Source organism: Ranitomeya imitator, chromosome 1 (genome assembly GCF_032444005.1).
Source record: "Ranitomeya imitator isolate aRanImi1 chromosome 1, aRanImi1.pri, whole genome shotgun sequence".
Lineage (NCBI taxonomy): Eukaryota > Metazoa > Chordata > Amphibia > Anura > Dendrobatidae > Ranitomeya > Ranitomeya imitator.
In genome coordinates this window covers 864678279-864822457 of record NC_091282.1, presented here as the reverse complement: position 1 = coordinate 864822457, position 144179 = coordinate 864678279, and positions in this window count along the sequence as shown.

Sequence of the window (144179 nt, the reverse complement as noted above, 5' to 3'; positions counted from 1 at the left end):
GGCCAGGAAGAACAGATTCCTGATCAGAGTAATCCATTCACAGTGGACTTGCCAACTCTATAGTCGTGGAATTATCTTTAGCAGAGCGGGCAGATACTACATCCACAGTAGACAGTAGTACACCACATGAAGAGACACCGCTATTACGGAGATCACAGCGTAGTACCCAGGGTCAATTACCGGCCAGGTATGCAGATTACCAACTATAAAACTATAGTCATCGTTATCATTCTGCAACGTTTAAGCCCAGTGCCTACAGAGACTTGTCTGTATGAACTTCTTGCATATTCTTGAACTTGTTATCAACCCGGAGGCACTAAATCAAAGCTCCGGAAAGACTGCTTTTTGAACTTTGCTTTTTGCTCTTTTTGAACGTTCTTTAGACTTTATATTGACAACTCTGTTGGAAAAATGGAACTAAATTCCTGGACACAAAGTGCAGTGCCTTTCCTAGTACCTTCAAGGATAGAACTGTATTAATGGACGCTATTTGAAGTGACTTTTTACAGAACTCTATTTTTGTTTCCTTGAGTGGTTTTTGTAACTTTTCATTTTTAAGACTCTGTACTTATTAATTGTTATTTCAAAATGTTATTGTCCCACAGTCCCGGAGTACTGTTCTTAACTAAGGGGGAATGTGGCACCCCTAGGGGTATTTGCCACAAAAATAGTTACTGACACTCAATACAAGTACTATGATAGCAAAACTGCACTACCACCTCCGGCCAGAAGGGGGAGCTCCAGAGACTCCCCTTGATCCATTCTGGTCTGAGAGAAAAACTGGCAGTTGGGCTAAGGAGCTGAAAGTGAGAGGTCATACAGCTGAATTTCTAACAGCCCTATGACGGTTTCCAGGCCCAAATCACCGGCCTGAGGAGAAAAGGGACAGAGAAAAAGGACATTGTGAGAACCGGGTAGCATTAATCACTACCCAGAACAGGCGCAAAGACGGATACCGGATCCGCGGCTGTATTCATTATATATAATACAGCAACCGGAAAAACGTGAGGTGATATCAGCTTCACTAGGGCCGTACGCAGCAACAGACACAGAGTTCAGCGGTACTCCCGGAGGGGGTAAGCCGATAAAAGGACTCGGGTTGCCCGTCGAACCAGGGCCCGGAGGGGACAGATTGGGCCGGCAGCCAGTTCACATACAGCAGCAGGGCCACATAGAAACTGCATACAATAAGAGGCGAAGACCCCGGCAGGGTCAAAGTAACTCAGAGTTCCCATACAGACTCCGGTGACAGGACTGGATTGTAAATCCCTTTATGTTGAAGTAAACTGGTTAAACGTTTCAGTGCCTCAGTCTTTCATTTGGACAATAGCCATCTATCCAGGATCATGATCATCACCGCTGGGAGAACCTGCTGCTGATCAAGTAAGTGCCTGTTCCCTCATGATACCCCTTACACTGTGCATTGCCTGAGGCCACAGCATCGGGTCAAGCCACCCGTGACATCCCCCTCAAGAGACAGACCCCATTGGTCCGGTTCTGGGTACCCCGGTCTCCTGGGCGTCACAGATACCTGGTTAGGGGCTTTGCCAAACCCCCAGATGGGTGGACGGATGAGGTGGGAGAGAGGCATGAATGTATTCATGTTATAGAGTAAATACAGCAGGGTGCATACAGTACATGTATATATGCAGATGCAAGGAGGAGCTGCAGCATCAGTCACAGGAGAAGTGTGTTAAATGCTCTGTCAGCATGAAAAGCCATATGATTGTGATATCATGTAGCATTTCAGAGCCAGCAACTCAAGGAGAAAATGATGTGAGATCACAGGAAGTCAGGGGATTTTCAGACTGAGATCATGTGACCAGGAGAGCTTTGGTTTACACTAGTGCCCTTCTCAAAGAAGTGATAAAGGGGTAATTGCACTTCCACTTAACCCTTTCCATTATAGGGGTTATTCCACATTAACAAACTTGTCATATTTCCACTGCATAGGTGACTGCCAATGGTCCCACCTCTGAGACCCTCAGTGTTTATGAGAAAAGGTGTCTTAGTCCCTTAGTCCCTAGACAATGGTCTAGCATGCACACCTTATTATATGTTCATGAGACTGAAGCTGATAGTCAAGTGCAAGAACCCATAACACAATTACTGGGTCCACACTTGCGTACTTGGGTCCAGAACAAAGGCCCATGCTGAATCTGAATGGTGGACAAAGCGACAAAGTCCTGGGCTGCATGTGAATTGTAGTTATTAACATAAAGCTAAAAGAATAGACACAAGTAGTCACCGTCATAGCAAACCAAGGTCCACAAACAGCAGGAGGCACGTGACTGCCAGGCTCGTAGGATCAGGATGACAGGGGTATCACAAAGCTTTCTTAATTGCCACTTTGGAAGATAGAATGGATTATCTGCTTCAGTTTTTTAAGTTAACTTACTGTATAACTGAACATTGTGTAAGCTAAGTGTAACATTCTTCACAATACACTGGCGCTATATACATTATTTTTATTATTATTATTACTTGCCCTGTTGTATTTTCTAAGAGCTAAAGCATCAGTGATTGTATTTACTTTCCCATAACATTAGCAATAAAATAATGGCTTTCAGTATTTGACGGAAATATATGTAACCAATTAACTCAGTAAATCCATAAATTCAGCAACCAGAACCTTAAGGATTATTGCAGTGTTTTTAAAAAACAAATTATTAAAATTATATCAAATAACATTTGCCCAACTGAAAGTAAGCTGAGTTGTACGGTAAGTTATTTTTAACTGCCTTCAGCTAGAATTAAGTATTTCTAAAAAAAATTAAAAAAAAGAACTAAGCATTTCTCTGGTTGTGCAATATTAGTTACCACGGAGATAATTTTTCCATAATATCTTCCAATACTGATCATTTATATTTAGTCTATTGATATAATATTTGCGATATTTGCGAAGCTACAGACAGATCACCTGTCACCACTCTAGAAGTCAGTTAGTTTGTGGATAGTGAAGACTTGGGTTCCTTTTTGGATTGTTTTTTGTTGTATACTTGGACTTATGGTACCCTGCGCATGTTTACTAGCGAATATGTATTATTTTGGAAATATAATGCTTTACCTGCAACAACATAAATAAAGAGGTGAGCACCTATTTCTGAAGTTTTGGCACCTGAAGATCCACCGTGGTCCAGGTGTGCCAGCCATGCTAACGACTTTGCAGTTCTACCATACTAGCTGTAGCCACAGGTTGTAGAGGAACAATACTTAACCATACAGCTAATCTGTTAATCCACACACCCAAAGTGACACCCAGTTTTGCAATAGTGGATATATACCCAACACAACAGAATAGCCAAATGTAACATTAAAGCTAAGTTAGCGTCAGAATGCGAATATGGAAAGGTGTACTCCCTACCACACTAACAGGACCTTTGTCTCAGTAACCTTTCTGCTGCTTCAGGATACTTTTAGCTGGGGACAGATGCCTCTTTCTCTACCCATCTTTTGGTGTTTGCCATCCAGCATTTGATATTCTTGTTGGCAAATGGAGCTCACATCTTCTTGCTATTCAAGCAAGGAAACATTAACGCACCACTCCAGCTTTTCTTTTTTCATTTCAGTGCTAAGCCTAGTTTTATACTTATCAGCTACCATCTTCAGCTCAGCTTCTATTCTGCGCCTCCATGTCTCAATGCAAGTCTATGACAGCCACATTCTGACCTCGTTTTACCTGCGGATTCTGCGCGGAAAAATCAGCAATGGAATCCGCAATGTGCGCACATAGCCTTACACCTGTGACTTCTGGATTGCCCAGCAAACACTGGAGTGATCTGAGGGTCACAAGCTTCTGGAGAACAACCGGAGTGGCGCCAGGAACAGCTAAAGACAGCAGCTGTTAAGTATAAGACTGTGGACAGGGAATGTGACACCCCAGGAGTCTGGCTGTCACAGTGGTATTGCCATCCTGAAGGGGGAGGGTGATGCCATGCCTGGGAGTGAGTAAGATTCCCTTTAGCAGGTAACACGTACACACAACACTGTTCTGACTCCAGCCAGATGGGAGAGCTCTAGACCCAGTTTCAGGGGAGCTACCCTAGATATTCTGGCTGGAAAAGGAGTTAGGTAGTGAGTTCAGAGGAGAGCTGGGGCTTTGCAGACACAAGGTTCTGCAGCTCCTGACAGAGCAGTGTGTGAGATACTGTGAGGGGAAAAGAGGCAAAGGAGAGGAAAGATACTGGGAGTGGAGCTGTGAGTGGGCTCACTCCAGAATCAGCACGAGAATACCAGAGTCCAGAATTCTGAGGTTGTGGGGGTAACTGTATGCCCCATATCAGATACCGGTGGGCAGGAGATTCCAAGTCACCTGGTCACCATTACACCCGAAGGCACAGCAACATATAGAGCCCGGTATCACCATGAGAAGGGACACCTGGAAAAAGACTTGAGTTGTTTGCCATACTGATACTGTCCTATTAACAGGACAGAGAGAGAGAGGACCTTGTATGAAGCCTTAGGCAGCAAAGGACTACAACACAGCATGGTAAGGAAGGCTTCCAACCCCACCTGGCTAGGGGGATTCTTAATCGCTTCCAGGATACCCGGACCTCGCCATCACCTGAGATCCGTACCCTGGACTGTGGCTTCATAGTATCAGTAAAAGGTAAAGAGACTGTGTGGTGCCCCAGGGTCCCGGTCGTCACAGTAGCATTGCTTTCCTCATGGGGAGAGTGATTTTACGTTTGGAAGCGATGAAGGATATCTTTTATCAGGTAATCACCATACACACAACATGCTCACACTCCAGGCCACAAAGGGGAGCTTTTGATCCTATTTCTAGGTGACTCCCCTATATATATTGTGGTTTGGAGGGTAAGAGAGATTAGATTGTCAGAGAGACAGAAGAGAGCAGACCGACATAGAGTGTCAGAAAGTCTGAAGGGGCCATGTTGTCTGAAGTACTACAGCCCCTGGAAAAAGAGACATACAGAAAGCAGAACATCATTCAGTGAGAGTGAAGGAGAGCGAGGCACAGGCGAGGAAACCAGGGGGAGGACAGCGGCGAGCAGACTGTCTCCCTGGCAGAGCGCAGATAACCGGTAGCCGGCACACCAAGGTTGTAAGGGACTCCAGGACTTACATCAGAGACTGGCAGGACAGCTGAACTGCAAGTTACCTGTCCGCCACACACACCTAAAGACACATAGAGCCCAGGGCGTGATAAGAGTCCCTGTAAAAAGGCTCGAGATACCCTGTCATACAGGTATTGTCCTATCCTATATTGGGGGACAGAGTGTAGAACTGTGAGGACCTTATCTGAAGCCATAGGCAATAAGGGACTACAACACCACCGCGCTAGAGGAAGGCTTTTAACTCCACCTGGTAAAGGGGACTCTGGATTCGCTATATACTTCACCTGTGGGAAATTATACCATCTAGCTGCCATAACATTGCTCCAGAGGACCCCTTAAGCAGCGTCGGTCCCCACTGACTGAATACCACAGGTGGCGTCACGAACATAAACTTTATTCAATTATCCCTTTTACATGGGCGCCCATGGCCACGGACCGGGTTGCCACCGTGACATCCCCCTGTGAGCACCGGACCCGATACTGGGTACCCCACGGCCCTGGCGGGTGACTCAACTGCAACCTTGTGTCCTCCAATTCTTTTCAGCACTACACCGTTTGTCATCATTACCAACCACACCGGGAGCCCTAAGGATCAAGCTTCACCTGTGACACACACAGATGTGTATTCCTAGTGTGAGATCAGTGGCCCAATGTCATTTAACCCCTTAAAAACATCAGTTATTTATTAAAATCTGTGAAATTCGGTGGTTTGCCCACTTTGATGCCAATTTTGATTCCCAGAACCCAATTGGGCCAGGTTAGAGGGACCTGGGTTTGCTGCAGGGCATCACTATCTGTGCATTCCTAGTGTGAGATCAGTGACCCAATGTCATTTAATCCCTTAAAAACACCAGTTACTTGTTCAAATGGCCAAAATCGACTGTCTACCCACTTTGATGCCAGTTCTGATGCCCAGAATGCATTTGGCCAGGCTGGAGTGACCTGGTTTTGATGTGGGGCTCCCTGTTCTATATGTCTGCAGTGTGATATCAGTGGCCCAAAGTCATTTAACCCTTTTATTAATGCCCTTCGGTGCCCACTTTGATGCCCATTTTTGTGCCAGTTTTATTATTTTTGTAGCTATTTAAGTATATTCACATCAGGTCACCTCGCTGCATTGTATATTATTATTGAGATGCTTATTATTTGTTGATATCCCTATAAAAAACAGATAAGAAAAAATTGCCAAATAAGAAACTGACGAATAAGAAACCAACTTCATCTCTGAATAAGAAACTGAACAAATAAGGCTACTTTCACACATCAGGTTTTCACCGCCAGGCTGAATCCGGCTACTTTTGAAAAAGATGGATCCGTTGCAAACTGTGAAAAACAGTGTCTGTTTTTTCGACGGACGAAAAAACTTTAGTATGTCCGTTTTCTCAGGCTGCCGAAAAACACATTTTCTACGGATCCGGCGAAAAATGGATGAAAAGAGAGGCCATCCGTCACAATCTGACACTAATAAAGTCTACAACTTTTGCCGGATCCGATTTTTTTCAAAATTCGCCGGATTAAGCCTGCTGGCAAAAAGCTGATGTGTGAAAGTAGCCTAAGATACCAACTTCTGCCTTGGGTATAGCTGTATATAAAATAGCGACTGCAAAGCTGGCTATATAAATTACTAGATGGTGGCCTGTATCTAACGCATTGGGTATTCTAGAATTTGTATGTATGTATGTACGTCGCGCTGTGAATGGGGGTTAAATTCTGCGCCAATATCGCTGATTCATCGCGCCCGGCTGTCCGATCAGCGAAGTGTGGTTCAAATTTGGCACCAATTCGTGGCCGGACTGCGCCGGTCGCTGATTGGTTGCGGCCGGGCACGAACAATGACCGAAGCGGTGTTTAAATACCGCGCCAATATCGCTGATTGGTCGCGGCCGGCCATGCGTGACCAATCACTGAAGCGGTGTTTAAATCCCATGGCAATATCGCTGATTGGTCGCAGCCTGCCAGGCGCGACCAATCAGGGAAGCATGGTTTAAATCCTGCGTCAATTTGTGGCTGGACTGCGTCTGTCGCTGATTGGTCGATGGATGTCGGGGGTTTGGGGCACTGGATGTCGGGGGTTCGGGGCGCAGGATATAGTACAGCCATGTAGTATATAAAACAGCCATGTAGTATATAGCACAGCCACATAGTATGTAGTATATAGCACAGCCACGTAGTATATAGCAGCCACGTAGTATATAGCACAGCCCATAGTATATAGCACAGCCACATAGTATAAAGCAGCCACGTAGTATATAGCACAGCCATGTAGTATATAGCACAGCCACGTAGTATATAGCACAGCCACGTAGTATATAGCAGCCACGTATTATATAGCAGCCACATAGTAAACAACACGGCCCACACAGTAAATAACACAGCACACGCAGTATATAACACTGCCCAAGTAGTATATATCAGTCATGCAGTATGCAACACAGCCCACGTAGTATACAGCAGTGTGGGCACCATATCTCTGTTAAGAAAAAAAGAATTAAAATAAATAATAGTTATATACTCACCCTCCGGCCTCCACCGAAGTTGTTACGATGCGTGCGAGTCTGCCGCCAGCTTCCGTTCCCAGAGATGTATTGCGAAATTACCCAGATGACTTAGCGGTCTCGCATCTGGGTAATTTCGCAATGCATCTCTGGGAACGGAAGCTGGCGGCAGCCTCACCGCTCACGCGCATCGGTAGACGGCGGAAGGTGAGAATAGCACCATTTTTTATTTTTTTTAAATTATTTTTAACATTATATCTTTTTACTACTGATGCTGCATAGGCAGTATCAATAGTAAAAAGTTTGTCACACAGTGTTAATAGCAGCATTAACAGACTGCGTTACACAGCATTATGCCGTGGTGTAACACAGTCGGTTTAACGGACTGCTAAAACGCTATGTGGGTGGCGGGTGCTGACTGGGAGTATGGAGGGGGCACTGACTGCAGGGGAGTAGGGAGCGGCCATTTTGTGGCCAGACTGTGCCTGGTCGCATCAGGTATTCTATATTGCAATTATGCACAGGATTCGGCCGGCCGGGTGCGACCAATTAGCGAAGCGTGGTTCAAATTCCGCAGCAATTCGCGGCCGGACTGCGCCTGTTGTGAATTGGTCACGCCCGGCTGCGAACAATTAGTAACATAGTAACATAGTAACATAGTTAGTAAGGCCGAAAAAAGACATTTGTCCATCCAGTTCAGCCTATATTCCATCATAATAAATCCCCAGATCTACGTCCTTCTACAGAACCTAATAATTGTATGATACAATATTGTTCTGCTCCAGGAAGACATCCAGGCCTCTCTTGAACCCCTCGACTGAGTTCGCCATCACCACCTCCTCAGGCAAGCAATTCCAGATTCTCACTGCCCTAACAGTAAAGAATCCTCTTCTATGTTGGTGGAAAAACCTTCTCTCCTCCAGACGCAAAGAATGCCCCCTTGTGCCCGTCACCTTCCTTGGTATAAACAGATCCTCAGCGAGATATTTGTATTGTCCCCTTATATACTTATACATGGTTATTAGATCGCCCCTCAGTCGTCTTTTTTCTAGACTAAATAATCCTAATTTCGCTAATCTATCTGGGTATTGTAGTTCTCCCATCCCCTTTATTAATTTTGTTGCCCTCCTTTGTACTCTCTCTAGTTCCATTATATCCTTCATGAGCACCGGTGCCCAAAACTGGACACAGTACTCCATGTGCGGTCTAACTAGGGATTTGTACAGAGGCAGTATAATGCTCTCATCATGTGTATCCAGACCTCTTTTAATGCACCCCATGATCCTGTTTGCCTTGGCAGCTGCTGCCTGGCACTGGCTGCTCCAGGTAAGTTTATCATTAACTAGGATCCCCAAGTCCTTCTCCCTGTCAGATTTACCCAGTGGTTTCCCATTCAGTGTGTAATGGTGATATTGATTCCTTCTTCCCATGTGTATAACCTTACATTTATCATTGTTAAACCTCATCTGCCACCTTTCAGCCCAAGTTTCCAACTTATCCAGATCCATCTGTAGCAGAATACTATCTTCTCTTGTATTAACTGCTTTACATAGTTTTGTATCATCTGCAAATATCGATATTTTACTGTGTAAACCTTCTACCAGATCATTAATGAATATGTTGAAGAGAACAGGTCCCAATACTGACCCCTGCGGTACCCCACTGGTCACAGGGACCCAGTTAGAGACTATACCATTTATAACCACCAAAATAAATAGAGATAGCGGCGCTGATGCAGATGGAAATGAGACGCAGCAGGTAATATTCTGTACCACACACAGAGAGAATTGCATAAGCCGCTTGGAAGATTGTAACGCCCGCATCCATCAGCTGATTATCTAGCAGCATTCATCTACAGCTACCACGGAGATCCTTAAAGCGCCTATCTACATTACAGCTACTAAGTGCATCTATCTGAGTTTGAGTACATGTATGCATTTCAATACGATTAATGTTCCTCATCTGACAGGTAATTTTGTACTGTGATTGTTTGATTTCTGTATATATAGCAGACAGCGCAGGTTTTTTATTTATTTTATACATTTATCCAATTCTCTCTGTGTGTGGTACAGAATATTACCTGCTGCATCTCATTTCCATCTGCATCAGCGCCGCTATCTCTATTTATTTTGTTCTATATCTTTTTACCACACGATATAGCTGGCAGCTGTGCACTATATACATTAAATCAATATAATCATGCTTATAGTCAGTATATTTTTATATACCTCAATATGAGCATCTTATGGGAGGATAGGAAGGACCGCATACATTATATAGCGTCCTTCTTTAATTTAGGGAAATCTAAAGTTCCCAGTAATATCAGTGAAAGCAATGTACACCATGCTAAGGAATCATTGAAACGCCTTGAGCAACTCTTATTAAAGGAAATGAGAGATCTATGGGAGGTGGTGACTCTAGAAAGGTATTTAGCCTTTGATTGTGTTCCAAAAGGCTTATTGATACAAAAAACGTTGACAGGTGATATAGGGGATGCAAATACATTGATAGAATGGGACGCACTATTAAAATCATTTTCCAAACAAGCTATTTCCTTTATTATCAATAAACGGAGGGATCAGTTAATGACAAGTAAAAATGAAATTGCCAAATTATTTAAAGATATTGATCCATATAAAAATCATCCTGAAATTAGACATCTATCCAATAGTATCAAAAACCGTGTAAATAATAAGGAGAAAGAAATAATTGAAAAAAAGAAACGAAAGTTTGGTCGTGATGCGATACCAGCCCCGGAACATCGTTCATATAGGAACGAAATGGAACTTGAGACTATTGACCAGATAGAAGGTAGTAGTAGTTTTTCTACCAACATATCGGAGGAGGTATTTTCTATTCATTTAACACCGAATGATAACAACGCATTGGCTGCATTAAATTGTCAAGAGACGCCTAGAACAATACAAGTCTCTAATAATAACCAGAATACTACTCCAACTTTGATCCAGAACCGTTTTGAGATTTTGGATCCAACTATAGAACAGTCATCATTAAATAACGATACAGCAGAACCACATACAAGTACAGTAGTGAGGCCAAAAAAAAGTGTTCTCACCAAAAAACAACAATCTACGGGAACAAGTAGAACTATAAATCCGTTTTTTCAGATGGTCCCCCCAAAAAACGGTACAGGGGGTGCAGGGGGGGGAAACTCGCCCAAAAAAAGAAAAAACATGAAGAAGTAATCACTGAGAATCAAAAAATTTTCAATTTGAGTACGTATGTATTAAAAGAAAACGAAACTACGTTGTTACAAAAAGGTTTAAAGTTTGCACCTACAGCCAAATTTAATAAATTTCAGGCGTTTATCGGCATCAAACAGTTTATGCGCAAACTGGCAATAAAGAAATATTTTATAAAAAAACCACCACAACTAACAACTGGAGCTAATGAGATATGTTCTAATAACTATACCGACCTAAGGGCTAAATCAAAATTTAATCCAGCCAACGAATATTCAGAATCCTTTAAAGCCTTCCAAAAAAATGTCATTAATGACATAAAAAAAGTAAGTGAGAAAAAATGCTCAGAAACTCGTTATAATCTTACCCGTAAAGAAAGGGAAGCTATTCGAACATTGCAACAACAGGAAGACATTGTAATACGCCCCGCGGACAAAGGAGGTGGGATCGTAATTTTGGATCGATCCCAGTATGAAAATGAAGCACTACGTCTCCTGGGGGACAACAGAACATATTCAATCCTTCCTAGCGACCCCTCGGTTCAGTTTGCTGGCGACCTGAGGAATTTATTGATTAAGGGTTTGGATAATGGGTTAATTAACAAACAAGAATTCGAATATATCTATACACCATACCCTAGGATGGCGGTATTTTATCACCTCCCCAAAATCCATAAGGATATAAAAAATCCACCTGGTCGCCCTATTATTTCGGGTATCGGTAATTTAACCTCTAATCTATCACATTATGTTGATTGCCATCTACAGAAACTGATTCCCTCTCTACCATCTTACCTAAGAGATAGTAAGCATATCCTACAGATATTAGAAAAGTTTAAATGGCAGGAAAATTACATCTTGGGCACGTTGGATATTGCTTCACTGTATACCGTAATACAACACAATAAAGGAACAGAAGCAATGGGATACTTTTTAAGTAAGTCACAAAACCTATCATGTGAGAAGGTTGACTTTATTGGAGAGTGCGCCGTTTTTATTCTTACCCATAATTACTTTAGATATGGGAAGAACTACTACACCCAGCAATGGGGTACAGCTATGGGGACCAGATTCGCGCCCAGCTACGCAAACTTGTACGTGGGTAGGTGGGAGGATCTCCACATCTATCACGGGGGCGGGCTGCGCGCGGGTCTGGTCCTCTGGCTACGTTTTATAGACGATGTCTTTTTTATTTGGGATGGGGGTGAACAAGCTCTAGCACAATTTTTAATAGATATAAATAAAAATGAATTTTATCTTGAATTTTCATCAAATATTAGTAAGGATAATGTACACTTTCTGGATCTCATCATTTCAGCCAGTGAGGGAAAATTACAAACCTGTACTTACATCAAACCCACTGATTCAAACAGTTTTATTTCTATGAAGAGCTGCCACTTACCCAGATGGTTGCTAAATGTTCCCCGTAACCAGTTCATTAGATCAAATCGTAATTGCACTAACATAGATGATTTCGATAGGGAGGCTGATATGCTTATTAACAAGTTTGTAAATAAAGGGTATGATAAAGAAGCTTTAACCCTAACTAAAAACATGGTTAAAACAATCTCTCGAACAAAACTCCTTGCTGATAGTAATAAGGAGGAACAGGATCCCTTCAAACAGCAATCCCAGATAGTGATACCTATTATCACCCAATACAATTCAAACATACAAATCTTGAGAAAAATTGTAAATAAACACTGGGACCTCCTGAAAGATGATCACACAATAGGAGACAAACTATCTGAACGCCCACGTTTTGTTTTTAGAAAAGCACGCAATCTAGGCCTACTAATTGCCCCCACTGTGCGGAATCCAAATCCCCCGATGAAAACTAGGGGCCCCTTTAAACAAATTATCCAGGGCTTTTTTCCGTGCCAAAAATGTAAAATGTGTAAATCACTAAAATTAAGTAAACAAAAACAGGTGATATCACGGAATGGTACGGAATTTCCCATTACGGACTTTATAACCTGTACAACGCAAGGGGTGATATATGTCATCGAATGTCCGTGTGGGAAACATTATGTGGGACGCACAAAACGGGCTCTAAATCAGAGAATTAATGAGCACCTTCGAAATATACGTAATAAATACGTTGATCACCCACTGTCTAAACATTTTTTAATCCACCATGAAGGACATCCGCAAGGATCAAAAGTGGTGGGTATGAAGGTGGTACATCGAGACTGGCGTAATGGAGATTTTATTAGTCAGATGTCTCGTGAAGAAACTAAGTATATCTTCGAGATGGATACTTTGAGACCTAAAGGCCTCAATAATGAGGTGGAACTATTTGCATTCAATTAAGCCTATGAGAGACATACCGCAGGTATTTAGAGCTATCCCAACGCAGGGGGAGCCAACCCTGATGAAGGAATCCGCGTCATTCCGAAACGCGTTGGTTTTTGGCTCCCACTGCGATCCGTAGTGTCTCCAGGGGCACCACGTGACTCAAGAACACGTGACCCGAACGTCACTGCAGGTCCTGCGAAGCATCGTACTAGGACGTTCAAGTAGCGGCCGTGCAGGCGCTTGTCACCGGCCGGGACAGCGCTCGCATAAGCCGCTTGGAAGATTGTAACGCCCGCATCCATCAGCTGATTATCTAGCAGCATTCATCTACAGCTACCACGGAGATCCTTAAAGCGCCTATCTACATTACAGCTACTAAGTGCATCTATCTGAGTTTGAGTACATGTATGCATTTCAATACGATTAATGTTCCTCATCTGACAGGTAATTTTGTACTGTGATTGTTTGATTTCTGTATATATAGCAGACAGCGCAGGTTTTTTATTTATTTTATACATTTATAACCACCCTCTGCTTTCTATCACTAAGCCAGTTACTAACCTATTTACACACATTTTCCCCCAGACCAAGCATTCTCATTTTGTGTACCAACCTCTTGTGCGGCACGGTATCAAACGCTTTGGAAAAATCGAGATATACCACATCCAATGACTCACCGTGGTCCAGCCTATAGCTTACCTCTTCATAAAAACTGATTAGATTGGTTTGACAGGAGCGATTTCTCATAAACCCATGCTGATATGGAGTTAAAGAGTTATTCTCATTGAGATAATCCAGAATAACATCCCTCAGAAACCCTTCAAATATTTTAGTTTTTAATAATTAGTGAAGCCAGGGCTTGCTCCAGGTTTTTGAGGGCCCTGGGCGAAAGAGTCTCAGTGGGCCCCCCTCTTTAACACATACCATGATTCATGATGCACAGATACAGCAGAGAAATAGAGCACAGCCAAGTAGCATACAGCCCACATAGTATATAACACAGCCCACGTAGTATATAACACAGCCCACGTAGTATATAGCACAGCGCAAGTAGTATATTGTCCAGGCACGTAGTATATAGCACAGCCCCCGCAGTATATAGCACAGACATGTAGTATATTGCCCAGCCACGTAATATATTGCACAGCCACTTGATATAATGCACAGCATCGTAGTATATAGAACAGCCACTTAGTATATAGAACAGAGACGTAGTATATAACACAGCCCATGCAGTATATTGCCCAGCCACGTAATATATTGCACAGCCACGTAATATATTGTACAACCACGTAATATATTGCACAGCCATGTAGTATATAACACATCCCATGCAGTATTTAACACAGGCCACGTAGTATAGAGCACAGCGATGTAGTATATTGCCCAGCCGTGTAATATATACCACAGCCACATAGTATATAGCACAGAGACGTAGTATATAGCACAGCCCACATAGTATATAGCACAGAGATGTAGTATCTAACACAGCCCACGTAGTATATAGCAATGTGGGCACGATATCCCTGTTAAAAAAAAAGAATTAAAATAAAAAATAGTTATATACTCACCTTCCGGCGGCCCCCGGATCCAGGCGAGGCGTTTATCGATGCTCCTCGCAACGCTCTGGTCCCAAGACCGCTACGTCATCATCTCGCGAGACCGCAATGCATGGACCGGAGCGTCGCGAGGAGCAGCGGGAAAGGTGAGAATATAATGATTTTTTATTTTGTTTGTTATTTTTAACATTAGATCTTTTTACTATTGATGCTGCATAGGCAGCATGAATAGTAAAAAGTTGGTCACACAGGGTTAATAGCAGCGTTAACGGACTGCGTTACACCGCGGCATAATGCAGTGTAACGCAGCCATTAACCCTGTGTGAGCGCTGACTGGAGGGGGCACTGACAGAGAGTAGGAAGGGGCGAATTCGTGGACGGACTGTGCCCGTCGCTGATTGGTCGCGGCCGCCAGAGACGGGATTTCCGTGACAGACAGACAAACAGACAGACAGACAAACAGACGGAAGTGCCCCTTAGACGATTATATATATATAGATGCACATATATACAGTGGGGCAAAAAAGTATTTAGTCAGTCAGCAATAGTGCAAGTTCCACCACTTAAAAAGATGAGAGGCGTCTGTAATTTACATCATAGGTAGACCTCAACTATGGGAGACAAACTGAGAAAAAAAATCCAGAAAATCACATTGTCTGTTTTTTTAACAATTTATTTGCATATTATGGTGGAAAATAAGTATTTGGTCAGAAACAAACAATCAAGATTTCTGGCTCTCACAGATCTGTAACTTCTTCTTTAAGAGTCTCCTCTTTCCTCCACTCATTACCTGTAGTAATGGCACCTGTTTAAACTTGTTATCAGTATAAAAAGACACCTGTGCACACCCTCAAACAGTCTGACTCCAAACTCCACTATGGTGAAGACCAAAGAGCTGTCAAAGGACACCAGAAACAAAATTGTAGCCCTGCATCAGGCTGGGAAGACTGAATCTGCAATAGCCAACCAGCTTGGAGTGAAGAAATCAACAGTGGGAGCAATAATTAGAAAATGGAAGACATACAAGACCACTGATAATCTCCCTCGATCTGGGGCTCCACGCAAAATCCAACCCCGTGGGGTCAGAATGATCACAAGAACGGTGAGCAAAAATCCCAGAACCACGCGGGGGGACCTAGTGAATGAACTGCAGAGAGCTGGGACCAATGTAACAAGGCCTACCATAAGTAACACACTACGCCACCATGGACTCAGATCCTGCAGTGCCAGATGTGTCCCACTGCTTAAGCCAGTACATGTCCGGGCCCGTCTGAAGTTTGCTAGAGAGCATTTGGATGATCCAGAGGAGTTTTGGGAGAATGTCCTATGGTCTGATGAAACCAAACTGGAACTGTTTGGTAGAAACACAACTTGTTGTGTTTGGAGGAAAAAGAATACTGAGTTGCATCCATCAAACACCATACCTACTGTAAAGCATGGTGGTGGAAACATCATGCTTTGGGGCTGTTTCTCTGCAAAGGGGCCAGGACGACTGATCCGGGTACATGAAAGAATGAATGGGGCCATGTATCGTGAGATTTTGAGTGCAAACCTCCTTCCATCAGCAAGGGCATTGAAGATGAAACGTGGCTGGGTCTTTCAACATGACAATGATCCAAAGCACACCGCCAGGGCAACGAAGGAGTGGCTTCGTAAGAAGCATTTCAAGGTCCTGGAGTGGCCTAGCCAGTCTCCAGATCTCAACCCTATAGAAAACCTTTGGAGGGAGTTGAAAGTCCGTGTTGCCAAGCGAAAAGCCAAAAACATCACTGCTCTAGAGGAGATCTGCATGGAGGAATGGGCCAACATACCAACAACAGTGTGTGGCAACCTTGTGAAGACTTACAGAAAACGTTTGACCTCTGTCATTGCCAACAAAGGATATATTACAAAGTATTGAGATGAAATTTTGTTTCTGACCAAATACTTATTTTCCACCATAATATGCAAATAAATTGTTAAAAAAACAGACAGTGTGATTTTCTGGATTTTTTTTCTCAGTTTGTCTCCCATAGTTGAGGTCTACCTATGATGTAAATTACAGACGCCTCTCATCTTTTTAAGTGGTGGAACTTGCACTATTACTGACTGACTAAATACTTTTTTGCCCCACTGTATGTGTTTGTGTGAATAGATCGGCTACATGTTGTACTGTACAGGACTCTGCACACAGCACTCTGCTCAAGCCAGCTGACACATGCCGGGCTCTGCACACAGCGCTCTGCTGCAGTCTGCTGACACACGCCGGGCTCTGCACACAGCGCTCTGCTGCAGCCAGCTGACTCACGCCAGGCTCTAAAAAAAAACAGTGCTCTGCTGCAGTCTGCTCACACACACCTGACTCTGCACACAGCGCTCTGCTGCAGCCAGCTGACACACACCGGGCTCTGCACACAGAGCTCTGTTGTGGCCAGCTGACACACGCCAGGCTCTGCACACAGCACTCTGCTGCAGTCTGCTGACACACGCCGGGCTCTGCGCACACAGCTCTGCTGCAGCCAGCTGACACACGCCGGGCTCTGCACACAGCTCTGCTGCAGCCAGCTGACACACGCCGGGCTTTGCACACAGCGCTCTGCTGCAGTCTGCTGACACACGCCGGGCTCTGCACACATAGCTCTGCTGCAGTCTGCTCACACAAGCCGGGCTCTGCACACAGTGCTCTGCTGCAGCCAGCTGACACACACCAGGCTCTGCACACAGCGTTCTGCTGCAGTCTGCTCACACACGCCGGGCTCTGCACACAGTGCTCTGCTGCAGCCAGCTGACACACACCAGGCTCTGCAGACAGCGCTCTGCTGCAGTCTGCTGACACACGCCGGGCTCTGCACACAGCTCTGCTGCAGCCAGCTGACACACGCCGGGCTTTGCACACAGCGCTCTGCTGCAGTCTGCTGACACACGCCGGGCTCTGCGCACACAGCTCTGCTGCAGCCAGCTGACACACCCGGGCTCTGCACACACAGCTCTGCTGCAGCCAGCTGATACACGCCGGGCTCTGCACACAGCGCTCTGCTGCAGTCTGCTGACACACACCGGGCTCTGCACACAGCGCTCTGCTGCAGTCTGCTGACACACCCGGGCTCTGCACACACAGCTCTGCTGCAGCCAGCTGACACACGCCGAGCTCTGCACACAGCGCTCTGCTGCAGTCTGCTGACACACACCGGGCTCTGCACACATAGCTCTGCTGCAGTCTGCTCACACACGCCGGGCTCAGCACACAATCACTTTTTTCAGGGCTAATTCAAATAGATTCTACTCTGCTACATGTTGTACTGTACAGGACTCTGCACACAGCACTCTGCTCAAGCCAGCTGACACATGCCGGGCTCTGCACACAGCGCTCTGCTGCAGTCTGCTGACACACGCCGGGCTCTGCACACAGCGCTCTGCTGCAGCCAGCTGACTCACGCCAGGCTCTAAAAAAAAACAGTGCTCTGCTGCAGTCTGCCCACACACGCCGGGCTCTGCGCACAGTGCTCTACTGCAGTCTGCTCACACACACCTGACTCTGCACACAGCTCTGCTGCAGCCAGCTGACACACGCCGGGCTCTGCACACACAGCTCTGCTGCAGCCAGCTGACACACGCCGGGCTCTGCACACAGCGCTCTGCTGCAGTCTGCTGACACACGCCGGGCTCTGCACACATAGCTCTGCTGCAGCCATCTGACACACACCGGGCTCTGCACACATAGCTCTGCTGCAGCCGGCTGACACACACCGGGCTCTGCACACATAGCTCTGCTGCAGTCTGCTCACACACGCAGGGCTCAGCACACAATCACTTTTTTCAGGGCTAATTCAAATAGATTCTACTCTGTTATAATAATACATACTCAGAGATTCATCAAAGCAGGCAAATGTAACTGATTTAATGTGCCCTTTCACAGGTTTTTAAGAGTTAGTGGTGGGAAATTTACGCTACTGGAGCTGAAATTACTACTACTGAATTCTCCAGCTCTTTGTTTCCATCCATTTCTGGGTGCTTCTTGATGAATGTTTGGGGTCATTGTCCTGCTGGAAGACCCATGAGCTAGGATGCAAACCCAGCTTTCTGAACCAAGCACCACATTGCTATCCTAAATCCTTTGGTAATCTTCACATTTCATGATGCCTTGCACACACTCAAGGCACCCAGGGCCAGAGGCAGCAAAAAATCCAAAAATATCTTTGAACCTCCACCATACTTGAGTGTAACTACTGTGTTCTTTTATTTTTAGGCCTAATTCCATTTACAGTAAACAGTAGAATGATGTGCTTTACCAAAAAACTCTATCTTGGTCTATTCTGTCCACAAGATGCCTGCTGGCCCTCTAAAATTAATGAGGGCCACCTGATGGCCCTCTATAATTTGTCAGTGCCGCCTGCTGACCCTCCAAGCTTCAAACCTTACAGTATTATTATGAAAAAGAAAATTTGCTTACCTCAGATAGATAAATTATATTGCAGTAGCAATAGCTGGCCCTCCAAAAATGCTTAGTGAGGGCTGGCTGCTGGCCGTCTGACAATAATGAGGGTCATCTGCTGGCAGGCTTGGACTGGCCCACAGGGTAACAGGGGAATCCCCTGATGGGCCCCTGTGCAGGTCTAGGCCCCATCCTTTCTGTATAGGCAGTACTTGTCATAATTCACTTGATTCCCTCTGCATCTCATCAGTCATTAACCAAACAACCCAGTATATTATTATATAGAGATACTAGATGGTGGCCCGATTCTAACGCATTGGGTATTCTAGAATATGTATGTGTGTATATAGCAGCCACATAGTATATAGCACAGGCCACGTAGTATATAGGAGCCATGTAGTATATAGCAGACAAATACTACATGGCCTGTGCTATATACTATGTGGCTGCTATATACATACATATTGTAGAATACCCAATGCGTTAATACAGGCCACGCAATATATAACAGTGGCCACGCAGTATATAGCAAAGCCACGTACTATATAACACAGTCCACGCAGTATATAGCAGCCACACAGTATATAACACAGGCGACGTAGTATATAACACAGGCCATGCAGTATATAACACTGGCCACGTAATATATAGCACAGTCCACGCAGTATATAGCAGCCACGTAGTATATAACACTGTCCACGCAGTATATAGCAGCCACGTAGTATATAACACTGCCCACACAGTATATAACAGTGGCCACATAATATATAGCACAGCCCACGCAGTATAGAACACAGCCCACATAGTATATAACACTGCCTATGTAGTATATAGCAGCCACGTAGTATATAACACTGTCCATGCAGTATATAGCAGCCACATAGTATATAACACTGTCCACGCAGTATATAACAGTGGCCACGTAATATATTGCACAGCCCATGCAGTATATAGCATAGCCCACGGAGTATATCACACAGCCCACTGTTATGACCTGGTGGTAAGGACAATAATGGACCTGGTGGTTAAGAGCACACGGAATTACCTGATAGTTACAAATAATATAGGACGAGCTCTGAGACGTGGGAACTCTGCTGACCACAATCCCTAATCCTATCACACACACTAGAAATAGCCGTGGATTGCTCCTAACGCTCCCTATGCAACTCGACACAGCCTAAGGAACTAGCTAGCCCTGAAGATTGAAAAATAAAGCCTACCTTGCCTCAGAGAAATTCCCCAAAGGAAAAGGCAGCCCCCCACATATAATGACTGTGAGAAAAAATGAAAATACAAACACAGAGATGAAATAGATTTAGCAAAGTGAGGCCCGACTTACTGAACAGACTGAGAATAGGAAAGGTAACTTTGCGGTCAGCACAAAAACTACAAAAAGACCACGCAGAGAGCGCAAAAGACCCTCCGCACCGACTCACGGTGCGGAGGCGCTCCCTCTGCGTCCCAGAGCTTCCAGCAAGCAAGACAAAAATCAAAATAGCAAGCTGGACAGAAAAATAGCAAACAAAGAAAAACAAGCAGGAACTTAGCTTCTGCTGGGAAGACAGGTCACAAGAACGATCCAGGAGTGAACTAGACCAATACTGGAACATTGACAGGTGGCATGGTGCAATGATCTAAGTGGAGTTAAATAGAGCAGCCAGCTAACGAATTAACCTCGTCACCTGTGGAAGGAAACTCAGAAGCCGCAGCCCCACTCACAACCAACAGAGGAAGCCCATGGACAGAACCAGCCGAAGTACCATTCATGACCACAGGAGGGAGCTTGACAACAGAATTCACAACAGCCCACATAGTATATAACACTGCCTATGTAGTATATAGCAGCCACGCAGTATCTAACACAGCCCACGTAGTATACAGCAGTGTGGGCACCATATTCCTGTTTAAAAAATAATTAAAATTAAAAATAGTTATATACTCACCCCTGGGATCCACCGAAGCTTCGGCGATATGCGCGCGGCTGCCGCCATCTTCCATTCCCATGATGCATTGCGAAATTACCCAGATGACTTAACGGTCTCGCAAGACCGCTAAGTCTTCTGGGTAATTTTGCAATGCATCGCCAGGAACAGAAGATGCTGGCTGGCGCGTGTGGCTCAGCGGACTACGGAGGGTGAGAATAACAGAATTTTTGTTTATTTTTTTTAACATTAGATCTTTTTACTAATGATGCCGCATAGGCAGTATCAATAGTAAAAAAGTTGGTCACGCAGGGTTAATAGCAGCGGTTTTGGAGTGCGTTACCTGTGGCATAACGCGGTCTGTTACCGCTGGCATTAACCCTGTGTTAACGGTGACTGGAGGGGAGTATGTGGGCGCCGGGCGCTGACTTCGGGGAGTAAGGAGCGGCCATTTTCTTCCGGACTGTGCCCGTCACTGATTGGTCGTGGCTGTTTTGCCGCGAACAATCAGCGACTTGGATTTCCATGACAGACAGAAGCCACGACCAATGAATATCCGTGACAGAAAGAAGGACAGACGGAAGTGACCCTTAGACAATTATATAGTAGATAGGTAAATTTGTGAACCAGGGTAATGTAATATTTGTATGCAGGTGAAAAGTGGACCCCCAAAGTCAATTTAACTGGTGGGCCCTTGGCATCCCTAGTCCGATGCTGCCTGCTGGCCCTCAAACAATAGTTAGAGCCGCTTGGTTGCCCTGAAAAAAAATTGTGACTTCCAGAGTCCCTCCTTCACAAATTAAACAGGATGGGGCTGCTATTTTTATGTTGGGGGGGGCAATATCCATGGCCCCTTACCAGCCTGAGAATACCATCCGCCAGCGCCAGCTCCTTGGTTTAGTATGGCTGGTTGTCAAAAATGGGGTGGACCGCACGCCATCTTTAAAATTTATTTATTTAAATGATAAAAAAATATGGCGCCCACACCCCTCTATTCTTGATAACTAGCCTTGTTGAAGCTGACAGCTGAGGGTTTTGACTGGCTGATTAGCAAAAATGCAGGGGAACCCATGCTGTTTTTTTTTTAATCATATATTTACAGAACAGGATCCGGTGAATGAATCCTCCCATCTGCCGCTCCTGCACTAACTGTTATTAGCAGCAGTAGGCGTCGGATGATGGGGGGGCATCAGCTGACACCATTGACCGGAGGTAAACTGTATATCTCCGATCACAGCTGAGTGCTTCTGACGGCGTGGGAGCCGCGGCTCTCTAATCGCAGGGATGATTTCACCGCCGATCAAAAGCGGTGTTTGCTGCGCTGTCATACACATGAGATTGTGGCAAACACTGGATGTTCAGGCCCCCCATTCACTTGTGGGGTATGGGTTTGGGCACTGTTCTGGTACCTGAACCCGAACGTTTTGTAACTGTTCGGCTGAACCCGCCGGACCTGAACATCCAGATGTCCGCCCATCTCTACCCATCACATCTCACATGTCCAGATAAGGTATTAAAATGATAAAATTGCATTTCTTGCTGAATGTTTTTTTCACCATTGAAAGCAATGCAAATGCACAAAACACAGCAAAAACACTGCTTGTGAACGTAGCCCAAGGTGTGGAGGAGCATTTTTTCCTTCTTATTTATTTTATCCTATATACAAGTCATTATCTTGGAAAGAATGTTTCTTAACATTTTTTCCAGTAAAATCCATTTTATCTTAGGCTTTGTACTGTATGTTTTATTGTCAGTCCGTAAAAGTAGCATAATACTCTGACAACAGTGTTCCCAGCAGCGACCTTGGATTCAGAGATGCTTCCAGGGGTCTTTCCCATGCTATTTCAGCATTGTTTCCATTCGTTTTAGCAATTTTTAGACCCACTCCAGGCCTCTGGGGTAGGAGGGGGTGCCAGAAAAATCCTCGAGTTTTCCATTGACTTCCATTATACTCGTTACTCGGATTGAGCACCTGAGCATTACAATTTGCTTGACTAAAGGAACGGGTACCCGAGCATTTATGTGCTCGCTTATCACTAATATTCACTTGTTGGCTCATATGCTCTTTGGGGGAATCATTGGCTTCATGGTGGGCTAGTCTGAACCTGCGTTCAAGACAAGAGAACATTTCTTGTGTCAGCCCATTATCATCGAAGTGTGAGACGCAGCTGGCTAGTTCATTTCAATAGATACTTTATGTCGGTCTCCTTCTTTGTCTAGGCATTTGTCATGATAGAGGGGCTCAGGTTGTTGAAACAAACTTGTAAGTCACTAACTGCAGTGGTCTCTTTGCTGCATGGAAAATGTTTGTCATCCACAAACACACTATTTACCTCCAGATCTGTTGGAAATCTGAGGGTAAATAGTGTATAATTCATGTTGCATGATTGCATTCTCCTTGCAGCCTCTCGTGTTATGATAAGGTAATTCAGTACCACAATGGACATAGAGGTCAGAGCACATACAGTGACCTGACAATAACCCAAAAACATAGAACGAGCTCTGAGACGTGGAAACTCTGCTGACCGCAATCCCTAATCCTCTCCAACCACACTAGAGGCAGCCGTGGATTGCGCCTAACGCTCCCTGTGCAACTCGGCACAGCCTGAGAAACTAGCTAGCCTGAAGATAGAAAATAAGCCTACCTTGCCTCAGAGAAATACCCCAAAGGAAAAGGCAGCCCCCACATATAATGACTGTGAGTTAAGATGAAAAGACAAACGTAGAGATGAAATAGATTTAGCAAAGTGAGGCCCGGCTTTCTGAACAGAGCGAGGATAGGAAAGGTAACTTTGCGGTCAACACAAAACCCTACAAAAACCACGCAAAGGGGGCAAAAAGACCTTCCGTACTCAACTAACGGCACGGAGGTACACCCTCTGCGTCCCAGAGCTTCCAGCAAGCAGGAAAAAACAAATAGACAAGCTGGAAAGAAAAAACAGCAAACAAAATAGCAAAGCGGAACTTAGCTATGCAGAGCAGCAGGCCACAGGAACGATCCAGGAGGAAACAGGTCCAATACTAGAACATTGACTGGAGGCCAGGATCAAAGCACTAGGTGGAGTTAAATAGAGCAGCACCTAAAGACTTCACCACATCACCTGAGGAAGGAAACTCAGAAGCCGCAGTACCACTTTCCTCCACCAACGGAAGCTCACAGAGAGAATCAGCCGAAGTACCACTTGTGACCACAGGAGGGAGCTCTGCCACAGAATTCACAACATTACCCCCCCCTTGAGGAGGGGTCACCGAACCCTCACCAGAGCCCCCAGGACGACCAGGATGAGCCATATGAAAGGCACGAACAAGATCGGGAGCATGGACATCAGAGGCAAAGACCCAGGAATTATCTTCCTGAGCATAACCCTTCCACTTAACCAGATACTGGAGTTTCCGTCTTGAAACACGAGAATCCAAAATCTTCTCCACAACATACTCCAACTCCCCCTCCACCAAAACCGGGGCAGGAGGATCAACAGATGGAACCAGAGGTGCCTCGTATCTCCGCAACAATGACCTATGGAATACGTTATGTATGGAAAAAGAATCTGGAAGGGTCAGACGAAAAGACACAGGATTAAGAACCTCAGAAATCCTATACGGACCAATGAAACGAGGTTTAAACTTAGGAGAGGAAACCTTCATAGGAATATGACGAGAAGATAACCAAACCAAATCCCCAACACGAAGTCAGGGACCCACACAGCGTCTGCGATTAGCGAAACGTTGAGCCTTCTCCTGGGACAAGGTCAAATTGTCCACTACATGAGTCCAAATCTGCTGCAACCTGTCCACCACAGTATCCACACCAGGACAGTCCGAAGACTCAACCTGCCCTGAAGAGAAACGAGGATGGAACCCAGAGTTGCAGAAAAACGGCGAAACCAAGGTAGCCGAGCTGGCCCGATTATTAAGGACGAACTCAGCCAAAGGCAAAAAGGACACCCAGTCATCCTGATCAGCAGAAACAAAGCATCTCAGATATGTTTCCAAGGTCTGATTGGTTCGTTCGGTCTGGCCATTAGTCTGAGGATGGAAAGCCGAGGAAAAAGACAAGTCAATGCCCATCCTACCACAAAAGGCTCGCCAAAACCTCGAAACAAACTGGGAACCTCTGTCAGAAACGATATTCTCTGGAATGCCATGTAAACGAACCACATGCTGGAAGAACAATGCCACCAAATCAGAGGAGGAAGGTAATTTAGACAAGGGTACCAAATGGACCATCTTAGAGAAGCGATCACAGACCACCCAAATGACTGACATCTTTTGAGAGACGGGGAGATCCGAAATAAAATCCATAGAGATATGTGTCCAAGGCCTCTTCGGGACCAGCAAGGGCAAAAGCAACCCACTGGCACGAGAACAGCAGGGCTTAGCCCGAGCACAAATCCCACAGGACTGCACAAAAGAACGCACATCCCACGACAGAGATGGCCACCAAAATGATCTAGCCACTAACTCTCTGGTACCAAAGATTCTAGGATGACCAGCCAACACCGAACAATGAACCTCAGAGATAACTTTATTCGTCCACCTATCAGGGACAAACAGTTTCTCCGCTGGGCAACGATCAGGTTTATTAGCCAGAAATTTTTGCAGCACCCACCGCAAATCAGGGGAGATGGCAGACACAATTACTCCCTCTTTGAGGATACCCGCCGGCTCAGATAAACCTGGAGAGTCGGGCACAAAACTCCTAGACAGAGCATCCGCCTTCACATTTTTAGAACCCGGAAGGTACGAAATCACAAAGTCAAAACGGGCAAAAAACAGCGACCAACGAGCCTGTCTAGGATTCAACCGCTTGGCAGACTCGAGATAAGTCAAGTTCTTATGATCAGTCAAGACCACCACGCGATGCTTAGCTCCTTCAAGCCAATGACGCCACTCCTCGAATGCCCACTTCATGGCCAGCAACTCTCGATTGCCCACATCATAATTTCGCTCAGCAGGCGAAAACTTCCTGGAAAAGAAGGCACATGGTTTCATCACCGAGCAATCAGAACTTCTCTGCGGCAAAACAGCCCCTGCTCCAATCCCAGAAGCATCAACCTCGACCTGGAATGGAAGCGAAACATCAGGTTGACACAACACAGGAGCAGAAGAAAAACGACGCTTCAACTCTTGAAAAGCTTCCACAGCAGCAGAAGACCAATTGACCACATCAGCACCCTTCTTGGTCAAATCGGTCAATGGTTTAGCAATACTAGAAAAATTGCAGATGAAGCGACGATAAAAATTAGCAAAGCCCAGGAACTTTTGCAGACTTTTCAGAGATGTCGGCTGAGTCCAATCATGGATGGCTTGGACCTTAACAGGGTCCATCTCGATAGTAGAAGGGGAAAAGATGAACCCCAAAAATGAAACCTTCTGAACACCAAAGAGACACTTTGATCCCTTCACAAACAAAGAATTAGCACGCAGGACCTGAAACACCGTTCTGACCTGCTTCACATGAGACTTCCAATCATCCGAGAAGATCAAAATGTCATCCAAGTACACAATCAGGAATTTATCCAGGTACTCTCGGAAGATGTCATGCATAAAGGACTGAAACACTGATGGAGCATTGGCAAGTCCGAATGGCATTACTAGATACTCAAAATGGCCCTCGGGCGTATTAAATGCAGTTTTCCATTCATCACCTCGCTTAATACGCACAAGATTATACGCACCACGAAGGTCTTTCTTGGTGAACCAACTAGCCCCCTTAATCCGAGCAAACAAATCAGATAACAACGGCAAGGGGTACTGAAATTTAACCGTGATTGTTGTGAATTCTGTGGCTGAATTCACTCCTGTGGTCACAACTGGTACTGCAGCTTCTGAGCTTCCTTCCTCAGGTGTTCTGGTGAGCTCATTAGCTGCTTCGTTACTTAACTCCACCTGATGCTGCTATCCTTGCTCCTAGTCAATGTTCCAGTGTTGGATCTGAGCTTCTCCTGATTGTTCCTGTGACCTGCTGCTCTGTATAGCTAAGTGCTTTTTTGCTATTTTGTTGCCTTTTTTCTGTCCAGCTAGTCTTTTGTTTTGCTGGAAGCTCTGAGACGCAAAGGGTGTACCGCCGTGCCGTTAGTCCGGCACGGTGGGTCTTTTTTGCCCCCTTTGCGTGGGTTTTGCTTTAGGGTTTTTTGTAGACTGCAAAGTTCGCTTTACTGTCCTCGCTCTGTCTAAAAATATCGGGCCCCACTTTGCTGAATCTATTTCATCCCTACGTTTTGTCTTTTCATCTTACTCACAGTCATTATATGTGGGGGGCTGCCTTTTCCTTTGGGGTATTTCTCTGGGGGCAAGTCAGGCCTATTTTTCTATCTTCAGGCTAGCTAGTTTCTTAGGCTGTGCCGAGTTGCATAGGTAGTGGTTAGGCGCAATCCACAGCCACTTTTAGTTGTGTTTAGGATAGGATCAGGTGTGCAGTCTACAGAGTTTCCACGTCTCAGAGCTCGTTCTTTTGTTTTTGGGTATTTGTCAGATCACTGTGTGCGCTCTGATCGCTAGGCACACTGTGTCTCTGGATTGCCTTCATTACACCTTTCATTAGCAGACATAACAGTACTAGGAGCCAACTAATGATTCTCAATAGAGGGAAAGAAAAAGTTCTGACATCATTTTTTTTTTTTTTTCTCTGCTCTGTGTTCACTTTTTTTTTTTTTCCCCTAGACATTTGGGTGTTTCTGGACACAGGTGTGGACATGGATTTTCAGGGTCTGTGCTCTTCAATGGATAATCTCGTTATAAATGTACAAAAGATTCAAGATACTATTGATCAGAAATCTATGTTAGAACCAAGAATTCCTATTCCTGATTTGTTTTTTGGAGATAGAACTAAGTTTCCAAGTTTCAAAAATAATTGTAAGCTATTTCTGGCCTTGAAACCTCATTCTTCTGGTAATCCTATTCAACAGGTTTTGATTATTATTTCTTTTTTGCGCGGCGACCCTCAAGACTGGGCATTTTCTCTTGCGCCAGGAGACCCTGCATTAAGTAGTGTCGATGCATTTTTCCTGGCACTCGGATTACTGTACGATGAGCCTAATTCAGTGGATCAGGCTGAGAAAAATTTGCTGGCTTTGTGCCAGTGTCAGGATGATATAGAAGTATATTGTCAGAAATTTAGGAAATGGTCAGTACTCACTCAGTGGAATGAATCTGCGCTGGCAGCTTTGTTCAGAAAGGGTCTCTCTGAGGCTCTTAAGGATGTCATGGTGGGATTTCCTATGCCTGCTGGTTTGAATGAGTCTTTGTCTTTAGCCATTCAGATCGGTAGACGCTTGCGCGAGCGTAAATCTGTGCACCATTTGGTGGTATTGCCTGAGGTTAAACCTGAGCCTATGCAGTGCGATAGGACTATGACCAGAGTGGAACGTCAGGAATACAGACGTCTGAATGGGCTATGTTTCTACTGTGGTGATTCCACTCATGCTATTTCTGATTGTCCTAAGCGCACTAAGCGGTCCGCTAGGTCTGCCGTCATTGGTACTGTACAGTCCAAATTCCTTCTGTCCATTACCTTGATATGCTCTTTGTCGTCGTTTTCTGTCATGGCGTTTGTGGATTCAGGCGCTGCCCTAAATCTGATGGATTTGGATTATGCTAAACGTTGTGGGTTTTTCTTGGAGCCTTTGCGGTGTCCTATTCCATTGAGAGGAATTGATGCTACACCTTTGGCCAAGAATAAACCTCAGTACTGGGCCCAGCTGACCATGTGCATGGCTCCTGCACATCAGGAAGTTATTCGCTTTCTGGTGTTGCATAATCTGCATGATGTGGTCGTGTTGGGGTTGCCATGGCTACAAACCCATAATCCAGTATTGGATTGGAATTCCATGTCGGTATCCAGCTGGGGTTGTCAGGGGGTACATGGTGATGTTCCATTTTTGTCGATTTCGTCATCCACCCCTTCTGAGGTCCCAGAGTTCTTGTCTGATTATCAGGATGTATTTGAAGAGCCCAAGTCCGATGCCCTACCTCCGCATAGGGATTGTGATTGTGCTATCAATTTGATTCCTGGTAGTAAATTCCCTAAAGGTCGATTATTTAATTTATCCGTGCCCGAACACGCCGCTATGCGCAGTTATGTGAAGGAATCCCTAGAGAAGGGTCATATTCGCCCATCGTCATCACCACTGGGAGCAGGGTTCTTCTTTGTAGCTAAGAAGGATGGTTCGCTGAGACCGTGTATTGATTACCGCCTTCTTAATAAGATCACTGTTAAATTTCAGTATCCCTTGCCATTGTTATCTGACTTGTTTGCTCGGATTAAGGGGGCTAGTTGGTTCACTAAGATAGATCTTCGTGGTGCGTATAATCTGGTGAGAATCAGGCAAGGAGATGAATGGAAAACTGCATTCAATACGCCCGAGGGTCATTTTGAGTATCTAGTGATGCCGTTCGGACTTGCCAATGCTCCATCAGTGTTTCAATCCTTTATGCATGACATCTTCCGTGAGTACCTGGATAAATTCCTGATTGTTTACTTGGATGACATTTTGATCTTCTCAGATGATTGGGAGTCTCATGTGAAGCAGGTCAGAATGGTTTTTCAGGTCCTGCGTGCTAACTCTTTGTTTGTGAAGGGATCAAAGTGTCTCTTCGGTGTGCAGAAAGTTTCATTTTTGGGATTCATCTTTTCCCCTTCTACTATCGAGATGGATCCAGTTAAGGTCCAAGCCATCCAGGATTGGATTCAGCCGACATCTCTGAAAAGTCTGCAAAAGTTCCTGGGCTTTGCTAATTTTTATCGTCGCTTCATCTGTAATTTTTCTAGCATTGCCAAACCATTGACCGATTTGACCAAGAAGGGTGCTGATTTGGTCAATTGGTCTTCTGCTGCTGTGGAAGCTTTTCAGGAGTTGAAGCGTCGTTTTTGTTCTGCCCCTGTGTTGTGTCAGCCAGATGTTTCTCTTCCGTTCCAGGTCGAGGTTGATGCTTCTGAGATTGGAGCAGGGGCGGTTTTGTCACAGAGAGGTTCTGATTGCTCAGTGATGAAACCATGTGCTTTCTTTTCCAGGAAGTTTTCGCCCGCTGAGCGTAATTATGATGTGGGCAACCGAGAGTTGCTGGCCATGAAGTGGGCATTCGAGGAGTGGCGTCATTGGCTTGAAGGAGCTAAGCATCGCGTGGTGGTATTGACTGATCATAAGAACTTGACTTATCTCGAGTCTGCCAAGCGCTTGAATCCTAGACAGGCCCGTTGGTCGTTATTTTTTGCCCGCTTCGACTTTGTGATTTCGTACCTTCCGGGCTCTAAAAATGTGAAGGCGGATGCTCTGTCTAGGAGTTTTGTGCCCGACTCTCCGGGTTTATCTGAGCCAGCGGGTATCCTCAAGGAAGGAGTCATTGTGTCTGCCATCTCCCCTGATTTGCGGCGGGTGCTGCAAAAATTTCAGGCGAATAAACCTGATCGTTGTCCAGCAGAGAAACTGTTCGTCCCTTATAGGTGGACTAATAAACTTATCTCTGAACTTCATTGTTCGGTGTTGGCTGGTCATCCTGGAATCTTTGGTACCAGAGAGTTAGTGGCTAGATCCTTCTGGTGGCCATCTCTGTCACGGGATGTACGTACTTTTGTGCAGTCCTGTGGGATTTGTGCTAGGGCTAAGCCCTCCTGTTCTCGTGCCAGTGGGTTGCTTTTGCCCTTGCCGGTCCCAAAGAGGCCTTGGACACATATTTCGATGGATTTCATTTCTGACCTTCCCGTTTCTCAAAAGATGTCAGTCATTTGGGTGGTCTGTGATCGCTTTTCTAAAATGGTCCATCTGGTGCCCTTGGCTAAATTGCCTTCCTCCTCTGATTTGGTACCTTTGTTCTTTCAGCATGTGGTTCGGTTGCATGGCATTCCTGAGAATATTGTTTCTGACAGAGGTTCCCAGTTTGTTTCAAGGTTCTGGCAAGCCTTTTGTGGTAGGATGGGCATTGACCTATCCTTTTCCTCGGCTTTCCATCCTCAGACTAATGGCCAGACCGAACGAACCAATCAGACCTTGGAAACATATCTGAGATGTTTTGTTTCTGCAGACCAGGATGATTGGGTGTCCTTTTTGCCGTTGGCTGAGTTCGCCCTTAATAATCGGGCCAGCTCGGCTACCTTGGTTTCTCCATTTTTCTGCAATTCTGGGTTCCATCCTCGTTTCTCTTCAGGACAGGTTGAGTCTTCGGACTGTCCTGGTGTGGATTCTGTGGTGGACAGGTTGCAGCAGATCTGGACTCAGGTAGTGGACAATTTGACCTTGTCCCAGGAGAAGGCTCAACTTTTCGCTAATCGCAGACGCCGTGTGGGTCCCCGACTTCATGTTGGGGATCTGGTTTGGTTATCTTCTCGTCATATTCCTATGAAGGTTTCCTCTCCTAAATTTAAACCTCGTTTTATTGGTCCGTATAGGATTTCTGAGGTTCTCAATCCTGTGTCTTTTCGTCTGACCCTCCCAGACTCCTTTTCCATACATAATGTATTCCATAAGTCATTGTTGCGGAGATACGTGGCACCTATGGTTCCATCTGTTGAGCCTCCTGCCCCGGTTTTGGTGGAGGGGGAATTGGAGTATATTGTGGAGAAGATTTTGGATTCTTGTGTTTCTAGACGGAAACTCCAGTATCTGGTTAAATGGAAGGGTTATGCTCAGGAAGATAATTCCTGGGTTTTTGCCTCTGATGTTCATGCTCCCGATCTTGTTCGTGCCTTTCATGCGGCTCATCCTGGTAGGCCTGGGGGCTCTGGTGAGGGTTCGGTGACCCCTCCTCAAGGGGGGGGGGTACTGTTGTGAATTCTGTGGCTGAATTCACTCCTGTGGTCACAAGTGGTACTGCAGCTTCTGAGCTTCCTTCCTCAGGTGTTCTGGTGAGCTCATTAGCTGCTTCGTTACTTTACTCCACCTGATGCTGCTATCCTTGCTCCTAATCAATGTTCCAGTGTTGGATCTGAGCTTCTCCTGATTGTTCCTGTGACCTGCTGCTCTGTATAGCTAAGTGCTTTTTTGCTATTTTGTTGCCTTTTTTCTGTCCAGCTTGTCTTTTGTTTTGCTGGAAGCTCTGAGACGCAAAGGGTGTACCGCCGTGCCGTTAGTCCGGCACGGTGGGTCTTTTTTGCCCCCTTTGCGTGGGTTTTGCTTTAGGGTTTTTGTGTAGACTGCAAAGTTCGCTTTACTGTCCTCGCTCTGTCTAAGAATATCGGGCCCCACTTTGCTGAATCTATTTCATCCCTACGTTTTGTCTTTTCATCTTACTCACAGTCATTATATGTGGGGGGCTGCCTTTTCCTTTGGGGTATTTCTCTGGGGGCAAGTCAGGCCTATTTTTCTATCTTCAGGCTAGCTAGTTTCTTAGGCTGTGCCGAGTTGCATAGGTAGTGGTTAGGCGCAATCCACAGCCACTTTTAGTTGTGTTTAGGATAGGATCAGGTGTGCAGTCTACAGAGTTTCCACGTCTCAGAGCTCGTTCTTTTGTTTTTGGGTATTTGTCAGATCACTGTGTGCGCTCTGATCGCTAGGCACACTGTGTCTCTGGATTGCCTTCATTACACCTTTCATTAGCAGACATAACACGTGATCTTATTTAGAAGGCGGTAATCTATACAAGGTCTCAGCGAACCATCCTTCTTGGCTACAAAAAAGAACCCTGCTCCTAATGGCGACGATGACGGGCGAATATGCCCCTTCTCCAAGGACTCCTTCACATAACTCCGCATAGCGGCGTGCTCAGGCACAGATAAATTAAACAGTCGACCTTTTGGGAATTTACTACCAGGAATCAAATCGATAGCACAATCACAATCCCTATGCGGAGGTAGGGTATCGGACTTGGGCTCATCAAATACATCCCGGTAATCAGACAAGAACTCTGGAACCTCAGAAGGGGTGGATGACGAAATAGTCAGAAATGGAACATCACCATGTACCCCTTGACAACCCCAGCTGGACACAGACATGGATTTCCAATCTAATACTGGATTATGGACTTGTAGCCATGGCAACCCCAACACGACCACATCATGCAGATTATGCAACACCAGAAAGCGAATAACCTCCTGATGTGCAGGAGCCATGCACATGGTCAGCTGGGTCCAGTACTGAGGCTTATTCTTGGCCAAAGGCGTAGCATCAATTCCTCTTAATGGAATAGGACACTGCAAGGGCTCCAAGAAAAACCCACAACGCCTAGCATACTCCAAGTCCAACAAATTCAGGGCAGCGCCTGAATCCACAAATGCCATGACAGAATACGATGACAAAGAGCAGATCAAGTTAACGGACAGAAGAAATTTTGACTGTACCGTACCAATGGTGGCAGACCTAGCGAACCGCTTAGTGCGCTTAGGACAATCAGAGATAGCATGAGTGGAATCACCACAGTAGAAACACAGCCCATTCAGACGTCTGTGTTCTTGCCGTTCAACTCTGGTCAAAGTCCTATCGCACTGCATAGGCTCAGGTTTAAGCTCAGGTAATACCGCCAAATGGTGCACAGATTTACGCTCACGCAAGCGTCGACCGTTCTGAATGGCCAAAGACATAGACTCATTCAGACCAGCAGGCATAGGAAATTCCACCATGACATCCTTAAGGGCTTCAGAGAGACCCTTTCTGAAAATAGCTGCGAGCGCAACTTCATTCCATTGAGTGAGTACGGACCACTTTCTAAATTTCTGACAATATACCTCTATCTCATCCTGACCCTGACACAGAGCCAGCTAATTTTTCTCTGCCTGATCCACTGAATTAGGCTCATTGTACAGCAATCCGAGAGCCAGGAAAAACGCATCAATATTACTTAATGCAGGATCTCCTGGCGCAAGGGAAAATGCCCAGTCTTGAGGGTCGCCACGCAAAAAAGAAATAATAATTCTCACTTGTTGAACTGGGTCACCAGAGGAGCGAGGTTTCAAGGCAAGAAACAGTTTGCAATTATTTTTGAAATTCACAAACTTGGCTCTATCACCATAAAACAAATCAGGAATAGGAATTCTTGGTTCTAACATAGGCTTCTGAACCACCAAATCTTGAATCTTTTGTACATTTATAACGAGATTATCCATTGAAGAGCACAGACCCTGAATGTCCATGTCCACACCTGTGTCCTGAACCACCCAAATGTCTAGGGGGAAAAAAAGGCAAAACACAGTGCAAAGGAAAAAAAATGGTCTCAGAACTTCTTTTTTCCCTCTATTGGGAATCATTAGTACTTTTGGCCTCCAGTACTGTTAAGATAAGGTAATTCAGTACCACAATGGACATAGAGGTCAGAGCACATACAGTGACCTGACAATAACCCAAAAACATAGAACGAGCTCTGAGACGTGGAAACTCTGCTGACCGCAATCCCTAATCCTCTCCAACCACAATAGAGGCAGCCGTGGATTGCGCCTAACGCTCCCTATGCAACTCGGCACAGCCTGAGAAACTAGCTAGCCTGAAGATAGAAAATAAGCCTACCTTGCCTCAGAGAAATACCCCAAAGGAAAAGGCAGCCCCCACATATAATGACTGTGAGTTAAGATGAAAAGACAAACGTAGAGATGAAATAGATTTAGCAAAGTGAGGCCCGACTTTCTGAACAGAGCGAAAATAGGAAAGGTAACTTTGCGGTCAACACAAAACCCTACAAAAACCACGCAAAGGGGGCAAAAAGACCCTCCGTACTGAACTAACGGCACGGAGATACACCCTCTGCGTCCCAGAGCTTCCAGCAAGCAGGAAAAAACAAATAGACAAACTGGAAAGAAAAAACAGCAAACAAAATAACAAAGCGGAACTTAGCTATGCAGAGCAGCAGGCCACAGGAACGATCCAGGAGGAAACAGGTCCAATACTAGAACATTGACTGGAGGCCAGGATCAAAGCACTAGGTGGAGTTAAATAGAGCAGCACCTAACGACTTCACCACATCACCTGAGGAAGGAGACTCAGAAGCCGCAGTACCACTTTCCTCCACCAACGGAAGCTCACAGAGAGAATCAGCCGAAGTACCACTTGTGACCACAGGATGGAGCTCTGCCACAGAATTCACAACACTCTCGCTACCATTGGGGCATATACTCACTATACAGTGAGTGGGCCAGTAATCATCTTCCTGCACTTTGACTGAGAGTCTACTTTACGCACAAATGCTGTTACAGTGCACAGTCCTGATGACTGGAAGTGAGCGGCTGAAGGGAGAAAATAACTTAATTTCCTCCCTGTATCTGCAGCTTCAATAAGGCAGCTTCTCAAGATTTAAACCATATACCTGGAGATTATCACAATATCGGAATTTAAATAGCATTTTTATAGCTGAAAACTTCCCTTTAATTATACATTTTTTTAACACAGAATGCTGTTTCTCTCTCCGTTGGCCAAATAATTATAATGTAAAGTCACAGACTAATGTAGACAAGAATGCATAAAAAAATAAAATATATGGTGCAGTATATGAAGGCTGTTCTGTTTTCTTCTGACGGGAATTGCTCTTATTTATACCGAGAATTATCTGGACCACACACAGTATAAGAACAGAGCCTTGTAGAATTAACCTAGAAGGTGTTTCCACACGAAGAAAAAAGGGAAAAAAAATGTTGATGGTGTTTTTTACTATTATTTTTTTTTAAATTGTTTTAGCCAAATATTATCTGCAATTCAAAGTGAAATGTACGAGCACAAAAGCACCATAAAAATGTTTAAGACAAAATGCATGCAACTAATTTTTTTTCATGACGAAGCAGCCCACAAAATGTACATATGTGTGAAAGAAGGCTTTATTTATTTTACAGCGCCAGACAAAATATTACAGCTACAAATACTTACTAATTCTACCATTGGGGGACATGCCATGTGCAAACTCAGCAGATGCAAAGGGGCACAGAATAAAAGGGGGGCCACTGTAATTTTTAAGTCAATTTATGTATGGGGTTGAGCTAATGTAAGGGAATGGGCTTGTCAATTAAATATATCACAATTATTATGAAAACATTGGGGGGCTGTGTGATGGGCCATTACAAGGTGGCAGATGAGGTTTAAAAGGTGGCAGATGAGGTTTAACAATGATAAATGTAAGGTTATACACATGGGAAGAGGGAATCAATATCACCATTACACACTGAACGGGAAACCACTGGGTAAATCTGACAGGGAGAAGGACTTGGGGATCCTAGTTAATGATAAACTTACCTGGAGCAGCCAGTGCCAGGCAGCAGCTGCCAAGGCAAACAGGATCATGGGGTGCATTAAAAGAGGTCTGGATACACATGATGAGAGCATTATACTGCCTCTGTACAAATCCCTAGTTAGACCGCACATGGAGTACTGTGTCCAGTTTTGGGCACCGGTGCTCAGGAAGGATATAATGGAACTAGAGAGAGTACAAAGGAGGGCAACAAAATTAATAAAGGGGATGGGAGAACTACAATACCCAGATAGATTAGCGAAATTAGGATTATTTAGTCTAGAAAAAAGACGACTGAGGGGCGATCTAATAACCATGTATAAGTATATAAGGGGACAATACAAATATCTCGCTGAGGATCTGTTTATACCAAGGAAGGTGACGGGCACAAGGGGGCATTCTTTGCGTCTGGAGGAGAGAAGGTTTTTCCACCAACATAGAAGAGGATTCTTTACTGTTAGGGCAGTGAGAATCTGGAATTGCTTGCCTGAGGAGGTGGTGATGGCGAACTCAGTCGAGGGGTTCAAGAGAGGCCTGGATGTCTTCCTGGAGCAGAACAATATTGTATCATACAATTATTAGGTTCTGTAGAAGGACGTAGATCTGGGTATTTATTATGATGGAATATAGGCTGAACTGGATGGACAAATGTCTTTTTTCGGCCTTACTAACTATGTTACTATGTTACTATGTTACTATGTTACAAGACAAAATAGCTATGTGCTGTCTGTGTCTGTCTTTGAAATCATTTAGGCATTTTTAAGATGAACAAAAGCAGTTAAATCATATTTAAAATTTTTGTGCATTTTGTTTTATTTCAACATATTTTGAGGTTGTACTTTTGAAAGCTTTCAGGAAACAAGATGTACCCAGGTAACAAATCACAAATGTATTGTTTCTATAATTGTTATTTCCATAATTACCACTAGATGTCACTGTTCTACAAAACTATACAAAAAGCGAATTCCATAAGATTCAGTATAGGGATTAACTTTTTTTAACTAATGCTGACGATTGGACAAAAATGTGCTGTTTTAAATAGTATAATGTATGAACTATCCTCTCTCTTGACCTGAGCTAGAGCAACTTGGATACCACTTAGATACTGCATGTAGATCCCTATATATTTACATGTGCAGCTAATGAAGGCACACACTCAATTTTGACGACGTGAGATAGTGGAAGAGCTACAGGAAAAGGAAGAAAGTATAGGAAGAAGTGACACTGGGCAGATAATAGAGCTGGAGTGACAGAGGTTTTAGATCTACAATTAGCTCTTCAGCCTCATTTAAAATTCAGTTCCAATGCTAAATTCTTAGTAATAGCAGAAGAGAATAGCCATGTAAAGGCATTGCTGGAATTCTCTTTGAAATAGCTGAATGCATATACACACGTGGTCAAAATTGTTGGTACCCCTCGTTTATCGCCGCATTTGCGATCGCCGAAAATTAACCGTTTACCGGCGATCTCAAAAAAAAACAAAACGCGATTTCTTTTTAATTTCTCTGTCCTCCGATGTGATCGCACATCAGAGGACAGAGAAATGGGGTCCCAGGTAGCCCCCAATACTTACCTGTCTCCCCCGGTGCTCCTCGTGGCTCCCGATGGGCGCCGCCATCTTCAAAATGGCGGGCGCATGCGCAGTGCGCCCGCCGGCCGGCACCGGGAGAATCTTTGGGGTCTCGGCTGCCGGGGGTAGCCGAGACCCCAAAGAACATGATCGGGGTCGGTTTTACCGACCCCTGTTTTGCGATCGCCGGTAATTAACTGTTTAAAGTTGAGATTAGGGTTAGGGTTTGGATTAGGGTTGGTATTAGGGTTAGGGTTGGCATTAGGGTTACGCTTGGGATTAGGGTTAGGTTTGGGATTAGGGTTAAGGTTAGGGTTGTGATTAGGGGTGTATTGGGATTAGGGTTAGGTTTGAGGTTAGGGTTGAGATTAGGATTAGGGGTGTGTTGGATTTAGGGTTTTGATTAGGGTTATGGTTAGGGTTGACACTAGGGTTGTTTTGGGGTAAGGGTTGTGATTATCGTTAGGGTTAGTGATTAGGATTATGGATTGGGTTGGGATTAGGGTTAGGGGCATGTTGGGGTTAGGGTTGGAGCTAGAATTGGGGGGTTTCCACTGTTTAGGTACATCAGGGGGTCTTCAAACACGACAGCCAATTTTGCGCTCAAAAAGTCCCTCCCTTCTGAACTCTGCCGTGCGCCCAAACAGTGGTTTACCCCCACATATGGGGCATCAGTGTACTCGGGATAAATTGGACAACAACATTAGTGGTCCAATTTCTCCTGTTACCCTTGTGAAAATAAAAACTTGGGGGCTACAAAATCTTTTTTGTAGAAAAAAATATATTTTTTTATTTTCATGACTCTGCATTCTAAACTTCTGTGAAGCACTTGGGCATTCAAAGTTCTCACCACACATCTAGATAAGTTCCTTGGGGGTCTAGTTTCCAAAATGGGGTCACTTGTGGGGGGTTACTACTGTTGAGGTACATCAAGGGCTCTGCAATCGTAACATAACGCCCACAGACCATTCTATCAAAGTCTGCATTCCAAAACGGCGCTCCTTCCATTCCGAGCTCTGCCGTGCGTCCAAACAGTGGTTTACCCCACATATGACACATCAGTGTACTCGGGATAAATTGGACAACAACTATTGCGGTCCAATTTCTCCTATTACCCTTGTGAAAATAAAAACTTGGGGGCTACAATATCTTTTTTGTGGAAAAAAATATATTTTTTATTTTCACGACTCTGCATTCTAAACTTCTGTGAAGCACTTGGGCATTCAAAGTTCTCACCACACACCTAGATAAGTTCCATGGGGGGTCTAGTTTCCAAAATGGGGTCACTTGTGGGGGGTTTCCACTGTTTAGGCACATCAGGGGCTCTCCAAACGCGACATGGCGTCCGATCTCAATTCCAGACAATTCTACATTGAAAAAGTAAAACGGCACTCCTTCTCTTCCAAGCTCTGCGGTGCGCCCAAACAGTTGTTTACCCCCACTTATTGGGTATCGACGTACTCAGGAGAAATTGCACCACATCTTTTGAGGTCTAATTTCTCCTGTTACCCTTGTGAAAATAAAAATTTGGGGGCAAAAAGATCATTTTTGTAGAAAAAATGTGATTTTTTATTTTCACGGCTGAATGTTATAAACTTCTGTGAAGCACATGGGGGTTCAAAGTGCTCACCACACATCTAAATAAGTTCCTTAAGGGGTCTTGTTTCCAAAATGGTGTCACTTGTGGGGGGTTTCCACTGTTTAGGCACATCAGGGGCTCTCCAAACGCGACATGGCGTCCAATCTCAATTCCTGCCAATTCTACATTGAAAAAGTAAAACGGCGCTCCTTCACTTCCAAGCTCTGCGGTGCGCCCAAACAGTGGTTTAACACCACATATTGGGTATTGGCGTATTCAGGAGAAATCACACAAAGACTTTTGTGGTCTAATTTCTCCTGTTACCCTTGTGAAAATAAGAATTTGTGGGCGAAAAGATCATTTTTGTGTAAACAAATGCGATTTTTTATTTTCACGGCTCTACGTTATAAACTTCTGTGAAGCTCTTGGGGGTTCAAAGTGCTCACCACACATCTAGATAAGTTCCTTAAGGGGTCTAGTTTACAAAATGGTGTCACTTGTGGGGGGGTTTCCACTGTTTAGGCACATCAGGGGCTCTCTAAACGTGACATGGCGTCCGATCTCAATTCCAGCCAATTCTGCATTGAAAAAGTCAAACGGTGCTCCTTCACTTCTAAGTTCTGCGGGGCGCCCAAACAGTGGTTTACCCCCACAAATGGGGTATTGGCGTATTCAGGAGAAATTGCATAACAAAATTTATGGTTACATTTCTGTTTTTACACTTGTGAAAATAAAAAAAATGGTTCTGAATTAAAATGTTTGCAAAAAAAAGTTAAATGTTCATTTTTTCCTTCCACATTGTTTCAGTTCCTGTGAAGCACGTAAAGGGTTAATAAACTTCTCGAATGTGGTTTTGAGAACTTTGAGGGGTGTAGTTTAGAATGGTGTCACACTTCTTTATTTTCTATCATATCTATCAAAATGACTTCAAATGTGATGTGGTCCCTAAAAAAAAAAGGTGTTGTAAAAATGAGAAATTGCTGGTCAACTTTTAACCCTTATAACTCCCTAATAAAAAAAATTTGTTTTCAAAATTGTGCTAATGTAAAATAGACATGTGGGAAATGTTATTTATTAACTATTTTTCGTGACATATCTCTCTGATTTAAGGGCATAAAAATACAAAGTTTGAAAATTGTAAAATTTTAAAAATTTTCACCATATTTCCGTTTTTTTCATAATCGCAAATAATATCGAAGAAATGTTACCACTAACATGAAGTACAATATGTCACGAAAAAACAATCTCAGAATCAGCGGGATCCGTTGAAGCGTTCCAGAGTTATAACCTCATAAAGTGACAGTGGTCAGAATTGCAAAAATTGGCTCGGTCATTAACCCTTTTACCCCCAAGGGTGGTTTGCACGTTTATGACCGGGCCAATTTTTACAATTCTGACCACTGTCCATTTATGAGGTTATAACTCTGGAACGCTTCAACAGATCCCAGTGAATCTGACATTGTTTTCTCGAGACATATTGTACTTCATGACAATGGTAAAAATTGTTTGATAGTACCTGCGTTTATTTGTGAAAAAAACGGAAATTAGGCGAAAATTATGAAAATTTCGCAATTTTCCAACTTTGAATTTTTATGCAATTAAATCACAGAGATATGTCACACAAAATACTTAATAAGTAACATTTCCCACATGTCTACTTTACATCAGCATAATTTTGGAACCAAATTTTTTTTTTGTTAGGGAGTTATAAGGGTGAAAAGTTGACCAGCAATTTCTCATTTCTACAACACCATTTTTTTTTAGGGACCACATCTCATTTGAAGTCATTTTGAGGGGTCTATATGATAGAAAATACCCAAGTGTGACACCATTCTAAAAACTACACCCCTCAAGGTGCTCAAAACCACATTCAAGAAGTTTATTAACCCTTCTGGTGCTTCACAGGAATTTTTTGAATGTTTAAATAAAAATGAACATTTAACTTTTTTTCACACAAAATTTAATTCAGCTCCAATTTGTTTTATTTTACCAAGGGTAACAGGAGAAAATGGACCCCAAACATTGTTGTACAATTTGTCCTGAGTACGCCAATACCCCACATGTGGGGGTAAACCACTGTTTGGGCGCATGGCACAGCTCGGAAGCGAAGGAGCGCCATTTGACTTTTCAATGCAAAATTGACTGGAATTGAGATGGGACGCCATGTTTCGTTTGGAGAGCCCCTGATGTGCCTAAACATTGAAACCCCCCACAAGTGACACCATTTTGGAAAGTAGACCCCCTAAGGAACTTATCTAGAGGTGTGGTGAGCTCTTTGACCCACCAAGTGCTTCACAAAAGTTTATAATGTAGAACCGTAAAAATAAAAAATCATATTTTTTCACAAAAATTATATTTTCGCCCCCAATTTTTTATTTTTCCAAGGGTAAGAGAAGAAATTGGACCCAAAAAGTTGTTGTACAGTTTGTCCTGAGTACACGGATACCCCATATGTGGGGGTAAACCACTGTTTGGGCGGATGGGAGAGCTTGGAAGGGAAGGAGCGCCGTTTGACTTTTCAATGCAAAATTGACAAGAAGTGAGATGGGACGCCATGTTGCGTTTGGAGAGCCACTGATGTGCCTAAACAATTAAACCCCCCACAAGTGACACCATTTTGGAAAGTAGACCCCCTAAGGAACTTATCTAGAGGTGTGGTGAGCACTTTGACCCACCCAGTGCTTCACAGAAGTTTATAATGCAGAACCGTAAAAATAAAAAATCATATTTTTTCACAAAAATTATCTTTTCGCCCCCAATTTTTTATTTTTCCAAGGGTAAGAGAAGAAATTGGACCCCAAAAGTTGTTGTACAATTTGTCCTGAGTACGCTGATACCCCATATGTGGGGGTAAACCACTGTTTGGGCAGATGGGAGAGCTCAGAAAGGAAGGAGCGCCGTTTGACTTTTCAATGCAAAATTGACAGGAATTGAGATGAGACGCCATGTTGCGTTTGCTGAGCCCCTAATGTACCTAAATAGTAGAAACCCCTCACAAGTGACACCATTTTGGAAAGTAGACCCCCTAAGGAATTTATCTAGATGTGTGGTGAGCGCTTTGACCCACCAAGGGCTTCACAGAAGTTTATAATGGAGAGCCGTAAAAATAAAACAAAAATTTTTTCCCACAAAAATTATTTTTTAGCCCCCAGTTTTGTATTTTCCCGAGGGTAACAGGAGAAATTGGACCCCAAAATTTGTTGTACAATTTGTCCTGAGTGCGCTGATACCTCATATGTGGGGGGGAAACCACTGTTTGGGTGCATGGGAGGGCTCGGAAGGGAAGGAGTGCCATTTGAATGCAGACTTAGATGGAATGGTCTGCGGGTGTCACATTGCATTTGCAGAGCCCCTAATGTACCTAAACAGTAGAAACCCCCCACAAGTGACACCATTTTGGAAAGTAGACCCCCTAAGGAACTTTTCTAGATGTGTGGTGAGCGCTTTGACCCACCAAGGGCTTCACAGAAGTTTATAATGGAGAGCCGTAAAAATAAAACAAAATTTTTTTCCCACAAAAATTATTTTTTAGCCCCCAGTTTTGTATTTTCCCGAGGGTAACAGGAGAAATTGGACCCCAAACTTTGTTGTCCAATTTGTCCTGAGTGCGCTGATACCCCATATGTGGGGGGGAACCACTGTTTGGGCGCATGGGAGGGCTCGGAAGGGAAGGAGCTCCATTTGGAATGCAGACTTAGATGGAATGGTCTGCAGGTGTCACATTGAATTTGCAGAGCCCCTAATGTACCTAAACAGTAGAAACCCCCCACAAGTGACACCATTTTGGAAACTAGACCCCCTAAGGAACTCATCTAGATGTGTTGTGAAAGCTTTGAACCCCCAAGTGTTTCACTACAGTTTGTAACGCAGAGCCGTGAAAATTAAAAAAAAAAATCTTTCCCCCCAAAATTATTTTTTAGCCCCCAGTTTTGTATTTTCCCGAGGGTAAGAGGAGAAATTCGACCCCAAAAGTTGTTGTCCAATTTGTCCTGAGTACGCTGATACCCCATATGTTGGGGGGAACCACCGTTTGGGCGCATGGGAGGGCTCGGAAGGGAAGGAGTGCCATTTGGAATGCAGACTTAGATGGAATGGTCTGCAGGCGTCACATTGCGTTTGCAGAACCCCTAATGTACCTAAACAGTAGAAACCCTCCACAAGTGACCCCATATTGGAAACTAGACCCCCCAGGGAACTTATCTAGATGTGTTGTGAGAACTTTGAACCCCCAAGTGTTTCACTACAGTTTATAACGCAGAGCCGTAAAAATAAAAAATCTTTTTTTTCCCACAAAAATTATTTTTTAGCCCCCAGTTTTGTATTTTCCCAAGGGTAACAGGAGAAATTGGACCCCAACAGTTGTTGTCCTATTTGTCCTGAGTACGCTCATACCCTATATGTTGGGGTAAACCCCTGTTTGGGCACACGGGCGAGCTCGGAAGGGAAGAAGCACTGTTTTACTTTTTCAACGCAGAATTGGCTGGAATTGAGATCGTACGCCATGTCGCTTTTGGAGAGCCCCTGATGTGCCTAAACAGTGGAAACCCCCCAATTATATCTGAAACCCTAATCCAAACACTCCCCTAACCCTAATTCCAACGGTAACCCTAACCACACCTCTAACCCTGACACACCCCTAACCCTAATCCCAACCATATTCCCAACTGTAAATGTAATCTAAACCCTAACTGTAACTTTAGCCCCAACCCAAACTGTAGCCCTAGCCCTAACCCTAGCCCTAACCCTAGCCCTAACCCTAGCCCTAGCCCTAACCCTAACCTTAGCCCTAACCCTAGCCCTAACCCTAACCCTAGCCCTAACCCTAGCCCTAACCCTAGCCCTAACCCTAGTCCTAGCCCTAACCCTAGCCCTAACCCTAGCCCTAACCCTAGCCCTAGCCCTAATTGGAAAATGGAAATAAATAAATTTTTTTAATTTTTCCCTAACTAAGGGGGTGATGAAGGGGGGTTTGATTTACTTTTATAGTGGGTTTTTTAGCGGATTTTTATGATTGGCAGCCGTCACACACTGAAAGACGCTTTTTATTGCAAAAAATATTTTTTGCGTTACCACATTTTGAGAGCTATAATTTTTCCATATTTTGGTCCACAGAGTCATGTGAGGTCTTGTTTTTTGCAGGACGAGTTGACATTTTTATTGGTAACATTTTCGGGCACATGACATTTTTTGATCGCTTTTTATTCCGATTTTTGTGAGACAGAATGACCAAAAACCAGCTATTCATGAATTTCTTTTGGGGGAGGCGTTCATACCGTTCCGCGTTTGGTAAAATTGATAAAGAAGTTTTATTCTTCGGGTCAGTACGATTACAGCGACACCTCATTTATATCATTTTTTTATGTTTTGGCGCTTTTATACGATAAAAACTATTTTATAGAAAAAATAATTATTTTGGCATCGCTTTATTCTCAGGACTATAACTTTTTTATTTATTTGCTGATGATGCTGTGTGGTGGCTCGTTTTTTGCGGGACAAGATGACGCTTTCAGCGGTACCATGGTTATTTATATCTGTCCTTTTGATCGCGTGTTATTCCACTTTTTGTTTGGCGGTATGATAATAAAGCGTCGTTTTTTGCCTCGTTTTTTTTTTTTTTCTTACGGTGTTTACTGAAGGGGTTAACTAGTGGGCCAGTTTTATAGGTCGGGCCATTACGGACGCGGCGATACTAAATATATGTACTTTTATTGTTTTTTTTAATTTAGATAAAGAAATGTATTTATGGGAATAATATTTTTTTTTTTCATTATTTAGGAATATTGTTTTTTATTTTTTTTTACACATTTGGAAAAATTTTTTTTAACTTTTTTACTTTGTCCCAGGGGGGGACATCACAGATCGATGATGTGACAGTTTGCACAGCACTCTGTCAGATCACCGATCTGATAGCAGTGCAGGCTGCTTCACAGTGCCTGCTCTGAGCAGGCTCTGTGAAGCCACCTCCCTCCCTGCAGGACCCGGATCCGCGGCCATCTTGGATCCGGACCTGGAGCAAGCAGGGAGGGAGGTAAGACCCTTGCAGCAACGCGATCACATTGCGTTGCTGCGGGGGGCTCAGGGAAGCCCTGCGCGGTGCTTCCCTGCACCGCCGGCACATCGCGATCATCTTTGATCGCGGTGTGCCGGGGGTTAATGTGCCGGGGGCGGTCTTTGACCGCTCCTGGCACATAGTGCCGGATGTCAGCTGCGATAGGCAGCTGACACCCGGCCGCGATCGGCGGCGCTCCCCCCGTGAGCGCCGCCGATCACGCTGGACGTACTATCCCGTCCGTGGTCATGGGGGCCCACCCCACCTCGACGGGATAGTACGTCCGATGTCAGAAAGGGGTTAAGTACCAAATTGGCTCTGTCACTAAGGGGTTAAAAAAATCCTACTCACCTTCCAACATGCCCTCGCAGCACCTCGGTCTGGCTTCCAGCAGCTCTTCCTGTGACGAGCGATCACAAGGCACCGCTCATTAAGGTAATTAATATTCCCTCCCCACCTATGGGAGTAGAGACGCATGCATATTCATTACCTTAATGAGCGGTGCCACATCATCGATCAGCATAGGAAGAGCTGCTGGAAGCTGGCACCAATGAGATGCTGCGAGGGCATGCTGGAAGGTGAGTAGGATGTCTTCAGGAAGCCGACGGCCGCAGCTGTCACTGTGCGTGCTGTAAGAGAATTGAATATTCAGTGGAATAGGCAAGGTTACAATTGTGATAGATGGGTGTATCTACCAATTTTTAAGTACAGTGAGAATGACATGTTTTGAGGCACATATAAAGTAATGTTGCCACTTTTAAAAGGAACCTGTCACCAGGTTTGTCCCACGGGAGATAAAATCATGACCTTTCAACCTTCATATACAGCACTCTAATATGCTGTATATATGCCCTCTCCCTATGTAGAGACCCCTCTTCACACTGTCCCCCCATGCTGCTGTAATAAAAAGTCGTGATATCTCTGAAAAATTCTTGCAGGATATGCCATTAACGAAGAGAGACTGCCATCTGCTATCCAGCTGAAATCAAGCAGAACTAAATTGTGCTTGACGATTTAGGAGAAGCGACCATGACTGGACTCGATCAGGTGACCCACAGTAAGGACTTCCTGATATAAAAGGCCTGTGCACCATAAAATGAGGAGATTTGGCATCAGCGAAAGAGCAGAGCAGAAATGCTCCAGAGACACAGCTGAGACCAGCGTGACAGGCCTCTGTGGGAAGTCTGCGCCACCCAGGTGCTGGTCGCCACCTGGCAAGGTCTGGATTCCATGCATAATACTTCCAAAATATTATAGAGCATACATATTTTGGACTGACTCAGGTGGAATGCAGCTGTAAGGTTTTGTGACTTACCTCAGGTTCAACAGTAGTCGTTCTTCTGCAGAAATGCATCTCTGAAAACGTTTAGAATTGAGAGTCCTCAGTGGTCGATACCTTTTAATGGCTAACTCAAAAGATGGTAAAAAATTGCAAACTTTCAAGACTACTCAGGTCTCTTCATCAGGCATAGACTAATACAAAAATTTAAGTCACATCTTTATGCACAACACAGCATAGAAATAGTGCAATAGATAAGACAAGTGATGTGAACTAGAATTATGGGAGAGGTATAAACAGTTGTGGCCATAAGTATTGGAACAGGTCATAGATAAGGAGTGTGAAAGTTTTATTGTCCTCTGATTGGGGTCTGGTTCTATGTTGTGATGCCCCCACAAAGTCTGAGGAGCAATTTCCTTAACCCCTTCCCGACCTTTGACTCATGAAAACCTGTGCTAATCCGATCTGTGACGCAGCATATGCGTCATGGACGGATCGCGCTCCTGCAGGTTGGGTGAAAGGGTTAACTGTAATTTCACCTGGTCGGCAGGGACAGGGGGAGTGGTACTTGAGACCAGGGGTGTGGCTTTGCCCCCCATGGCTATGATCGCTCTGATTGGCTGTTGAAAGTGATGTTTCCCTTTCAATCACAGCAATAGTAATATTTCACCAATGAAAATTGGTGAAATATTACAATCGAGCCATGGCCGATGCTGCAATATCATCGGCCATGGCTGGAGACCGCGATTTGCCCCAGCCACCACCACCGCCCCGTCCTCCGTCCTGTCTTCTGCTGTCCTCTGCTCCCCTCCGTCCTTCTGTCTGCTCCCCTGGAGTCCGATCTCACCTCCTGTGCTCCTATCTCACCCCCGCATACTTACCGAGCTCCGGTGTCCCTTCCGGTGTCCGTCCGTATTCTCCATGGGCGCTGCCATCTTCCAAAATGGCGGGCGCATGCGCATAGGTTCTGTCACAGTGATAAAAATAAAAAATAAATAAATAACCTCCCCCCCCCTTTATCACTCCCATAGATAAGGAACATAATAAAATAAAGAAAATATATTTACTTTTGTTTTTCCACTAGGGTTAGGGTTAGAACTAGGGTTAGGGTTAGAACTAGGGTTAGAATTAGGGTCAGGGTTAGAATTTGGTTTAAGGTTAGAACTAGGGTTAGGGTTAGAATTAGGGTTAGAACTAGAGTTAGGGTTGCAATTAGGGTTAGGGTTAGAATTAGGGTAAGGGTTGCAATTAGGGTTAGAGTTTCAATTAGGGTTAGGGGTAAAATTAGGTTTAGGGTTGCAATTAGGGTTAGGGTTGCGATTAGGGTTAGGGTTAGAATTAGGGTTAGGTTTGCAATTAGGGTTAGGGTTAGAATTAGGGTTAGAATTAGGCTATGTGCACATGGTGCAGATTTGGCTGCAGATCCGCAGCAGATTGACCGCTATGGATTCGTAGCAGTTTTTCATCATGTTTACAGTATCACGTAAACCTATGGAAAACCAAATCCACTGTACCCATGATGTGGAAAATACCGCGCGGAAACGCTGCGTTGTATTTTCCGCAGCATCTCAATTCTTTGTGCGGATTCCGCAGCATTTTACACCTGTTCCTCAATAGGAATCCGCAGGTGAAAAACACTGGGAATCCGCAGTAAATCCGCAAGTAAAACACTGTGCGTTTTACCTGTGGATTTTTCAAAAACTGCACGGAAAAATCCTCACATGAATCCGCAACATGGGCACACAGCCTTAGGGTTAGGGTTGGAGTTAGAATTAGGGTTGGAATTAGGGTTAGGGTTGGAAATAGGATTAAGATTAGGGTTAGGGGTGTGTTGGGGTTAGGGTTAGGCTTGTGGTTAGGGTTATGGTTAGGGTTGGGGTTAGGGGTGTGTTGGGGTTAGGGTTAGGGTTGAGATTAGGGTTAGCACTAGAAGTCCCATAGACGGGTCATTTGACATTTCTACCTTTGAAACCCAGAGAAGGGTCAAATGACCTAAAAGATTTTATCTATAGCTTATCTTATCTCTATTCACTGTCTTTTGTTCTGTAATTAAGGCCATTACTGTTGCACCACAGGAGGATGTTTGCTGTTTTCCATGGAGTTTACCCATGTAGTTTCAAGTTTCAAGTTAGGGTACCGTCACACTATACCATTACGATCGCTACGATGGTACGATTCGTGACGTTCCAGCGATATCGTTACGATATCGCTGTGTCTGACACGCAGCAGCGATCAGGGATCCTGCTGAGAATCGTACGTCGTAGCAGATCGTTTAGAACTTTGTTTCATCGCTGGATCTCCCGCTGTCGTCGCTAGATCGGTGTGTGTGACACCGATCTAGCGATGCGATCCAGCGATGCGTTCGCTTGTAACCAGGGTAAACATCGGGTTACTAAGCGCAGGACCGCGCTTAGTAACCCGATGTTTACCCTGGTTACAAGCGTAAAACTAAAAAAAAACAAACAGCACATACTTACATTCTGGTGTCCGTCAGGTCCCTTGCCGTCTGCTTCCCACACTGTGACTGCCGGCCGTAAAGTGAAAGCAGAGCACAGCGGCTGTGCTTTCACTTTCACTTTACGGCCGGCAGTCAGTGAGTGCGGGAAGCAGACGGCAAGGGACCTGACGGACACCAGAATGTAAGTATGTAGTGTTTGTTTTTTTTTAGTTTTACGCTTGTAACCAGGGTAAACATCGGGTTACTAAGCGCGGTCCTGCGCTTAGTTACCTGATGTTTACCCTGGTTACCCAGGGACCTCGGCATCGTTGGTCGCTGGAGAGCTGTCTGTGTGACAGCTCCCCAGCGACCACACTACGATTTACCTACGATCACGGCCAGGTCATATCGCTGGTCGCTGGTCGTGATCGTAGGTAAATCGTATAGTGTGACGGTACCCTTAGTTCTGTTCAGTTTATTGTATTTGATAATATAAAGACTATACATATTGTATTTAGTTTAGTATTATTTGTGCAAAAAAGCGCTGAAACAATGAATCATTTTTTATATATTTTAAATAGAGAATTAGAAATTTTAGAGCAAGGTACAGCTGTGAGTAATGACCAGAAGCATTTGTGTCTAAGGCTATGTGCACACTTTGCGGATTTCACTGCGGATTTTTCCGCAGCGGAATTCCAAAATCCGCAGCGAAAACCCTTTGCGGTTTTTACTGCGGATTTATCACGTTTTTACTGCGGTTTCTTCTGCGGATTTTCATCTGCAGTTTCCTATTGGAGCAGGTGAAAATCCGCAGAAAAGAAGTGACATGCTGCGGAATGTAATCCGCAGCGTTTCCGCGCGGATTTTTCCGCAGCACGTGCACAGCGTTTTTTGTTTCCCATAAGTTTACATTGTACTGTAAACTCAGGGGAAACTGCTGCGGATCCGCAGCGGTCAAAGGTACCGTTACATGTTACGATCTCGTCGATGATATAGTTAGAAATGTCATGTGATCACATCGTTCGTGCAATCAGTTTCACATCATCCAAGAGGCGTCACATACAACTATCTTGTTAACGATGTAAATTTTGGCTTCGCGTTAGCCTCATTGCAAACCTTTGCAGAACGATTTTTCACAATGGCAGGAATAGGAGAATTTAGAACAAAGTCGTTCATCTCAGCGTTACACTGAACGATGCTGCATATCTTCTGACACATAATTGGACGAGGATCGTCAGATTTGAGATCCTGACCTCAAATCTGCGATCAGCGATCCAACAATGTGTTCGTCCGATATCTTCACGTTACACGCAACGATGTGAAAATGACATTGCATGAACTACGTGATCATGTGACATTTTCAAACGATATCGTGAACGAGATCGTAACGTGTAACTGTACCTTTAGGCCTCAATCACACTAGCGAAAAAAAAATCGCACCATGTTCATTCTTGTGCAAATTTGGCGCAAACAAAATTCGCACAAGAGGACTGAAATTTTAGTGTGAAAATATACAAAAGAATAACTGTTATTTGTTTTGATGCTTTTTATTTTTTTAAAAAAAAACAATAAGATTTTTTTTTCACTAAAGGGTTATTTCACACCAACATCAAACAAATAGTCACATTTTCAAGATGAGCAGTGTATAAGCGGCATGGCCAAACAAATGTGATCAAACAGTGAACAAGAAAACAATATAATCAAATTATACAACAGGGAGGGATGTTGGTGGAGGAGTGGGAAGAGGGGAGGGGGGAAAGGGTAAAGACAAATACATGGGGGTAGGGGAGTAAAGGAGCACGCATCAAAGGATGCTTCTTATTTTTGTTATAAAAATGTTAAAAAAATACAAGGAATAAAACAATTCCACACATATTTTCCATAGGCAGCAGTGGGGGGCTGTGTGTGTGTGAGTGGCATGTCCTTGTGTGACTAGCATTTCAGCACTCACTCAGCAGTCTGTCTGAACATGTCGGAACATACCTGGCGCTGCTGGGTATGTCCCTGGTACATTTGCCACACGTGTATTTGTAGCAGTCAACACATCTCTCAGTTGCACAATTGTTCGTGCATCGATGATTGACCTGACACTTCACCCTTTTGCCAGGGCTGGGTGTGGAAGGAAGTTGCCAAAGGAGTTTCTCCTTGCGTGCCTTCTTTTCAGTCACATGACAGCCACCTAACTCTTTTGCAAGCTCAACCAGGAAGTCCACCCGTCTCTCCTGCACCCCAGTGCATGCCTGATCAATCATGTTGTAGAACACGGCGATTGGCCATCTCCGTGTTCCTGCACGCACGCTGTACTCCCGCACCATTTGGTCCATTACATCCACACCGCACTTTGTGTGGTTGTATTGTGTGACTGTGTTTGGCTTCCTTTTGTTGGTTTCCTCAGTCTCAACCACGCTGTGCATGCTGCTGAGAATGTAGACGGCCTTCTTTCGTTTGGGTGCATACACTGTCAGTGTGGCACCAGTGGTTGAAAACACCTGAGTGGTGAATTCAGTGCGGTCCATCTGTCTAGCGGATTGAGGAATTTCCCGGCGACTCTTGTTGACTGTGCTGAGGATAGTGGTTTCCCGGCTAAGCAGTCGTTGTGCAAGTGACAATGATGTAAAGAAATTGTCCGTGGTTACAGTTCTGTGGTTTCGGGTCATAGTGGCAATGATCCTTGGGTTTCCCAGGTTTGCTGACCAGCTGTCACGTAGTGATGGAACCTTGGTCACTCCCTGCAAGATAATGACTGAAATAAATGCGATTAGTCCCGGGAGACCCATGAACCAATCCACCTGCTCCGTGTGACGAGCATGTTCAGTAGTCCATTCTTCAATGCTACGAAGCATGTCAAGACTGATAAAACAGAGGAAGCTCTGAAGGCGACTCTGGACACTTCGTCTGGCCTTAGCACTTGGCTCTCCATCTGTAGGGTACATTGGGGTCAAATAGATGTTTCCCCACTTGTACTTCATGCCACACTGTGCCATCTTTTGCGGTCTCTGTTGGCTCACTCGCCAACCAAGCTCTCTTTTTTGGTAGAGGCGGAGTCTCCTCATCTGCAAGATAAATAATTTCAAATAAGCATTTTGTTTTGGTTCAAAATAAAAAAAGATAGTCAGGAAATAAAATAGGTAACTCACACTGCCTTTTTTGGCATCCTGTTCTGTCCGTTTTTGAAACAAGCAGAACAGGATCCCTTTTGGCCCCCATGCACCGTGGGTGATGTCCGTGTGCTATCCGTGAATCCACAGATAGCGCTGTCTGCTGTCACCACATACTCACCTCCCTCCAGCGCCTCTTCTCCTCTCACTTCCGGTTCACTCTTGGGCTCAGTGAAGTGAATATTCATAGCCTAATGAGCGGCATCGGAAGTGAGAGGAACTGTCAGCACTGGACTGAGGTGAATATGAAATTCTTTATTTTTAGGCTTTTCACTTTCCTCCGTGGTCCGTGCACACGGAAGTCACATGGATGACATCTGTGTGCATGGACGTTTTTGGCAAAAAGCGGTCCGTGCTTCCGCAAAACAACGGACATATCTCTGTGTGGAGCAGACGGACACGCATGTGCTCCACACAGAGACACAGTTCGTGCGGAATGGGGCCATAGGGGAACATGTGTCCCGTATGTCCGTGCCTACGGCATGTGTCAGCACAGACCACACATGTGCCGGTTGAAGGACTATGTCTTCTCCATCTGAGTCTGAAGGGTTTGTGTTGCTCAGAATCAGTTCCAATGCCTCTTCAATGGTGTACCTTCTCTCCATTTTCTTTCCTGTGAACAAAATAGGTTTCTCCCCCACACTCAGGGAGAAACCAAAATAGGTTTTTCTTGTGAGCAGCAACCCCCACACTCAGGAATAGCTTGCATTCTTCTATTTACACACTCTTATCTTAGATAATCCCCCCTGCAGATTCCTCAGGCAAGAGCACATTTACAAATGAAAGGATGCTAATTAAGGTGTCAATATGGACTGAGGGTCATTTGACCCTCTCTCAGGACTTCAGGGGGATCTTGAAATTCCCGGGACTTCTAGTGTTAGGGGTATGTTGGGGTTAGGGTTGGGGTTAGGGTTGTAGTTTGGGGTGTATTGGGGTTAGGGTTGTGATTAGAGATATGGCTAGAGTTGGGATTAGGGTAGGGGTGTGTTGGGGTTAGTGTTGGAGTTAGAATAGAGGGATTTCCACTGTTTATCCACATCAGGGGTCTCCAAACGAGACATGGCGCCACCATTGATTCCAGCCAATCTTGCGTTCAAAAAGTCAAATGGTGCTCCCTCCATTCCGAGCCCTGACGTGCGCCCAAACAGTGGTTTACCCAAACATATGGGGTATCAGCGTACTCAGGAAAGATTGCACAACAACTTTTGTGGTCTAATTTCTTCTGTTACCCTTGTGAAAATACAAAATTGTTCCATGGGGATCTAGTTTCCAAAATAGGGTCAATTATGGGGGTTTCTACTGTTTAGGCACGCCAGGGGCTCTGCAAACGTAGCATGACGCCTGCAGACTATTCCATCAAAGTCTGCATTCCAAAACATTATTACTTCCCTTCCGAGCCCTCACGTGTGCCCAAACAGTGGTTTACCCCCACATATTGGGTATCAGCGTACTCAGGACAAACTGGACAACAACTTTTGGGGTCCAATTTCTCCTGTTACCCTTGTGAAAATAAAAAATTGTGGGCTAAAAAATAATTTTTGAGGAAAGAAAAATGATTTTTTATTTGCACGACTGCGTTATAAACTTCTGTGAAGCACTTTGGGGTTCAAAGTGCTCAACACACATCTAGATAAGTACTTTGGGGGGTCTAGTTTCCAAAATGAGGTCACTTGTGGGGGGTTTCTACTGTTTAAGCACATCAGAGGCTCTGCAAACGTAGCATGATGCCCGCAGACCATTCCGTCAAAGTCTGCATTCCAAAACGTCACTGCTTCCCTTCTGAGCATCGACATGTGTGCCCAAACAGTGATTCCCCCCACATATGGGTTATCAGCATACTCAGAACAAACTGGACAACAACTTTTGGGGTCCAAGTTCTCCTGTTACTCTTGTGAAAATAAAAAATTGCGGGCTAAAAATTTTTGAGGAAAAAAAATGATTTTTTTATTTTCACGGCTCTGCGTTATAAACTTCTGTGAAGCACTTCGGGGTTCAAAGTGCTCATTGCACATGTAGATTAGTTCCCTGGGAGGTCTAGTTTCCAAAATGGGGCCACTTGTGGGGGAGCTCCAATGATTAGGCACACTGGGGCTCTCCAAACGCGACATGGTGTCCGCTAATGATTGGAGCTAATTTTTCATTCAAAAAGTCAAATGGCGCTCCTTTCCTTTCCTTCTGAGCCCTGCTGTGTGCCTAAACAGTGGTTTCTGACCACATACGAGGTATCGGTGTACTCAGGAGAAATTGCCCAACAAATTTTATGGTCCATTTTATCCTGTTGCCCATGTAAAAATGAAAAAACTGAGTCTAAAATAAATTTTTTGTGAAAAAAATGTACTTTTTCATTTTTACAGATCAATTTGTGAAGCACCTGGGGTTTTAAAGTGCTCACTATGCATTTAGATAAGTTCCTTGGGGAGTCTAGTTCCCAAAATGGGGTCACTTGTGGGGGAGTTCCAATGTTTAGGCACACAGGGGCTCTCCAAATGCGACATGGTGTCCGCTAACGATTGGAGCTAATTTTTCATTGAAAAAGTCAAATGGCGCTCCTTTCCTTCCAAGCCTTGCCGTGCACCCAAACAGTGGTTTCTGACCACATATGAGGTATCAGTGTACTCAGGAGAAATTGCCCAACAAATTTTAGGATCCGTTTTATCCTGTTGCCCATGTAAAAATGAAAAAATTGAGGCTAAAAGAATGTTTTTGTGAAAAAAGTTATTTTTCAATTTTACGGATCAATTTGTGAAGCATCTGGGGGTTTAAAGTGCTCACTATGCATCTATATAAATTCCTTGGGGAGTCTAGTTTCCAAAATGGGGTCACTTGTGGGGGAGCTCCAATGTTTAGGCACACAGGGCCTCTCCAAACGCGACATGGTATCCTCTAAAGATTGGAGCCAATATTTCATTCAAAAAGTCAAATAGCACTCCTTCCCTTCCGAGCCTTGTCGTGCGCCCAAACAGTGGTTCCCCACCACATATGAGGTATCAGCGTACTTAGGACAAATTTTACAGTAACTTTCGGAGTCCATTTTCTCCTTTTACCCTTGGGAAAATAAAAATATTGCTGCTAAAATATCATTTTTGTGACTAAAACGTTAAATGTTCATTTTTTTTCCTTCCATGGAGCTTCTGCTGCTGTGAAGCACCTGAAGGGTTAATAAACTTCTTGAATGTGGTTTTGAGCATGCAGTTTTTAGAATGGTGTCACTTTTGGGTATTTTCAGCCATATAGACCCCTCAAACTGACTTCAAATGTGAGGTGGTCCCTAAAAAAAATGGTTTTGTAAATTTTGTTGTAAAAATGAGAAATCGCTGGTCAAATTTTAATCTTTATAACTTCCTAGCAAAAAAAAAAATTTGTTTACAAAATTGTGCTGATGTAAAGTAGACATGTGGGTAATGTTATTTATTAACTATTTTGTGTCACATAATACCCTTTTGAGGGATGTTTGCAGATGAGAGGAAGGACCCAGAATATACTATGCCTCTTGGACTCCACAATGGCTGAGTACCTTAACCGATATTACCTGGAGAGCACCCAGCAAAATACAACCTCCTCACGCTAATCAAACAGATATATTGCTGGTCATATTTGGTTCATAAGATGAAACAAAGCCAGACCAAACAACCAAACAAATACCTATGTATGTGCTCACAGCTTTGGCCCTTTAGTGGGGTGTTTTTATAGAGTTAGCAGTCAATCAGCACCTTGAGTTCAATGGATTTTTTATTATAGAAATATGTTTAAAAAACGCACAGCATATGGGTGGCATTTGCATGTCATACGCATGACATACGGATGTCAGGCAAGAAAAACAATGTACACCGGCATAGCACTCACAAGACATACTAAATAACATACATGACACTTGTCTCACACTTAAAAAAAACAAAAACACAGAAATTGAGCTTGACTTAAGTTGGTACACATACAGCACATAAACGCATGTTCACATTGGCCATAAAACATATAAAACCTACAAGCGAAAAACTGAGCAAAAAACCCTGCTGTAAATAAGTAAAAAGCAAAAAGTGCATCTAAATAACACTGTTTTTAGTAATACTGTTTTTGATCAAAAATAGCATAAAAGCCATCCCACCAAGACAAGGTAACTCTGATCGGGACCGTCCTACACTGTCTAATGTTTAAAACCTTACAATGTGTCAATTTTGACCTCAGTGTGAATAAGGGCAGACAAAAAGACTGGGCCCAACCATTTGAACACCAGCCTGGGGGAGCTTTATATACAATCTCCAGCTCAGAAAAGGGTGGCCACACAACGGCCTCCAAACGTAGCATCACTCTCCCCGAGAGGAAAGCAATACCACTGTGACAACCAGGACCCTGGAGCACCGCACACACATGTAGGTAACAGATGCTAAGACAAATGTCTAATTGCCCCACTGATGCTAGCTGCCTGCATACGTGTACAGTCCCAAAGCTTAGACAGACAAACGACTCTTGCAGAGAGTGAAAGCGTCTTCACTCACATAGCCACACACAAATGATACTAGCACGCCTGTGGGCACCATTGGAAGTCTTTTAATCCCAAAGCTCCACTCCAATTACTCATGCCCAGCTGGCCATGACATCGTCCGAGGGCCAATCCGGAGCTGCAACATCACCAGAGCCAGAGACGTCCGACCACAAATAGGAAGACGCCACATTACAGACATGCTCAGTAAGGTGATTTCTGGATTTAGATTCCAGAGTGTCAAGTCGCCGCTGCCTATCGCTGGTTACCATAGACTTGGCTGGAGAGCCAGCAGTAGCCAAATGAATACCATGAGCCTGAGCAAGACGCTGGGACCAACATCTATGCTTAGCGGCACCCGCAGCGGCCAAACCTGAATAGGAGACTGCAGAGGCACATAAGGCTTGGGATCTATCCCGTGCAGCTGGAGAGTCCTGTCGCCTAACACTCCATATATTGCTTCATGCTTTATAATGGGCCCCATATATAGCTCCATATATAATGAACCCCATTTATTGCTCCACACAATAATTAGTCCCATATAATGTTCCATACAGTATATGATGGCTCCTGATATAATGGGCCTCATATACAGTTATGTCCATATATATTTGGACAGAGACAACATTTTTCTAATTTTGGTTATAGACATTACCACTATGAATTTTAAACAAAACAATTCAGATGCAGTTGAAGTTCAGACTTTCAGCTTTCATTTGAGGGTATCCACATTAAAATTGGATGAAGGGCTTAGGAGTTTCAGCTCCTTAACATGTGCCACACTGTTCTTAAAGGGACCAAAAGTAATTGTACAATTGAGTCCATGGGCAGGACAGGTGTGGGCAATCCCTTCGTTATGTCATTCTCAATAAAGCAGATAAAATTAGAAAAATGTTGTCTCTGTCCAAATATATATGGATGTAACTGTATGATGATCCAGAGTATAATGTGCCCATATATGATTCTCTAGTGTATAAGGGACCATATATGATGTTCCAGTGTTTAATGGGCCCCATATATGACATTCCCAGTGTATAATGGGCCCCATATATGATGCTCCAGTGTATAATGGGCCTCATTACCATCATCATTAATTTTGTTATAAATTATATGTATCTTGATCATGATTATGTGCTGTGCATCCTTGTCTTTCCACCATCACATGTTGGTCTTCCTCCTTACCTTGTATTTTCTGTCAATAAAAAATTTTTGCACTTTTTCACCATCAGGGACTGGTGATCATCGTTTTTTTCTGCTTTTACACATATATATCCCTTCATGACAATTTATCCACATCTATTTCAAGTCCGATCATAGGTATAGCATGCCTATTATGTTATAATAATTGATTGCCTTGCACAGGCGTGTACTACGGAGGACAGAGAATGAACTTCAATACAATATTGCGGCCAGCATGCAGCCAGCGGGTAGGTAAAGGGTGAATCAAACACCCGAAAACTCCGCCCATATGACCGAAAACCGGTCCCGCCAAATTCAGGCGACAGGTTCCCTTTAAATTGAAAATTCGAGTGAAAGGTCCTGTTTAATCCCTTTACTCTAAATGTCCATACAATATCTTTCATTTTCTCTAAGCTACTAGGGATATTACTAGACATTCAGTTACTAATCTCTTAACCATCATATGCAAAAATGGATAAAATAGTGCATGTAATAAATTGTCAAAGTGAATACAGGGTTATTCTGCCATCTATGCAATGGGCATCAACACATATGGAAACTTACACAGATTCGTTGTCAGTAGTGTTGAGCGATACCGTCCGATACTTGAAAGTATCGGTATCGGATAGTATCGGCCGATACCCGAAAAATATCGGATATCGCCGATACCGATATCCGATACCAATACAAGTCAATGGGACATCAAGTATCGGAATGTATTCTCATGGATCCCAGGGTCTGAAGGAGAGGAAACTCTCCTTCAGGCCCTGGGATCCATATTAAAGTGTAAAATAAAGAATTAAAATAAAAAATATTGTTATATTCACCTCTCCGGCGGCCCCTGGACATCAGCGGGAGGATCCGGCGTCCGGCACGGCTTCTTTCTTCAAAATGCGCGCCTTCAGGACCTGTGGAATGACGTCCCGGCTTCTGATTGGTCGCGTGCCGCCCATGTGACCGCCACGCGACCAATCAGAAGCCGCGACGTCATTCCTCAGGTCCTAAAAGGCGCTCATTCTAGGACTTTAGCTGAGGAATGACGTCGCGGCTTCTGATTGGTCGCGTGGCGGTCACATGGGCGGCACGCGACCAATCAGAAGCCGGGACGTCATACCACAGGTCCTGAAGGCGCGCATTTTGAAGAAAGAAGCCGTGCCGGATGCCGGATCCTCCCGCTGATGTCCAGGGGCCGCCGGAGAGGTGAATATAACAATATTTTTTATTTTAATTCTTTATTTTACACTTCCGATACCGATACCCGATATCACAAAAATATCGGATCTCGGTATCGGAATTCCGATACCGCAAGTATCGGCCGATACCCGATACTTGCGGTATCGGAATGCTCAACACTAGTTGTCAGACATCACTTGAAAAAGATTTCAGATATTTTATTGTTAGTCAATTATATTATGTTTCTCTCTAAAAATCAGAGCACTTTCTATAATTTGTGAATTCCTTCATTTCTAATCTGCATCTAGAGCATTACTGAACTATAAGAAAATAATCACTACATCTGTATATTTATGTGCGTTTTGTTTGGAATAACCTTATTACTGTAAATGTTACAGTTGTGGCATAATCTAAACCTCTTTGATTGAAAAGTAAAATATAATAAACAAGTTTATCTGCCAATGTGGTTGTTATGAAGTGATCACAGCACAGGGAAACCTGCCTAGTAATCAAGGGAGGTCCAGATTCTGTCCAGATGGTAGGCTGGCAGAGACTAAACTGCATATGAACTGAATTTTGTCATCATGAAAATTGATTACTGTTCACTGACAATTCACAATTCTGGCTTATTTCTGCAGGAGTCAGCACAAAATTTCATCTTTTATAAAGCACAAAGTGGCATTTTCCATTGGACAGCGGATGTACAACCCCTGGCACAAATTATGGAATCAGCGGCCTTGGAGGATGTTCATGCAGTTGTTTAATTTTGTAGAACAAAAGCAGATCACAGACATGGCACAAAACTAAAGTCATTTCAAATGGCAACTTTCTGGCATTAAGAAACACTAAAAGAAATCAAGAACAGAAAATGTTTTAGTCAGTAATGGTTACTTTTTTAGAACAAGCAGAGGGGAAAAATTATGGAATCACTCAATTCTGAGGAAAAAATTATGGAATCATGAAAAACAAACAAGCAAAAAAAAAAAAAACACTCCAAATCACCACTAGTATTTTGTTGCACCACCTTTGGCTTTTATAACAGCTTGCAGTCTCTGAGACATGGACTTAATAAGTGTCAAACAGACTCTTCATCAATCTGGCTCCAGCTTTCCCTGATTGCTGTTGCCAGATCAGCTGTGCAGGTTGGAGCCTTGTCATGGACCATTTTCTTCAACTTCCACGAAAGATTATTTGAGGCCATGACATTGACCTTATGTGTCTTTTTTCAAGGAATGTTTTCACAGTTTTTGCTCTATGGCAGGATGCATTATTATCTTGACAAATAATTTCATAATCCCAAAACATCCTTTCAATTGATGGGATAAGAAAAGTATCCAAAATATCAACATAAACTTGTGCATCTATTGAAGATGTAATGACAGTCATCTCCCCAGTGCCTTTACCTGACATGCAGCCCCATATCATCAATGACTTTGGAAATTTGCATATTCTCTTCAGGCAGCCATCTTTATAAATCTCATTGGAACGGCACCAAACAAAAGTTCCAGCATCATCACCTTGCCCAATGCAGATTCGCGATTCATCACTGAATATGACTTTCATCCAGTCATCCACAGTCCACGATTGCTTTTCCTTAGCTCATTGTAACCTTGTTTTGCTCTGTTTAGGTGTTAATGATGGCTTTGTTTAGCTTTTCTGTATGTAAATCCCATTTCCTTTACGCGGTTTCTTACAGTTCGGTCACAGACGTTGACTCCAGTTTCCTCCCATTCGTTCCTCATATGTTTTGTTGTGCATTTCCTGTATTGGAAACATATTGTTTTAAGTTTCCGGTCTTGATGCTTTGATGTCTTCCTTGGTCTTCCAGTATGTTTGCCTTTAACATCCTTCCCATTTTGTTTGTATTTGGTCCAGATTTTAGACACAGCTGACTGTGAACAACAAACATCTTTTGCAACCTTGCGTGATGATTTACCCTCTTTTAAGAGTTTGATAATCCTCTCCTTTGTTTCAATTGACCTCTCTCGTGTTGGAGCCATGATTCATGTCAGTCCACTTGGTGCAACAGCTCTCCAAAGTGTGATCACTCCTTTTTAGATGCAGACTAACGAGCAGATCTAGTTTGATGCATATGTTATTTTTGGGTATGAAAATTTACAGGGTGATTCCATAATTTTTTTCCTCAGAATTGAGTGATTCCATAATTTTTTCCCTATGCTTGGTTAAAAAAATTAACCATTACTGACTACCACATTTTTTGCTCTTGATTTCTTTTATTGTTTCTTAAAGCCAGAAAGTTGCCGTTTGAAATTACTTTAGTTTTGTGCCATGTCTGTGATCTGCTTTTTTTTCTACAAAATTAAACAACTTAATGAACATCCTCCAAGGCCGGTGATTCCATAATTTTTGCCAGGGGTTGTATATTGTGATTTCTGTGTAAACTGCATATTGTAGCATATCGTGAGACATGCTGACAGGCAGCGCTCAAAGGGTAAATCATTCCTCAGAGGCTTCTTTACATGACTCAGCTCTGCTTGTTGTGCAGAACTTTCAGGAAACAGCTGGAACAAGCTTCCTTGGCATTCAGCCAGTGACTGCAGTTGAAAAGAGTTAAAGGAGAGATAAGTCAGTAGAGGAAAGCAGACTGCATGGCTGAGAGGTTACATAGTTACATAGGCTGAATCAAGTTTAACCTTTATCCACTAATTGTACATTTTGTCACTAATTTAACTGTACCCGCAATTTTATGTGTATCAAGGAAATCATCCAGCCCTTTTTAAAAAGCTGTTATAGTGTCTGCCATTAATACCTCTTGTGGTCGGCATTCCATAGTCTGATTGCTCTAACTGTAAAGAACCCTTTCCTGTTTAGCTGCTGGAATCGACTTTCTTCCACTTGTAGTGTGTGACACGTAGTCCTCAGTATGGTCTTGGTCTCTCTCCCCTGATGGCTGGGTCTAGAAGAGACTAATTGAAAATGATGGGAACTGACAGTCTTCGGACGGGAAGGATTCCTATTACACCTCAAAGAGCTACCCCAAGGAAAAGTGAAATAAGTGCAATTAAAATCTCACTCTTGAACCTGAATTGTTGCCGACTAAACACAGAGATGTCTGTATTTAGTCACATCACAGACTTCAATGCATATGTACTGTAGTACATGCAACTAGGGTTGAGCGAAACGGGTCGTTCATTTTCAAAAGTCGCCGACTTTTGGCAAAGTCGGGTTTCATGAAACCCGATCCGACCCCTGTGCGGGGTCGGCCATGCGGTACGCGACTTTCGCGCCAAAGTCGCGTTTCAATGACGCGAAAAGCGCCATTTCTCAGCCAATGAAGGTAAACGCAGAGTGTGGGCAGCGTGATGACATAGGTCCTGGTCCCCACCATCTTAGAGAAGGGCATTGCAGTGATTGGCTTGCTGTCTGCGGCGTCACAGGGGCTATAAAGGGGAGTTCCCGCCGACCGCCATGTTACTGCTGCTGATCTGAGCTTAGGGAGAGGTTGCTGTCGCTTCGTCAGAAGCAGGGATAGCGTTAGGCAGGGTCCATTAACCACAAAACCGCTTGTGCTGTAGCGATTTCCACTGCCCAACACCACCTTCGGTGTGCAGGGACAGTGGAAGCTACATTTTTTTTTTTTTTCCCCCTCAGCGCTGTAGCTCATTGGGCTGCCCTAGAAGGCTCCCTGATAGCTGCATTGCTGTGTGTACGCCGCTGTGCAAACCAACTGCTTTTTTCAAAGCACAAATCCTCTTGTTCCTTCCTTTCTGCACAGCTATCTTTTTGGTTTGTACACACTTTTTATTTAATTTGTGCATCAGTCCACTCCTTATTGCTGCCTGCCATACCTGGCTGAGATTACTGCAGGGAGATAGTAATTGAAGGACACTCCCTGTTTTTTTTTTTTTTTTTTTGTGGGAGATTAAGATTGACATTTCTGCTAGAGTGCCATCCCTGTCTGTGTCATCTCTCACTCAGTGGGCCATAGAAAGCCTATTTATTTTTTTGCTTGATTTGGGTTATAAAATCTACCTGAAAAAATCACTACATCAATCAGTGGGAGAAAAATATTGGCCTCAGGGCTTCTGTGCCACTCTTGACTCCTGTGTGCATCATCACTCACTCAGTGGGCCATAGAAAGCCTATTTATTTTTTTGCTTGATTTTGGTTCTAAAATCTACCTGAAAAAATCACTACATCAATCAGTGGGAGAAAAATATTGGCCTCAGGGCTTGTGTGCCACTCCTGACTCCTGTGTGCATCATCACTCACTCAGTGGGCCATAGAAAGCCCTTTTTTTTTTTTTTTTTTTGCTTTATTTGGGTTCTAAATTCTACCTGAAAAAATCAATAAATCAATCAGTGGGAGATTAATATTGGCCTTTGGGCTTGTGTGCCAGTCCTAAGCGTGCCATCTCTCTCTCTCAGATAGTGGGCCATAGAAAGCCTATTTATTTATTTTTTTTTTATTGGGTTTATAAATTTTCCCTGGAAAAAAAAAAAAAGTGGGAGATTAATATTGGCCTCTGGGCTTGTGTGCCAGTCCTGAGCGTGCCATCTCTCTCACAAATAGTGGGCCATAGAAAGCCTATTTATTTATTTTTTTTTGGTTTTATAAATTCTCCCTTAAAAAAAAAAGGGAGATTAATATTGGCCTTTGGGCTTGCGTGCCAGTCCTAAGCGTGCCATCTCTCTCTGTCTCTCAGATAGTGGGCCATAGAAAGCCTATTTATTATTTTTTTTATTGGGTTTATAAATTTTCCCTGGAACAAAAAAAAAAAGTGGGAGATAAATATTGGCCTCTGGGCTTGTGTGCCACTCCTGACTCCTGTGTGCGTCATCTCTCACTCAGTGGGCCATAGAAAGCCTTTTTTTGTTTTATTTGTTTTCTAAATTCTCCCTGAAAAAATCATTTTATTTTATTTGGTTTCTAAATTCTTCCTGAAAAAATCATTTTATTCTATTTTTTTTTTCCTAAAGTCTCCCTGAAAAAAAAAAAAAAAAACAAATCAGTGGGAGATTAATATTGCCCTTTCTGCTTGTGTGCCAGTCTTGACTCCTGGGTGTGCCATCTCTCTCTCTCTCTCTCCAATTGTGGGCCATAGAAAGCCTATTATTTTTTTAGCTTGATTTGGGTTCCAAAATCTACCTGAAAAAATCACTACATCAATCAGTGGGAGATAAATATTGGCCTCTGGGCTTGTGTGCCACTCCTGACTCCTGTGTGCGTCATCTCTCACTCAGTGGGCCATAGAAAGCCTTTTTTTGTTTTATTTGTTTTCTAAATTCTCCCTGAAAAAATCATTTTATTTTATTTGGTTTCTAAATTCTTCCTGAAAAAATCATTTTATTCTATTTTTTTTTTCCTAAAGTCTCCCTGAAAAAAAAAAAAAAAAAAACAAATCAGTGGGAGATTAATATTGCCCTTTCTGCTTGTGTGCCAGTCTTGACTCCTGGGTGTGCCATCTCTCTCTCTCTCTCCAATTGTGGGCCATAGAAAGCCTATTATTTTTTTTTAGCTTGATTTGGGTTCCAAAATCTACCTGAAAAAATCACTACATCAATCAGTGGGAGATAAATATTGGCCTCTGGGCTTGTGTGCCACTCCTGACTCCTGTGTGCGTCATCTCTCACTCAGTGGGCCATAGAAAGCCTTTTTTTGTTTTATTTGTTTTCTAAATTCTCCCTGAAAAAATCATTTTATTTTATTTGGTTTCTAAATTCTTCCTGAAAAAATCATTTTATTCTATTTTTTTTTTCCTAAAGTCTCCCTGAAAAAAAAAAAAAAAAACAAATCAGTGGGAGATTAATATTGCCCTTTCTGCTTGTGTGCCAGTCTTGACTCCTGGGTGTGCCATCTCTCTCTCTCTCTCTCCAATTGTGGGCCATAGAAAGCCTATTATTTTTTTAGCTTGATTTGGGTTCCAAAATCTACCTGAAAAAATCACTACATCAATCAGTGGGAGATAAATATTGGCCTCTGGGCTTGTGTGCCACTCCTGACTCCTGTGTGCGTCATCTCTCACTCAGTGGGCCATAGAAAGCCTTTTTTTGTTTTATTTGTTTTCTAAATTCTCCCTGAAAAAATCATTTTATTTTATTTAGTTTCTAAATTCTTCCTGAAAAAATCATTTTATTCTATTTTTTTTCCTAAAGTCTCCCTGAAAAAAACAAAAAAAAACAAATCAGTGGGAGATTAATATTGCCCTTTCTGCTTGTGTGCCAGTCTTGACTCCTGGGTGTGCCATCTCTCTCTCTCTCCAATTGTGGGCCATAGAAAGCCTATTATTTTTTTAGCTTGATTTGGGTTCCAAAATCTACCTGAAAAAATCATTACATCAATCAGTGGGAGATAAATATTGGCCTCTGGGCTTGTGTGCCACTCCTGACTCCTGTGTGCGTCATCTCTCACTCAGTGGGCCATAGAAAGCCTTTTTTTGTTTTATTTGTTTTCTAAATTCTCCCTGAAAAAATCATTTTATTTTATTTGGTTTCTAAATTCTTCCTGAAAAAATCATTTTATTCTTTTTTTTTTTCCTAAAGTCTCCCTGAAAAAAAAAAAAAAAAAAAAAAAAATCAGTGGGAGATTAATATTGCCCTTTCTGCTTGTGTGCCAGTCTTGACTCCTGGGTGTGCCATCTCTCTCTCTCTCTCCAATTGTGGGCCATAGAAAGCCTATTATTTTTTTTAGCTTGATTTGGGTTCCAAAATCTACCTGAAAAAATCACTACATCAATCAGTGGGAGATAAATATTGGCCTCTGGGCTTGTGTGCCACTCCTGACTCCTGTGTGCGTCATCTCTCACTCAGTGGGCCATAGAAAGCCTTTTTTTGTTTTATTTGTTTTCTAAATTCTCCCTGAAAAAATCATTTTATTTTCTTTGGTTTCTAAATTCTTCCTGAAAAAATCATTTTATTCTATTTTTTTTTTCCTAAAGTCTCCCTGAAAAAAAAAAAAAAATCAAATCAGTGGGAGATTAATATTTACATTTGTGCTTCAGTGACAGTCCTGCGTGTGTGGCATCTCTCTCATTTGTTGCCACCAACAACAGAGTGTGTAACATTGTGCCTGATTTTCGTTGTGGTCTCACTCACCTGTAAAGGGGTAGCTAAATCATACTGAAGTTATAGCTCACCGTGTAATTTGTGTGACAGCAACAAATACCGTTAGTTTGTTTACGTTTTTAAAACAATGAGGAAGTATGGTGGAAGAGGTCGTGGCCGGGGGCGTTCATTGTCAGCTGGTAATGAGGGTAGTGGTAGTGGTGGAGCATCAGCTGGTCGTGGGAAAAAAAATATTGCACCTAAGTCTGGAGCTGTGGAGCCAGGTTCGTCGTCTGGCTACACAAGGCCTCGAACGCTCCCTTTTCTGGGAGTAGGGAAACCGCTTTTAAAGCCGGAGCAGCAAGAGCAAGTTTTGGCTTATCTTGCTGACTCAGCCTTTAGCTCTTTTGCCTCCTCTCGTGAAACTGGTAAATGTCAAAGCAGCGCGTCGTTAGTGGATGTTCACGGTCAGGGACAAGTCGCTTCCTTGTCCTCTTCAGCAAAAACAACAACAGAGAAGAATGCAGCAGGCGACACAACGGGTTACTCCATGGAGCTCTTTACACATACCGTCCCTGGCTTAGAAAGTGAAGCAGTTAACAGTCCATGCCCATTACAAGTTGAATCTGACATGGAGTGCACTGATGCACAGCCACAGCCAGACTACTATGCTGGTCCTTTGACTCAGACCACAACATTGCCCTCGCAGGGTGCTGATCAAGAATCAGACCCTGATGAGACTATGTTGCCCCATCATGAACGCTATACCACCGACCGACACGGTGACACAGACGAAGTTGCACACGAGCTACAAGAAGAGGTAATAGATGACCCAGTTCTTGACCCCGATTGGCAGCCATTGGGGGAACAGGGTGCAGGCGGCAGCAGTTCTGAAGCGGAGGAGGAGGGGCCGCAGCAGGCATCAACATCGCAACAGGTTCCATCTGCCGGGCCCGTATCTTGCCCAAAACGCGTGGCAAAGCTAAAACCTGTTGGAGGACAGCGTGGCCATCCGGTTAAAGCTCAGTCTGCAATGCCTGAAAAGGTATCCGATGCTAGAAAGAGTGCAGTCTGGCATTTTTTTAAACAACATCCAATTGATCAGCGCAAAGTCATCTGTCAAAAATGTTCAACTACCTTAAGCAGAGGACAGAATCTGAAAAGTCTCAATACAAGTTGCATGCATAGACATTTAACCACCATGCATTTGCAAGCCTGGACTAACTACCAAACGTCCCTTAAGGTTGTAGCACCCTCGGCCAATGAAGCTAGTCAGCAACGCAACATCCCTTCCAGCAGTGTAGGGCCACCATTTTCCGCACCACCTGCAGTATCTGTGCAGGTTTCTTTGCCAGGCCAAAGCCGTCAGGGTCAGGGAATCACCAGTTTCGTAGTAGGAAACACTGCATCTAGGGCACCGGTGGCAACAATACCATCTCCCACCGTCTCTCAGTCTGCCATGTCCACCGGCACCCCCGCTAGTTCCACGATCTCCAGCTCTCCAGTCCAGCTCACCCTACATGAGACTATGGTTAGAAAAAGGAAGTACTTAGCCTCGCATCCGCGTACACAGGGTTTGAACGCCCACATAGCTAGACTAATCTCGTTAGAGATGATGCCCTACCGGTTAGTTGAAAGCGAAGCTTTCAAAGCCCTGATGGACTACGCTGTACCACGCTACGAGCTACCCAGTCGACACTTTTTTTCCAGAAAAGCCATCCCAGCCCTCCACCAGCATGTTAAAGAGCGCATCGTCCATGCACTCAGGCAATCTGTGAGCACAAAGGTGCACCTGACAACAGATGCATGGACCAGTAGGCATGGCCAGGGACGTTACGTGTCCATCACGGCACACTGGGTAAATGTGGTGGATGCAGGGTCCACAGGGGACAGCAAGTTTGGGACAGTTCTGCCTAGCCCACGGTCTAGGAAACAATTGGCTGTAGCCGTTCGCACCCCCTCCTCCTCCTCTTCGTCCTCCTGCAGAAGCGAGAGCTCGTCCACAGACCGCAGTCGCACAACCACTCCATCCGCAGCTGCCACTGTTGCACACCAGGTCTCCCATTATGGGGCAGCTACTGGCAAACGTCAGCAGGCTGTATTGGCTATGAAGTGTTTGGGCGACAACAGACACACCGCGGAAGTTCTGTCCGAGTTCTTGCAGAAAGAAACGCAGTCGTGGCTGGGCACTGTAGATCTTGAGGCAGGCAAGGTAGTGAGTGATAACGGAAGGAATTTCATGGCTGCCATCTCCCTTTCCCAACTGAAACACATTCCTTGCCTGGCTCACACCTTAAACCTGGTGGTGCAGTGCTTCCTGAAAAGTTATCCGGGGTTATCCGACCTGCTCCTCAAAGTGCGTGGACTTTGCTCACATATCCGCCGTTCGCCCGTACACTCCAGCCATATGCAGACCTATCAGCGTTCTTTGAACCTTCCCCAGCATCGCCTAATCATAGACGTTGCAACAAGGTGGAACTCAACACTGCACATGCTTCAGAGACTGTGTGAACAGAGGCGGGCTGTTATGTTTTTGTGGGAGGATACACATACACGGGCAGGCAGTAGGATGGCAGACATGGAGTTGTCAGGTGTGCAGTGGTCGAAGATTCAAGACATGTGTCAAGTCCTTCAGTGTTTTGAGGAATGCACACGGCTGGTTAGTGCAGACAACGCCATAATAAGCATGAGCATCCCCCTAATGCGTCTGCTGATGCAAAGTTTGACGCACATAAAGGATCAGGCGTCTGCAGCTGAGGAAGAGGAAAGCCTTGATGACAGTCAGCCATTGTCTGGCCAGGGCAGTGTACAGGACGAGGTAGCGGGCAAAGAGGATTAGGAGGACGAGGAGGATGATGGGGATGATTATATTTTTAATGAGGAAGCTTTTCCGGGGCCACTGGAAATTGGTGGCGCGGCAAGGCCGGGTTCTGGTTTTTTGAGGGACACAAGTGACGTGGATTTGCCTGAAACTGCCCCTCAACCAAGCACAACCGCAGATTTGAGAACTGGAACTTTGGCCCACATGGCGGATTATGCCTTACGTATCCTCAAAAGGGACACACGCATAACTAAAATGATGAATGATGACGATTACTGGTTGGCCTGCCTCCTTGATCCTCGCTATAAAGGCAAATTGCAAAATATAATGCCACATGAGAACTTGGAACTAATATTAGCAACCAAACAATCAACTCTTGTTGACCGTTTGCTTCTGGCATTCCCTGCACACAGCGCCCGTGATCGTTCTCACACGAGCTGCAGGGGCCAGCAGACCAGAAGAGTTAGAGGGGCAGAAATCAGAAGTGGCGTTGGCCAGAGGGGTTTTCTGACCAGGTTGTGGAGTGATTTTGCTATGACCGCAGACAGGACAGGTACTGCAGCATCAATTCAAAGTGACAGGAGACAACATTTGTCCAGTATGGTTACAAACTATTTTTCATCCCTTATCGATGTTCTCCCTCAACCGTCATTCCCATTTGATTACTGGGCATCAAAATTAGACACCTGGCCAGAATTGGCAGAATATGCATTGCAGGAGCTTGCTTGCCCGGCAGCTAGTGTCCTATCAGAAAGAGTATTCAGTGCTGCAGGTTCAATACTAACAGAAAAAAGGACTCGTCTGGCTACCCAAAATGTAGATGATCTAACCTTCATTAAAATGAACCACAACTGGATTTCGAAATCTTTTGCCCCACCTTGCCCGGCTGACACCTAGCTTTCCTATGAAAAGGTCTTGCCTGTGGACTATTCTGAATGCCTTTTCCAATCTCGTAATTTTCTGCACCTGATTGTCCAGCATACGACATGTTTACACCTCACTAAATGGCCAAACTCCCCACACGGGGCCGTGGTATCGACACTTGGCGACAGCACCCGTGAGAGTGCAGTTTGTCTGAAGAGGTGGGTGAGCCCGCTTTTGGTCGACGGCACTGCCACTGGGTCCCTCCTAGTACAATAAAGTATCTCTGGCGGTGGTGGTGCGCACCCAACGTCAGACACACCGTTGTAATATGAGGGGCCCTGGGCCTGTACCGCCGGCCACAAGACAGTTTCCCCCCACCCCAGCTCAAACAGTGCTCTACCACTTGCAAAATTATCTCACAGCTCCACCAATGTTTAGTCTATGCGCTGACATCCTTCAATGCCTGCCACTGACAATACCATTGTATTGACATTTTTGTTATGTTAGGCCTTCGATGCCTGTCTGTGGTCACTCCTTCCACTAGGCCTCCACTGACCACACCACTGCTGCCCGTGTACCCCTGTAACCAATTTAAAATTGCCTACAGCCATGTGTTATTATTTTAGGCCTTCGATGCCTGTCTGCGGTGACTCCTTCCACTAGGCCTCCACTGACCACACCACTGCTGCCCGTGTACCCCTGTAACCAATTTAAAATTGCCTACAGCCATGTGTTATTATTTTAGGCCTTCGATGCCTGTCTGCGGTGACTCCTTCCACTAGGCCTCCACTGACCACACCACTGCTGCCCGTGTACCCCTGGAACCAATTTAAAATTGCCTACAGCCATGTGTTATTATTTTAGGCCTTCGATGCCTGTCTGCGGTGACTCCTTCCACTAGGCCTCCACTGACCACACCACTGCTGCCCGTGTACCCCTGGAACCAATTTAAAATTGCCTACAGCCATGTGTTATTATTTTAGGCCTTCGATGCCTGTCTGCGGTCACTCCTTCCACTAGGCCTCCACTGACCACACCACTGCTGCCCGTGTACCCCTGGAACCAATTTAAAATTGCCTACAGCCATGTGTTATTATTTTAGGCCTTCGATGCCTGTCTGCGGTCACTCCTTCCACTAGGCATCCACTGACCACACCACTGCTGCCCGTGTACCCCTGTAACCAATTTAAAATTGCCTACAGCCATGTGTTATTATTTTAGGCCTTCGATGCCTGTCTGTGGTCACTCCTTCCACTAGGCCTCCACTGACCACACCACTGCTGCCCGTGTACCCCTGGAACCAATTTAAAATTGCCTACAGCCATGTGTTATTATTTTAGGCCTTCGATGCCTGTCTGCGGTCACTCCTTCCACTAGGCCTCCACTGACCACACCACTGCTGCCCGTGTACCCCTGGAACCAATTTAAAATTGCCTACAGCCATGTGTTATTATTTTAGGCCTTCGATGCCTGTCTGCGGTCACTCCTTCCACTAGGCATCCACTGACCACACCACTGCTGCCCGTGTACCCCTGTAACCAATTTAAAATTGCCTACAGCCATGTGTTATTATTTTAGGCCTTCGATGCCTGTCTGTGGTCACTCCTTCCACTAGGCCTCCACTGACCACACCACTGCTGCCCGTGTACCCCTGGAACCAATTTAAAATTGCCTACAGCCATGTGTTATTATTTTAGGCCTTCGATGCCTGTCTGCGGTCACTCCTTCCACTAGGCCTCCACTGACCACACCACTGCTGCCCGTGTACCCCTGGAACCAATTTAAAATTGCCTACAGCCATGTGTTATTATTTTAGGCCTTCGATGCCTGTCTGCGGTCACTCCTTCCACTAGGCCTCCACTGACCACACCACTGCTGCCCGTGTACCCCTGGAACCAACATCAGAAAATATAAAAATAAGTATTTTGCTTATAAAAAAGAAAATACTGGAGAGATATCAAATGCAGACATTTTAACATTAAAAACAAACACATACAACAAAAATCTGGTACAGTACTAAAAATGGCCACCAGCTACAATAACTTTCTCCTGCAAGTAGTTAACTGAAAGGTTTTTTCAATTTTAAACACAGATATGGCATCCACCGAGTGTTGTCCTGTCGCGTCTTCTTTATATTATTGCCAAGAAGATGCAAAACAATGAAAATAATAAAATCATTATTTACCAAAAAAATAGAGTAAGTCAAAACCACATTGCAAATAAACATTCATTACAAATAAAGAAGCAGGGCGCGTCCGAGGGTGAGTATATACCTAATAAGAATATAATCACCCTCGGACGCGCCCTGCTTCTTTCCGACAGCCTTCCTTCCTAAGAATCAGCCCTTCCGTGGTGTAGAGAGAGGGTTTGTTACACTCCAAGGTGTTCCCCAGGTTGCCTTTCCTGAGCTTCGATCTTCCGGCTCTCGTTTAGTAGTTGTTGGAAACTACGCTGCATTGGGCCTACAAATTGTGTATGGGGTGTAGAGAGATGGTGTGTTCCACTCCAAGGTGTTCCCCAGGTTGCCTTTCCTGAGCTTCGATCTTCCGGCTCTCGTTTAGTAGTTGTTGGAAACTACGCTGCATTAGGCCTACAAATTGGGTATGGGGTGTAGAGAGATGGTGTGTTCCACTGTAGAGAGATGGTGTGTTCCACTCCAAGGTGTTCCCCAGGTTTCCTCTCCATTGCTTTGATCTTCCGGCTCTCGTTTAGTAGTTGTTGGAAACTACGCTGCATTAGGCCTACAAATTGGGTATGGGGTGTAGAGAGATGGTGTGTTACACTCCAAGGTGTTCCCCAGGTTTCCTCTCCATTGCTTCGATCTTCCGGCTCTCGTTTAGTAGTTGTTGGAAACTACGCTGCATTAGGCCTACAAATTGGGTATGGGGTGTAGAGAGATGGTGTGTTACACTCCAAGGTGTTCCCCAGGTTTCCTCTCCATTGCTTCGATCTTCCGGCTCTCGTTTAGTAGTTGTTGGAAACTACGCTGCATTGGGCCTACAAATTGGGTATGGGGTGTAGAGAGATGGTGTGTTCCACTCCAAGGTGTTCTCCAGGTTGCCTTTCCTGAGCTTCGATCTTCCGGCTCTCGTTTAGTAGTTGTTGGAAACTACGCTGCATTAGGCCTACAAATTGGGTATGGGGTGTAGAGAGATGGTGTGTTACACTCCAAGGTGTTCCCCAGGTTTCCTCTCCATTGCTTCGATCTTCCGGCTCTCGTTTAGTAGTTGTTGGAAACTACGCTGCATTAGGCCTACAAATTGGGTATGGGGTGTAGAGAGATGGTGTGTTCCACTGTAGAGAGATGGTGTGTTCCACTCCAAGGTGTTCCCCAGGTTTCCTCGCCAATGCTTCGATCATCATGCTCTCGTTTAGTAGTTGTTGGAAACTACGCTGCATTAGGCCTACAAATTGGGTATGGGGTGTAGAGAGATGGTGTGTTCCACTCCAAGGTGTTCTCCAGGTTGCCTTTCCTGAACTTCTATCTTCAGGCTCTCATTAAATTGTGGTTAAACGGAACAACTGCATTTGGCGTACTAGTTAGTTTGGGGCCTACTATCGGTGTCTGCCGCTCCTTGCTGTTCTCCTGGTTTCCTGTCCTGAAATTCCATTTTCAGGCGCTCGTTAAGTAGTTGTTAATGTTAGACTGCATTTGGCCTACTAGTTGGGTTGGGGCCTACTATCGGTGTCTGCCACTCCTTGCTGTTCTCCTCCACTGAACAAAGCTGTGCCGCCTGTTTACTACTGTTGCCAATTTTGAACTGCATTTCGACTACTTACTGATTTGGGCCTACTCTCTGTGTCAGCCTCTCATTCCAGTTGTCCTCCACTGCAATGCCCCCTGATTAGTCCTGTGTTACCAATTTTGAACTGCATTTAGCCCACTTTATTCTTTGGGCCTATATCTGTGTTTCCTCCTCATCCTGCCCATTGCCCAGCCAGTGATAGATGAGTCTGCTGGTACATTGACCCATAACGCAACATTTCCCGTGCACGCTACACTGCAAGATTGTGACCCTGCTGAAAGTCAGGTCCCCCTTCCCGCATACCATACCACCTTACACGGGGACAAACAGGAAGGTGCAGATGAAAGTGCAGGTTCCTTCATCAGGTGGGGGGAGGAATACTAGTTGGCGACGTCACTGGCACAGGGCCTCTCATGGTACGCAAAAGTGTTGCTGCCGGTGGGAGGCGCCCCCGCCGTGCAAACACACCGCTGTACTTTGAGGGGCCCTGTGCCAGTGCCAATGCCAACGAGTGGGCCCCCCCTGCTTGCTCAGGTTCACAGCACTTGCAAAGTTGAAATACTTACCTCTCCCTGCTCCACTGCCGTGACGTGGTCCAGATTTCCTGGGCCCACTAATTACTTGAACCAGCCCTACCCACCACAACTTTAGCCAAATGACCCCCAATTTCAAATGCCTTCCAATTATTATAAGGTAAATTACGCTTGACAAGCTTCATTAAGAAGAATGGATGGTTTTGACATTAAAATGGGCACTCTAGGTGTTTTCCTGGCCCCCACTCACTGCCGACTATGCTGCCCCATTGACTTGCATTGGGTTTCGTGTTTCCGTCGATCCCGACTTTACGTCATAATCGGGCGATTTCACTCGACCCGACTTTTGAGATAGTCGGGTTTCGCGAAACCCGGCTCGACTCTAAAAAGGTCAAGGTCGCTCAACTCTACATGCAACTAAACCCAGTCCTAGATACCTAAGTGACTAGACAAATTTACAAAATTAAACCACACAATATGTATCCTGTGATCACAGAAAGAGACAGATTTCCCAATAAATGTCTCTTTTTTGGAGGTTCAAAATAATGTTCCAAAATAATCAAGACAAAACATTAACCTCTACCCTGTAAGGGCTATAAAAAAGATCACAGTACACATGCATCACGATTGAGAAATGACAATAACCATATAATCACATCTATCAATCTGGTATGGAACAATCTCACCCATGTATGCAGAGGATGTCACTTGTCTGATGTCATCTCAATCAGCAAGAATTCATCAGGAGGGATGGTGAACAATTGCCCTATTAGGCCCTGTAAAGGCTGGCATAACCTGAACCCAAGACTCCCGCCCTGATAATGGATCCATTATAACCATGGGAAAGGCTCGGGAATGTTTCACTTCTAGGGCGGCACGGTGGCTCAGTGCTTTGCACTGAAGCATTGCAGCGCTGGAGTCCTGGGTTCAAATCCCACCAAGGACAACATCTGCAAGGAGTTTGTATGTTCTCTTTGCGTGGGTTTCCTCCAGGTTCTCCGGTTTTCTCCCACATTCCAAAGACATACTGATAAGGAATACAAAAATGCCCAGACTCATATTAATCGGTAAGCCAAGCGTCATCACCTAGCTACCTGTATACCACTCCATTACCATATAGTAACAAAAGGAGAAACATTGGAGTTTTATGGTAGAAAAACTTATGACAAATCTTTATTAATACAATCACACATACATTGACAGACAATTTTTTTAAAAGAATATTTATGATGGTAAAGGACACCAATAAGCAACATACAGCACCATATAAATAGGAACGTCCAACGAAAAGGGACTAAAAGTATATAAGGTCAATAGCCCTACCCAATAGTGTGTCCAAACATATCCCCTCAAGACCTCTAGGGGGAGGACAGCACAAGTTATGTCCCAATGGTTAATGCATGATAATGTCCACAGTTCATAATAGCTCCGTCTCACATGCCACCATGTAGGAACAAAGTTATAACATAGGTATTAGACAGAATGAATAAGGGTTAACCATACCGGTGCCGTAATGCACAACTGGACGCACCCGGATGTACGTTTCGCCACTTTACAGCATGGCTTTCTCAAGAGAAAGTCCTTGGAGATCCATGACTTGTTCATCTTGATTAAAATTAGGGGATATACACTTTCACGGGACAGCTAGATGCGCTTATCTGTCAGGACACAACCAGCAGCGCTGAAGAAACCTTCTGAGAGAACACTGGATGCTGGGCATGATAAAACCTCCAAGACATGAGAGGCAAGCTCAAGCCACTCAACCATGCTTGAAGACCAAAATGTAAAAGGATCCAATCCCTCCCTGATGGTCTTGATATTGAGTTCCAGATACTCCTGCACCATCCTCTCCAGTAGTTCACCACATGTCATTCTTTTTGTGCTGGTGCACGAGCTGGTCTAAAAAATGTGTCAAAGGACTAACAGAAATTGCTCCTGTCACTTGCACTACTGCTGCTGTTGCTAATGTTTTGGCATTGACAAATTGATGTGCCAGAGGTTGGAAGTCTAGAGCTGCGATGCACACTGTCTGGCTCACTGCTGTCTTGGGGACAAACTCTATTAAGGTTGAGTAAAAGCGTGTTTAGATACTCCAGCATTCGCGGGTCACTTTCCAGGGCGGGAAGCATCTGGCAAAATTTTGGCTTATAACATGGATCTAACAGACTACACAACCATATTCTTTGTACACCAAATTCACAGAGATAGGTGCCAAAGAAAAATATTAGAAGTGACAACAAATGAATTTTTAAAAACTGTATTAGTTTTAGAGTGGTCACCCAGTAGTCAGCATATATACTGGGCTCATGTTGCAGACTAAATGTCCAACTGGGGGTCTGTATGTGGGGGAGACAGGGCAAAAGCTTAGAACAAGAATGAATTCTCACCGCCACACAATAAGAGAAAAAAGAATGGATCTACCTGTGGCAATATATTTTTGTCTCCCAAATCATAACATTATGGACATGAAATTACTTGTGTTAAAAGGTAACTTCAAATCTCAGAGAGACAGAAGAGTCTGGGAATATAAACTGATGACGACCATTGACAGTCTTAGTGGAGGAATGAATGTGTCGCACGGATTTATGTCTTTTTACATCAACTAAGGAACTTGCCCCTCAGACTATGAGGGGTCATCACAACAGAACCAGACCCCAACCAGAGAACAATAAAACAATCCTTATCTAAGAACTGGCCCAATATTTATGGACATAACTGTTTATCACTCATGGTGATTCTGCTTCATGTCACCTGTCTTATCCATGGTTTTTCCTTTTTTTTTATTCTGTGCTATGTTGTGCATAAATATGTGATTCTTCAGAATTTCTTTTAGACTTTGCCTGATGAAGAGACCTGTGTAGTCTCAAAAGCTTGCAATCTGTTACCATCTTTTCAGTTGGCCATTAAAAAGTATCAACCACTGAGGACTCTCAATTCTAAATATTTTTGTATCTACTGGCTAACACGTTACCAAGATATATATCTTTCCTGCATCATGTAAGATACAGGTATAGGAAACTCAATAATTCATAATATACTATAACATACTAGGTAATACAAAAAATATAAATAGATATAAATAAAACCATAAAATACTCCCTAAAAAGCATCATACACCAAAATGCATGATATTGTGAAGATATTACATAATTTCCAAACATGTGCTGCAGCATAAAATTATTATTATATTATTGCCACTATCTAAAAAAAGTGCTATAGTGCAAAAAAATAAGAAATAAAAAAACACACAAAAAGTGTGTCTTATTAGGAATCACCTAATAAAGTGCCATGGTGCTAAATAAATAAACCTGTATGTACCTATATGACAAGTACTATCAAATGTGTGCAGAGGTCCTTACACCTCGTGTGCTTCCTGATCCCTATGCACGTTTCGGTGTTTAGCCTTCTTCCAGGGGGTGTATACCCCCCGGAAGAAGACTAAACGCCGAAACGTGCGTAGGGATCAGGAAGCACACAAGGTATGAGGAGCTCTGCACACATTTGATAGTACTTGTCATCTAGGTACATACAGGTTTATTTATTTAGCACCATGGCACATTATTAGGTTTCTGGCAGTGCCTGATATAGGTGGCTCCTAATTGGTGGATACACGTTTTTTGTATGTTATTTTAGCACTATAGCACTTTTTTGTGGTTTTGTTTACACTCGGTGGCATTGTGGCAATAATATAATTACAAATTTGCACTTTTGCACATATTTTTGGGAGTTACAAAAGCTTCTAGCAGTACTTGATATAGGTGATTCCTAATAAGACACACTTTTTGTGTGTTTTTTATTTTTTATTTCTTATTTTTTTGCACTATAGAACTTTTTTGTAGATAGTGGCAATAATATAATAATAATTTTATGCTGCAGCACATGTTTGGGAATTATCTAATATCTTCACAATATCATGCATTTTAGTGTATGACGCTTTTTAGGGAGTATTTTATGGTTTTATTTCTATTTATAATTTTTGTATTACCTAGTATGTTATAGTATATTATGAATTATTGAGTTTCCTATACCTGTATCATACATGATCATTTGTGCTTCTATTATCAGCTGTTAATTGTTTTTATATATTATATTTTATTTTTATTATTTTCAATAAAATATTTAATTTTATAAGAATATTGTTGTTCACTGCACAAATTTTTGGGAGGATTTTCCAGCATATAGATGAATAGTGATGCTATTCGACATGACCTACTGTGTCTGTGCTCGTTTCTGCTGCCACAGTCACTGCAACATGTGCAGAGTGGAATTCCACCGTGTCGGCACATCAACCTGTTAACTGGCATGGACAAAGACCTCTGTATTGATGCAAATCGATGACCTGAAGGGTGCAAATGGGGGAAGTAAGCACACAGCTTCCATGCTTTGTGCAGGTCAGGATAGTGGTGTAGAAATCGCTATACTACCAGGTTAAGGATGTGATCCTTGCAAAGCATGTGTGTGAGCTTGCCTCGGCATAGGGCCACCACCAGGTTTGCACCGTTATTGGGCACGGCCTTTCCTGGATCCAGCTTCAACAGAGACAGCCATTGCTCAAACTACACCTGGAGAGCTCTCCACAATTCTTCAATTGCATGACTGCAATCTCCAAGTCATATCAATTTTAACCCCTTTCTGACCTCGGACGGGATAGTACGTTCGAGGTCAGATCCCCTGCTTTGATGCAGGGCTCCGCGGTGAGCCCGCATCAAAGCCGGGACATGCCAGCTGTTTTGAACAGCTGACATGTGCCCGTAATAGGCGCGGGCAGAATCGCGATCTGCCCGCACCTATTAACTAGTTAAATGCCGCTGTCAATCGCAGACAGCGGCATTTAACCACCATTTCCGGCCGGGCGGCCGGAAATGACGTCATCGCCGACCCCCGTCACATGATCGGGGGTCGGCGATGCTTCAGAATAGTAACCATAGAGGTCCTTGAGACCTCTATGGTTACTGATCCTCGGCAGCTGTGAGCGCCACCTTGTGGTCGGCGCTCACAGCACACCTGCAATTCTGCTACATAGCAGCGATCTGATGATCGCTGCTATGTAGCAGAGCCGATCGCGTTGTGCCTGCTTCTAGCCTCCCATGGAGGTTATTGAAGCATGGCAAAAGTAAAAAAAAAATGTGAAAAAAATAAAAAAAATATAAAAGTTTAAATCAACCCCCTTTCACCCCAATCAAAATAAATGAATAAAAAAAATCAAATCTACACATATTTGGTATCGCCGCGCTCAGAATCGCCCAATCTATCAAATAAAAAAAATCATTAACCTGATCACTAAACGGCGTAGCGAGAAAAAAATGCGAAACGCCAGAATTACGTTTTTTTGGTCGCTGCGACATTGCATTAAAATGCAATATTGGGCGATCAAAAGAACGTATCAGCACTGAAATGCTATCATTAAAAACGACATCTTGGCACGCAAAAAATAAGCCCTCTACCGACCCCAGATCATGAAAAATGGAGACGCTACGAGTATCGGAAAATGGCGCAATTTTTTTTTTTTTAGCAAAGTTTGGAATTTTTTTTCACCACTTAGATAAAAAATAACCTAGTCATGTTAGGTGTCTATGAACTCGTAATGACCTGGAGAATCATAATGGCAGGTCAGTTTTAGCATTTAGTGAACCTAGCAAAAAAGCCAAACAAAAAACAAGTGTGGGATTGCACTTTTTTTGCAATTTCACCGCACTTGGATTTTTTTCCCCGTTTTCTAGTACATGACATGCTAAAACCAATGATGTCGTTCAAAAGTACAACTCGTCCCGCAAAAAATAAGCCCTCACATGGCTAAATTGACGGAAAAATAAAAAAGTTATGGCTCGGTGAAGTAGGGGAGTGAAAAACGAACACGGAAAAACGAAAAATCCCAAGGTCATGAAGGGGTTAATACTGCTTAATTGTGGTGAGCCCTGGCTGTGCAGTACAGAGGTGGTGGGGTTTCTCTCTGTGCTGTTGGAACGCGATTCTCATTAAGGTAGAGGTTGAGGGCACAGGTGGAGGCCCTAGAGGAGGTAGAGGAGGAGGTTTTGCAGAAGCACAGAAGGAAGTGTGTAATACAGAGATTTGTCCTGCAAGCCTTGGGGATTCCAAGACTTGTGAAGCAGCCCCTTTCCCACCTGCCTCTACAGCCACCAGAGTCCCCCAGTGCCCAGTGAGCAAGATGTAATGCCATTGGCCAAGCTTCCTCATCCAAGTGTCTGTGGTAAAATGCACCCTGGCAGACATAAATTTAGTTAAGGAATGGGTGATGTTGTCTGCGACAATCTGGTGTAACACAGGCACAGCTTTCTTAGAAAAGTATTAGCGACTGGGCAACTGTTATTGGGGGACTGTGACGGCCATCAGCTTTTGGTAACTGTCTGTATCTACCAGGCAGAAAGGCAGCATTTTCATGGCCAACAGATTGGAGATGGTGGAGTTCAACCTCTTAGCTTTGTCATGTGTGGGAGGAAACATTCTTTCATGTGACCACAACTGTGGGACCGTAGGCTGACTGCAATGCTGAGAGACGGCAGAGTATGGTGGCCAATCTTCTGGACCGTGAGATATTACCGTGGATTGATAAAGTTTTCGTGTGCTCTTTCTCAGAGATCGGTCCAAAAGAGGAGGCATATCCGCTTCCGTTACAGTTGATGGCAAGTTCTCACTCAGCCTGACTAGAGCGAGTAAGAAATGGAGGTTCTGCGGTCGGAGACCTGCATGACAATACTTAGCAACAGAGAATGAGGAAGGAGCAGCAGATGCCGTTGATGGGGCGGCAGATGGTTGTTGAGGTTTGCTGTTTTACCACAGTGGGATTGCCAGTGTAACACAGTTTTTTTTGCAAAGTTGGCAGATAACTTGAGTTAGCACATCCTTTGCAGTGTCAAAAAGGCCCAGGCTAGGAAACCCTTGCCACTTCTGTGAGCTGCAGACCCATGAACACTGCTGACCACAGACACAGTTGTGGCTGAGAATGCAGTGCTCATCGTGGATGCATCACTCCGTGTCTATGCCGTGCGGTGCAACGTCACCTCCTCATCTTCCTCCTCCTCCAACTACTCAGATAACTGACTGCTTGCCTCTGCGTTCATGCCAGGTGGGATCTACAACCTCATCATCATCCTCTGTGTTATCACATTCCCCACCCTGACAGTCACTTCCTCCTCTTCCTGCCCTAACAACATACTACAGTCTGCGTGAGCCTCAGATACTTAAGTCTCATGAGGTTTACCTCCCCAGATGTTAACTACAACATCCAGTAACAGAATTTGTCAGTTGTCTTTGGATAGGGTGTCATGCTAGTAGATCACTAGAAACATTAACGTCTACCCGACATATACCTTGAACACAAATCATAATCCCCCTTCCACCTTCCACCACTACCCCACTTTTTCTCAGTCATGTTGCTCAGATAGTGTGCTAGGAGGCTAGGAGCACCCTATTAGCAACTAGAAATTAGATTTTTTACTCTGCACATCCTCTGCACACTGCTGAGGTGAAATATGACGTGATGTATCATGTTACTCACAGAAGAAAGAATTGTTTCACTGGGGATGAGGCCTGTATAACAAAGAAGATCTACTCCCCTACGTTATGATGTTAGTAACAGATTTTTTTGGTTTTTTTTTGTGTGGATGAGGCCTGTATAACATTGACTACTTGTTCCAAACAATTTTTATGTGAGATGTCCCCTACTGTATTACGTTAGCAGCAAAAACATTTTTGGGCCTGTTGATGAGGTCTATAAAACACAGGTGAGATGTTCAAAACAATTTCAAAATGAGATCTCCCCTCCTGTATCACGTTAGTAACATAAAAAAATATATATTTTTAGTGTGGATGAGGCATTTATACTGTAATCTAGAAGATTGTCAGTGCCAATGGAACGCCCTCTTTCCTACAGTTGCTGCTGGTAAGGTGCAGGTTTGTTGTAGAAATATCGCCAATGTGTTGCTACATCAAATAATCAGGAAAAGAGCCATGACAATGGCAGGAATGGGATCGGACAACAGGATCAATAACAGAGCGGCTATGGGAGGTATAAGATCTATGTTCCAACCAACAACGATTACTTGTTTACAGAACACCAATTACCAGAGAGCGCTTGATGCTCAACAGAAGATAGGTTTAACAGATGCGCGTCTCAAACTAGGCATAAAAGATGGTGGTGAGAAATTGGATGCCAAAGATGCAAATAATCTAGAAGATAGGCTCAAAATAATTTCAAACTCAGATGTCGGCTGCTGTATAATGTTTGTAAAAAAAATAAAATAAATTAATTTTAACGTGCAACAGCTCTGCACACAGAACAATTTCAATGTCATTAAATGAAAAGTTTGGATATAGCGGGCTGCATCAATGTGCTTGAGGTCTGCAGACAGGTTCATATCCCTGACACAAAATTACAAGGTGGGATAAGGCGGGCTGTATCACATTCAACAACAGAAAAAATGCTAATTTTTTAATGTGCGTTAGGTCTGCAGATAGGTTCATATCACCGCCACAAAATGACAAGATGGGATACGGCAGCCTGTACGACATTTAGCAACAGAAAAATATTGTATATTTTTTTAATGTGCACACTGTTGAATTTCACCTACACTAAGTAACAAGGTGAGATATGGCATTGTGAATCACGCTAGCAACTGCCCCCCACAAATATTTCTTCATGCACAACAGCTCAAATCACAGAACAATGTCACCACAGTACAAAATGACAAAGTGGGACATGGCATGTTTCACATAAATTAAACATTTTTATTTAGAATGCTATACTCGTGTTGTGCACTGCTTCTATTGTGCTCCATGCATACTTGTAGGACATGTGACCTGCTGGCTTTGTATGTAGACTTCAGTAATGGCCCAAAAAAATGCTGGAGGGTAAATTTAACAGCCACACTAGATACTATCTAGCTACACTATCTGACAAGAATGCCCTGCATCTGAGCTCTGCAAACCCTCTCCCCTCATCAAACACATGTAAAACGCTCATGACACACCACTATTATCATTACAAAAGTGCTGAAAATACTTTTGCGGCAATGCAAATTCTTTCCCGCACTTTTACCTAATGTTATTCATTTTTACCGATTTTATAAAATTTTGCTTGTGTTTCCGATCACGAATCCGAATTTGCCATATTTGTGCCGAATTTATGTTTAGCGATCATTTTCCAAACAATTTCGATCATCACTAGACATGACTTCCGCTAATGATTCCAGGAAATTTTACATTCAAAAAGTCAAATGATGCTCCTTCCCTTTTGAGCCCTGCCATACACCAGAACAGTAGTTTTCTCCCTCATGTGGGATATCGGCACGCTCAGGAGAAATTGCACTGCCAATTTTGGGGTCCATTTTTTCCTGTTACCCTTGTTGAAATAAAAAAAATTGAATCTTAGGCTGGTTTCACACTTGCGTTTTTGAACGCATGCGTTTTAAAAAAAAACGCATGGTACAAAAACGCATGTAAACACGTGTAAACGCTGCGTTTTTTTGACGCACGCGTTTAACGCGTGCGTCAAAAAAACGCAGCGTTTACACGCGTTTACATGCGTTTTTGCATGCGTTTGCGTTTTTTGGGGGATTTAAAAAAAATAAATAAATAAAAAAAAAGGTTACCAGACACAGCCAATGGGAACAGAGAGGGCGTACATGATTGGCAATCAATATATAGACCCTAGGGGAACAGAAATTTTCAGAGCTTGCTACTGTTTACGGTGTCATGATGGATCTTTCAATGGCGAACTTTTATTTCAATCTGGAGTTCAGCTTCAAGATTTTCCTTGCCTGTGTTTTTGCTTGGGAGCAAGACCGAAACCGCCAAAGATGGAGAAGGAGACAGCGTCGGCGTTTTTGGAGGCACCCCATCATTGAAGTGCGTGAGACCCGTGGAGCATATCACACGCTCTATGCGGAGCTGAATGCCAACCCGGAGAAATTCCAGGATTACACCAGAATGTCTCAGGATTCTTTCCGGGATTTACTGTCTCGTGTAGAAGGTTCCATACGGCGACAGGACACACGGCTCCGTAGAGCAATTCCACCCGAGGAACGTCTGTTAGTGACATTGCGGTACGTTCCAAAACTAAACCAATGACAGTCCAAATTTTTGGTTATGACATGTATTTTGGGTTTTTTTTTTTTACCTTTTTCTTTTTTAAAAACACCATTAAGAGCAGATTTTAATTTTTGTTTTTGTTTCCTTTTCTTCTAGATTTCTGGCCACAGGAGAGAGTTTATCTTCCCTGCACTTCCAATACCGCCTTGGAATCTCAACCCTGTCCGGAATTGTTGTGGACACCTGTCGTGCGTTATGGAATGTACTCCGTGAGGAGTTTATACCCGTACCCACCGTGGACATGTGGCGGGAAATATCAAAAACATTTTTGAACGTGTGTGATTTTCCAAACTGTTTAGGGGCGGTGGACGGGAAGCACATCCGCATTGTTAAAACTGCCAGAACCGGATCTGAGTTTTTTAATTATAAAAAATATTTTTCGGTAGTGCTCATGGCAATAGCGGATGCGGAGTGTCGCTTCATCGCCGTGGACATTGGAGCTTTTGGCCGTGGCAATGATTCCCAGACATTCAAGAGCTCGGATATGGGCCGTCGGGTATATGGCAACAATTTTAATTTTCCCCCTCCACAGCCTCTCCCCAACACTCAAGGCCCACCGCTGCCATTTGTTATGGTTGGGGATGAGGCCTTCCAGATGTGTGAAAATCTCCTGAAGCCCTATTCTAGTAGGGACTTGGACCACACACGCAGAATATACAACTACAGACTGACCAGGGCCAGAAGAACCGTAGAATGCAGCTTTGGCATTCTGGTTGCTAAATGGCGCATTCTTGCAACAGCCATCAATCTAAAAGTGGAAACTGTGGACGAGGTGGTCAAAGCCTGTGTGGTTCTACACAATTATATAATGGCTAAGGAGCGACCCCACATTGAACTTGATGAACCAGTTTCACACCCATTGCCAGATTTTCAGCATCACCCGATGCGGTCAACTGCAGCCGTTGGTCTTATGCGGGACCAATTTGCGGCCTATTTTGTGTCCGATATTGGACGGGTTTCATGGCAGGACAATGTTGTTTAAATGTCCTGTTGTATGTTAATGTTTACCAATTATTAAATACTGATACAAATTTTTCTAATTAATAAACTTTGTTGTGTTCACCAGGTCTCCTGTCTTTTTCCTCTCTAAAAAAAGGTTGAACAAAGATGGGCAGTAGATATGTATATCATAATTTGTAATCCAAAACCAGGAGTGGGTGATAGTTGATGAGGTAATAATTAGATTTTTTTTAATCATAATTGACCTCTGTTGCACTCCCTATTTTGGTTTACAAAGAATGATATAAACACGCATACTTATAATAATGTAACCAGATTTAAATTTATTTATTGGTAATCTTCTTGACGTCATTGCGTCAAGACTGGCACGCTCTCTATACCCGTCAAGTCAAGTGTAAGAAATAATGAATTCATGATGAACATATACATGATCATGAATTCAAAATTTCTTACACCTGCCCAGGTGAGGATAGATAGTTAGCGTGTGCCAACCATTGTCCTATCAGTTTGACAAAAATTGTCACATAATGTGCTATATAGAATAGGGTGAATATACAAGTCAGTAATCAACTAAACAGGTCAGGTGTCTATTTTGACATCTGACCGGTTCAGTTGAGTTCTGAACTTGATTGCCACCATTTTCTCTTTGGACAGTGACACTACACTAGTTAAAAATTAAAAATAAGAGTATGGAAATAACTGCTATTTTTTTGGCCAACTCATATCTGTATACTAAAGAAACACATATAGATGTTGTCTGGTATTTTATACTACTGGAGATATGTGTAGGCCAAAAGAATAAGTGTGTGACGAACTTTATTGGTGTGTATTGAGAGCGGTGAAAGACACAATAAACCAAACATAATTGTTGCAAATAATCTTTTTTTTTTATTGAGGAAAAACAACAATTTATTTCTTGGTACCGCGCCGGGTTGAACCACGCCGGCTTGGGGTTGAGTGACGTAACTGGGGGGTATTCAGAACTGAAGCCTGGCTCACTGCGGAGGAGGCAGAGGTGGCAGGAGAATGGGCAAGAAAACTTGAAGGGTCTGGAAGTTCGGGGATGGGGCTTAAAACATGAGGGGCTTGAGACACACTGGAAGGTTGAGACACATCGGTAGGTGATGGGGGAGGAATAATCAAAGTTTTTTGTTTTTTATGAGTTTTGCCAGTTTTACGTTGGGTTTTCCGGGTTGGGGGAAGTCTTCTGGGGCTAGGTTGTAAAGTGTAGGCGGGAGACACGTCAGGACCCGGCTCCACAATTAAACAGTCAGTCTCCATTGTGGAGCGCTCGGCAATGTCTGAGTCCAATGGGGGAAAAGATAAAGTCCCGCCTGGGTCCTGGTGCCTCGTTGGGGGGGGGAAACAAAAACCCTCCCAGGATCCTGGTGCCTCGTTGGGGGGGGGAAACAAAATCCCTCCCAGGATCCTGGTGCCTCGTTGGGGGGGGAGCATAACACCCTCCCAGGTTCCTGGTGCATCGTTGGGGGGGGAAACGTAAAGCCATGGATGGGTCCTGCTGCATCGGGGTGGGCTGCATCGGGGTGGGTCCTGTCCGGAAAGGTATGGCTTGGTCGTGCTGCATCATGGGGGGCCCGGTGCGATACGCCATGGATGGGTCCTGCTGCATCGGGGGGTGTCCTGCCCGGAAAGCAACGCCTCGGTCCTGCTGCATCGGGGTGGGTCCGGTCCCATATGCCAGGCCTCGGTCCTGCTGCATCGGGGGTGGGCCGGTCCAATATTGCATGGATGGGTCCTGCTGCATCGGGAGGGTGCCGGGCCGATAAGCCACGCCAGGGTCCTGCGTCATCGTGGTGTGAGCGGAGGAGGTCCAAGCCGGAGCAGCGGTCGTCACGGTGGTGGCGGTGGGATGTCCAACAGCACTCGTCATCGTGTTGGCGCTGTAGTGGAGTACACCTGTAGAGGGAATAGAGATGGCCGTGCAGTGGTATGCAGCAGAGGTAGGAATAGTGTTTACTTGTGACAGTGACGGCACAGTTGGATATGCCGCCACATTACGACTCTGACTCTGCTGCATAGCCTGCACAAAAGCAACATTGCAGGCCTGCATCACACTCAGCTGGAGATCAGGGCTAAGGTGTTCCGACATGCCCTGTTCGATTTGATTAAAAAAATGATGAGCTGGCTTCTGGAGGTCAGCTTTCACTTGATCAACGCTTTTGGCGACATCCTGGATGCGGCACTCTAACAGGTTATGGGACACATCCATTCTGTCACCTAAAGCCTTGATAGCTTCGTGTAAAACCGAGCTCAAGTGCAAAAACTCGGGCATGAAGGACCTATCCGAAGCCCTCTGTCGCTGCCGGGATGAGCCCGCAAAAATGGGTGCAGCGAAAGAGGACTGCGAAAGGGGAAGACCTGATGGGCCAGCCCCCTGGTCTCCAGTGAGCGTGGAAGACCCACCTGGTGCTGCGCTGCTGGATGGCTGGGACGGGTCCGTGGCTGCCGGCTGAAGGACCGCTCCAGAACCTGTGGCGACAGTCGTGCAGTGTGTGCTGTGAAAAAAGAAAACAGAAAATTAATACCAAACTATAACAAGACGGTACATCCTGTGGAATTAAAAATGACAGATTATGTCTATGCAATACAACCGGAGGCATGTGAGAAATACTTACGTTCTCATGAGAAGGACCGGTCTCAGGAAGGCCAACACACGGTGGTATTTGTAGAGCCGGTGCCTTGCTCCGGAACCACTAGCTGCACTCTTCTCTGCACGCAGGTCCTTGTTGAAGCGGTCCTTCATGGAACGCCAACGTGTCCTTACTTTGTCCACTGTGAAATAACAATAAAATATAATGGTCAGAATAAGGACTTTTGGCCGTGCTCTCGTGACTGTGTGTGATGACAGAAACTACGAAAAGTTTCTTTCATCACACACAGTCAAGAGAGCATGGCCAAGGTCTGTTGCTTCACACTACCGTGCAATACTTACCAAATGCATTACGGACCCGTGGCGGGGAGTTCTCCCAGCCATCCCACAACGCTTGGGCCACCTCACTCCACAAACGACGGAGAACACTATTGACGGAGTGCTGTTGATCCCGGCTGTCCCACAACGGGACTCGCTCCTGGACCAGACTGATCAGCAGGTCATTATCAATCTGGTCGTCGTCCCGTTGTGAAACCTAAAATTAAAAGAAAATCATTTAAGTTTGCTCAACCACATTTGGAAAAAATAAGACACGAAGATGAGAAAGGGCAGGAATATGAAAGACAACTTTCAGAAAAGGATGATACAAGAAAAATGTAAAGAAAAACAAGGGTACAGAAAAGTAAAGATTATTACAATAAGGACAGTCTGCCTGGTATACATACCCGCTGCCGTCTTCCACCTGGACCTTGACTCCGCTGCTCAGTACCTCTCTGTCCCTCAGTTGAAGTGCTCTATAAAATTAAAAAAAAAAAATTGCCTCATGTGTCGATGTGACAGTCAATACTTACCAAGCTGACGGACAAAAAAATTACCTCGCTCACGTGATCCACTTCTGATTGCCGTGGCTGGAACTCCTCATCAGACGAAGATACCGGAGAAGACATTCTGATGCGTGTTGAAAGAAAAAAATTGAAGAAATTAGGACATGTAGATCCAAAAAATTGAAAATGAATGCATTGGCTAGGATATACTCACATTGCTCTGTGTCTTGTCCAACAATGTGTCCGGGCAGGGTGCTGTCTTCTTTGGAGTCTGATGAGAAGTGACCAGAAACTTCCCCCAACCTTCCTTTTATAACCCTGCTGCTATGGGGGAGGCTTATCAGTGTCTAGACATCCTTATCTACAGTTAATTCAATGGTGCCAAAAAAAACGCATGCGTCAAAAAAACGCATGCAAACGCATGTCCAAAAAAACGCATGCGTCCCCATTGACTCCAATGCATTTTTTGTCCAAAAAAAAAACGCATGTAAACGCATGCGTTTTTTTGGGGAAAAAAAACGCCCCTCAAAATACTACAAGTTGCATTTTAGAAAATGAACGCATGCAGTAAAAAAACGCATGCGTTCACAAACGCGTGCAAACGCGTACACCAAAAAACGCATGCGTTTTCAATGTTAAATATAGGGAAAAAAAACGCATGCGTTTTTTGGGTAAAAAACGCTGCAGACAAAAACGCAAGTGTGAAACCACCAATTTTTTTGCAAAAAAGTTAAATGCTCAATTTTTTTCCACATTCCAAAAATTCAAGTGAAGCAGCTGAAGGGTTGATAAACTTTTTCAATGTGATTATGCGCACCTTGAGGGGTGAAGTTTTTAGAATGGTGTCACTTTTGAGTATTTTCTATCATATGAACTCCTCAAAGTCACTTCAATTGTGAGATGGTCCCCAAACAGATGGTTTTGTAAAATTTGTTGGAAAAAGGAGAAATCGCTGGTCAAAATGTAACCCTTATAACATCCTAACAAAAAAAAAATTGTTTAAAAAATTGTGCTGATGTAAAGTAGACATGTAGAAAATGTTATTCATTAACTATTTTGTGACATGTCTCTGATTTAAGGGCATAAGAATGAAAAGTATGAAAATTGCAAAATTTTCCACATTTTTGTCAAATTTCAGTTTTTTTCACAAATGAATGCAAGTTACAGTGGGTAGAGAAAGTATTTAGACCCCTTTAAATTTTTCACTCTTTATTTCATTGCAGCAATTTGGTAAATTCGAAAAAATTATTTTTTTTCACATTATTGTACACTCTGCACCCATCTTGACTGAAAAAAAAAACAGAAATGTAGAAATTTTGCAAATGTAATAAAAAAGAAAAACTGAAATATCACATGGTCATAAGTATTCAGACCCTTTGCTCAGACACTTTAAAGGTACCGTCACACTAAGCGACGCTGCAGCGATACCGACAACGATCCGGATCGCTGCAGCGTCGCTGTTTGGTCGCTGGAGAGCTGTCACACAGACAGCTCTCCAGCGACCAACGATGCCGGTAACCAGGGTAAACATCGGGTTACTAAGTGCAGGGCCGCTCTTAGTAACCCGATGTTTACCCTGGTTACCATCGTTAAAGTAAAAAAACAACCACTACATACTTACCTACCGCTGTCTGTCCCCGGCGCTGTGCTTCTCTGCTCTGGCTGTGAGCGCCGGGCAGCCGGAAAGCAGAGCGGTGACGTCACCGCTCTGCTTTCCGGCCGCTGTACTCACAGCCAGAGCAGAGAAGCACAGCGCCGGGGACAGACAGCGGTAGGTAAGTATGTAGTGGTTGTTTTTTTACTTTAACGATGGTAACCAGGGTAAACATTGGGTTACTAAGCGCGGCCCTGCGCTTAGTAACCCGATGTTTACCCTGGTTACCAGCGAAGACATCGCTGAATCGGCGTCACACACTCCGATTCAGCGATGTCAGCGGGAGATCCAGCGACGAAACAAAGTTCTGGACTTTCTTCCCCGACCAGCGATATCACAGCAGGGGCCTGATCGCTGCTGCCTGTCACACTGGACGATATCGCTAGCCAGGACGCTGCAACGTCACGGATCGCTAGCGATATCGTCTAGTGTGACGGTACCTTAAGTCACATGCTGTCCATTGTGATCTTCCTTGAGATGGTTCTACTCCTGTCCAGCTGTGTTTAATTAAACTGATAAGACTTAAATTGGAAAGGCACACACCTGTTTACAGTATATAAGGCCAGGTTCATACTGCGTTAAAGCAGCCCGTTCAACGCATAGTGTTGACGGGCTGTGTTAGCTCTATAGCATACATGCCATCAGATGCTGCAGCCCACGTCCGAGGTTCCGTCTTTGAATGACGGCCCATCGCTAGCGCATGCCGATTATGGCATGCATTGGCGATGCGCCCGATAATAGGGGTTAATGGCAGCGTTAACGGACTGCGTTACTCTGCGTTAGCGGACTGCCGAAATGCAGTGTGACCCCAGCCTAAGACCTCACAGCTCACAGTGCTCACCATAAGTTTTCCTAGTCCTGGCCATCCAGCCAAACTGAGTAATCGTGGGACAACAGCCTTGGTGAGAGGTAATGAAAAACCCCAAGATCACTGTAGCTGAGCTCCAGAGATGCAGTAGGGAGATGGGATTAAGTTCCACAAAGTCAACTATCATTGCAGTCCTCCATCAGTCAGGTCTTTATGGCAGAGTGACCCTACGGAAGCCTGTCCTCAATGCAAGACATATGAAAGCCCGCATAGAGTTTGCTAAAAAACACAAAAAGGACTCTAAGACTATGAGAAACAAGATTCTCTGGTCCGATAAGATGAAGATAGACATTTTTAGCGATAATTCTAAGTGATATGTGTGGAGAAAACCAGGCATCACCTGCCCAATACAATCCCAACAGTGAAACATGGTGGTGGCAGCATCATACTATGGGGGTATTTTTCAGTTGCAGGAACAGGACGACTGGCTGTCATTGAATTGAAACATGAATGCTGCCAAGTACAGAGGTATCCTGGATAAAAACCTCTTCCAGAGTGCTCTGGACCTTAGACTTGGCGGAAGGTTCACCTTCCAACAAGACAATGACCCTAAGGGCCCAGTCAGTGCCCTGACCTAAACCCAATTGAGCATCTCTGGAGAGATCTGAAAATGACTGTCCACCAAAGTTCAGCAAACAACATGATGGAACTGGAGAGGATCTGCAAAGAAGAATGGCAGAGGATCCACAAATCCAGGTGTGAAAAACTTCTTGCATCATTCCCTAGAAGACTCATGGCTGTACTGGCTCAAAAGGGTGCTTCTATTCAATGCTGAGCAAAGGGTCTGAATACTTATGACCATGTGATATTTCAGTTTTTCCTTTTTAATAAATTTGCAAAAATTACATTTGTTTTTTTTGTCAAGATGGGGTGCAGAGTAGAGTTGAGCGACCTTGACCTTTTTAGAGTCGAGCCGGGTTTCGCGAAACCCGACTATCTCAAAAGTCGGGTCGAGTGAAATCGGCCGATTATGACGTAAAGTCGGGATCGACCGAAACACGAAACCCAATGCAAGTCAATGGGGCAGCATAGTCGGCAGTGAGTGGGGGCCAGGAAAACACCTAGAGTGCCCATTTTAATGTCAAAACCTTCCATTCTTCTTAATGAAGCTTGTCAAGCGTAATTTACCTTATAATAATTGGAAGGCATTTGAAATTGGGGGTCATTTGGCTAAAGTTGTGGTGGGTAGGGCTGGTTCAAGTAATTAGTGGGCCCAGGAAATCTGGACCACGTCACGGCAGTGGAGCAGGGAGAGGTTAAGTATTTCAACTTTGCAAGTGCTGTGAACCTGAGCAAGCAGGGGGGGCCCACTCGTTGGCATTGGCACTGGCACAGGGCCCCTCAAAGTACAGCGGTGTGTTTGCACGGCGGGGGCGCCTCCCACCGGCAGCAACACTTTTGCGTACTATGAGAGGCCCTGTGCCAGTGACGTCGCCAACTAGTATTCCTCCCCCCACCTGATGAAGGAACCTGCACTTTCATCTGCACCTTCCTCTTTGTCCCCGTGTAAGGTGGTATGGTATGCGGGAAGAGCAACCTGACTTTCAGCAGGGTCACAATGTTGTTGTGTAGCGTGCACGGGGAATGTTGCGTTATGGGTCAATGTACCAGCAGACTCATCTATCACTGGCTGGGCAATGGGCAGGATGAGGAGGAAACACAGATATAGGCCCAAAGAATAAAGTTGGCTAAATGCAGTTCAAAATTGGTAACACAGGAATAACCAGGGGGCATTGCAGTGGAGGACAACTGGAATGAGAGGCTGACACAGAGAGTAGGGCCAAATCAGTAAGTAGTCGAAATGCAGTTCAAAATTGGCAACCGTAGTAAACAGGCGGCACAGCTTTGTTCAGTGGAGGAGAACAGCAAGGAGTGGCAGACACCGATAGTAGGCCCCAACCCAACTAGTAGGCCAAATGCAGTCTAACATTAACAACTACTTAACGAGCGCCTGAAAACGGAATTTCAGGACAGGAAACCAGGAGAACAGCAAGGAGCGGCAGACACTGTTAGTAGGCCCCAAACCAACTAGTACGCCAAATGCAGTTGTTCCATTTAACCACAATTTAACGAGAGCCTGAAGATAGAAGCTCAGGAAAGGCAACCTGGAGAACACCTTGGAGTGGAACACACCATTTCTCTCCACACCATACCCATTTTGTAGGCCTAATGCAGTGTAGTTTTCTACAACTACTAAACGAGAGTCGGAAGACCGAAGCAATGGCAAGGAAACCTGGGGAACACCTTGGAGTGTAACACACCATCTCTCTCCACCCGATACCCATTTTGTAGGCCTAATGCAGTGTAGTTTTCTACAACTACTAAACGAGAGTCGGAAGACCGAAGCAATGGCAAGGAAACCTGGGGAACACCTTGGAGTGTAACACACCATCTCTCTCCACCCGATACCCATTTTGTAGGCCTAATGCAGTGTAGTTTTCTACAACTACTAAACGAGAGTCGGAAGACCGAAGCAATGGCAAGGAAACCTGGGGAACACCTTGGAGTGTAACACACCATCTCTCTCCACCCGATACCCATTTTGTAGGCCTAATGCAGTGTAGTTTTCTACAACTACTAAACGAGAGTCGGAAGACCGAAGCAATGGCAAGGAAACCTGGGGAACACCTTGGAGTGTAACACACCATCTCTCTCCACCCGATACCCATTTTGTAGGCCTAATGCAGTGTAGTTTTCTACAACTACTAAACGAGAGTCGGAAGACCGAAGCAATGGCAAGGAAACCTGGGGAACACCTTGGAGTGTAACACACCATCTCTCTCCACCCCATACCCAATTTGTAGGCCTAATGCAGCCTACTTTCCGACAACTACTAAACGAGAGCATGAAGATCGAAGCTCAGGAAAGGCAACCTGGGGAACACCTTGGAGTGTAACACACCCTCTCTCTACACCACGGAAGGGCTGATTCTTAGGAAGGAAGGCTGTCGGAAAGAAGCAGGGCGCGTCCGAGGGTGATTATATTCTTATTAGGTATATACTCACCCTCGGACGCGCCCTGCTTCTTTATTTGTAATGAATGTTTATTTGCAATGTGGTTTTGACTTACTCTATTTTTTTGGTAAATAATGATTTTATTATTTTCATTGTTTTGCATCTTCTTGGCAATAATATAAAGAAGACGCGACAGGACAACACTCGGTGGATGCCATATCTGTGTTTAAAATTGAAAAAACCTTTCAGTTAACTACTTGCAGGAGAAAGTTATTGTAGCTGGTGGCCATTTTTAGTACTGTACCAGATTTTTGTTGTATGTGTTTGTTTTTAATGTTAAAATGTCTGCATTTGATATCTCTCCAGTATTTTCTTTTTTATAGGCAAAATACTTATTTTTATATTTTCTGATGTTGGTTCAAGGGGTACACGGGCAGCAGTAGACAGGTCAGTGGAGGCCTAGTGGAAGGAGGGACCGCAGACAGGCTTTGAAGGCCTAACATAATAAATTGGGCTGGCTGTAGGCAATTTAAAATTGGTTCCAGGGGAACACGGGCAGCAGTGGCCTGGTCAGTGTAGTAGTAGTGGAAAGAACGGGCCGCAGACAGGCTTCGAAGGCCTAACATAACAAAAATTGGGATGTAGGCAATTTACAATTGGTTCCAGGGGAACACGGACAGCAGTAGACAGGTCAGTGGAGGCCTAATGGAAGGCGGGACCGCAGACAGGCTTCGAAGCCCTAACATAATAAATTGGGCTGGCTGTAGGCAATTTAAAATTGGTTCCAGGGGAACACGGGCGGCAGTAGACAGGTCAGTGGAGGCCTAGTGGAAGGAGGGACCGCAGACAGGCTTCGAAGCCCTAACATAATAAATTGGGCTGGCTGTAGGCAATTTAAAATTGGTTCCAGGGGAACACGGGCAGCAGTCGACAGGTCAGTGGAGGCCTAGTGGAAGGAGGGACCGCAGACAGGCTTCGAAGCCCTAACATAATAAATTGGGCTGGCTGTAGGCAATTTAAAATTGGTTCCAGGGGAACACGGGCAGCAGTAGACAGGTCAGTGGAGGCCTAGTGGAAGGAGGGACCGCAGACAGGCTTCGAAGCCCTAACATAATAAATTGGGCTGGCTGTAGGCAATTTAAAATTGGTTCCAGGGGAACACGGGCAGCAGTAGACAGGTCAGTGGAGGCCTAGTGGAAGGAGGGACCGCAGACAGGCTTCGAAGCTCTAACATAATAAATTGGGCTGGCTGTAGGCAATTTAAAATTGGTTCCAGGGGAACACGGGCGGCAGTAGACAGGTCAGTGGAGGCCTAGTGGAAGGAGGGACCGCAGACAGGCTTCGAAGCCCTAACATAATAAATTGGGCTGGCATTAGGCAATTTAAAATTGGTTCCAGGGGAACACGGGCAGCAGTAGACAGGTCAGTGGAGGCCTAGTGGAAGGAGGGACCGCAGACAGGCTTTGAAGGCCTAACATAATAAATTGGGCTGGCTGTAGGCAATTTAAAATTGGTTCCAGGGGAACACGGGCAGCAGTGGCCTGGTCAGTGTAGTAGTAGTGGAAAGAACGGGCCGCAGACAGGCTTCGAAGGCCTAACATAACAAAAATTGGGATGTAGGCAATTTACAATTGGTTCCAGGGGAACACGGACAGCAGTAAACAGGTCAGTGGAGGCCTAGTGGAAGGACGGACCGCAGACAGGCTTCGAAGCCCTAACATAATAAATTGGGCTGGCTGTAGGCAATTTAAAATTGGTTCCAGGGGAACACGGGCGGCAGTAGACAGGTCAGTGGAAGCCTAGTGGAAGGAGGGACCGCAGACAGGCTTCGAAGCCCTAACATAATAAATTGGGCTGGCTGTAGGCAATTTAAAATTGGTTCCAGGGGAACACGGGCAGCAGTAGACAGGTCAGTGGAGGCCTAGTGGAAGGAGGGACCGCAGACAGGCTTCGAAGCCCTAACATAATAAATTGGGTTGGCTGTAGGCAATTTAAAATTGGTTCCAGGGGAACACGGGCGGCAGTAGACAGGTCAGTGGAGGCCTAGTGGAAGGAGGGACCGCAGACAGGCTTCGAAGCCCTAACATAATAAATTGGGCTGGCTGTAGGCAATTTAAAATTGGTTCCAGGGGAACACGGGCAGCAGTAGACAGGTCAGTGGAGGCCTAGTGGAAGGAGGGACCGCAGACAGGCTTCGAAGCCCTAACATAATAAATTGGGCTGGCTGTAGGCAATTTAAAATTGGTTCCAGGGGAACACGGGCAGCAGTAGACAGGTCAGTGGAGGCCTAGTGGAAGGAGTGACCGCAGACAGGCTTCGAAGGCCTAACATAAGAAAAATGTCAATACAATGGTATTGACAGTGCCAGGCATTGAAGGATGTCAGCGCATAGACTAAACATTGGTGGAGCTGTGAGAGAAAATTTTGCAAGTCGTAGAGCACTGTTTGACCTGGGGGGGGACTGTCTTGTGGCCGGCGGTACAGGCCCAGGGCCCCTCATATTACAACGGTGTGTCTGACGTTGGGTGCGCACCACCACCGCCAGACACTTTATTGTACTATGAGGGACCTAGTGGCAGTGCCGTCGACCAAAAGCGGGCACACCCAACCTCTTCAGACAAACAGTACTCTCACGGGTGCTGGCGCCAAGTGGCGATACCACGGCCCCGTGTGGGGACTTTGGCCATTTAGGGAGGTGTTAACATGTCGGATGCTGGACAATCAGGTGCTGCAAATTACGAGATTGGAAAAGTCGTTCAGAATAGTCCACAGGCAAGACCTTTACATAGGAAAGCTAGGTGTCAGCCGGGCAAGGTGGGGCAAAAGATTTCGAAATCCAGTTGTGGTTCATTTTAATGAAGGTTAGATCATCTACATTTTGGGTAGCCAGACGAGTCCTTTTTTCTGTTAGTATTGAACCTGCAGCACTGAATACTCTTTCTGATAGGACACTAGCTGCCGGGCAAGCAAGCTCCTGCAATGCATATTCTGCCAATTCTGGCCAGGTGTCTAATTTTGATGCCCAGTAATCAAATGGGAATGACGGTTGAGGGAGAACGTCGATAAGGGATGAAAAATAGTTAGTAACCATACTGGACAAATGTTGTCTCCTGTCACTTTGAATTGATGCTGCAGTACCTGTCCTGTCTGCGGTCATAGCAAAATCACTCCACAACCTGGTCAGAAAACCCCTCTGGCCAACGCCACTTCTGATTTCTGCCCCTCTAACACCTCTGGTCTGCTGGCCCCTGCAGCTCGTGTTAGAACGATCACGGGCGCTGTGTGCAGGGAATGCCAGAAGCAAACGGTCAATAAGAGTTGATTGTTTGGTTGCTAATATTAGTTCCAAGTTCTCATGTGGCATTATATTTTGCAATTTGCCTTTATAGCGAGGATCAAGGAGGCAGGCCAACCAGTAATCGTCATCGTTCATCATTTTTGTTATGCGTGTGTCCCTTTTGAGGATACGTAAGGCATAATCCGCCATGTGGCCCAAAGTTCCAGTTCTCAAATCTGTGGTTGTGCTTGGTTGAGGGGCAGTTTCAGGCAAATCCACGTCACTTGTGTCCCTCCAAAAACCAGAACCCGGCCTTGCCGCGCCAACAATTTCCACTGGCCCCGGAAAAGCTTCCTCATTAAAAATATAATCATCCCCATCATCCTCCTCGTCCTCCTCCTCCTGTTCGCCCGCTACCTCGTCCTGTACACTGCCCTGGCCAGACAATGGATGACTGTCATCAAGGCTTTCCTCTTCCTCAGCTGCAGACGCCTGATCCTTTATGTGCGTCAAACTTTGCATCAGCAGACGCATTAGGGGGATGCTCATGCTTATTATGGCGTTGTCTGCACTAACCAGCCGTGTGCATTCCTCAAAACACTGAAGGACTTGACACATGTCTTGAATCTTCGACCACTGCACACCTGACAACTCCATGTCTGCCATCCTACTGCCTGCCCGTGTATGTGTATCCTCCCACAAAAACATAACAGCCCGCCTCTGTTCACACAGTCTCTGAAGCATGTGCAGTGTTGAGTTCCACCTTGTTGCAACGTCTATGATTAGGCGATGCTGGGGAAGGTTCAAAGAACGCTGATAGGTCTGCATACGGCTGGAGTGTACGGGCGAACGGCGGATATGTGAGCAAAGTCCACGCACTTTGAGGAGCAGGTTGGATAACCCCGGATAACTTTTCAGGAAGCACTGCACCACCAGGTTTAAGGTGTGAGCCAGGCAAGGAATGTGTTTCAGTTGGGAAAGGGAGATGGCAGCCATGAAATTCCTTCCGTTATCACTCACTACCTTGCCTGCCTCAAGATCTACAGTGCCCAGCCACGACTGCGTTTCTTTCTGCAAGAACTCGGACAGAACTTCAGCGGTGTGTCTGTTGTCGCCCAAACACTTCATAGCCAATACAGCCTGCTGACGTTTGCCAGTAGCTGCCCCATAATGGGAGACCTGGTGTGCAACAGTGGCAGCTGCGGATGGAGTGGTTGTGCGACTGCGGTCTGTGGACGAGGTCTCGCTTCTGCAGGAGGACGAGGAGGAGGAGGAGGGGGTGCGAACAGCTACAGCCAACTGTTTCCTAGACCGTGGGCTAGGCAGAACTGTCCCAAACTTGCTGTCCCCTGTGGACCCTGCATCCACCACATTTACCCAGTGTGCCGTGATGGACACGTAACGTCCCTGGCCATGCCTACTGGTCCATGCATCTGTTGTCAGGTGCACCTTTGTGCTCACAGATTGCCTGAGTGCATGGACAATGCGCTCTTTAACATGCTGGTGGAGGGCTGGGATGGCTTTTCTGGAAAAAAAGTGTCGACTGGGTAGCTCGTAGCGTGGTACAGCGTAGTCCATCAGGGCTTTGAAAGCTTCGCTTTCAACTAACCGGTAGGGCATCATCTCTAACGAGATTAGTCTAGCTATGTGGGCGTTCAAACCCTGTGTACGCGGATGCGAGGCTAAGTACTTCCTTTTTCTAACCATAGTCTCATGTAGGGTGAGCTGGACTGGAGAGCTGGAGATCGTGGAACTAGCGGGGGTGCCGGTGGACATGGCAGACTGAGAGACGGTGGGAGATGGTATTGTTGCCGCCGGTGCCCTAGATGCAGTGTTTCCTACTACGAAACTGGTGATTCCCTGACCCTGACTGCTTTGGCCTGGCAAAGAAACCTGCACAGATACTGCAGGTGGTGCAGAAAATGGTGGCCCTACACTGCCGGAAGGGATGTTGCGTTGATGACTAGCTTCATTGGCCGAGGGTGCTACAACCTTAAGGGACGTTTGGTAGTTAGTCCAAGCTTGCAAATGCATGGTGGTTAAATGTCTATGCATGCAACTTGTATTGAGACTTTTCAGATTCTGCCCTCTGCTTAAGGTAGTTGAACATTTTTGACAGATGACTTTGCGCTGATCAATTGGATGTTGTTTAAAAAAATGCCAGACTGCACTCTTTCTAGCATCGGATACCTTTTCAGGCATTGCAGACTGAGCTTTAACCGGATGGCCACGCTGTCCTCCAACAGGTTTTGACTTTGCCACGCGTTTTGGGCAAGATACGGGCCCGGCAGATGGAACCTGTTGCGATGTTGATGCCTGCTGCGGCCCCTCCTCCTCCGCTTCAGAACTGCTGCCGCCTGCACCTGTTCCCCCAATGGCTGCCAATCGGGGTCAAGAACTGGGTCATCTATTACCTCTTCTTGTAGCTCGTGTGCAACTTCGTCTGTGTCACCGTGTCGGTCGGTGGTATAGCGTTCGTGATGGGGCAACATAGTCTCATCAGGGTCTGATTCTTGATCAGCACCCTGCGAGGGCAATGTTGTGGTCTGAGTCAAAGGACCAGCATAGTAGTCTGGCTGTGGCTGTGCATCAGTGCACTCCATGTCAGATTCAACTTGTAATGGGCATGGACTGTTAACTGCTTCACTTTCTAAGCCAGGGACGGTATGTGTAAAGAGCTCCATGGAGTAACCCGTTGTGTCGCCTGCTGCATTCTTCTCTGTTGTTGTTTTTGCTAAAGAGGACAAGGAAGCGACTAGTCCCTGACCGTGAACATCCACTAACGACGCGCTGCTTTTACTTTTACCAGTTTCACGAGAGGAGGCAAAAGAGCTAGAGGCTGAGTCAGCAAGATAAGCCAAAACTTGCTCTTGCTGCTCCGGCTTTAAAAGCGGTTTTCCTACTCCCAGAAAAGGGAGCGTTCGAGGCCTTGTGTAGCCAGACGACGAACCTGGCTCCACAGCTCCAGACTTAGGTGCAATATTTTTTTTCCCACGACCAGCTGATGCTCCACCACTACCACTACCCTCATTACCAGCTGACAATGAACGCCCCCGGCCACGACCTCTTCCACCAGACTTCCTCATTGTTTTAAAAACGTTACCAAACTAACGATATTTGTTGCTGTCACACAACTTACACGGTGAGCTATAACTTCAGTATGATTTAGCTACCCCTTTACAGGTGGGTGAGACCACAACGAAAATCAGGCACAATGTTACACACTCTGTTGTTGGTGGCAACAAATGAGAGAGATGCCACACACGCAGGACTGTCACTGAAGCGCAAATGTAAATATTAATCTCCCACTGATTTGTTTTTTGTTTTTTAAAAGGGAGACTTTAGAAAAAAAAAAAATAATAAAAAAAAATGATTTTTTAAGGAAGAATTTATAAACCAAATAAAATGAAATGATTGTTTCAGGGAGAATTTAGAAAACAAATAAAAAAAAAATAGGCTTTCTATGGCCCACTGAGTGAGAGAGGACGCACACAGGAGTCAGGAGTGGCACACAAGCCCAGAGGCCAATATTTATCTCCCACTGATTGATTTAGTGATTTTTTCAGGTAGATTTTGGAACCCAAATCAAGCAAAAAAATTAATAGGCTTTCTATGGCCCACAATTGGAGAGAGAGAGATGGCACACCCAGGAGTCAAGACTGGCACACAAGCAGAAAGGGCAATATTAATCTCCCACTGATTTGATTTTTTTTTTTTTCAGGGAGACTTTAGAAAAAAAAATACAAAAAAATGAATTTTTCAGGAAGAATTTAGAAACAAAATAAAATAAAATGATTGTTTCAGGGAGAATTTAGAAAACAAATAAAAAAAAAATAGGCTTTGTAGGGCCCACTGAGTGAGAGAGGACGCACACAGGAGTCAGGAGTGGCACACAAGCCCAGAGGCCAATATTTATCTCCCACTGATTGATTTAGTGATTTTTTCAGGTAGATTTTGGAACCCAAATCAAGCAAAAAAATTAATAGGCTTTCTATGGCCCACAATTGGAGAGAGAGAGAGATGGCACACCCAGGAGTCAAGACTGGCACACAAGCAGAAAGGCCAATATTTATCTCCCACTGATTGATTTATTGATTTTTTCAGGTAGAATTTAGAACCCAAATCAACCCAAAAAATAAATAGGCTTTCTATGGCCCACTATTTGTGAGAAAGATGGCACGCTCAGGACTGGCACACAAGCCCAGAGGCCAATATTAATCTCCCACTTTTTTTTTTTTTTTTCCAGGGAAAATTTATAAACCCAATAAAAAAAATAATAAATAGGCTTTCTATTGCCCACTATCTGAGAGAGAGAGATGGCACGCTTAGGACTGGCACACAAGCCCAAAGGCCAATATTAATCTCCCACTGATTGATTTATTGATTTTTTCAGGTAGCATTTAGAACCCAAATCAAGCAAAAAAATTAATAGGCTTTCTATGGCCCACTGAGTGAGAGATGGCACACACAGGAGTCAGGAGTGGCACACAAGCCCTGAGGCCAATATTTTTCTCCCACTGATTGATGTTGTGATTTTTTCAGGTAGATTTTGGAACCCAAATCAAGCAAAAAAATAAATAGGCTTTCTATGGCCCACTGAGTGAGAGATGGCACACACAGGAGTAAGGAGTGGCACACAAGCCCTGAGGCCAATATTTTTCTCCCACTGATTGATGTAGTGATTTTTTCAGGTAGATTTTAGAACCCAAATCAAGCAAAAAAATAAATAGGCTTTCTATGGCCCACTGAGTGAGAGATGACACAGACAGGGATGGCACTCTAGCAGAAATGCCAATCTTAATCTACCACAAAAAAAAAAAAAAAAGGAACTGTCCTTCAATTACTATCTCCCTGCAGTAATCTCAGCCAGGTATGGCAGGCAGCAATAAGGAGTGGACTGATGCACAAATTAAATAAAAAGTGTGGACAAACAAACAAGATAGCTGTGCAGAAAGGAAGGAACAAGAGGATTTGTGCTTTGAAAAAAGCAGTTGGTTTGCACAGCGGTGTACACACAGCAATGCAGCTATCAGGGAGCCTTCTAGGGCAGCCCAATGAGCTACAGCGCTGAGGAAAAAAAAAAAATGTAGCTTCCACTGTCCCTGCACACCGAAGGTGGTGTTGGGCTGTGGAAATCGCTACAGCACAAGCGGTTTGGTGGTTAATGGACCCTGCCTAACGCTATCCCTGCTTCTGACGAAGCGGCAGCAACCTCTCCCTAAGCTCAGATCAGCAGCAGTAACATGGCGGTCGGCGGGAACGCCTTTTTATAGCCCCTGTGACGCCGCGGACAGCAAGCCAATCACTGCAATGCCCTTCTCTAAGATGGTGGGGACCAGGACCTATGTCATCACGCTGCCCACACTCTGCGTTTACCTTCATTGGCTGAGAAATGGCGCTTTTAGCGTCATTGAAACGCGACTTTGGCGCGAAAGTCGCGTACCGCATGGCCGACCCCGCACAGGGGTCGGATCGGGTTTCATGAAACCCGACTTTGCCAAAAGTCGGCGACTTTTGAAAATGAACGACCCGTTTCGCTCAACCCTAGTGCAGAGTGTACATTAATGAAAAACTTTTTTGAATTTACCAAATGGCTGCAATGAAACAAAGAGTTAAAAAATTAAAGGGGTCTGATTACTTTCCATACCCACTGTATATCAAAGGAAATTTTACTACTATCATGAAGTACAATATGTCACAAAAAAAACAGTCTAAGAATCAGTGGGATCCGTTGAAGAGTTCCAAAGTTTTTACCTCATAATGACAGTGGTCAGAATTGTAAAAATTGGCCTGGTCATTAACACGCAAACCACGATGGACTCCTCGCCAGAGACGGACTACACCTCAACAAACCTGGGAAACACACATTCGCCAGAAGACTCGCTACACTCATCAGGAGGGCGTTAAACTAGAAGAAGAGGGGACGGGAAGAAAAACATTAGACTTGAACAAAGAAGATACAGGAAAACATACTCAGAAGGGAGGTAAGAACATTTCTGAAACAATCCACAGCGAGGAGATTGGAACAAAACAAAATCCTCTAAACTGCATGCTCGCAAACGCCAGAAGCCTGACAAACAAGATGGAAGAACTAGAAGCAGAAATATCTACAGGTAACTTTGACATAGTGGGAATAACCGAGACATGGTTAGATGAAAGCTATGACTGGGCAGTTAACTTACAGGGTTACAGTCTGTTTAGAAAGGATCGTAAAAATCGGAGAGGAGGAGGGGTTTGTCTCTATGTAAAGTCTTGTCTAAAGTCCACTTTAAGGGAGGATATTAGCGAAGGAAATGAGGATGTCGAGTCCATATGGGTCGAAATTCATGGAGGGAAAAATGGTAACAAAATTCTCATTGGGGTCTGTTACAAACCCCCAAATATAACAGAAACCATGGAAAGTCTACTTCTAAAGCAGATAGATGAAGCTGCAACCCATAATGAGGTCCTGGTTATGGGGGACTTTAACTACCCGGATATTAACTGGGAAAGTGAAACCTGTGAAACCCATAAAGGCAACAGGTTTCTGCTAATAACCACGAAAAATTATCTTTCACAATTGGTGCAGAATCCAACCAGAGGAGCAGCACTTTTAGACCTAATACTATCTAATAGACCTGACAGAATAACAAATCTGCAGGTGGTCGGGCATCTAGGAAATAGCGACCACAATATTGTACAGTTTCACCTGTCTTTCACTAGGGGGACTTGTCAGGGAGTCACAAAAACACTGAACTTTAGGAAGGCAAAGTTTGACCAGCTTAGAGATGCCCTTAATCTGGTAGACTGGGACAATATCCTCAGAAATAAGAATACAGATAATAAATGGGAAATGTTTAAGAACATCCTAAATAGGCAGTGTAAGCGGTTTATACCTTGTGGGAATAAAAGGACTAGAAATAGGAAAAACCCAATGTGGCTAAACAAAGAAGTAAGACAGGCAATTAACAGTAAAAAGAAAGCATTTGCACTACTAAAGCAGGATGGCACCATTGAAGCTCTAAAAAACTATAGGGAGAAAAATACTTTATCTAAAAAACTAATTAAAGCTGCCAAAAAGGAAACAGAGAAGCACATTGCTAAGGAGAGTAAAACTAATCCCAAACTGTTCTTCAACTATATCAATAGTAAAAGAATAAAAACTGAAAATGTAGGCCCCTTAAAAAATAGTGAGGAAAGAATGGTTGTAGATGACGAGGAAAAAGCTAACATATTTAACACCTTCTTCTCCACGGTATTCACGGTGGAAAATGAAATGCTAGGTGAAATCCCAAGAAACAATGAAAACCCTATATTAAGGGTCGCCAATCTAACACAAGAAGAGGTGCGAAACCGGCTAAATAAGATTAAAATAGATAAATCTCCGGGTCCGGATGGCATACACCCACGAGTACTAAGAGAACTAAGTAATGTAATAGATAAACCATTATTTCTTATTTTTAGGGACTCTATAGCGACAGGGTCTGTTCCGCAGGATTGGCGCATAGCAAATGTGGTGCCAATATTCAAAAAGGGCTCTAAAAGTGAACCTGGAAATTATAGGCCAGTAAGTCTAACCTCTATTGTTGGTAAAATATTTGAAGGGTTTCTGAGGGATGTTATTCTGGATTATCTCAATGAGAATAACTGTTTAACTCCATATCAGCATGGGTTTATGAGAAATCGCTCCTGTCAAACCAATCTAATCAGTTTTTATGAAGAGGTAAGCTATAGGCTGGACCACGGTGAGTCATTGGACGTGGTATATCTCGATTTTTCCAAAGCGTTTGATACCGTGCCGCACAAGAGGTTGGTACACAAAATGAGAATGCTTGGTCTGGGGGAAATTGTGTGTAAATGGGTTAGTAACTGGCTTAGTGATAGAAAGCAGAGGGTGGTTATAAATGGTATAGTCTCTAACTGGGTCGCTGTGACCAGTGGGGTACCGCAGGGGTCAGTATTGGGACCTGTTCTCTTCAACATATTCATTAATGATCTGGTAGAAGGTTTACACAGTAAAATATCGATATTTGCAGATGATACAAAACTATGTAAAGCAGTTAATACAAGAGAAGATAGTATTCTGCTACAGATGGATCTGGATAAGTTGGAAACTTGGGCTGAAAGGTGGCAGATGAGGTTTAACAATGATAAATGTAAGGTTATACACATGGGAAGAAGGAATCAATGTCACCATTACACACTGAATGGGAAACCACTGGGTAAATCTGACAGGGAGAAGGACTTGGGGATCCTAGTTAATGATAAACTTACCTGGAGCAGCCAGTGCCAGGCAGCAGCTGCCAAGGCAAACAGGATCATGGGGTGCATTAAAAGAGGTCTGGATACACATGATGAGAGCATTATACTGCCTCTGTACAAATCCCTAGTTAGACCGCACATGGAGTACTGTGTCCAGTTTGGGGCACCGGTGCTCAGGAAGGATATAATGGAACTAGAGAGAGTACAAAGGAGGGCAACAAAATTAATAAAGGGGATGGGAGAACTACAATACCCAGATAGATTAGCGAAATTAGGATTATTTAGTCTAGAAAAAAGACGACTGAGGGGCGATCTAATAACCATGTATAAGTATATAAGGGGACAATACAAATATCTCGCTGAGGATCTGTTTATACCAAGGAAGGTGACGGGCACAAGGGGGCATTCTTTGCGTCTGGAGGAGAGAAGGTTTTTCCACCAACATAGAAGAGGATTCTTTACTGTTAGGGCAGTGAGAATCTGGAATTGCTTGCCTGAGGAGGTGGTGATGGCGAACTCAGTCGAGGGGTTCAAGAGAGGCCTGGATGTCTTCCTGGAGCAGAACAATATTGTATCATACAATTAGGTTCTGTAGAAGGACGTAGATCTGGGGATTTATTATGATGGAATATAGGCTGAACTGGATGGACAAATGTCTTTTTTCGGCCTTACTAACTATGTTACTATGTTACCTTGCTTGTGCTACTGTCAACTGGTGGTGTCTGCCTGTCTGCAGTCTAAGTTGACTGGCGAAAGCACCTGTCTGTTATGACACCTACAGTGGCACTAAGAACCAGCTCAAACAAGATGCTAGCATCAGGGCAGCACAACAGCTCTAAGGCATAGAGGGACAGCTCATGCCAGGTGTCCAGCTTTGAGACCCAATATTTGAAATTTGCAGAGGAATTGTCAAATATACCTGGTCATCAGGCCCTGGTTACAAGGCTGGTGTCATTTAATGCCTTCAAAAGAGCACCACTACTTCTTCTGTGTTTCGCCCTGGCCTCTCCGCCTTGGTTGGGCATGTCGTTAGCGTTGTCTGATGGGAATTTTTCAACATATTTTCCACAAAGGCCTTCTAGTATAGCACCATTGTAGAATAAATCTCGACCTCAGGAAGAAGAGAAGCAAAGTTCTCCTTATATCGTGGGTCTATCAGGATGAACGACCAGTATTCTTTTTTGTCCAAGATGATTGCAATGCATGGGTCACTGGAAAGACAGCGGTACATAAAGTCGGTCATAAGTGCTAAGCTCCATATAGCCCACACTTCCCTGTTTCTGCTAGGTTGATGACTCTTCATCTCCTCCTCCTCATGCCTCTCTTCCTCCTCATTCCCATCCTCAGCCTAGGAGAAAATGTACAAGATTGTGTGGCTACTAGTGCTACTGTTGCGCTGGCCACCATCTCCTGTTTCTTCTCTTCCTCCTCCTCAACGTCCACCTCCTTATTGATACCCAATCCGTGCTTAGCAGATGAGATATGACTGGGCTGGCTAGAATCTCTCTGTCTTTTGTCTTCTTCCATCATCACCTGGTTCGCATGCAAAACTTCGTGCTTAATATTTAGCAACGACTGTTTAAGTAGACACAGAAGGGATAGTTGGGCTGACTATTATGTCATCGCCCTTCACCATCATCGATTTGGTACTGAACCACTGACCTCTTCTGCTCACAAAGCCTTTCCAGCATATGCAGTGTAGAGTTCCAGTGCCTGGTGATATCACATATCAGTCTGTGAGCTGGCACTTGCATGCATTGCTGCAGCAGTGGCAGCTGTATCCGACTTGCGGAAATGTGGGCTGACGCAGCATACCTTGACCAAAAGCTAGAAATGTAGGGAAATGCAGCAGCCCTGTCCAGAAGCGCTTGTCCATATTAAGTTTGTTAAGTGGACAATGCCAGTAAGTGCATAGGTAAGGGCATGGGCGATGTTCCTGGAAACATGCTTGTACAATGTTGGGACTCTACAGCTGGAGAAAAAGTGGCAGCTGGGGACTGAGTACCAAGGAACAGCTGCCGCCATGAGTTGGTGGAAATCGTCCGTGTCTACCAGCCTAAATGGCGACATTTTTACTGCAAGCAGCCTGGAAATTTGCCCATTAAGCATTTAGGCTTGTGGGTGGATGGCTGGGAACTTTATTTTTCATCCCCAGGCCTGGGGTAGGGACAACTGAACGCTGTGCTGGGACAAGGATTTGGAAGTGCCTGCTGATGGCAAGTCAGAATGTGCAAGGATAGGTGCAGGGCAGGAGGCATCTGTGCCAGTGTTCTAGATATGAGATTGGGAAGCACCTAGCACGGGGGAAGAGGTAGTGGTATCACCCGATGAGACCAATTGTGGACCCAGGCATTCTGTCCACAGAGTCGGGTGCTTACATGACATCTGCTTGATCATGCTGGTGGTGGTTAGGTTCCTGGTGGTCAGGCCACTGCTGATCTCAGCATGGCACAGGTTGCAAATGACCATTTGGTTTGTCTCAGAACTCTCTTTAAAAAAAGTCCCAGACTGGGGAACACCTAACTGTTTGACGGAGAAATTCATTAGTGTCGGTACTCTGAGGAAAAGTTCTCCCTTTGATAACCCCATTGCCTCTTCTTGTCTGTTTCGGTTCAGCCTATCTCTCCCACTCAGCGCTGCTGGTCTCGCTCTGCACGCCAGCTTCTCAGGTTGCGTCAGTGACTTCATCATCCACCACTTCATCTTCCACCACTGCACCCTGGTCCTCCTGACTTCGCAACTTAACAACAAAAAGACTTAGCGACAACTGTGTCTCATCAACATCTTCCACCTTATCTCAAATTTGCTGTTCCCCACCATCATGTTCTTGTAGCTGTGCCTGCTCAAAGATTTGTGCATCACTAAACAGCAAGTCCTCCATTCCCTCTTAGAGCATGCAGGTTGAGAGTCCACAATCAAGAACTGATGTTGTAAAGACCTCCTCGGAGTGTCCTAGTATGAGATCACTAGTGTCCTGGGACTCAACATGGTGGGAACAAGGAAGATAAGGGTGAGCATTAAGTGTTCCAGTCTTTAGGTTGGTGAGACTGGACCATGTGGAAGACTGTGTGATTTTGCCAAACCTGCTGGAAGCATTATTTATCCAACCAACCAACCACCTGTTCGCACTTCTCTGGCTGCAGAAGTGGTGTGTCGTGTCTTCCTAGAAAGTGGGACAGAAACCTGCAGTGAATTAAATATTTATTTGATCCCTTGCTGATTTTGTAAGTTTGCCCACTGACAAAGACATGAACAATCTATAATTTTAAGAGTAGGTTAATTTTAATATTGAGAGATAGAAAATAAAAAATAAAATCCAGAAAATCACATTGTATAAGTTATATAAATTTATTTGCATTTTGCAAGTGAGAAATAAGTATTAGATCCCCTACCAACCATTAAGAGTTCTGACTCCTACAGACCAGTTAGATGCTCCTAATCAACTTGTTACCTGCATTAAAGACAACTGTTTAACATAGTCACCTTTATAAAAGACTCATGTCCACAGACTCAATTAATCAGTCAGAGTCTAACCTCTACAACATGGGCAAAACCAAAGAGCTTTCTAAGTATGTCATGGGGCATTGGCCGGCGGGAAAGTGGGGAAGAGACAGGCCATGAAACAGAAAGGAGCAAGAAGCGGGAAAGCGTGGCCACAGCATGGCTGCACGCTACTCTGCAAATGCATTGGCGGACAGCAGTGGAGAGCTGCCAGGACCTGCTGACACCAGAGAGGATGTCCCAGAGCAATGACAAGAAACATCAGACCTGAATCCGGAGCTCATCGAGGCAGAGATAGAGGAGCTGGCCCAATGACTCCTGCGGACCCAGATGAGAGCGGTGGCCGCCTGGAAGGAGTCCCTGATCTGGAGGATGATGACCGCACAGCCTCTGACCTCACCTCCAGTGCTCCCAGCTAGGGTTGAGCGAAACGGGTCGAACATTTTCAAAAGTCGCCGACTTTTGGCGAAGTCGAGTTTCATGAAACCCGATCCGACCCCTGTGCGTGGTCGGCCATGCGGTACGCGACTTTCGCGCCAAAGTCGCGTTTCAATGACGCGAAAAGCGCCATTTCTCAGCCAATGAAGGTAAACGCAGAGTGTGGGCAGCGTGATGACATAGGTCCTGGTCCCCACCATCTTAGAGAAGGGCATTGCAGTGATTGGCTTGCTGTCTGCGGCGTCACAGGGGCTATAAAGGGGAGTTCCCGCCGACCGCCATGTTACTGCTGCTGATCTGAGCTTAGGGAGAGGTTGCTGCCGCTTCGTCAGAAGCAGGGATAGCGTTAGGCAGGGTCCATTAACCACAAAACCGCTTGTGCTGTAGCGATTTCCACTGCCCAACACCACCTTCGGTGTGCAGGGACAGTGGAAGCTCCTTTTTTTTTTTTTTTCCTCAGCGCTGTAGCTCATTGGGCTGCCCTAGAAGGCTCCCTGATAGCTGCATTGCTGTGTGTACGCCGCTGTGCAAACCAACTGCTTTTTTCAAAGCACAAATCCTCTTGTTCCTTCCTTTCTGCACAGCTATCTTGTTTGTTTGTCCACACTTTTTATTTAATTTGTGCATCAGTCCACTCCTTATTGCTGCCTGCCATACCTGGCTGAGATTACTGCAGGGAGATAGTAATTGAAGGACAGTTCCTTTTTTTTTTTTTTTTTTTTTTGTGGGAGATTAAGATTGACATTTCTGCTAGAGTGCCATCTCTGTCTGTGTCATCTCTCACTCAGTGGGCCATAGAAAGCCTATTTATTTTTTTGCTTGATTTGGGTTCCAAAATCTACCAGAAAAAATCACAACATCAATCAGTGGGAGAAAAATATTGGCCTCAGGGCTTGTGTGCCACTCCTTACTCCTGTGTGTGCCATCTCTCACTCAGTGGGCCATAGAAAGCCTATTAATTTTTTTGCTTGATTTGGGTTCTAAACCTTTTTTTTTCTACCTGAAAAAATCAATAAATCAATCAGTGGGAGATTAATATTGGCCTTTGGGCTTGTGTGCAAGTCCTACGCGTGCCATCTCTCTCTCTCTCAGATAGTGGGCCATAGAAAGCCTATTTTTTTATTATTTTATTGGGTTTATAAATTTTCCCTGGAAAAAAAAAAAAAGTGGGAGATTAATATTGGCCTCTGGGCTTGTGTGCCAGTCCTGAGCGTGCCATCTCTCTCACAAATAGTGGGCCATAGAAAGCCTATTTATTTTTTTGGTTGATTTGGGTTCATAATTCTACCTGAAAAAATCAATCAATCAATCAGTGGGAGATTAATATTGGCCTTTGGGCTTGTGTGCAAGTCCTAAGCGTGCCATCTCTCTCTCTCAGATAGTGGGCCATAGAAAGCCTATTTATTATTATTTTTTTTATTTGGTTTATAAATTTTCCCTGGAAAAAAAAAAAATGGGAGATTAATATTGGCCTCTGGGCTTGTGTGCCAGTCCTGAGCGTGCCATCTCTCTCACAAATAGTGGGCCATAGAAAGCCTATTAATTTTTTTGCTTGATTTGGGTTCCAAAATCTACCAAAAAAAATCACTAAATCAATCAGTGGGAGATTAATATTGGCCTCTGGGCTTGTGTGCCACTCCTGACTCCTGTGAGCATCATCTGTCACTCAGTGGGCCCTAGAAAGCCTATTTTTTGTTTTATTTGTTTTCTAAATTCTCCCTGAAAAAATCATTTTATTTTCTTTGGTTTCTAAATTATTCCTGAAAAAAATCATTTTTTTTGTATTTTTTTTTCTCTAAAGTCTCCCTGAAAAAAAAAAAAAAAAAAAACTGTGGGAGATTCATATTGCCCCTTCTGCTTGTGTGCCAGTCTTGACTCCTTAGTGTGCCATCTCTCTCTCTCTCCCCAATTGTGGGCCATAGAAAGCCTATTAATTTTTTTGCTTGATTTGGGTTCCAAAATCTACCAAAAAAAATAACTAAATCAATCAGTGGGAGATTAATATTGGCCTCTGGGCTTGTGTGCCACTCCTGACTCCTGTGTGCGTCATCTGTCACTCAGTGGGCCCTAGAAAGCCTATTTTTTGTTTTATTTGTTTTCTAAATTCTCCCTGAAACAATCATTTTATTTTCTTTGGTTTCTAAATTATTCCTGAAAAAAATCATTTTTTTTGTATTTTTTTTTCTCTCAAATCTCCCTTAAAAAAAAAAAAAAAAAAAAATCTGTGGGAGATTCATATTGCCCCTTCTGCTTGTGTGCCAGTCTTGACTCCTGGGTGTGCCATCTCTCTCTCTCTCTCCCCAATTGTGGGCCATAGAAAGCCTATTAATTTTTTTGCTTGATTTGGGTTCCAAAATCTACCAAAAAAAATCACTAAATCAATCAGTGGGAGATTAATATTGGCCTCTGGGCTTGTGTGCCACTCCTGACTCCTGTGTGCGTCATCTGTCACTCAGTGGGCCCTAGAAAGCCTATTTTTTGTTTTATTTGTTTTCTAAATTCTCCCTGAAACAATCATTTTATTTTCTTTGGTTTCTAAATTATTCCTGAAAAAATCATTTTTTTTGTATTTTTTTTTCTCTCAAGTCTCCCTGAAAAAAAAAAAAAAAAACTGTGGGAGATTCATATTGCCCCTTCTGCTTGTGTGCCAGTCTTGACTCCTGGGTGTGCCATCTCTCTCTCTCTCCCCAATTGTGGGCCATAGAAAGCCTATTAATTTTTTTGCTTGATTTGGGTTCCAAAATCTACCAAAAAAAATAACTAAATCAATCAGTGGGAGATTAATATTGGCCTATGGGCTTGTGTGCCACTCCTGACTCCTGTGTGCGTCATCTGTCACTCAGTGGGCCCTAGAAAGCCTATTTTTTGTTTTATTTGTTTTCTAAATTCTCCCTGAAACAATCATTTTATTTTCTTTGGTTTCTAAATTATTCCTGAAAAAAATCTTTTTTTTTGTATTTTTTTTTCTCTCAAGTCTCCCTGAAAAAAAAAAAAAAAAAAAAAAATCTGTGGGAGATTCATATTGCCCCTTCTGCTTGTGTGCCAGTCTTGACTCCTGGGTGTGCCATCTCTCTCTCTCTCCCCAATTGTGGGCCATAGAAAGCCTATTAATTTTTTTGCTTGATTTGGGTTCCAAAATCTACCAAAAAAAATAACTAAATCAATCGGTGGGAGATTAATATTGGCCTCTGGGCTTGTGTGCCACTCCTGACTCCTGTGTGCGTCCTCTCTCACTCAGTGGGCCCTACAAAGCCTTTTTTTTTTTTTTTTCCTAAATTCTCCCTGAAACAATCATTTCATTTTATTTGTTTTATAAATTCTTCTGTAAAAAATAATTTTTTTTTAATTTTTTTTTTTTCTGAAATCTCCCTTTTAAAAAAAACAAACACAAATCAGTGGGAGATAAATATTTACATTTGCGCTTCAGTGACAGTCCTGCGTGTGTGCCATCTCATTTGTTGCCAACAACAACAGAGTGTGTAACATTGTGGCTGATTTTCGTTGTGGTCTCACCCACCTGTAAAGGGGTAGCTAAATCATACTGAAGTTATAGATCACCGTGTAAGTTGTGTGACAGCAACAAATACCGTTCGTTTGGTAACGTTTTTAAAACAATGAGGAAGTCTGGTGGAAGAGGTCGTGGCCGGGGGCGTTCATTGTCAGCTGGTAATGAGGGTAGTGGTGGAGCATCAGGTGGTCGTGGGAAAAAAAATATTGCACCTAAGTCTGGAGCTGTGGAGCCAGGTTCGTCGTCTGGCTACACAAGGCCTCGAACCCTCCCTTTTCTGGGAGTAGGAAAACCGCTTTTAAAGCCGGAGCATCAAGAGCAAGTTTTGGCTTATCTTGCTGACTCAGCCTCTAGCTCTTTTGCCTCCTCTCGTGAAACTGGTAAAAGTAAAAGCAGCGCGTCGTTAGTGGATGTTCACGGTCAAGGACAAGTCGCTTCCTTGTCCTCTTCAGCAAAAACAACAACAGAGAAGAATGCAGCAGGCGACACAACGGGTTACTCCATGGAGCTCTTTACACATACCGTCCCTGGCTTAGAAAGTGAAGCAGTTAACAGTCCATGCCCATTACAAGTTGAATCTGACATGGAGTGCACTGATGCACAGCCACAGCCAGACTACTATGCTGGTCCTTTGACTCAGACCACAACATTGCCCTCGCAGGGTGCTGATCAAGAATCAGACCCTGATGAGACTATGTTGCCCCATCACGAACGCTATACCACCGACCGACACGGTGACACAGACGAAGTTGCACACGAGCTACAAGAAGAGGTAATAGATGACCCAGTTCTTGACCCCGATTGGCAGCCATTGGGGGAACAGGGTGCAGGCGGCAGCAGTTCTGAAGTGGAGGAGGAGGGGCCGCAGCAGGCATCAACATCACAACAGGTTCCATCTGCCGGGCCCGTATCTTGGCCAAAACGCGTGGCAAAGTCAAAACCTGTTGGAGGACAGCGTGGCCATCCAGTTAAAGCTCAGTCTGCAATGCCTGAAAAGGTATCCGATGCTAGAAAGAGTGCAGTCTGGCATTTTTTTAAACAACATCCAATTGATCAGCACAAAGTAATCTGTCAAAAATGTTCAACTACCTTAAGCAGAGGGCAGAATCAGAAAAGTCTCAATACAAGTTGCATGCATAGACATTTAACCACCATGCATTTGCAAGCTTGGACTAACTACCAAACGTCCCTTAAGGTTGTAGCACCCTCGGCCAATGAAGCTACTCATCAACGCAACATCCCTTCCGGCAGTGTAGGGCCACCATTTTCTGCACCACCTGCAGTATCTGTGCAGGTTTCTTTGCCAGGCCAAAGCAGTCAGGGTCAGGGAATCTCCAGTTTCGTAGTAGGAAACACTACATCTAGGGCACCGGCGGCAACAATACCATCTCCCACCGTCTCTCAGTCTGCCATGTCCACCGGCACCCCCGCTAGTTTCACGATCTCCAGCTCTCCAGTCCAGCTCACCCTACATGAGACTATGGTTAGAAAAAGGAAGTACTTAGCCTCGCATCCGCGTACACAGGGTTTGAACGCCCACATAGCTAGACTAATCTCGTTAGAGATGATGCCCTACCGGTTAGTTGAAAGCGAAGCTTTCAAAGCCCTGATGGACTACGCTGTACCACGCTACGAGCTACCCAGTCGACACTTTTTTTCCAGAAAAGCCATCCCAGCCCTCCACCAGCATGTTAAAGAGCGCATCGTCCATGCACTCAGGCAATCTGTGAGCACAAAGGTGCACCTGACAACAGATGCATGGACCAGTAGGCATGGCCAGGGACGTTACGTGTCCATCACGGCACACTGGGTAAATGTGGTGGATTCAGGGTCCACAGGGGACAGCAAGTTTGGGACAGTTCTGCCTAGCCCACGGTCTAGGAAACAGTTGGCTGTAGCCGTTCGCACCCCCTCCTCCTCCTCCTCGTCCTCCTGCAGAAGCGAGAGCTCGTCCACAGACCGCAGTCGCACAACCACTCCATCCGCAGCTGCCACTGTTGCACACCAGGTCTCCCATTATGGGGCAGCTACTGGCAAACGTCAGCAGGCTGTATTGGCTATGAAGTGTTTGGGCGACAACAGACACACCGCGGAAGTTCTGTCCGAGTTCTTGCAGCAAGAAACGCAGTCGTGGCTGGGCACTGTAGATCTTGAGGCAGGCAAGGTAGTGAGTGATAACGGAAGGAATTTCATGGCTGCCATCTCCCTTTGCCAACTGAAACACATTCCTTGCCTGGCTCACACCTTAAACCTGGTGGTGCAGTGCTTCCTGAAAAGTTATCCGGGGTTATCCGACCTGCTCCTCAAAGTGCGTGGACTTTGCGCACATATCCGCCGTTCGCCTGTACACTCCAGCCGTATGCAGACCTATCAGCGTTCTTTGAACCTTCCCCAGCATCGCCTAATCATAGACGTTGTTACAAGGTGGAACTCAACACTGCACATGCTTCAGAGACTGTGCGAACAGAGGCGGGCTGTTATGTTTTTGTGGGAGGATACACATACACGGGCAGGCAGTAGGATGGCAGACATGGAGTTGTCAGGTGTGCAGTGGTCGAAGATTCAAGACATGTGTCAAGTCCTTCAGTGTTTTGAGGAATGCACACGGCTGGTTAGTGCAGACAACGCCATAATAAGCATGAGCATCCCCCTAATGTGTCTGCTGATGCAAAGTTTGACGCACATAAAGGATCAGGCGTCTGCACCAGAGGAAGAGGAAAGCCTTGATGACAGTCAGCCATTGTCTGGTCAGGGCAGTGTACAGGACGAGGTAGCGGGCGAAGAGGAGGTGGAGGATGAGGAGGATGATGGGGATGAGTATATTTTTAATGAGAAAGCATTCCCGGGGTCATTGGAAATTGGTGGCGTGGCAAGGGCGGGTTCTGGTTTTTTGAGGGACACAAGTGACGTAGATTTGCCTGCAACTGCCCCTCAACCAAGCACAACCGCAGATTTGACAACTGGAACTTTGGCCCACATGGCAGATTATGCCTTGCGTATCCTCAAAAGGGACACACGCATTACAAAAATGATGAACGATGACGATTACTGGTTGGCCTGCCTCCTTGATCCTCGCTATAAAGGCAAATTGCAAAATATTATGCCACATGAGAACTTGGAACTAATATTAGCAACAAAACAATCAACTCTTGTTGACCGTTTGCTTCTGGCATTCCCTGCACACAGCGCCCGTGATCGTTCTCACACGAGCTCCAGGGACCAGCAGACCAGAGGTGTTAGAGGGGCAGAAATCAGAAGTGGCGTTGGTCAGAGGGGTTTTCTGACCAGGTTGTGGAGTGATTTTGCTATGACCGCAGACAGGACAGGTACTGCAGCATCAATTCAAAGTGACAGGAGACAACATTTGTCCAGTATGGTTACAAACTATTTTTCATCCCTTATCGACGTTCTCCCTCAACCGTCATTCCCATTTGATTACTGGGCATCCAAATTAGACACCTGGCCAGAATTGGCAGAATATGCATTGCAGGAGCTTGCTTGCCCGGCAGCTAGTGTCCTATCAGAAAGAGTATTCAGTGCTGCAGGTTCAATACTAACTGAAAAAAGGACTCGTCTGGCTACCCAAAATGTAGATGATCTAACCTTCATTAAAATGAACCACAACTGGATTTCGAAATCTTTTGCCCCACCTTGCCCGGCTGACACCTAACTTTCCTATGAAAAGGTCTTGCCTGTGGACTCTTCTGAATGACTTTTCCAATCTCGTAATTTTCTGCACCTGATTGTCCAGCATACGACATGTTTACTCCTAACAAAATGGCCAAACTCCCCACACGGGGCCGTGGTATCGCCACTTTGCGCCAGCACCCGTGAGAGTGCTGTTTGTCTGAAGAGGTGGGTGTGCCCGCTTTTGGTCGACGGCACTGCCACTAGGTCCCTCATAGTACAATAAAGTGTCTCTGGCGGTGGTGGTGCGCACCCAACGTCAGACACACCATTGTAATATGAGGGGCCCTGGGCCTGTACCGCCGGCCACAAGACAAAATTATCTCTCACAGCTTCACCAATGTTTAGTCTATGCGCTGACATCCTTCAATGCCTGGCACTGACAATACCATTGTTTTGACATTTTTGTTATGTTAGGTCTTCGAAGCCTGTCTGCGGTCCGTTCTTTCTACAACTACTACACTGACCAGGCCACTGCTGGCCGTGTTCCCCTGGAACCAATTTAAACTTGCCTACAGCCAGCCCAATTTTGTTATGTTAGGCCTTCTTAGCCTGTCTGCCGTCACTCCTTCCACTAGACTTCCACTGACCAGACCACTGTTGCCCGTGTACCCCTGGAACCAATTTTAAATTGCCAACAGCCAAATGTTATTATGTTAGGCCTTTGATGCCTGTCTGCCGTCACTCCTTCCACTAGACTTCCACTGACCAGACCACTGTTGCCCGTGTACCCCTGGAACCAATTTTAAATTGCCAACAGCCCAATGTTATGATGTTAGGCCTTTGATGCCTGTCTGCCGTCACTCCTTCCACTAGGCCTCCACTGACCTGTCTACTGCTGCCCGTGTTCCCATGGAACCAATTGTAAATTGCCTACAGCCAGCCCATTTTATTACGTTAGGCCTTCGAAGCCTGTCTGCGGTCCCTCCTTCCACTAGGCCTCCACTTACCTGTCTACTGCTGCCCGTGTTCCCCTGGAACCAATTTTAAATTGCCTACAGCCAGCCCATTTTATTATGTTAGGCCTTCGAAGCCTGTCTGCGGTCCCTCCTTCCACTAGGCCTCCACTGACCTGTCTACTGCTGCCCGTGTTCCCCTGGAACCAATTTTAAACTGCCTACAGGCAGCCCAATTTATTATGTTAGGGCTTCGAAGCCTGTCTGCGGTCCCTCCTTCCACTAGGCCTCCACTGACCTGTCTACTGCTGCCCGTGTACCCCTTGAGCCAACATCATAAAATAAAAAAAAAAGTATTTTGCTTATAAAAAAGAAAATACTGGTGAGATATCAAATGCAGACATTTTAACATTAAAAACAAACACACAACTAAAATCTGGTACAGTACTAAAAATGGCCACCAGCTACAATTACTTTATCCTGCAAGTATTTAACTGAAAGGTTTTTTAAATTGAAAACACAGATATGGCATCCACCGAGTGTTGTCCTGTCGCGTCTTCTTTATATTATTGCCGAGAAGATGCAAAACAATGAAAATAATAAAATCATTAATTACCAAAATAATAGAGAAAGTCAACACCACATTGCAAATAAACATTCATTCCAAATAAAGAAGCAGGGCGCGTCCGAGGGTGAGTATATACCTAATAAGAATATAATCACCCTCGGACGCGCAATGCTTATTTCCAACAGCCTTCCTTCCTAAGAATCAGCCCTTCCGTGGTGTAGAGAGACGTTGTGTTACACTTCAAGGTGTTCCCCAGGTTGTCTTTCCTGAGCTTCGATCTTCCGGCTCTCGTTTAGTAGTTCTTGGAAACTACACTGCATTAGGCCTTCAAATTGGGTATGGGGTGTAGAGAGAGGGTGTGTTACACTCCAAGGTGTTCCCCAGGTTGCCTTTCCTGAGCTTCGATCTTCCGGCTCTCGTTTAGTAGTTGTTGGAAACTACGCTGCATTAGGCCTTCAAATTGGGTATGGGGTGTAGAGAGAGGGTGTGTTACACTCCAAGGTGTTCCCCAGGTTGCCTTTCCTGAGCTTCGATCTTCCGGCTCTTGTTTAGTAGTTCTTGGAAACTACACTGCATTAGGCCTTCAAATTGGGTATGGGGTGTAGAGAGAGGGTGTGTTACACTCCAAGGTGTTCCCCAGGTTGCCTTTCCCGAGCTTCGATCTTCATGCTCTCGTTTAGTAGTTGTCGGAAACTACGCTGCATTAGGCCTACAAATTGGGTATGGGGTGTAGAGAGAGGGTTTGTTACACTCCAAGGTGTTCCCCAGGATGCCTTTCCTGAGCTTCGATCTTCCGGCTCTCGTTTAGTAGTTCTTGGAAACTACGCTGCATTAGGCCTTCAAATTGGGTATGGGGTGTAGAGAGAGGGTGTGTTACACTCCAAGGTGTTCCCCAGGTTGCCTTTCCTGAGCTTCGATCTTCCGGCTCTCGTTTAGTAGTTCTTGGAAACTACACTGCATTAGGCCTTCAAATTGGGTATGGGGTGTAGAGAGAGGGTGTGTTACACTCCAAGGTGTTCCCCAGGTTGCCTTTCCTGAGCTTCGATATTCCGGCTCTCATTTAGTAGTTGTTGGAAACTACACTGCATTAGGCCTACAAATTTGGTATGGGGGAAACATTGGCGCATCTGCGGTCCCTCCTTCCTCTAGGCCTCCACTGACCTGTCTACTGCTGCCCGTGTACCCCTTGAACCAACATCATAAAATAAAAAAAAAAGTATTTTGCTTATAAAAAAGAAAATACTGGTGAGATATCAAATGCAGACATTTTAACATTAAAAACAAACACACAACTAAAATCTGGTACAGTACTAAAAATGGCCACCAGCTACAATTACTTTATCCTGCAAGTATTTAACTGAAAGGTTTTTTAAATTGAAAACACAGATATGGCATCCACCGAGTGTTGTCCTGTCGCGTCTTCTTTATATTATTGCCGAGAAGATGCAAAACAATGAAAATAATAAAATCATTAATTACCAAAATAATAGAGAAAGTCAACACCACATTGCAAATAAACATTCATTCCAAATAAAGAAGCAGGGCGCGTCCGAGGGTGAGTATATACCTAATAAGAATATAATCACCCTCGGACGCGCAATGCTTATTTCCAACAGCCTTCCTTCCTAAGAATCAGCCCTTACGTGGTGTAGAGAGACGTTGTGTTACACTTCAAGGTGTTCCCCAGGTTGTCTTTCCTGAGCTTCGATCTTCCGGCTCTCGTTTAGTAGTTCTTGGAAACTACACTGCATTAGGCCTTCAAATTGGGTATGGGGTGTAGAGAGAGGGTGTGTTACACTCCAAGGTGTTCCCCAGGTTGCCTTTCCTGAGCTTCGATCTTCCGGCTCTCGTTTAGTAGTTGTTGGAAACTACGCTGCATTAGGCCTTCAAATTGGGTATGGGGTGTAGAGAGAGGGTGTGTTACACTCCAAGGTGTTCCCCAGGTTGCCTTTCCTGAGCTTCGATCTTCCGGCTCTCGTTTAGTAGTTCTTGGAAACTACACTGCATTAGGCCTTCAAATTGGGTATGGGGTGTAGAGAGAGGGTGTGTTACACTCCAAGGTGTTCCCCAGGTTGCCTTTCCCGAGCTTCGATCTTCATGCTCTCGTTTAGTAGTTGTCGGAAACTACGCTGCATTAGGCCTACAAATTGGGTATGGGGTGTAGAGAGAGGGTTTGTTACACTCCAAGGTGTTCCCCAGGTTGCCTTTCCTGAGCTTCGATCTTCCAGCTCTCGTTTAGTAGTTCTTGGAAACTACGCTGCATTAGGCCTTCAAATTGGGTATGGGGTGTAGAGAGAGGGTGTGTTACACTCCAAGGTGTTCCCCAGGTTGCCTTTCCTGAGCTTCGATCTTCCGGCTCTCGTTTAGTAGTTCTTGGAAACTACACTGCATTAGGCCTTCAAATTGGGTATGGGGTGTAGAGAGAGGGTGTGTTACACTCCAAGGTGTTCCCCAGGTTGCCTTTCCTGAGCTTCGATATTCCGGCTCTCGTTTAGTAGTTGTTGGAAACTACACTGCATTAGGCCTACAAATTTGGTATGGGGGAAACATTGGCGCATCTGCGGTCCCTCCTTCCTCTAGGCCTCCACTGACCTGTCTACTGCTGCCCGTGTTCCCCTGGAACCAATTTTAAATTGCCTACAGGCAGCCCAATTTATTATGTTAGGGCTTCGAAGCCTGTCTGCGGTCCCTCCTTCCACTAGGCCTCCACTGACCTGTCTACTGCTGCCCGTGTACCCCTTGAACCAACATCATAAAATAAAATAAAAAGTATTTTGCTTATAAAAAAGAAAATACTGGTGAGATATCAAATGCAGACATTTTAACATTAAAAACAAACACACAACTAAAATCTGGTACAGTACTAAAAATGGCCACCAGCTACAATTACTTTCTCCTGCAAGTAGTTAACTGAAAGGTTTTTTAAATTGAAAACACAGATATGGCATCCACCGAGTGTTGTCCTGTCGCGTCTTCTTTATATTATTGCTGAGAAGATGCAAAACAATGAAAATAATAAAATCATTAATTACCAAAATAATAGAGAAAGTCAACACCACATTGCAAATAAACATTCATTCCAAATAAAGAAGCAGGGCGCGTCCGAGGGTGAGTATATACCTAATAAGAATATAATCACCCTCGGACGCGCAATGCTTATTTCCAACAGCCTTCCTTCCTAAGAATCAGCCCTTCCGTGGTGTAGAGAGACGTTGTGTTACACTTCAAGGTGTTCCCCAGGTTGTCTTTCCTGAGCTTCGATCTTCCGGCTCTCGTTTAGTAGTTCTTGGAAACTACACTGCATTAGGCCTTCAAATTGGGTACGGGGTGTAGAGAGAGGGTGTGTTACACTCCAAGGTGTTCCCCAGGTTGCCTTTCCTGAGCTTCGATCTTCCGGCTCTCGTTTAGTAGTTGTTGGAAACTACGCTGCATTAGGCCTTCAAATTGGGTATGGGGTGTAGAGAGAGGGTGTGTTACACTCCAAGGCGTTCCCCAGGTTGCCTTTCCTGAGCTTCGATCTTCCGGCTCTCGTTTAGTAGTTCTTGGAAACTACACTGCATTAGGCCTTCAAATTGGGTATGGGGTGTAGAGAGAGGGTGTGTTACACTCCAAGGTGTTCCCCAGGTTGCCTTTCCTGAGCTTCGATCTTCCGGCTCTCGTTTAGTAGTTCTTGGAAACTACACTGCATTAGGCCTACAAATTGGGTATGGGGTGGAGAGAGATGGTGTGTTACACTCCAAGGTGTTCCCCAGGTTTCCTTGCCATTGCTTCGGTCTTCCGACTCTCGTTTAGTAGTTGTAGAAAAGTACACTGCATTAGGCCTACAAAATGGGTATGGGGTGGAGAGAGATGGTGTGTTACACTCCAAGGTGTTCCCCAGGTTGCCTTTCCTGAGCTTCTATCTTCAGGCTCTCATTAAATTGTGGTTAAATGGAACAACTGCATTTGGCGTACTAGTTGGTTTGGGGCCTACTATCGGTGTCTGCCACTCCTTGCTGTTCTCCTGGTTTCCTGTCCTGAAATTCCATTTTCAGGCTCTCGTTAAGTAGTTGTTAATGTTAGACTGCATTTGGCCTACTAGTTGGGTTGGGGCCTACTATCGGTGTCTGCCACTCCTTGCTGTTCTCCTCCACTTAACAAAGCTGTGCCGCCTGTTTACTACGGTTGCCAATTTTGAACTGCATTTCGACTACTTACTGATTTGGCCCTACTCTCTGTGTCAGCCTCTCATTCCAGTTGTCCTCCACTGCAATGCCCCCTGGTTATTCCTGTGTTACCAATTTTGAACTGCATTTAGCCCACTTTATTCTTTGGGCCTATATCTGTGTTTCCACTTCATCGTGCCCATTGCCCAGCCAGTGATAGATGAGTCTGCTGGTACATTGACCCATAACGCAACATTCCCCGTGCATGCTACACAACAACATTGTGACCCTGCTGAAAGTCAGGTTGCTCTTCCCGCATACCATACCACCTTACACGGGGACAAAGAGGAAGGTGCAGATGAAAGTGCAGGTTCCTTCATCAGGTGGGGGGAGGAATACTAGTTGGCGACGTCACTGGCACAGGGCCTCTCATAGTACGCAAAAGTGTTGCTGCCGGTGGGAGGCGCCCCCGCCGTGCAAACACACCGCTGTACTTTGAGGGGCCCTGTGCCAGTGCCAATGCCAACAAGTGGGCCCCCCCTGCTTGCTCAGGATCACAGCACTTGCAAAGTTGAAATACTTACCTCTCCCTGCTCCACTGCCGTGACGTGGTCCAGATTTCCTGGGCCCACTAATTACTTGAACCAGCCCTACCCCACACAACTTTAGCCAAATGACCCCCAATTTCAAATGCCTTCCAATTATTATAAGGTAAATTACGCTTGACAAGCTTCATTAAGAAGAATGGATGGTTTTGACATTAAAATGGGCACTCTAGGTGTTTTCCTGGCCCCCATTCACTGCCGACTATGCTGCCCCATTGACTTGCATTGGGTTTCGTGTTTCGGTCGATCCCGACTTTTCGCCATAATCGGCCGATTTCACTCGACCCGACTTTTGAGATAGTCGGGTTTCGCGAAACCCGGCTCGACTCTAAAAAGGTCAAGGTCGCTCAACTCTACTCCCAGCCCCAGCGGAGTCGTAGGGAGCGACGCTGCTGCAAGAGGTGGCGCTGACGAAAGACCCGGAGCCTGTGCCTTTGACCTCAGCGGAGGAAGGCACTACTGAAAAAGATGGCGGTGTTGACAGAGAACCCGGAGCCCACACCTGTGACCTCAGCAGGTCCGGAAAACGAGATGCTGCCAACGGAAATGACAATGCCGCAGCACCAGGCCCTGCAACCAGCGATCCTGGCCCCAGTGGAGGCAGAAAAAGGCACTGGCACCGGTGAGACAGGTACGCAAACTGCCCCAGTAACTGAGGAAACCCTGGTGGGACCCCTAGTACCCCCGCCAACCTTAACGCCTGGCCAGGTAGTAACCGTTACCGTAACCTGGTACCGCATGACAGATCTGGGGGGCGCACTTACTGACCCAATGGTACCTGAACCATTGCCCCTGAAGGGGTGCAGGCCAAAAGAGACTATACATTGGAGGCACCCTGAAACTGACCTGATAGGATTCCCAGTATAGGCTCAGGCAGCAGCAAAATAGTGTAGGGATAACAGAAAAAGAAGAATATTGTAGATGACAGTAATTAAAACTGGCCACAGAGGAGAAACAGCGCAGAGCTAGATGGGAGGCTATGGAGGAATGCAATATGCTAGCTAAAGCCAACTGTGACCCAGAGGACAGAAGACCACTAAGATCTGTAACTGTTGTAACTTTCAACCTAGACAGAGGATGGGTATTTATTAGAGAACATGGAGGACGTAAGGAACTATTTGTGAACCGCAGAGCCATTGAGTCACACCTTTTCAGAGAACACCCTGACCGTGACCTGTACCCAGGTGAAACAGTGACCTTTACCAGGCACAATGACAAAAGGGGGTATTATTATGTTAAAAGGTGCCCAGGACAACATACAATATCCGTGTAGCCACTGAAGGTGGAACGCAAACCCAGCCTACACAACCCTCTGATGATGGACTGTTTTCAGCGGAGTCACCAGTTGTGACACACACCAAAGGACTTCCCTAGTCAGGAAGCTGTGCACACCAGGACCTGCCCTGGAAGAACAAGTAGAGATAGATTCATCTGCTTGGAAATGCTGTTGATTATGTTGATTATGCTTTGTTGATCTTTCTTAAAGTTTAAAAGGACAATAGGGTAATGGACAATAATTAACTGAGAACCTTCTTGTAAATAGTTTGCACCTGTTAATGTGCCCCTCGTTGGCTTTACCACGCGCCGTCAGCGTGTGTAGGACCCTGTTACCTTGTTTTGCTTTAACAGACCAGAAGCAGAACTGTACGGTGTGGTGGAGACCAGGACAGGTCAATACGCCTTATTTAAATGTTTGCACTTTCTTTTACCTGTGTGCACTTATAATAAATGTTTGTTATGCAATGTTCAAGAAACCGTGCCTCCTATAAAGGGATGCTTAATTTTAACCAGTTAACCTGTTGATATGCATGTCCAAAAACATTTTATGTCTTTAACCTGTACTGTATGTTTTTCTTTTCCCAGTCCAGGAGTACCGGAGTTAACAGAGGGAGTGTAACACGCCAGGTAACTGGTTGTTACAGTGATTTTGCCTTCCTTTCGGGGAGGGCGATATCATGTTGGAAGCAAGAAGGATTCCTTTTATCAGGTAACGCACCCACATTCAACACATTCCGAATCCAGGCCAAAAGGAGGAACTCAGGACCCGGATTCAGGGAGCTTCCCCAGCTTTAAGTGTTCTGGTCTGGAAGAGGAGTTAGGCAGTATGGAGCAGACAGTGGAAATGGAATGAAGTCTGAGAACTTTGAGCCTTGCAGCTAGGACTGAGTGGCAGCTCCAGGGAAGGAAGTGGACCTGAGGGGTTGAATGCATTGAAGCTACAGAGGAAAGGAGCACATGATAAGGAAAGGGGCTTAGAGGGGAACTGTGACCGGGCACCCTCAGAGCCGAAGCGCAGGAACCGGACACCGGGAGCCCGATGCTATGGCGTACTCCAGGACAGAACCAGAGGGCAAAGAACTGTATGTGATTTGCCCACACCACACTGAAGGTGAAGCAGCACTTGAAGAGCCCGAGTCATGATAGAGACCCTATAAAATGTCTCAAGGTGCCCAACATACAGGTAACTGTCCCAGGACAGGAGAGAGAGGACTTTGCCAGCAGCTACAGGCAGCAGGGACCTCGCACACTACCGCTAGTAGGAAGGCTTACGGACCTCACCCCGGAGAGGAATTCACTATCGCCTCCAGGCCGGCCGGGCTATACCATCACCTGTTCCTGGTACCCTGGACTGTGGACTGCTACTAACAGTAAACCAGGTAAAGACTTAACAACTTTGTGTCCTCCACTTATTTGCCGGCATACACCTTCCTTGCCAATTAACCTAGGGATCCCTGGGGACCCCGCTTCACCTGTGAGAAGCGTCACCATCTTGCTGTAGCAACATCACCCCAGAGGACCCCTTTAAGCAGCGTTGGTCCCCTCTGACCGAGAACCACAAGTGGCGTTTTGAACATAGACTTAAATACAAAACCCTTAAAAGACTTTCCCCTTCAATTGAGTGCCTAGGGCCACGGACCCGGTCTCAGCCACCGTGACATCCCCTTTAAGTGCGACCGTACCCGGTACCGAGTACCCCACTGCCCAGGTGGGTGACCCAGATGATTCACCTTCTCCCCATTGCTTCAGTCTGAGCCATATTGCCCCAAAACACAATTGCAGAATTGCATTTTTTTCGCAGTTTTTTCGTACTTTAAATTTTTTTTTTTGCTGCATTGCATCATCTATTAAAATTAATGGTATCATAAAAACTACAATTTGATTAGCAAAAAACTATCCCTCGTGAATTTATCAATGGAATAATAAAAAAAGGATCTCTTGGAAAGAGGTAGGGGGTGAACGAAACATCAAAAACAAAAACTGCTTTCCTCTGTGAGGGAGACTCTCATAAAATCATTTTCATTTACTCAGCATTGCAGCAGAACTTAAATTCTCGTGAATACGGTTTCTAATATTACTGGAATCCTTAAGTTCTATGTACCTTTTGAACTTTACACGTTAAACATTTACCTGTCACATTCCGGTTGTTAGGACGGACTTCTGCACTATGTCAAGTTACAGGATCTTATTCCTATAACCATGGGAATGTGTTCTCAACTTTGGTAATCATTGGGATCAGAGCCACAGACAAGTCAGGTATTTTTAGTAACAGCAGTGGTGCAGGTATGAATGGAATGTGCAATAATGCGACATGTCCAGACAGGTAAAGAGTGACACCTTCCCATCAACAGCCACTTGACAATAAAATGGTCGTTGAATAGCTAGTAAAGTAACCATAATGCAATGATTAAGCAATGTGAAAATATTGTACTATTCTTCTTCCAAATAAATGTGTATCTTATATTCTGTTTTCTTCTTACTTTTTTTGGATTTCAAAGAAAGGTACTAGCAACTTAAGATTATTGATAAATGTTTTCATTTTTTTTTTTAGGCGCTGCATAATTTTTTAAGTAGCTGAGTTAAAAAAAATGGAACAAACATGCAGAAATATTAAGTCTCATGTTTATTTCTGACTTGCAGATTAGATGCAAATATTTTAGTGATTCTAACTTTTATATTTTTTATTTCTACATTTGTGTAAAAAAAAATGTTTACTCCTCTTAGGGGACTTGAACTTGCAACAGTTGTGTCGCTTATACAATATACTGCAATGCAAAAGTATTGCAGTATATAGTTAAAATTACATTCTCCTATGAAACTCAGCTGAAGACTTGGCTTTACTGGAGGAAAAATATTGTAGCCGTGGGGGTCTTCAGTAGTGATGAGTAGTGTTGAGTATTCCGATGCTGCAAATATCAGGCATCGGCCGATATTCGCTGTATCGGATTTCCGATACTGAGTTCAAACACTTTTAAGATATCGGATACCGGAATCGGAAGTTCCTATAGTGCAATGATGCACTATAATGGAGTGTGGGCGGTGCGTGGGCGGAGACTGCGTGTCAGTGTGTGTGCGGGCGGGGTCTGTGCATCACCGTGGGGGTCTGTGCAGGCCTGCCGGGGGTTGTGTGTGTGTGCAGGCATCGTCCGATGGGACCCATCGGGCTATGCCTGCTACAATGGCAGTGATTGACACATTAGCCAATGATGCGACAGTAGCAGTCCCATCATCCAGCTAATGTGTTGAATGTAAAAAAACACAAACATACATGCTACATACAACATACTACATACTACATACATACAACATACATACTACATATATACTACATACATATACACTACATACATACTTACTATATACATACATACTACATACATACAACATACATACTACATACATACATAGTACATACATACATACATACTACATACATAGTACATACATGCATACATACTACATACATACAACATACCAACATACATACTAGATACATACTAGATACATACTGCATACATACTACATACATAAATACAACATACTACATACATACTACATGCATAATACATGCATACATACAACATACATACTAGATACATACTAGATACATACTACATACATGCATACATACAACATACATACATACATACTACATTCATGCATACAAAATACATATTACATACATACAAACTACATACATACATACTACATACATACTACATACAAACTACATACATACTACATACATACAACATACAACATACATACTACATACATACATGCATACTACATACAGTACAGACCAAACGTTTGGACACACCACCTCATTTAAAGATTGTTCTGTATTTTCATGACTGTAAAAATTGTACATTCACACTCAAGGCATCAAAACTATGAGTTAACACATGTGGAATTATATACTTAACAAAAAAGTGTGAAACAACTGAAATTATGTCTTATATTCTAGGTTCTTCAAAGTAGCCAATTTTTCCTTTCATGACTGCTTTGCACACTCTTTGCATTCTCTTGATGAGCTTCAAGAGGTAGTCACCGGAAATGGTTTTCACTTCACAGGTGTGCCCTGTCAGGTTTAATAAGTGGGATTTCTTGCCTTATAAATGGGATTGGGACCTTTAGTTGTGTTGAGCAGAAGTCTGGTGGATACACAGCTGATAGTCCTACTGAATAGACTGTTAGAATTTGTATTATGGCAAGAAAAAAGCAGCCAAGTAAAGAAAAATGAGTGGCCATCATTACTTTAAGAATTGAAGGTCAGTCAGTCCGAAAAATTGGGAACATTTTGAAAGTGTCCCCATGTGCAGTGGCAAAAACCATCAAGCGCTACAAAGAAACTGGCTCACATAAGGACCGTCCCAGGAAAGGAAGACCAAGAATCACCTCTGCTTCTGAGGATAAGTTTATCCGAGTCACCAGCCTCAGAAATCGCAGGTTAACAGCAGCACAGATTAGAGACCAGGTTAATGCCACACAGAGTTCTAGCAGCAGACACATCTCTTCAACAACTGTTGAGAGGAGACTTTGTGCAGCAGGCCTTCTTGGTAAAATAGCTGCTAGGAAACCAGTGCTAAGGACAGGCAATAAGCAGAAGAGACTTGTTTGGGCTAAAGAATACAAGGAATGGACATTAGACCAGTGGACATCTGTGCTTTGGTCTGATGAGTCCAAATTTGAGATCTTTGGTTCCAACCACCGTGTCTTTGTGCGACGCAGAAAAGGTGAACGGATGGACTCTAAATGCCTGGTTCCCACCGTGAAGCATGGAGGAGGAGGTGTGATAGTGTGGGGGTGCTTTGCTGGTGACACTGTTGGGGATTTATTCAAAATTGAAGGCATACTGAACCAGCATGGCTACCACAGCATCTTGCAGTCGCATGCTATTCCATCCGGTTTGCGTTTAGTTGGACAATCATTTATTTTTCAACAGGACAATGACCCCAAACACACCTCCAGGCAGTGTAAGGGCTATTTGACCAAGAAGGAGAGTGATGGGGTGCTATGACAGATGACCTGGCCTCCACAGTCACCAGACCTGAACCCAATCGAGATGGTTTGGGGTGTGCTGGACTGCAGAGTGAAGGCAAAAGGGCCAACAAGTGCTAAGCATCTCTGGGAACTTCTTCAAGATTGTTGGAAGACCATTCCAGGTGACTATCTCTTGAAGTTCATCAAGAGAATGTCAAGAGTGTGCAAAGCAGTCATCAAAGCAAAAGGTGGCTACTTTGAAGAACCTAGAATATAAGACATAATTTCAGTTGTTTCACACTTTTTTGTTAAGTATATAATTCCACATTAGTTAATTCATAGTTTTGATGCCTTCAGTGTGAATGTACAATTTTCATAGTCATGAAAATACAGAAAAAAATTTAAATGAGAAGGTGTGTCCAAACTTTTGGTCTGTACTGTAGATACTACATACATACAACATACATACAACATACTACATACATACTACATACATAAAACATACTACATACATAAAACATACAACATACATACTACATACATATAGACATACAATACATTCATACATTACATACAATACATAAATACAGACATACAGTGCATAAAACATAGATTACATACTTACCATCACTTGTCACTTTGTTCCCCAAAGCCAGTGTCATCTGTAAAAACTATGAAAATAACAAACAACCAATATACTCCCTGATCCGCAGAAATCCACGAGTGTCTCATGACAATCTCCTGTGGAGAACAGCAGCATCAGCTGATGCGACTGCTCTCTAGGGGCTCCAGGAATACAATGACGGGAGGAAGGTATCCTTCCGCACTGTATTCCTTCACTGCTGTAAAAAAATAGTCCACAGTCTCACTTTTGGCATTGCTGTGTGAGAAATTTCCCACACAGCAATTGCCATAAAGTGAGACTCTGAACTATAATAATCACTCAGTGATGCACTGCAGGAGCCATTGTCTCCTGTCAGAGTGTCACTGAAGGTCCTATAGAGCAGTGACATCACCCGATGTCACTGTTTTATAGGGGAGATCGTCGTGGGAAACTCATTTTTAGTTGGACTACGGCGGACAGGTAGTATACTGTTTATTATTTTACTTTTTTTGCAGGCGCTGAAGTATGGTAAGTATGGTTAAATGAAGAATATTAAAATACTTTTTTCTGGCTGCGTCTTTATTTTTTTTTTAACTCTTTCGCTACACTAGGATTAATAATGGATAGGCGTCTTATTGACGCCTCTCCATAATTAACCCGGCTTAATGTTACCTTACAATAGCAAGGTGACATTAACCCCTTATTACCCCATATCCCACCGCTACACAGGAGTGGGAAGAGAGGGGCAAAGTGCTGGAATTGGTGCATCATACAGATGCGACATTTCTGGGGCGGCTGCGGACTGGTATTTGTAGCCGGGGGGGGGCAATATCCATGGCCCCTCTATAGGCTATGAATATCAGCCCGCAGCTGTCTGCATAGCTTTTCTGGCTATAAAGTATAGGTGGACCCCACGTCATTTTTTTTGGGGGGTCCCCCTATTTTAATATCCAGTAAAGGCTACGCAGACAGCTGCGGGCTGATATTCATAGCTGGCTACAAATATTGGTCATTGGCATTCCCCTCTGGTGCAGAAAATTGCGCGGGAGCTTAAGCCGTTTATTTCCATTTTTTTTTTTAAAATTAAACACTCATTAAGGCCTCTTTCACACTTGCATTGGTACGGGTCCGTCGCTATGCGTCGGACCGACGTACTGACGCACGTTGTGAAATTTGTGCATGACGTGGGCAGCGGATGCAGTTTTTCAATGCATCCGCTGCCCATTCTGAAGTCTGGGGAGGATGGGGCGGAGTTTCGGCCGCGCATTCGCGGTAGAAAATGGCGGATGCGATGGACAAAAAATGTTCAATTGAACGTTTTTTTCGTGCCAACGGTCTGCCAAAACACAACGGATCTGTTGCACGATGGACGTGATGTATGGCCATCCATCGCGATGCATCGCTAACACTTTTTTGACGGATGTGGCAAGGTGACATTAAGCCGGGTTAATAATGGAGAGGCGTCAATAAGACGCCTCTCCATTATTAATCCTAATGTAGTGAAAAAGTAAAAAAAATAAAGAAACAGCCAGAAAAAAGTATTTTAATATTCTTCATTTAACCATAGTTACCATTCTTCAGCGCTTGAAAAAAACGTAAAATAATAAACCGTATACTACCTGTCCGCCATAGTCCAATGAATAACGAGTGTCCCACGATGATCTTCCCTATGGAACAGTGACATTGGGTGATGTCACTGCTCTATAGGACTTTCAGTGACACACTTACAGGGAACAATGGCTCCTGCAGTGCATCACTGAGAGGTTACTATAGTTCAGAGTCTCACTTTATGGCAATTGCTGCATGAGAAATTTCTCAAACAGCAATGCCAAAAGGGAGACTGGGGACTATTTTTTACAGCGGCGGAGGAATACAGTGCAGAAGGATACCTTCCTCCCGTCATTGTATTCCTGGAGCCCCTTAATAGTGGTCGCATCAGCTGATGCTGCCGTTCTCCATGGGAGATCGTCGTCGGACACTTGTGGATTTCTGCGGATCAGGGAGTATATTGGTTGTTTGCTATTTTCATATTTTTTTACAGATGACACTGGCTTCGGGGAGCAAAGTGACAAGTGATGGTGAGTTTGTACTCTATGTTATATGTACTGCATGTCTGTATGTATGTATTGTGTGCAATGTATGAATGCATTGTATGTAGTATGTACAGTCATGGCCAAAAGTATTGACACCCTTGCAATTCTGTCAGATAATACTCATTTTCTTCCTGAAAATGATTGCAAACACAAATTCTTTGGCATTATTATCTTCATTTAATTTGTCTTAAATGAAAAAACACAAAACAGAATGAAGCAAAAAGCAAAACATTGATCATTTCACACAAAACTCAAAAAATGGGCCAGACAAAAGTATTGGCACCCTCAGCCTAATACTTGGTTGCACAACCTTTAGCCAAAGTAGCTGCGACCAACCGCTTCCGGTAACCATCAATGAGTTTGCTACAATGCTCTGCTGGAATTTAAGACGATTCTTCTTTGGCAAACTGCTCCAGGTCCCTGATATTTGAAGGGTGCCTTCTCCAAACTGCCGTTTTTAGATCTCTCCACAGGTGTTCTATGGGATTCAGGTCTGGACTCATTGCTGGCCACCTTAGAAGTCTCCAGTGCTTTCTCTCAAACAATTTTCTAGTGCTTTTTGAAGTGTGTTTTGGATCATTGTCCTGCTGGAAGACCCATGACCTCTGAGGGAGACCCAGTTTTCTCACACTGGGCCCTACATTATTCTGCAAAATTTGTTGGTAGTCTTCAGACTTCATAAAGCCATGCACACGGTCAAGCAGTCCAGTGCCAGAGGCAGCAAAGCAACCCCAAAACATTAGGGAACCTCCGCCATGTTTGACTGTAGGGACCGTGTTCTTTTCTTTGAATGCCTCTTTTTTTCTCCTGTAAACTCTATGTTGATGCCTTTGACCAAAAAGCTCTACTTTTGTCTCATCTGACCAGAGAACATTCTTCCAAAACGTTTTAGGTTTTTTCAGGTAAGTTTTGGCAAACTCCAGCCTGACTTTTTTATGTCTCGGGGTAAGAAGTGGGGTCTTCCTGGGTCTCCTACCATACAGTCCCTTTTCATTCAGACGCCGACGGATAGTACGGGTTGACACTGCTGTACCCTCGGACTGCAGGGCAGCTTGAACTTGTTTGGATGTTAGTCGAGGTTCTTTATCCAACATCCACACAATCTTGCGTTGAAATCTCTTGTCAATTTTTCTTTTCCGTCCACATCTAGGGAGGTTAGCCACAGTGCCATTGGCTTTAAACTTCTTGATGACACTGCGCACGGTAGACACAGGAACATTCAGGTCTTTGGAGATGGACTAGTAGCCTTGAGATTGCTCATGCTTCCTCACAATTTGGTTTCTCAAGTCCTCAGACAGTTCTTTGGTCTTCTTTCTTTTCTTCATGCTCAATGTGGTACACACAAGGACACAGGATAGAGGTTGAGTCAACTTTAATCCATGTCAACTGGCTGCAAGTGTGATTTAGTTATTGCAAACACCTGTTAGGTGCCACAGGTAAGTTACAGGTGCTGTTATTTACACAAAATAGAGAAGCATCACATGCTTTTTTGAACAGTGCCAATACTTTTGTCCACCCCATTTTTTATGTTTGGTGAGGAATTACAGTGGGGCAAAAAAGTATTTAGTCAGTCAGCAATAGTGCAAGTTCCACCACTTAAAAAGATGAGAGGCGTCTGTAATTTACATCATAGGTAGACCTCAACTATGGGAGACAAACTGAGAAATAAAAATCCAGAAAATCACATTGTCTGTTTTTTTAACAATTTATTTGCATATTATGGTGGAAAATAAGTATTTGGTCAGAAACAAACAATCAAGATTTCTGGCTCTCACAGACCTGTAATTTCTTCTTTAAGAGTCTCCTCTTTCCTCCACTCATTACCTGTAGTAATGGCACCTGTTTAAACTTGTTATCAGTATAAACAGTCTGACTCCAAACTCCACTATGGTGAAGACCAAAGAGCTGTCAAAGGACACCAGAAACAAAATTGTAGCCCTGCACCAGGCTGGGAAGACTGAATCTGCAATAGCCAACCAGCTTGGAGTGAAGAAATCAACAGTGGGAGCAATAATTAGAAAATGGAAGACATACAAGACCACTGATAATCTCCCTCGATCTGGGGCTCCACGCAAAATCCCACCCCGTGGGGTCAGAATGATCACAAGAACGGTGAGCAAAAATCCCAGAACCACGCGGGGGGACCTATTGAATGAACTGCAGAGAGCTGGGACCAATGTAACAAGGCCTACCATAAGTAACACACTACGCCACCATGGACTCAGATCCTGCAGTGCCAGACGTGTCCCAATGCTTAAGCCAGTACATGTCCGGGCCCGTCTGAAGTTTGCTAGAGAGCATTTGGATGATCCAGAGGAGTTTTGGGAGAATGTCCTATGGTCTGATGAAACCAAACTGGAACTGTTTGGTAGAAACACAACTTGTCGTGTTTGGAGGAAAAAGAATACTGAGTTGCATCCATCAAACACCATACCTACTGTAAAGCAAGGTGGTGGAAACATCATGCTTTGGGGCTGTTTCTCTGCAAAGGGGCCAGGACGACTGATCCGGGTACATGAAAGAATGAATGGGGCCATGTATCGTGAGATTTTGAGTGCAAACCTCCTTCCATCAGCAAGGGCATTGAAGATGAAACGTGGCTGGGTCTTTCAACATGACAATGATCCAAAGCACACCGCCAGGGCAACGAAGGAGTGGCTTCGTAAGAAGCATTTCAAGGTCCTGGAGTGGCCTAGCCAGTCTCCAGATCTCAACCCTATAGAAAACCTTTGGAGGGAGTTGAAAGTCCATGTTGCCAAGCGAAAAGCCAAAAACATCACTGCTCTAGAGGAGATCTGCATGGAGGAATGGGCCAACATACCAACAACAGTGTGTGGCAATCTTGTGAAGACTTACAGAAAACGTTTGACCTCTGTCATTGCCAACAAAGGATATATTACAAAGTATTGAGATGAAATTTTGTTTCTGACCAAATACTTATTTTCCACCATAATATGCAAATAAAATGTTAAAAAACAGACAATGTGATTTTCTGGATTTTTTTTTCTCAGTTTGTCTCCCATAGTTGAGGTCTACCTATGATGTAAATTACAGACGCCTCTCATCTTTTTAAGTGGTGGAACTTGCACTATTGCTAACTGACTAAATACTTTTTTGCCCCACTGTATATCAAATTTGGCTTTAGGACAATTCTTTTTGTGTTTTTTTATTTAAGACAAATTAAATGAAGATAATAATACCAAATAATTTGTGTTTGCAATAATTTTCAGGAAGAAAATGAGTATTATCTGACAGAATTGCAGGGGTGTCAATACTTTTGACCATGACTGTATGTAGTATGTATGTAGTATGTATGTATGTATGTTGTATGTATGTAGTATATATGTTGTATGTATGTAGCATGTATGTAGTAACATAGTAACATAGTAACATAGTTAGTAAGGCCGAAAAAAGACATTTGTCCATCCAGTTCATAGTATGTATGTATGTAGTATGTATGTATGTAGTATGTATTTAGTATGCATGTTGTATGTAGTATGTATGTATGTAGTATGTATGTAATATGTATGTAGTATGTATGTGTATGTATGTTGCATGTATGTTATATGTATGCTGTATGCATGTAGTATGTTGTATGTATGCTCTATGTATGTATGTAGTATGTTGTATGTATGTAGTTTGTATGTTGTAGGTATGTTGTATGCATGTGGTATGTTGTATGTATGTTGTATTTATGTATGTAGTATGTACGTAGTATGTTCTATGTATGTTGTATGTATGTATGTAGTATGTATGTATGTTGTATGTATGTAGTATGTATGTTGTATGTATGTATGTAGTATGTATGTAGTATGTTGTATGTATGTATGTATGTTGCATGTATGCAGTATGTATGTATGTAGTATGTTGTATGTATGTAGTATGTTGTATGTATGTATGTAGTATGTATGTAGTATGTATGTATTATGCATGTAGTATGTATGTAGTATGTTGTATGTATGTATGTTGTATGTATGTAGTATGTATGTATGTATGTAGTATGTTGCATGTATGTATGTAGTATGTATGTAGTATGTTGTGTGTATGTATGTAGTATGCATGTAATATGTATATAGTATGTATGTTTGTGGGTTTTTTTTTACATTCAACACATTGGCCGAATGATGGGACTACTACTGTCCTATCATTGGCTAATGTGTCAATCACTGCCATTGTAGCAGGCATAGCCCGATGGGACTTGTAGTCCCATGGGACGATGCCTGCACACACACACAAAGACCCCCAAGAGGCCCGTACAGACCCCCGGCAGGCTGCACAGACCCCCGGCAGGCTGCACAGACCCCCTAGAGGCCCATACAGACCCCCGGCAGGCCGCACAGACCCCGGCAGGCCACACAGACACCCAGCAGGCCACACAGACCCCCGAGAGGCCCATACAGACCCCCGGCAGGCCCGCACAGACCCCCCATGGTCCCACACAGACACGCAGTCTCCGCCCATGCACCGCCCACACTCTTCCCCCATCCGGAACTGGATGTGCAAGGAAAGAAAGGGTTTATTTTCATTCCGATATTTGTGTCCCATTGACTTGCATTGGTTTCCGGTATCGGTATCGGCGATACCCGATATTTTTTGGATATCGGCCGATTCAATCCGATCCCGATATTTCCCTATATCGGAAGGTTTTGCTCAACACTATTGATGAGCGAATCAGTTCGAAAAATTATGGCCTAACATAAAATCGGCATGGCTATGGCACATTCAGATTCGTGATCAAAAACACAAGCAAAATTTTATAAAATCAGAAAAAATCAGAAACAGTTGGTAAAAAGTGTGGGAAAATATTTGCTTTGCCACTTAAGTGTTTTGAGCACTTTGGCTACGATAATGGTGGTGTATGATGAGTGTGGGGTATGTGATTGATGAGGGTAGGAGGTTGGCAGAGCTCAGAGGTGCGGCGTGCTTGTAAATTTTTTTCTAACTTTATGTGTGCACATTGCGTCTAACCAATCAGGGGCAGGAAACATCCACGATGTCCTGACACAACGGCTTGTGTCATTGGCTGCTGAAATCACATGTCCCTCTCCATATGAAGAGCGGACATCTTGTTGTAGCACCATTTTGACAATGTATTAGTGCAGAAAGGCTGCTCCTGATGCTGGGACCATTTGCTGATAGATTTTAGCTAGTTAGCTACAGTAGGTGGTAGTTTCTAAGTCAGATAGTTTAGCTAAGTAGTGTCCTGTGTGGCTCTGAAATCGACCTTCCAGCAGACTGCTTTTTTTGTGCCATTACTGAGGTACACAGACAAAGACAGCAGGGCACATTCCATAGAAGTGTGCTGTGTATTGCTTCTATTGTGTTGCATACACAGGTAGACCTTATGAAATCTTACTTTTTCACTTGAAAAATGTGATAAAGCAAGGCATATGTCAACTGTTCATTTAGTGGTGGACATTGTTCTGTGATTTGAGCTGTTGGCCAGGAAAAAATAATTATTTTGGCAGTTGCTACGGTGATTCATCAGGTCATATCTCACCTTGTCATTTAGTGGCGGTGAAATTCAGCTGTCTGCATAGCTCTTGCAGATAAAAAAAACCTGTTCTGTTGCTAAATGTGATGCTAAACGTGATACAGCTTGCCATGTTCCATGTTGTGATTTTGTGGTGTTGAAATTGTTCTCTGTGTAGAGCTATTGCACAGTAAAAAAATATATTTGTTTGGCTGTTGCTAACATGATTCAGCACACCATCTCCAACGCTGTAATTTTGTGGTGGTGAAATTAAGCTGTCTGCAAAGCTCATTCAGATTAAAAAAAGCAATTTTTTAATCTGTTACAAACGTGATTCAGCGCGCCATATCCCACCTTGCCATTTAGTGGCGGTGAAATTAAACTGTCTGCAGAGCTCATGCAGATAGAAGAAAACATTTTTTTTCTGTTACAAACGTGAAGCAGCAGGCTACATCTGAGTCTGAAATTGTTTTTAGCATATATTCAATTGTACATAGGCCTCATCCACAGTTAAAAAAAAAGCTTTATTCTGTTAGTAACATTATACAGCAGGCTAGATGTCAGTTTTACATTTTTGGGTGCTGATATTGTTCTCCCTACAGGGGTACACATGATAAAATCAAAATTGGTTTTCTTACTATCGTGTTATCAAAAGCAGGCTACATTTCATCTTTTCATTCTTTGGTGCACATATTGTTCTCTATACAGGGGTACACATGATAAAATATCAAATTGTTGTGTTACTATCGTGCTCCAAAAATTTGGCCACATCTGAGGTTGTCACTCTTTTGTGCTCAGATTCTGCTGTATTCAAGGCTCTACCACAGTAACAAATCAATTTTTTTCTGTTACTGCCGTGCTACATGAAGCAGGCCACATGTTATCTTTTAGTTATTTGGGCTGGAAATAATTAATTAATATATTATGCTTTGCTTATATAGTTCTATCTTATTCCACAGTGCTTTACATACATCACCACTGTCCCCAATGCGACTCACAATCTAAATTCCCTATCAGTATGTCTTTGGCGTGTTGGAGGAAACCGGAGTACCAGGAGTGAACATACGCAAACACAGGCAGCACATACATACTCCTTACAGATGAGTGGTGGGATTTGAACCCAGGGCCCCAGTGCTTCAAGGCTGCAGTGCAAACCACTGAGCCACCATGCTGCCCTATTGTGGTATCGTGCTGGTATTGTGCTCCAGCCAGGAGTCCACATTTCACAATATAAATACTTAGTGCTAATAGCGTGGTCCAAAAGCATGCCACATTTAAGCATTGAATAGGGACTGGACAAGTATTTGCCTTCAGCCACATGAAGACCCATGAAACAGACTGCACCACTACCATCCTGTAGTCCGTTTCAAAACACAAACGCCAGAGCAAGTTTTCTTAAATCTGCCTTGGACAAATAGTTTGCCCAAGGCTAAGACTTTTTTTATTCCACATTGCAATCACAGTTACACCTGTGACTGCCATGCTCTCTCATGGCCCTAATATGCCTCCGTGCTCATCCTCGGGGGAACACACAGCGACCGCTACATATAACACCAGTCACTGCCTCACACTAGCTATCACTCCATCTCACTTCTCCCCTATGCCTCCAAACTACTTGGAACAATACCTCCATTTGAACTGCTCTCCCACTTTTCCTCTTGCTCTCTCTTTTACTGCTTACAATATGGCTTCCGAATGCACCATTCTACTGAAACTCCCCTCACTAAAGTCAACAACAACCCACTAAACACCAAATGAATGAGATGCTAGTTTGTCCTCTTCCTTCTTCTGGACCTGGCATCTGTCTTTGACAGAGTGGACCATTCCCTCTTACTACAGACGTTCTAATCTCTTGCCATTACAGACTTGGCCCTTTGTTGGATTTCCTCATACCTAACAGATGTGGCATTCAGTGTCTCACACTCACACACCAACTCCTTATCTTGCCCCCTATGTGTCGGAGTCCTCCAAGGTTTCAGTTGTAGGCGTGGGCACTATACATATTTTGCACGCGCTCCCTTACGTTTGTCGCCCAAAGGTGTTCCTAGCCAATAGCTGGGTGATATCTTCTATTTAAGACTCCTCCTCCAGTATGGAGGTGTGCCTGAGCAACGTTGTTAGTTTGCCTTGCATGCTTGCTAGTTGTCAAGTTCCCCAGGTCTGCCTATCTGCTTGTCTACCCTGTACCCATCTGCTCCGAGTTCTCTGTGCTTTTCTGTCCATCAGCTGGTCCAGATCGCACCTGCCAGTGCCCATCTGTCTAATACTTGGTCCAGCCCACACCAGCCAGTGCTTTTCTGTTCCTTAGCCTGTCCCATCTGCACCCGTGGTTCCAGTGTGTCCCTACAGTGCTTGCCTGCATTCTTCATCCTTCCATTGAGCAGTACCAGCCTATGCCACATTGTAATTAGCATAAGGTATTTCAGTGAGTCATTTCACACATGTTTTAGACCAGCCTGTGCACCAGAGTACAAGTCTGACACTTTGTGAACTTCTGGAGAGGATGATGCAGGTGTATCTGGAGCTCAATATCAATGCCATCAGGGGGGTTTGGGCCCTTTTGCATTTTGGTCTTCAAAAATTGAAGAGTATCCTGTGCTCATACATTAGAGGTTTTTTCATGCCTGGCAGCCAGCATTCTCACAGAACGTGTCTTGGGGACTGCTAGTGGTGTCCTGATGGTTAAGCACACCCGGCTGTCCCCTGAAAGTGTAGACTGCCTCACTTTCATCAAAATGAGCAAGTAATGGATCTTCAATGACTTTTGCACCGACTGGGAAGACTAGACTATTTTGTAATTTTTAGTGACATGCTTTGATCTCACACTATTGCAGTCTGTGCCACTTTGTGGTGTCTTCTGTGCCTGCTGTTGCTACTGCTGCTGATGTTACAAACTATTTTTTGAAATGTGGAGACTTCAAGTTGGGTGTCCATCTGGTGGGTTACCTGAGTAGGGCTCCCAGACAGGCAGGCCTGCACTTACTTTCAGTCAAATACCTGTGTTACTTTCCTCACATTTCTCTACCAATAGTACTGTACTTAACTGAAGTTTGCACCATCTGAGTGTGGCTGGAATAAAAAAAAAATTGCAGGTGTTGCATGAGGTATCAGGTGTCCCAGCTAAGAAGGCTAATATCCCTCCCTTAACCACCAGATCCTCATTGAAACTTCAATTCCAAGTTATAAATGTTGGGCCAGACCCTGACACCTCATGCATGCCCCATAGCTGACTGCTGCTCTGCCATTTGCAAATTTCTATTGTGGGTCAATTGATTCCACTTCTCATGATGCTTGCCCCTAATGTTAGCTGTTTGGAAAGCTTTTTGTTGCCCCTTAATGTTTTGTGTATATGTTTTGTTTGGCCTCCCATTTAATCTAATAGCGATCAGGTACGTCATGTACCATTCTGCAAACATGTTTGGCGAGCGTCTAAACATTCGTATCGAACCGAAACTTAGGAGGTTCGCTCATCTCTAGTTAGCACTGTAGCTTTACAGTGGAGGTATCATGGGTTAAACTCCCACAAAGGACAACATCTTGGAGGTTTTTTCATAGTGATTATAATGGCTGTGGAATATTTTGGTGAAATATAAGCAATCGCAATAACTACCATAAATCTTTTCCTGCAAAAAACAAGCTTTCATATGCTAATTCAAAAATGTTACTCTCATCTGCTCAGAAATGTCTTCTTATTGCAGCATGTTTTTCCTAATGTTCGTTCACACGGATATCTGAACATGTTTACATCACTATCTATAGTGAAGAACTACAGTATAAGTATGGTTCTATGTCATATGTAACATTTTATTCTGCAGCCGCAGATTTCCTTTCTAGACACTCTTTTATATATAAACCTACTAAGCTGAAGAATGTTGGTAATATTACCTAATACATATATTTTATATGTGCATGCTTGGAATTAATGTCAGCAATGTGAATAATATATTATTAATGAGAACTACATGCACTGACAGCAAATATGCTGGGGATAAAGTGATAGCTTAATATACGAGTGTATACTATGCATCGTTACATTTTATTCCGAGCAGACAGGAAAAGATTTAAAATCGATATAATAAATGAAATTATATGAATCATTTGGGGAAACATACGGAAGCCAAACTCATCCAAATGATTTAGCATTGGAATTCCTTTCACTGACCATTTGATATTGATATGCAACTGCTGAAAATGTCAGTAATTATTGGTTACATTTATTTCTGATTGCACTTTTTTTTGCATTTTCTGACTTTCCCGTGATATTGAAGTACAATTGTAAAAATTGGAGCTAAGAATTTTCTCTGCTTCAGCAATCGAAATAGTGCAGTGACAGATTCCTTACTAAGTACAAGTATTTTCACCTGTAATAACCACAGTGATTATGGTACTTATTCTTAGAGACAAATCTACCATACATTTTCTTTCCTGTAAAGATAATTGTCGTTTTATGACTGAGATATTTCTATAACAACACAGACCCCAGAGAGTGAATGCTTGGAAGACCCCTGATGTACTGAATGGGTTGGTGGGTTGACTTGTTTATTCATTCATTTATTCTTCATAATTGAACAATGTATTACATAGGCATATTCATACTCTTTATTTCTATTTTGACAGTGAGATTTATGCCCATAAACAAACATTCATTACTGTAGATGATCAGCTCAATATGTTGTGAATCGAATTTCAGTTGGAACTCCTGAAATTCTCCAGTCCCACAAATTCAGACAATTTGTTATACGATTTCTGAGGATTTAAAAACAAATATGCAAAAAAAGACTGCAGACAAATGATGTCACACTGCTGAAGAGTCATAGAACTGGCTATTGCCATCAGGCACAGTCTGGCGGGCTTCCCATAATTCACTGTAGCTATCACATCACATGTTGTAGCACAGCCAATCATGAAGGGCTATTACAGCCAGTATAAAAGATGGAGGCCTGCCAAGGAGTGGCATTCATTTACAAAGTTAAGTTAGAGGCCAGAGCCCACATCTCATTCACTTTTGCAACTGCAATGCGAGAAACTCACGCAAGTCTTTTGCCTCAATACCTGGCACTGCCACCGGCACTCTGGACTGGAGTGTGCAGCTGCATGTATTTCTATGCAGCTGAAAGCTCCGGTCCGAACCGCCGGCGGCAGTGCCAGGTATTGAGGTGAGAGACTCGCGTGACCTAATATGTTTAGAAAAAGGACAAAATTGGATTGTGTTGTGCTATTGCACTGGTGAAACACATTTAAAATTGGTGTGGTAGTCAGTCTGTGAATAATAATCCAAAGATTCAAGTGACATAGGGAAGTGCTGTAGCTGCAGATTTATGTCACTGTGAATTCATTGATATGTGAAATGCTACAGTAACAGCACAGCACCCCTTTAATAACAGCAATTTTTTGCATATTTCACACTGCAATTGCAAACTGCCAGGCAATTTAATTCCGTGTCCTAGCTGGTAAACAACAATTTTGAGACCTAGGCTTGTGAGTCATAGGTAATGAATAGTGATGAGCGAATATAATCGTTACTCGAGATTTCTCGAGCACACTCGGGGGTCCTTGGAGTATTTTTTAGTGCTCAGAGTTTTAGTTTTTTCTTGCCGCAGCAGAATGATTTACATCTGATAGCCAGCTTAAGTACATGTGGGGATTCCCTAGCAACCAGGCAACCCCCACATGTACTTATGAGTAATGAGTATATTCGCTCATCACTAGTAATGAAGCCATAATTTTCTTTATTATAACTATAAATCACAAATCTCCACAATCTATAAATTTAAAAAACAATTGTCTGACTCACAGTGTGCCTGTTGTTAAAAATGTTAGTTTTTTTTTTCAAATTTCTCTGCAGATTTTAGACACAATGACATCACCCAAACATAGGGGTCTTTTCCAGATGCTCGCTTTTGAGATGCAAAGTCAACAAGCACTTCTTGTCTTGTTCTTTCTTTGAAAAGCGCATTTTTTAACCCCTTACCGACCTCCGCCGTACTATTACAGCGGAGGTCGGTACCCCCGCTTTGATGCGGGCTGCGGCAGTGAGCCCGCATCAAAGCCGGGACATGTCAGCTGTTTTGAACAGCTGACATGTGCCCGCATTAGTGTTGTAGCTGTTTGCATTCTGACCCAATGTCAGACATGCCATATCACCAGTGAGGCCAAATCAAGGAGGTTACGCCCTTCATTTACAAGTGTGCTTGGAGAAAAAGGAAATCGCACACAGATTGTCAGCAAAGTCACTTTACCTGATATAATGCAGCAATAGGCAGTATTTTAGACCATTTACAACAAGTGTAACTCTCAATGTAGTTTGTTGTGAATTCTGTTGTCGGGCTCCCTCCTGTGGTCATGAATGGTACTTCAGCTGGTTCTGTCCATGGACTTCCTCTGGTGGGTGTTTCTGAGTTTCCTTCCTTAGGTGACGAGGTTAATTCGTTAGCTGGCTGCTCTATTTAACTCCACTTAGATCTTTGCTCCATGCCACCTGTCAATGTTCCAGTATTGGTCTAGTTCACTCCTGGATCGTTCTAGTGACCTGTCTTCCCAGCAGAAGCTAAGTTCCAGCTTGTATTTCTTTGGTTTGCTATTTTTCTGTCCTGCTTGCTATTTTTTTTTATTGTTGTCTTTCTTGCTGGAAGCTCTGGGACGCAGAGGGAGCGCCTCCGCACCGTGAGTCGGTGCGGAGGGTCTTTTTGCGCCCTCTGCGTGGTCTTTTTGTAGGTTTTTGTGCTGACCGCAAAGTAACCTTTCCTATCCTCGGTCTGTTCAGTAAGTCGGGCCTCACTTTGCTAAATCTATTTCATCTCTGTGTTTGTATTTTCATCTTTACTCACAGGCATTATATGTGGGGGGCTGCCTTTTCCTTTGGGGAATTTCTCTGAGGCAAGGTAGGCTTTATTTTTCTATCTTCAGGGCTAGCTAGTTTCTTAGGCTGTGCCGAG